We start from the raw sequence: 144179 nt of genomic DNA on the forward strand, positions 1-144179 counted from the left end.
TTTTTTGTTTAAAACATTTAAAAGCTAACTTTTTATGATGGAACCATTAACTTCAGATATTTGAGTATATGAATAAGAATCTTTTATTTAGATTTTTTTTTAAAGTATTTTTATTTTCTAAATGTTCCAAATTTAGAGTATTTTTAATTTTTGATGGATAATAACTAAATATGTTTGTAGTTGTTTGTTTTTAAATTATATAATAAAAAAAGTACAACATTTAGGCTTTTATTTGAACAAAAAAAATGTTGCGCATTTTTGCGCGCTTTTCTTTAAATTAAGATTTTATTAAAAGACTCGAGCTGCACTGTGACGAAAATGAAAAACTGGAAATAAATGAAAAAAATGAAAATAAATCTGTAAATTCTAAACGTATCGTCCGATTTTAATAAAATTACCCATGGCTATAGAGGAGGTATAGCTGAGTTTAAGTTTTGAATTTGGAGTTAAATCACTAATACGCGCCGAAGCCTCAAGGCCTCAAAGTGAGGTAACTCGGGATGAGAAAAAACACCTGTTTGGTCAAAGTGTCAAATTTGGAATCCCTCTAACTCAGAGAGTTCATGACCGATCTTGTTGAAAAATTGTGACTAAATTACTATCCGATAGGACTATCAAATTTGCAAAAAAGGTGCAAATTTCGTCCCGATCGGAAGACATCAGTTTTAAAATTTTTTTCAATGGACTTGAACATTTTTTCTTTTGGGAAATTTTTTTTTATAAAATTTTTTATTTCAAATTTTTTCTATTTTTTTTACTTAATAAGGCATAATCTTTAAAAAAAAATATATAGAAAAAATCTAACATTATTGCCTGAGTTAAGCGTCACTTTGGATGCGATTCAACCCAATGTGCATCGTCTCTTTGGAAAAAGTAGATAAAAAGAAAGCTGTTGAAACATACAAACTACGTCGCCAAAATGGTCAAGCTACATTCTCTTCTGTAACGAAATTAACTACATCTGTTAACTCAGTATCCTCATCAATTAACAACAACTTCAATACTCTTATGGTGTTTTCTTTTCTGGCTTAAATGCTGCATTTATTCTGCCTTTTACCTTTCTTTGTGTTCTTTTCTGAAAAAAATGTAGTTTGGTCATGTTCTTTTCTAATAATGTTACCCTAAAACCCTGCTACATGTTTCACCCTCAATTTTATCAAAGGGTTAGAAATACACCACTTTTTTTGTAAGCAAAAAGTATAGTTTTTTAATATTTAGTAGCTACATAAAAGAAAATTGCATAAATGGTAATGATTTTGTTCTATTGTGATCGTTAAAAATGCAACACATTATGAGGGTATGGGTAACATTTAATAAATGGTACACAATATATAGGCAACATTTTGTGTCAGAAAAGAAAACACCATTAATCTAACACCGAGAGAAAAAGTGAAATACAATGATATTGAAACACCAACATGCTCCAACATTGAATCAAAACAACTCTCCCCAAAATCAAAAACTGTTACCCTTCAACCTAGAAATACCTCCAATAGAAACAAATTAACAATAAAAATATAGGAAACAAACCAAAACAACCTAAATCTAAAATCAACATTGATGACATTGAATCAATAGACTCAATGGCCCATAATCATAGTCAAACACTAAAGTCGGTGCTTTTTAAAACAACTTTAAAATAAAAACCTGCTTTTTATTAATTTGCAACCATAGTCAAAATTATGTTTTAAATTGAACCGACTTTAACTGGGTGCCAACGCAAATGTAGAAAATGTTTTCATACAATATACAACAAAAAACAGACAAGTGGCAACGCTGAACATCTGACACACAACATTAAAAAAATCCAAAAAACGTAAACAATAAAAGTAACAGGGACATCTAAAGAAAGAAAGTGGTTTGTTGTGGAAAAATGGAAAAGATAAGATTAATATCATAATTACGATATTTTGGTACTAATTTTATTGATAACTTTTCAATAATTGCAAAATCTCTACCAATATCTTGTAACTTAAAATTTGTTTACTTTGTGACGAACTTTTTTACTCGGCGAAGAACAGCTGATGCTGTTGTTAAACGAGTTAAAAACAACTTCAGCTAGTTTTATATTTAGAGTCGACTTCAGCGTCAGAAGTATACTTTAACTTGTCTATGATAGACCTAAAGTCCACTGTTAAGTAAAGTCGAGTTTAATTCTCTTAAAATGTACTTTATTTTTGACTATGATTATGGGCCAATGTCACAAGATAATGAGTAATATAATGTAATATTTACAGTATGTATTATCTGGGAAGCATCGCCCGATGTATTGAAAGAAAGAAAAATAAGAGTATTTTGTACTCTCTTATTTTTCTTTGCTCATCTTCTGCTTTAATTTTAATTTCACAATAACTTTAATTTTATTCACACAATTGTATATTTCATTCTCTTGTAATTTTAAGTCATCATGTTATCATTAAATATTTTACAGTGGAACATTAGAGGATATATTGTGAATTATAATAAATTACAAACTCTTGTTAAAAAAACATAATATTAAACTTATTTCAATTCAAGAATCACACATTACTAAAAATATTAATATTCCTGTACCGATAAACTTTACCATTTATAACTATAATAACTCAAATGCATACGGTGGTGTATCTCTTTTGATACACAACTCCATTCACCATAAACATATACCAATAAACAACGACTTTGAAGCTTTTTGTTTGGAAATTCATTCTAAAAAAATTAAATTTAATATTATATCAGCTTATATTTCACCGAATGTAACTTTTAATTACAACAACCTTCAGAATGTTATTGGCAATTCCCATATTCCTACTATAATTACAGGTGATTTTAATAGCTGGCATCGAAATTGGGGTTCCAGTAGAAATAACAAAAGAGGAACTATTATAGACAAATTTATAACTAATTATAACTTTATATTATTAAATGACAAATCTCCTACACATTTCTCTACCAAAAATACCTAGACTTATCTGTCTGTTCTCCTGAACTCCTTGTTCATTCTAGTTGGTATATAGAAAAAGATTTATGGGGAAGTGATCATTTCCCAATTATTTTATCTTTATTTAAAAACAATTATGATCCCAATCAATCAATTAAACCTCGCTTTAAAACGGATATAACAAACTGGGACATTTACCATAATAAATGCTTATTTCACGAAACCAATAGACCGATTCAATCCAATACCAATAAAGAAGCTGCAAATTTAAGGAAAATTATCATTCAATCAGCAAATGAGTCTATCCCCCAATCAAAACCACATACTAAACCAAATACTGTTCCATGGTGGAACCAGCAACTATCTTTTCTAAAAAGAGAGAAGAACAGGCTATGGTACATATTTAGAAGAGATATCAACAATGATAATATGGTGAGATATAAAAGAGCAAATGCTTTGTTTAAAAAGGAAATTAAGGCTGCTAAACGAGAATCACTGTATAATTTTACTTCTGAAATTAATCCTAATACTTCTCCTAAAAAAATGTGGAATAACATCAGACGTTTTTGTGGCTATAAAACGTCATTTAATATCCACTGTATACAAAGTGCTGCTCCTTCATATAACAGACTAACCAATCAATTTGATATTGCTAATCAAACCAGTAAATCTAAGTTCAAAAATAATCTGATAAATATTAACCCTAGCAGAGGTGCACAACTTATTGAACAAGATATAAATAATAACGAATTTCTTTCTTGTCTACACAGACTCAAGGGAAAATCCCCAGGTCTAGACCAAATATCTTATAATATGAATAAAAATTCTCCGAATGTTATAAAGAATAGAATTTTAAGATTATTTATACACATATCCTTCAACAATACAAAACATCTTTAGTCATTCCCATTTTGAAACCAAATAGTGACCAAACCATGACAAAATCTTATCGACCAATTTCACTAAATTCTTGTGTTGGAAAAATCTTGGATAGAATTATTTCAAATAGAATTTAATATCCTCCAATAATCTTCTAAATTGCAATCAGATGGGTTTTATGAAGGGTAAATCTACTGCAGACGCACTTATGTTCATAAAACATTTGGCTGCCAGCAGCATATGTACTAGAAACCACCTTACACTAGTTTCACTTGACTTCGAAAAGGCATATGACAAAGTAGGAATTCACACGGTTATTGAGCAACTTATTTTATGGAAGTTTGGTCCCAAAATTATTAACTACGTGATCAATTTTATGACGAATAGAAAATTCATACGTGATCAATTTTATGACGAATAGAAAATTCATTGGGAAAAAATATTCCCTTTCGTTTAATTTATATAATGGGATACCACAAGGCTCCCCAATGTCCGTTATACTTTTCCTTACAGCATATAATAAGCTAGCTAATATAATATCTATACACAAAAACATCAGCTATTGTGCTTATGCTGACGATTTCAACATAGCAATAAAATCAAACAAAAAAAGAAATTCAAATATCAATATCAGCAATATAATTAAAGATATTCTACAATGGTGTGAAGAATCAGGTGCAGTTTTATCGAATAATAAATGTCAATACCTACACATATGTAGAACGCACAATTGCACCTGCAATAAAAATGCAGGTGATATACAACTCAAACAGACCGATGAACTAAGGATATTAGGTGTAACTTTTAACAAAAACCTCAGATGGAATACACATATTGCGAACGTAGTTAGTTAGGGACTTAATAAAACGTACAAATATACATTAAAATTTAACACTAGTACTATTATAATTCTTAACGCACTAAAAGCCTTGATCATATCCAAAATTAGATACGGATTATTCATATATGGGAAGTCAGCAAAAACATCTTTGAAAAAGATTAGAACAATAATAAACTCAAACGTTCGTTCTGCTCTTGGTGCTCTTCGAACAACTCCCATTAACAATATATTATTTGAAGCTAATATTCTTGATTTAGACTTGTATGAACTTGAATTAAAAAAACGAATTAAATCAATAATGTTTTGTCATGATCAGGGCAACCAAAAATATGCAATATCATATTTTTTGCTGTGCGTCGTATAAACATATGAGTTAGTTATTTATCCGTTTCAGACAATTTTAAGAATTTTGGCATCGATTTGTTAGTGCATATTTTTGCATATTTTGCTCTTTACTGCATATTTTAGCATTGACTCATAACTGCATATTTTTGTTGCATATTTTCTTTTTATACCCTTCACCATGAAAATTTTAAAATTTAAAAAAAATTTTAAAAAACAACTGGAAGAAAAAATTAAATTTTGTTTACCTAAAAATATTTAAAATTTTTATTTTAAAGTATATTTTGGTGAAGGGTAAATAAAATTCGGCACAGCAGAATATAGCTCTCTTACTTGTTTTTCATTAGTTTGTTTTCTTAATACAATTTTATTGTTTGTATTGTAATTTTTTATTTCTATATTTTACTATTTTGTTAGGCTACTAGGATACTTAAAGAAAAAATGAGAGTATCCATAATCGACTTATCTTAAATGAATTTTCGTTGACTTAAATGAGCTTAGTTTCACACAATTATTAAAATCATTGGCCCATAATCATAGTCAAAAATAAAGTACATTTTAAGAGAATTAAACTCGACTTTACTTAAGAGTGGACTTTAGGTCTATCATAGACAAGTTAAAGTATATTTCTGACGCTGAAGTCGACTCTAAATATAAAACTAGCTGAAGTTGTTTTTAACTCGTTTAACAACAGCATCAGCTGTTCTTCGCCGAGTAAAAAAGTTCGTCACAAAGTAAAAAATGTTCAAGTTACAAGATATTGGTAGAGATTTTGCAATTATTAAACAGTTATCTATAAAATTAGTACCAAAATATCGTAATTATGATATTAATCTTATCTTTTCCACTTTTCCACAACAAACAACTTTCTTTCTTTAGATGTCCCGGTTACTTTTTAATTTGTTTAATTTTTAATTTGGTATGTCAGCTGTTCAGTGTTGCCACTTGTCTGTTTTTTGTTGTATATTGTATGAAAACATTTTCTACATTTGCGGTGGCGGTGGTTAAAGTCGGTTCAATTTAAAACATACTTTAATTTTGACTATGGTTGCAAATTAATAAAAAGCAGGTTTTTATTTTAAAGTTGTTTTTAAAAAGAACCGACTTTAGTGTTTGACTATGATTATGGGCCCTTCACTTTTTTAAGGCTTTTTTATAATTCTATTTAAATTTTGGAAGCCGAATTAAAAACAAATCGATTGCAATTTTTACCAACAACTTACACACGTTCTCCATAGAGTTTTTTAATCATATTCCAATGATATAAAAGTGATTTTTAAAGCTTTATGTAGAATAGAAATATTTCGAGAAATTTATCCGGAACATCCGGAACATGGGGCACATGGATTGAGCAAGTAAAATATTATGCCACTACTTACAAAAACAAAGTTTGAAGTATAAGGCAGTTTAAAAGATGAGACAAATCAACTCTACGGAAATCTAAAAGAAAGATTTAGTTTGAACATTTCTTAAGAAAACAGACAGTAATTTATTGCTAACTATAATAAAATTAATTGAATCAAACTATTTTCATGTAGTGCAAAAGACAGTACAATCGAAATTTAATCCTACACACAAAAAAATAATCGAGGCTATATTAACTAAGCTTGCATAGTTAATTTCTTTTTATATGAAAACTAAAAACTAAGTTTTATTATCTATGCCAATAGGTAATTCAAACTATACACTTTACCTAAAAACTATGTTAATATAACTATTGGAATTAGTAATTTGATGTTTGGTATCTTCTTCGAAGTTTTTTTTGTTTATTTTATTGTCAATTGAAAATATTTTTGGTGCAAAAGGGTATGTATGAAATTATCTAAAATTTTAGTTATATTAAATAAGAAACTTTGCAAATGCCATTCTACCCTTGCGCTTAGTTAAATTTATACCATATTTTTAAGAAATATAACCTATGGATTTTTTTGTGTGTATAATAAACAATTTTAATTAATCAGCTCAATATTTTCTTTACTTCTTATATATTTTTTTAATAAAACGTTGAAGTCAAACAGTAACCAACTATTTTTAAGTGCATATTATTTATATTTTAAGAGCATATTTTTCGTTTATAAGTGCATATTTTATGCGCATAAAACACTTTTTTTAGAGCATATTTTTGGTTGTCCTGGTCATGATACTCCGCTGATGAAAATTATTCAAATTTATTTAAAATCTAAGAAAGTACCAAGAGTTCAATCATCATTGTACAGAGCGATTAAGATATCTTAGAATATGATCTTCCTACAAAAATAGCCAAACCCTATAATTTAATTAATTTAAATTTAGAGTGCATTGATTCAAGCTTGTCTTTCTATAGGAAGGACAGCACATCAATAAGGCAATATAATTTATTATTTAGTGAAATTTTGAACAAATACCATGACAGAACCTTTATATATACAGATGGCTCTAAAACGAAAGTGACCACATCATATGCAATTACTTAGGAAGACATAGTAATCAATGCTTCCTTGTTACCTATCTATAGCTCGGTATTCTCTGCCGAAATACTAGCTATTTATAAAGCAATTGACTGTTGTAAGAAATTAGGCAAATATGCTATTTGTACCGATTCACTATCAGCAATACATTCTATTACTAATATTCACAATAATAACTACTATGCATTAGATATCAGGAACACACTTATACAACAATTCCCTAAGTTTGTTATAATTTGGATACCTGGTCATTCATTAATAAAGGGAAACGAACTCGCAGATTATACTGCCAAACATGCTATTGAATCACCGTTAATAGGAACAAATAATAGACACTTTTCGGATATTAGGAATTATGCCAAGGAACAGACAGCTGGGCTTAACTTAAATATTTGCAATTTAACAAATAGTTGGTACAAGGCAATTAATTATAATAAAAATAATATTTTTACTTGGTCACTGGGCAACCATGACATAAGTCGCAAAGATTTTATAAAATTTATAAGACTTCGTTTGGGACATACCCAAATTACACATAATTACATAATAAACAAAACCAATACCCCTGTATGCGACTGTAGTAAGTTGGACCCATTGTAGGTCCAACTTACTATGGTCTTATATACGTCGTTTGAAATATCTATCATTAGATACCCATATTGTCTATATTAATGACTTATTTATCCAGATATAGGTAAAAAAATATGCAAAAAATCGAGGTTGTCCTGGTTTTTTTTCTCATATCTCTGCCATTGTGGACCGATTTTTCTGATTTTAAATAGGAAGCTTCTTTAACGCATGTCTGACAGAATTATTGAAGATTTGGATCCTGAAGATATCTGGGGTCTTCAGAAAATTGATTTAAACAGACAGACGTACATGGCTTAATCGATTCCGCTATCTATAAGGATCGAGAATATATATACTTTATAGGGTCGAAAAATTATATTGTGGGAATTACAAACGGAATGACAAACGTATATACCCTTCTCACGAAGGTGAAGGGTATAAAAAGGCTAAAAGCTAAATTATTTTTTTTTGGCTAAACAAGATTGAAAAGGGCTAAATTTAGCCAGAAAAGGGCTAAATTGGCAACACTGATGTAAGGTGACCATTAGACATGCCCTTAAAAAATAGATTTGCTTTGGATGGGTCTTATTTTGTTCATTAGCTAAAACTAACTACTGCAAAATTTAAGTGCAATCGGATAACTAGAACACGTGCCGGAAATCGATTGAAAGTTGTAAAATTGGGTAAATAATGGTACTTTTTCCGATATCTTAAAAAAATTCCATATTTGAATACTGTTTTTTAAACATTTTCAATAAACTTAACGAACAAAATAAGACCCATCCAAAGCAAATCTATTTTTTAAGGGCATGTCTAGTGACCATACGTCCTCTTTTTTAGGGGACAATCATCTATTTCAACTGGCTGTCATCTATAAAATTTGTGTCCTCTTACTGTCATCTTTTTTCCTAATCTGCCATATTTTGTCATCTTAATTTTTAAAAGCATGATCAATATTTATTTTTAATTTTATAAATTAAAAGCAATTTGATTTCCCGCCGGTCGCCTTAACTAATGTGGTACATTATTATTTGGTGATAATGTAAGTAAAATGAGAGAATTGCTGATAAATAACAGTGATTAATTTTAGCTAATATATTACAAAAACCAATTATGTTAAATTTTTTTTTAAATTTACATGCTTTTGATAATAACAAATTATTGTTGAGAGGTTGTTTTTAGCTGTGCGAAATAATAAGGACAGCGCATCATTTAGAAAATAAGCTTATTGTAAAAGTTATTGAAAGTTATTATTTTAAGTATAAAAGGTAAGAAGAGTTTTCTAAAGTACATTCCAACTAGCGTTACCAAATATCCCGATTTTCGCGGGATTGTCCCGCTTTTAGTAACTGAATCCCGCGTCCCGCAAATAAAGCAAAGAAGAAAATATGCAATGTAATTTTATACAATTTTTATTGTGCTGAATTGGTGCCCAATAAAGAAATTGTCCCAATCGAATTCTCTACAATCACATGATTGCCTCATCTATATATATAAAAATGAAATGGTCCATGTATGTAATGTCATCTCGTGAGAACGGCTGGAGCGATTTGGCTGATTTTTTTTTTTATTCGATTCGAAATTTTCAGGAGATGGTTTGTAAAGAAAACAAATTAAAAAATTACGACTAAAACCGGCTTTTTTAAGTCCAGTCAACTGTAATAAAAAAGCCACTAAAGTATGCAGTACAAATTTAGATATTTTATTTGCAAATAAATAAGAACAGGCAGGGTTGGAGAAACTTGACGAACTAATATTAGTAAATGCTACCGGGCGAAGCCGGGGCGGTCAACTAGTTTTACATAAATTTGATGTTCTAAATTGCCGCAAAAAGGTTTAGAGACAATAATTGCCGCATTCCAATCACACGATTGTTCTAGAATACGTCAACTATGGGAAACAGATGTTGTGCTAGATGTTAAATTTTGTTTTGTTTACATAAATATAACAAATTATAATCTATTTGTGAAAATATGATTTGTTCACTAACAAAAAAAAAATAAAATTCCGTCGGCTTTAATTATCGAGTGTGGACTTGATGAAGAAAAAAATGAATAAAAGAAAAGAAGAAATGTTAAAAGAAGTATATGGGTCAAAGAGTGGCTCACAAAAAGAAGAACTGATGGCCTTCTTCTGTATTGCCCCTAACACCATATCACTTTTTTAAATTATAATTATAATAATTACAACAATGAAAACTTCTTTTACTTTCGAAAATAAATGCTGCTATAAATAAATATTCATTCATTTAATTCTATTCATTTAAAAAATTAATAATGCGCGAATTGTCTTCTTTAATTGTCCCACTAGAAGACAATCAATATTGGTGTATTTTCAACGTTTTTATTGGTTCGTGGTTGCCCCTCAAGCCTTCACATGATTGCTGATCCTACCTTAAGAAAAGATAAAATCACTGGTACTTGTTGATGTTTTATAAATAAATATATTTGAATAAAATATATTTGAATTCTTTTATTTATTTCAAAAATTTATTTTACTTTCACAACAAAAAATTTAGTTTTATTTTTATTTGATGCTGTTTGATCTTACCTAACAATTGTAAGAGTAAACACGTCAAACAAATTTGTGCCAAAAAAAGTGGTTACGCTTTTTTGAGCAAATATTTGCCATATGTGACCCTACCTTAACCAACCAGTTAAATGCGCATTGGAATTAGTTTCCCAGCAAAAACTTACAAATAAGCTGAAAAATAAGGGGAAATTGACGATAAGACTACTTACTATTCTACTGAAAGAAGTACTTATTTTTGTTCGCGATGTCCCAAAAGTAAGTACTTAAATACATAAGTTGTTTTGTTAATAGAGTTATTTATAGAATTGTGTATTTACAAACAAAAAAAAAATAAGTCGCAGCCACCAGTCGAACCAACAACTATCATTTCTAGAAAGTAAAATATTACCAGATTTTGCTTTACATTTGAAAGAATTATGAAATTTCAGTACTTTTATTTAAGCGTCAAATATTTTGTTTCTAGTTTGAACACAAAATATTTTTGCACTGCAAACAAGAAAACAGCTGAATTTGGTCAAACAAATTTAATTGCCAATATGAAAACATTCTTGTAATGTGACCAATGTGTGACCACTAAACAGCAAATATTTTCCTGCATTTTGGGTATTTTTTTATTTGATCTTGCAATTCATTTGCAAGATCAAACAGCGTCAAATAACAGCTGTTGCATCATGTGTTATCGCAAAAGTAGTGTTGCTATATCTTAAATTAAAAATCGCTAAATAATGAAAACAAATCGCGAAAAGAACGCAAGCTTGAACAATTTAATAATATAATTATTAAATGTTTATTTATTAAATTATATTACTATCACAATTCATAATTGAAATTGAATGGAAATGTAATCATGAAAAATATTTGAAATATTAAATATTTTTCAAACAAAAAACATATGGCTTGAATTTATGTTTCCTTTTTACTGGAGAATGCTATTGAAATAAAGTGTAATACAACTGTAATTCAATTGCTTCACTATAACTCAAGGCTTGAATTACACTTGCTATCAACTTGAATTCCAGTAAAAATGCTTATTGGTTTTTTAATACATATTATTAATCGAACACGACTTTTTCCAAACTTTTTTCATTCAGAATAAGAACATGTTCACAAATATTGTTAAATTTTATGGAAATGTTTACCTTTTTTACATAAATTTTTAATTAATTCCAATTCAATCGCATTATCTAAAAATTTATAATAAATATTTTTGTATGATACTAAAATCAGAAAAGTGAAAAATGCTATTAGACATATTCTTCTTCTGCAGTAAAAAAAAGTTAAACAGATCATACTGTTTAAGAATTATTTTTTAATTACAATCAATTCATACTATTTATGTATGTATAAAAAATTTTCTTTGATTTTAAATTCAATCTGTATAAAATTTCAGTTAATATTCCATATGTACATATGAGCAATTTTAAATTTTGAAAATAGACAAACTCCATCTATAAATAAAAATTAATCAAACATCAGACTATGTTAAACGTATATAAATATAAATCGCATAAAATTGCAAAAATCGCAACATAGACTTCATGTCTTCAATTAGTTTTTCTCCCAGTATGTCATCCTAGGCTGAATGACTTTTATGTGAAGAAGAAGACTTCATTTATTGATGCAATTATTTAGTGAAACTAATTTAAATAACAAATATTCAAGAAATATTGAATATGTATTTATGTTTAAAAAAAAAATAGTGAATTTGTGTCTTTAATTTAGTACGAAAAATATTTAAATAATCTCCTTTTATTTTTTTATGAAAGTGTTTGATATAGTGTGACCACACGGCAAATATATTTACTGATTCTTTTTCGCAGCAGTTTGGTCAAACAAAAAGTGAAAAATTAAATTCAATATATGATAACAAAATTCAATAAATCTCTAATAAAATGATTACTTTACAATTCGAAATAAGTGCTTTAACCTTAAAAATATTTGCAAGATCAAATTATATATTTTTTAGGTATTTATGTAGCTAGTGGTCACACTTTGTTCACATTAAGAAAATATCTTGGGTAGATTTACAAAAACTTCCGCAAAACCTTCAAATATCTGAAGAAACAGATAACGATAAACTATACATATATCGATTACTGCAGCCTTCGTGAAATTTATAAACAAATACCAAGGGATTTGTCAAATGATATGGTCCTATTTTTTTTTTACCAAAATTGAAAGGAATGAATTCATGATTTTAAGAAAAGTTGTATGTTTCGTATTTTCAACAACAGTAAGCAAAGCTTTTTGTGCAAGAGTTATTACTATTTTAAACAATCTTTATATTAAAGAAATAAACCGAATGTGATTCGACCTGATTAGAGCTGAAATATTAATACGAACAAATTTAGAGGAAGTTTGTAAAGATTTTCAAAATGGTTTACAAACCTCTAAGTTTAGAATTGGCCAAAATCCGTAAGTTCAAAAACGAAATAAAGTGGCAGTGTTTTTAGTATTTAATAAATAAATATGTATATGACGGACTGAACCGAACAAATTTAAGCAAAGTTAAATAAATTGTAAGGAATGAAATGAAAATAATTTATTGTGATTCCAAATTTTTAAATAACTGCTAAAAAAAACACTTTTTGTAAAAACTTGAAAAGCGACCAAGTGAGGGTTTTCAAAGATTTTGAAACACCCTAAAAATTTTGTGTTATTTTCCGATAGGTCGTAGTTCTTTAGTACCTCTAACTCACACATTTTTAGAAAAAAAAAACAGTTATGGTTATGGAAAGGCAAAGAATTAAGCTTTCATAAAATTTATGCATAAAATGTATTTTCTATGAAAAACTATTTTTTTGTACAATGTTTTTAAGAAAATTGTATATAGAAAAAAACGAGATATTACTTGTTAAAATCAACATTTTCTCAGTAATTTTTTTAATGTCAAGTTTTTTTTTGATTTGTCCAGCTTTTTGGACCCCAATGTCCAGCTTTTTGCAAATCTGATTCTGGCAACCCTAATCCGTTTGCTAGTCTGCTGCTGTAGTCACACCACTGCTTAGTTATTTTATTGTGCATCAAATAATGGTTTTCACACAGTAATAACATATTCTTTTCTGTTTTTCTAAAAATAAACATGCAATAAATAACCAGTAAGAGAGCTTTTAAAAAAAAGTAGTGTGCGTTTATAGGAATATGCACCAGTGTATGTATCTGGATTACTAAGTCATTAATATAGATAATATGGCTATCATCTAATGATAGATATTTCAAAGACCTTTTCAACGACGTATGTAAGACCATAGTAAGTTGGACCTACAATGGGTCAAAATCGGAAATATTTTTTAACCCGAATTTTTTTTTCACCAAAAAAAAGATAAATAAAAAACAACAAAAAAAATGTTTAAAATTTAAATAACAATTCGAATTTTTTTTTTTTTTTAATAAAAAAATAAATTTTGTTTACCTAAAAATATTTAAAATTTTTATTTTGAAGTATGGTGAAGGATATATAAGATTCGGCACTGCCGAATATAGCTCTCTTACTTGTTTGATTTAGTTTTGATCAAACACATGAAACATAAAGTAACTAGGTAAAATGGTTACGTATAATTCACTATTTAAGTATATACTTACCAGCAAGTCTTTGCTGGTAGGAGATTTTGTTTACGTACCTTTCGAGTGTTTTCCGAATGAGAAATTAAAATCGTAAGTTATTTGAAAAAGGTCAGAACCATCAGATACTTTTTATTGTTTCGCTTATATTTAATAATAATTATAATATATGTATGTACATATTCAGTAAGTACAAAGTGTACGAATATTGAACTATATGTATCTATATTCGTATGCGTATATGTTGTTGTATATATAGATTTTTTTAAAAAAAAATATGCATATATATACTATAGTTACATATTCAGATGTATATATAAACATATTTTCATTTGTTTTTTCGTTGAGTTCCTAAATATTAATTCTGTCTGAGAAACAAAGTGTTTCGCTCCATGGAGTACAATAAGTCAGCAAGTAGGGTCCTAAATCATAAATTCTAAAATAGTATAAAGTAATAACAAAAGTGTGAATCTAGTGTCAACACACATAGTCTACATATGTATGTATGTATACAATATTTTTAAACAGTCCTGCTGTCAAACACCCTAATAAAATGTTGCTGTTGCCATTGAGAACATTCGACACTGGACCCTGGAAATTGCGTTGCCCACAGTTTTGAAGTTGATTGAAGTTCTCAGGGAACATTTAAAAACTCAAGATAAAAATAATTTCGGCATAACTAAATATTATAGCGGATTTTCTCCATGTCCAAGTGTTGTTGGTTGTAGTAGCCGATATTTATTAATTGGATAATTGTGCGTGATGCTTAACTATTGTTTTATAAATTGAAACAATTTGTGTTATTGTTGTTGGTGCTGTCGTAACGTTCTAGAACATATTGTTATTATTAATATTGCTGTTATTACTATTGCTGTTATTACTATTGGTGTTATAATTCTGATGATAGTTGAGGGTGGTGGTTATGATGATGATGATAATGCAGATACTGATGATTAGAAATGAGCGATCCCGTGATTTTTGAAGAACGTCATTCTCAGTGAACGTGATTTATAAATCATTGTTCTTTCGAACAGTGGCCGTGATCACGGTTTTCTGTTAATAAAAACATAGGCAAATAATTAAGAAAGCCAAACAAATTTATACACTCTGTGATAGAGACACTCATTCATACAACTATGAAAAAACAGTATGTTAAGAAATGTGACATTTAACATATAAATAAACCAAGCCAAACAAATTGTAAGAGAACTGTGATATGTTACTTAACATTTGACATTTGACGTTGTGTGAGAGAGAGAGAGACACTCATATACATAACTATGTATTAACAGTATGTTAGAAAATGTGAAAGAACGATACATATTCAGTAACAATTGTTACCAGTGAATATTTAACATTATGTAGAAAAATGAAATGAAAGAACGACTTAAATGTACCAGTTACTTTCTATATTCAGTAACAGTTGTCACCAGTGATTTTTCAATCACGGTGATTAAATCACAGGTATGGAAATCTAGCTCATCTCTAGTGATGATGGTGATGATACTGGACATGTATCTGTTGTGACAGTCGCTGCTCCACAGTCTTAGACGAAGATGGTTCAAAGGTTTTTGAAAATCCCTGTTCCAAGGAGTTATCGAGATCATTTGCATGGGCTGACATATGCTGTTGATTTGGGCTGGGCAACATTAGGGGCGATGAAGATGTACGTTCGTCGTATAGACTCGATAAGATTTGATGTGGATGTGGTGGTGCATCGCTATTAGCGATGCTGGCGGCGGCTTCTAGCTTCTAGTAATTTTTTTAATGTCAAGTTTTTTTTTGATTTGTCCAGCTTTTTGGACCCCAATGTCCAGCTTTTTGCAAATCTGATTCTGGCAACCCTAATCCGTTTGCTAGTCTGCTGCTGTAGTCACACCACTGCTTAGTTATTTTATTGTGCATCAAATAATGGTTTTCACACAGTAATAACATATTCTTTTCTGTTTTTCTAAAAATAAACATGCAATAAATAACCAGTAAGAGAGCTTTTAAAAAAAAGTAGTGTGCGTTTATAGGAATATGCACCAGTGTATGTATCTGGATTACTAAGTCATTAATATAGATAATATGGCTATCATCTAATGATAGATATTTCAAAGACCTTTTCAACGACGTATGTAAGACCATAGTAAGTTGGACCTACAATGGGTCAAAATCGGAAATATTTTTTAACCCGAATTTTTTTTTCACCAAAAAAAAGATAAATAAAAAACAACAAAAAAAATGTTTAAAATTTAAATAACAATTCGAATTTTTTTTTTTTTTTAATAAAAAAATAAATTTTGTTTACCTAAAAATATTTAAAATTTTTATTTTGAAGTATGGTGAAGGATATATAAGATTCGGCACTGCCGAATATAGCTCTCTTACTTGTTTGATTTAGTTTTGATCAAACACATGAAACATAAAGTAACTAGGTAAAATGGTTACGTATAATTCACTATTTAAGTATATACTTACCAGCAAGTCTTTGCTGGTAGGAGATTTTGTTTACGTACCTTTCGAGTGTTTTCCGAATGAGAAATTAAAATCGTAAGTTATTTGAAAAAGGTCAGAACCATCAGATACTTTTTATTGTTTCGCTTATATTTAATAATAATTATAATATATGTATGTACATATTCAGTAAGTACAAAGTGTACGAATATTGAACTATATGTATCTATATTCGTATGCGTATATGTTGTTGTATATATAGATTTTTTTAAAAAAAAATATGCATATATATACTATAGTTACATATTCAGATGTATATATAAACATATTTTCATTTGTTTTTTCGTTGAGTTCCTAAATATTAATTCTGTCTGAGAAACAAAGTGTTTCGCTCCATGGAGTACAATAAGTCAGCAAGTAGGGTCCTAAATCATAAATTCTAAAATAGTATAAAGTAATAACAAAAGTGTGAATCTAGTGTCAACACACATAGTCTACATATGTATGTATGTATACAATATTTTTAAACAGTCCTGCTGTCAAACACCCTAATAAAATGTTGCTGTTGCCATTGAGAACATTCGACACTGGACCCTGGAAATTGCGTTGCCCACAGTTTTGAAGTTGATTGAAGTTCTCAGGGAACATTTAAAAACTCAAGATAAAAATAATTTCGGCATAACTAAATATTATAGCGGATTTTCTCCATGTCCAAGTGTTGTTGGTTGTAGTAGCCGATATTTATTAATTGGATAATTGTGCGTGATGCTTAACTATTGTTTTATAAATTGAAACAATTTGTGTTATTGTTGTTGGTGCTGTCGTAACGTTCTAGAACATATTGTTATTATTAATATTGCTGTTATTACTATTGCTGTTATTACTATTGGTGTTATAATTCTGATGATAGTTGAGGGTGGTGGTTATGATGATGATGATAATGCAGATACTGATGATTAGAAATGAGCGATCCCGTGATTTTTGAAGAACGTCATTCTCAGTGAACGTGATTTATAAATCATTGTTCTTTCGAACAGTGGCCGTGATCACGGTTTTCTGTTAATAAAAACATAGGCAAATAATTAAGAAAGCCAAACAAATTTATACACTCTGTGATAGAGACACTCATTCATACAACTATGAAAAAACAGTATGTTAAGAAATGTGACATTTAACATATAAATAAACCAAGCCAAACAAATTGTAAGAGAACTGTGATATGTTACTTAACATTTGACATTTGACGTTGTGTGAGAGAGAGAGAGACACTCATATACATAACTATGTATTAACAGTATGTTAGAAAATGTGAAAGAACGATACATATTCAGTAACAATTGTTACCAGTGAATATTTAACATTATGTAGAAAAATGAAATGAAAGAACGACTTAAATGTACCAGTTACTTTCTATATTCAGTAACAGTTGTCACCAGTGATTTTTCAATCACGGTGATTAAATCACAGGTATGGAAATCTAGCTCATCTCTAGTGATGATGGTGATGATACTGGACATGTATCTGTTGTGACAGTCGCTGCTCCACAGTCTTAGACGAAGATGGTTCAAAGGTTTTTGAAAATCCCTGTTCCAAGGAGTTATCGAGATCATTTGCATGGGCTGACATATGCTGTTGATTTGGGCTGGGCAACATTAGGGGCGATGAAGATGTACGTTCGTCGTATAGACTCGATAAGATTTGATGTGGATGTGGTGGTGCATCGCTATTAGCGATGCTGGCGGCGGCTTCTAGCGCAACAGCAGCTGCTGCCACAGCTACTGATGCCGCAGCCGTAGCGCTCGTACTACTTATATCAATGTTTGCACTGCAGGATGATGGGACAACAATTGATGAGGTTGCTGTTATGGAGCTGTTGTTGTGAGGCACACCAGCAGCCTTTGTGAGCAATTGTGGTGTCAAATCAAAGAACGTAGATCACTGAAGACGCGGCCAATAATTTGCTGCTGCCAAATCACTGCTACTTTGTGTTGAAATTTGTACTGGTACAGATACTCCAGCGGAAATGACGCCGGCAAATGTATGGTTATCTGAAAAATAATAAAAAAAAAAAACAAAAATGTATTTAATATAAAATTAGTATTTATATTAAACAAATCAGAGTTATATATTCGACTATGCCAAATCGTATATACCCTTCACTGTAGCAGATACAAGTTTAAAATTATATGCTAATCTACACCAGTAATTATTTTTTTTATTAATTCTTATTTAAAATAGATTTTATTTTAAAACTGTTCAACTGATTCTTATAGAATTTTGCAAAATGTATGGAAGATTTGTAAGTTTCCGCAAGTATACGATTCTTATGCAATAATAATAATCATAATCATAATAATAATATTTTAAAGAAACAAATCAACACTTATGTATTTAATCTTTAATTTCGGTAGGTTTGATAGATTAAATTACAGATTACAAGTTGTATCTGAAAATTACAAGAATTTCAGTTAAAGACCATATCATAATTGCGATACGCATTTTTTGGGGTGTATCATAAAACTGTAAGTAATTCAGTGTTATTATTTCCAAATCAACTTTTGCTGTGACGTGTAAGTAAGACTGTGAATTGTGATTCCCGGGACGCAGCTGGACAATCCCGCTAAAATCGGGACATTTGGTAACACTACACTCTAAAACTTTGTATTGAAATTACCATCATATTTTGTTTAAATTCCTGTTGAAAAATTCTTGTTGTCTAAAATTACATCGATTTCGATGTTAAAACAGATAAAAGGGCAAGAAAGAAACATAATTTGTCTAATTTTAAACAAAAATACTAATTTTATATTGAAATTGTTAATTTTTAAACAAATTCTGTATAAAAATATATTCAATATGACTAAATAACATGAAAATGTTTAATATTAAGCATCTCTGTCCAAAAAAACAACAAATAATATATTATAGAGGCTTTATAATGAAGAAGAAGCATTAAAGAGTTTTTATTTCAATAGCGTCATTGCGTCATATTTTCTCTGAGGAAAAAATCAAATTTCGTTGTGTTTTAAGTATTAAAAAATATTAATAATTGGTTTTCGATGAATCCAAAGTCATACACTTAAGTTATATAATAAAAATTAATCAGAAACTATTGTGTAAATAAAAAAATGTTAGTGTGACAAATTTGTGAAAAAAAAGTTTCAAAGTTTAAAAACATATCATTTACAAGAAAAAAGCAATGCATTAATTTATATGCAGTGCATTTCACACGGTATCATACTTCTAAAGTGCTCAGACAAAATTTGGAGTCTCATATTCAGATAAGGTGTTTAGTGAATTCTTGTAATTTTGCTGGAAAGGGAGTAAATAAAATTTACTCTTCACGTGTTAAAACATTTTCCTACTAAGTAGTAAGAAAGTTCCTTGTCCGATGTTGATGTGCTTCCAATTGTACGGTAATCAGTCCTCCTTTCGGTCATATTTCTTCCGCAAGCATAGCTCGGATAAAAGCGGCACTTCAGAACAAAAATTTACTAAAAGCATTGTGTCCTTTGGCAGAAAAATTAATAATAAAAGCGATTTGCAAATTTTTTAAGGAGGAAGATGCTCTTATATTCAAAGAATACAAGGTAACCCAAATTGCCTTAAAGTTATTATTTAAAAACTCTTATATGTTTTTTTTTGATTAACTTTCAGTTTGGTTCAACACTTGATGAAGTTAAAAATTTTATTACATGAATAAACTCCGTTGGTAACTATAGTTGGTAAGTACCATTATCAATAAAAAAAATAAATAAACAAATGATTTAATATTTGTTTATTTATATACAGAAACATCAATAGATGAAAAATCCACAGCCAATTGGTTTGAAATGGAGATTAAGTCGGTGGAAAATAATTTTAATTTATTGGACCTTATTTTACAATTGCTTTGTTACTATTATATATTTAACATCGTCTATCCTAAAGATATATCTCAAACTTTTGTATCCATAATGAGATATTTTTTTTGATTATATTCTTCGCAAATTAGAGGCAAAAAGCTTCATATAAGTAATTTAAGAAAAATTTATTCTTTAATACATAAGCTTTATATAATTGTCTAATAACTGTAAAAAGAACTTTTATTGATTTTTTAGTGGGTAAGAGCAAACTCTGTTCACTTTATTTGAATTAAATCTTTTATTTTTATTTTTTATCCAATATTTACTTTAGTTCGTAGGAATAATTTTAAAATACAAACTGTCCACTCATAAAATTAGAATAACAGTTTCTTTTTCATACATTTAGTTAAGTTTATTTCTCATATTCCTTTTTATAAATTTAATTAAATGCAAATATAAGTTTGAATAATAATATGTACGTACATACATATGTATTTTTATTTAAGGAAACATGATTAAAATCAAACAAATATATACGTAAAAAGGGGGATAATTACACACAATGTGTTTAAAAGAATTACACATTTTTTGTTTAATGTTAAACATACATATTTTGTTCAAAAATCAACAAAATGTTTAAAAACAGGAGTTGTTTAATTTTAGGTCGATAATATTCTGTAAAGTGTTGCCTACTAATATTGACCTAATTTTCAGCAAAACTGTTTTAGAGTGTAGTCAAATGCTTAAATGGGGGTCAGACGGCATGTATTGCTTGTGTTTTGTGCCACGTATTGAAACATTTTTCCTTATGTAAACATATACATAAAATACATGTGTATTACTTGTGACATTTTTGGCAATTAGAGCATGTTCTATTTTCTTGTGTATAACAGTGTTGTATTTTGAAATACAACACTGTGTGATTGCAAAATAAAAAACAAAAAACTAAAAAGAGTGAAGAAAAATCATAACAAAATAAGTTTCATTGCATTAGATATATTTATTGTGATTTAAAAATGTTTTAAATAAAAATATTGTTAAAAACAACAAACATATAAACTAATAGAGGTTATGTCACATGCAATTACATACAGTAGCTAGCATAAAAAATGCAACGCCATGCAATGTGATTTTCAACAGCACTGATTTTGCTCAAAAAGATATCCAATTGTCCACATCTGCAGTTTTCATATTCTTATAGATCATTGGCAATTATAGTATGACATTTTGTCCAACATTTTTTAACGTAGTAAAATTGTGCGAGCAAAAAAAATGCAACTCTACGGAAATTTACTTAATTTTTTCAAATTTTGAAAAAAATAATTATAAAAAATTGCTAAGAAACTATAATGATGTTGCATTACCATCATTTACTATTAATACAAATAAATTTAAGAACATTAAAATTCAAAAGGATAAACATTTTATCCAAAAAACGCCATACTCCTATTCCGTTATACAAATTTAGATATAATTAAGAATTGTGTTATGATTAGAGTGCCGAAATAATTTTGATGGCTAGTTATGACTAAAATGTTAGGCATTGAAGTAATCAAGGCTCTGTTACCTGATCCATGGATGATGACATCATATATTTGGTGCTACCTAAACGAACACATATGGACATTAATGACTATTGCAACCTCCAAAAGATAATTTAATGATGCAAATATAATAAGGAGAAACCAATTCAATAAACCATATATTATTTACAAAAATAAATTAAGCGCCTATGCTTTTCGAAGCAGGTCCTTTATGCTTAAAATGGTGCAGTCGTATGATATGGAAGGTCAATTAACGTAATTTTAATTTATTCGTGTATGTAAGTGTCTGTAGTAATCACGTAAGCTAAATATAGGATTCTATGAAATAGGAACAGTGTCAAATTTAATATTATTTACAGTTGTCTTCCGCTGTTTTGGAATTCGTTTACTTACCAAAATAAATGGATATTTGAATATGATTTCATTATTTGTAATTTTTAAAGACCACATGATGTCATATGTTTGTGAAAATATTATTTTAGCATTAAATTTCAGTACCCGTCTTACATTAACTAGTCATATCCTTTTGATCTTGAGCTCTTGTACACTCAGTTTTAGGCACACCACCACAATTATTTGATTTCCTTTTCATAGACAATATCCGCATGATTTTAAATTGGTAAAGAAATAAATAAAAATTCTTAAAATTTTATTGGTTTTCGAAAAATTCACCATATTGAATAGAAAATGCATCATTCGTTAATTCGGTTATCCTTTGTAGATTTCGTAGTATTATAGTTTTTAGCAATTTTTTATAATTGTTTTTTTCAAAATTTTAAAAATTAAGTAAATTTCCGTAGAGTTGCATTTTATTTGCTAGCACAATTTTACCACTGTTTTTACTAAATATTTTATAATTATCCTTACGTAAAAAATATTGGACAAAATGTCATACGATATGATCAATGAGAATATAAAACCAGCAGATGTTGAGCAAAATCAGTGCTGTTGAAAATCACATTGCATAGCGTTGCATTTTTTATGCTCGCTACTGTATGTACGTTTGAACGTGGAAATTATGAATCGTATGTATAACGTGAATTTTGGCATACACATGGAATTCCATAAGTATCGAATACATGTCCCAATACACATGCAATACATGCCGTCTGACCCTCCCTATTACAGTTATCTTATATTATCTTATATCTTTAATGACAAAAGTTGGTAGCAATTCAAACTGGAAATTATTAAAACCAGAATTATGGCGACGGGAAAGATTTAGTTTTCAATTTATTTCAACAAAATATCTCATTCGAAAGCTATATTCCGAATTATTGGCGCTTTCGACTCGATTTGTACATAAATAGTTGGCATAACTGCTTATGAACAAACGCTTCTGTTTTTTTAAAGGTGGTTTCTATGTTTATTCCATAACTTACCCGAATTATTAGCTCCGGCACTTGAACTACTGCCATAAACGCTATGCTGTGGTGTTTGTTGATGAGCAGATGATGGATTACATGAGTTTCGCGTATGAGCAGCATATGGTGAGCTCAGAGAAAGTGGATCATGAAACATGTACGTGTAACTTTCACGTTGTTGTAAACATGGCGATGGCATTGAACTTAGCGATGACGTCATGGAGCTAAAAATTAACATTATTAAATAATTACTCTTACACCCAGCTACACACAGAAATATATTTAAAATTTTGTTTTGGAAATAGCTGTTGAGAATTCATTAATGTTTAACATATTCAAATAGTGAACATATTTCACGAAACAAGCATAACTAATATTTTGGTTATTACTTGATCACACATGATAGAGCAACACGTCTAACAATGTATACATATGTATCTTGACCATGGAAAACGGAACTATGCTCTACAATTTAAGAAAATATGCTCTAAAACAAAAACATCATTTTTTCAATTAAAAACATTAATACAATTATATCTAAAGCAAGTAAGAGAGTGCTATATTAAAAACATATTAAAACATATTTTTCCCTATTTCGGTAAATATGGCATCAGTTTTTTTTTACAAAGCCTTGGTTTACGTGTTTTGTAAGATGAATGTTATTCGTTGTAGTAGAACAACATTTCCGAAAGCCGTGATCACATGATGACCGTATAGACGATGATTGATGGCACATGAATTTAGTGATAAAATTCTCTAAAGGTATTTGACTAAGCTTAGCAGTAACACTATTTCTTGTTATGTATCAGCTTTATCATTAAACTAACAAACTCAGCATTTTCTGACGTGCAGGACAAAATAGATTCTGAGGCAAAAAGACATGAAACTGCAATTAAAACTATTAAAACATGGTATACATGTTTGCCAATATAAATAAATCTGGCATTTCTAAACGGTTGTTCCGATTGGAAATTTGTATTAAAATTTTAATCTATTCCGAACTAATTTTTTTTTTGTTTAGATAAGTTAATTTTTGTTATTACAAAACAAATTTCGAGTCAATATTTCAATTAGATTTAAAAATAAACCACTTTAAAACTCCGTTCTTCAAAAGTTTTTTGTGAAGTGAAGTTTTTTGTAGATCTCGTCCAGTAGATTTCATATACATATATAAAAATCTTTAAAATTTGGCATAATTTTTTAATTTTTGATAGACCCGAGGTGCCCCACTTTGGTGCATTGTGGATCGGGCCCCTTAATGTTATAAGCCCAAATTCAAAACTTAAACTTATCAACATCTCCTCTATTAAAACAGTTTAGAACAGTTTCCTCACTGTGCGACAGATCTTGTTGCCAACTGATCCTAGAAAAATTCCTGATTTAATAGACTTCGCCATATGTACAAATATTAGTCGAAATGCAATATCCACAGAAATAACATATGATCTATCTTTTAAACACTCTCCTGTAATTATTAATTATTGTGAGAGATCCAACATCAAAAGATTTCCTAAGGACTCTTTGTATTTTAAGACAAATTGGCTAAAATATAGAAAATATATCAGCAGTCATATCTACATAAATCCTAATTTACAGTGAAGGAAGACATAGATAAAACCGTCAATGACTTCACGTCATTGATAATTTCGGCTCTGGAACACTCTAGGTGCCAAATCCCTCCAAAAACCTATTTCAAATTCGGCTATTAAAAGACTTCTTCTCGAAAACAGAAGGCAACGATGAACATTAAGCCACCGGTAGAGGCACAAAGCGCTTTAACCTTCGCTTTACCAATACCCACCCGGGTGACCACATCGATTTTATTGGTTTAATATTTATTTAATTTTGTTTCGATTTAAATGAAATTTGTACTCACTGAACAAATTCTAGAGTTCTATAGAATTTAATAGAACCATTTTAAACTTTTTTTAAAATTTCGTTCGTCGCATATATATATATAGTTTGAGCTAGAAGATTTGCCAGCTTCAACAATGGCCAATTCGATATTGGTCCTGAGGATGTTAATAGAGTAATTAAAAATAAATTAATCTTGAAAAAATCACCGGGATATGATTTAATAACGCCATCAATGATTAAAAACCTACCAAATGTGGCAATAATTGTGTTTTCTATATTGTTTAATGCGATCTTGAAACTAGGAATTTATCCAAAAATTTAAAATTTTCTCAAATAATAATGATAACTAAACCGGGTAAAGATGTAACCCTGCAATCTTCTTATAGACCTATTAGCCTACTCCCTTGTTTGTCGAAGCTATTCGAGAAAATATTCCAGGAAAAGATCATACCTCTTTGAATGATGGAAACATTATCACAGTACAACAATTTGGTGTCCGTGAACATCATGGCACCATTGAACAGGTCAATCGTTTAACTGGAGAGATTAGAAAATCTTCTGAATTAAATAAATATTCTTCAGCCGTCTTTTTAGACATAAAGGCCTAGTACATAAAACTCAAATGTTTACTAATACTATGTACTCATAAATTGCTGGAGTCTTGTCTATCGAATACACTTTTCAGAGTTAAGTACAATGATTAAAATGTGACGAGAGAATACAAGATTAGAGCTGGCGTTCCACAGGGAAGTGTACTAGGACCTACGTTATATTTGATTTACACCTCCGACTTGCCTACGTGCGATAAACAATTTCAGCATTTGGTGATGATACCGTCATTATTATCTCACACGAAAACCCACTCATGGCATCTATTCAACTACAAAATTATCTCGTACTTGTTGAGTCATGTTTGAAAAACTGGCGAATCAGCTGAAAAGTAAACATGTTACGTTCGCTCTAAGGAGAGGAAATTGCCCACCTGTCACACTCAACAACCTTAATATACCGCAGTCTGATTATGTCACCTACCTTGGTATTCATTTTCAAGTTCGTGGGTTTATTTAAACAGCATCTACATAGTATATTAATCGAAACTTGAATACAAATCTCATATATGGGCTGGTGATTCAGTCTTGTACCTATTGGTGAGAGTAGGGCATCCAACTCTATTGGAGCAACGTCGTTATGTGGATTGTGTTTCACAGTTCTATCAACACTTCTGCTGAAATACAAGAGCTCATATGTTCATTTCTGGTCGGTTGGACTGTGGATCGCAGGAAAAAATGTGTTTATATGTGGAATAAACGTCCCGCATAAGTATTTCCTGTCAATTTCAAACACTACTATATACAGTTACGAACAAGAAAATAGCAGTACCACTAAGAAATTTTTTTGAAACGGCGTACAACATCTAAACAGGTTTTATTTGTTCGCAACTGTATATTTTCTCAACCATAACCTATTTTTCTAATTCAAATACAATGCACTGCATGGATATACATAGGTCTCCCCTATCCTAAGTGCTTATAGTTAAGGTGAAGTTTTGATTTTAAGATTTAATGTATAAAGAATATTTTTCCGGTTTTACTGAATATTTAAACATTTTTAGAGCATATTTCTAGTTTCCTTGGTAATAATTATCAGGGTGAAATCAGAAAGTTATCCTTTAATTATTTTCGATTACATATGTACTTTCGTTCAGACAGACCGTAGTCGTGACCTACCACTTACTTGTAAGTTTCTGCCATTGTTGCGATTGGCTGGGATATCGGTGAATACATTGAATTAAAGCCAGAGTTCAATGATAATCTGGATGTGACTGTTTGTAAAGGCGGACTAACAGAATTAACGTGGCCAACGCCAACGGCATTACCGCCACTGTTTTCCGGTATATTAGGTGCTCCGTTTGTACTATTTGTAGGTACACTTGAGGCTGCGGCCGTTGCTGGTGCTGAATCATTTGTCGTGTTACTACTATTTGAATTGGGTGTATGACTAGATGTATTGCTTTCGACTAATGATGATGTATTGTTGACGCTGTTTATAAGCGAGTTGGTAGCACTCGGATTTGTGGCACTTGTTCGTCCACTATGACCGATGTTGTCCGCCGAGCGCCGTTGAGTTCTCAGCTTTTCTTCTCTACGCCATTTTGCACGTCTATTTGAAAACCATACCTATTTTTTACAACAAATACAATAATATACATTCTTAGATTAAAAGGCATTATTTAATTAAGAACTAAATGAAGATTTGAAAACAATCAAAATAAATAATAATGTAAATAGATTAGAAATAGCTAATAAATTATAAAATAAAATTATCCAAGAAAATTATAGCAAAATAAACGAAATTAGATGAAATCAAATTAATGAAAATAACTGAAAAATAATAAGATGAACCAAATCACTCTAAGAATTCATCCGTAAGGAGAGCAACATTTTCCAGTTTCCTTGGAGCTGGAGAATGTATAAAGAAATATGTATGTAGGTATGCATGTATAAGTATATATTCAAACAGTTAAAACGAATTGGTACTTTATTACAGAACCGGTTGGAAATCGGTTACAGTAATTACAATTAAATTAATTAAATAATCCAATATTCTACTGCAACTATTAAAAATGTATTACATATCTCTAATTAATTACACTGTGCATGAAATTTACACTTTTTTCTGTCAAGAGAGGCACCCAGTGGCTTAAACTAATTCGGATAAGCTGAACCAGTTTTTCTAGGTTAGCTCGTATTTTCGTGATATATCGTTATTTCGGGGGGGGGAGGTAGCATAACATATAGGAGGAGGAGGTAGCATAACATATATTCGCGTAACTCAAAAATTTAGTTTAGATTTTTAGTTTATAGAATAAACTGAAAAAAACGAAATTCCTCAATAAAATTACCTTTAATTAAGGCTTAACACGTTTTTTATCATAATTATTTTTGTTTGCCAAAACTAATTTGTATTTCTAAAACAACTGCGCAGATTAAAAAAAGTTTTAGACTAACTTAAAGGTTCGGTTTTTTTAGATTTTTCAATAAGCTAAACCCTTTTTGTGTTACGAAAATATATATTGTGCAAATATATATCAGCATACCCGAATTAAATTTACCCACCGGGTGACCCGCATGACAGTTTTTTCAACTAGCACAGTGTTATTAATATTAATGATTCTTAGAGCCAGTTTTTGACTTCGTATTTAAATATGAATTATATTTAAGTTCTATTTAAATGCGAAAATGAGTTTCTCAGTGCTTTTTTAAATGATACTTAAATGGCCGACGTTGGTCATTTAAATTCTATTTAAGTTTCATAAACTACCATATGTTTTTGACAGCTGACTTTTGTTGTTTGGTTTTTTTTCACTCTATTGTAGTAAAAAAAAAACAAACAACAGCGTCTTGCTAAAAAAAGCGTCTTGCAAAAACTACAATTCCGATGCGGTGCAATTGGAGATTCTTACTTTCTTACTTGTTCATTACTAAAATTAGTTCGAATGTTATCATTCACAAGCAAATTTAATATAATGTATTAGATTCCAATACTCAATAATGCATTATTTTTTGACAATTTACAAGCGTGTACTTCGAGTGTACATTTTACATGTATTTTGTTTTTGTTACAATAACAAAACACATGTAAAATTTACACACAATTTTCTGAAAATAAGCGAATTCACTTAATTGTGAATAAATTCGAAAATAATCCATCAATTTTTATGATCGATATCTCATTTTATTCCTATTACATGTGGCTTTGCGTAGACTGATCAAACCGGTTTTCGAATTATTCGAAAAAACGGTTTTTTTCCAATTTTCCGGTTTTTTATACCGGTTTTTTCAAAAGGCCGGTTTTTGAGTTATTCGACAAACCGGGTTTTTTGTCTCGAATTATTCGACAAAATCGAATAATTTGTTTGTGTTATATTTAAATTAAAAAACCAATGTAAACAAACTTTGGCAGATAGAAGTCAGTAAATACATCGATCTAAAAATAATCTGCTAGTTGTTTAACTGTAATGAATTCGCCTTGTTATACAGTATGCAGAAAAACTTTTTAAAGTTTTTGGAAATTTTAAACAGTCAGAACTAAATGAAAGTTCATCTGATCTGAAAGTGACTCGCAAAATTTAGAAGCTCAGCTCAGTTTAACATTAAGATGTTTAAAATCCACTTAAAAGATCTAATATTGTAACAACTAGCTACTTAAAAAAAGATTTTGATTATTTGGAAAAATTTTCAAAAAGTTAAAATAAATTAAATCTTTATACAATACAATTTTAACAGTTAATCCCACTTAAACTGAACGTGTTATTTCTGTTTATTTTTTAATCAAAAATAAATTTAAAGTTATGTTAAATAAATTAAGGTTATGTTAAATTAATTTTTAAAAGACTGAATGAACGATTTTTTAATTAGTTTTAATAAATAAAGGTATTTAAGCTTAATTTATACCTGAATTCATAAATTGAAAAACCCGGTTCGAATAACCGAACTAACCGAAAACCGGTTTTTAAAATTTACGCTTTTTCGAATTATTCGAAAACTGGTTTTTTGTATATGTCGAATATTTGATCACTCTAGGCTTTGCGATAAAGCAATAAAATTTTGTGAAAATGAGCGAATTCACTTAATTGAGAATAAATTCGAAAAGAATCAATCGATTTTTATCTTCGATATTTCATTTCCTATTATACGCGGCTTTGCGACAAAGTAATAAACCTGAACTAGTTCTGCCGTTTTCGATTTTTCATGAGTTTTTTAAAACACAAAAATTTGCTATTTTCAAGTGAAAAATATATTTTTTGCTTCAATTTGTTATTATAACTCCGAAACTACACGCAGAGAAAAAACATGGTTGGACATGGTTACGACAACTATACTATGTTCTCTGTAACAATATATTGTTGTCGTAAACATATGATTATTGTTTTAATTTAATTTCAACAATATTATAGTTACTGTAAACGTTTATATTTTCATCGCAATTATAAATATGAATATGGTTTTCGAATAACTAAATAATGATAATTAGGTAAACATATTATTTTTATATACAACCATTAAATGTTAGGTTTATATACGCGTAGTCATAATATGTTTAAGATGCAAACAAAATATGTTTACAACAACTATATAATGATAAATAGGTAAACATATTATATTATGTAGTCATAATATGTTTAAGATGCAAACAAAATATGTTTACTTTTAATAGTCTTTTTTCCAACCATTTGTGAGTGCTGGTGTTTGTCTAAGCTGTGTTGTTTTTACAAGTAAATTTTGAGTGTCTGTAATTCCCATTCGCTCTATAGTTTTATTTATATGTTATGTTTAACTTTCCTAGAGCGAATAACAATAAATTTGATTTTATCAATAATATTTTAATAGTAAATTTAGTACTTTAAAACTAAATCCTATTAAAATTTTGTATTTCCAAAAATAAATTTTAATAATAATATGATTATTTTGGATCATAATATGATTTAATTGGGTCATAAATATGATGACTCTGGGTCATATTATGATTGTTTTTTATCATAATATGATTATTTCAAAACATATTATGATTGATTTTTATCATAATTTGATTATTTCAGAACATATTATGATATTTTATGATACTAATAATGATCATAATATGTTTTGGACTACAAGCAAAAATCTGATCATAATATGTTGCTCTTAGTTTATGGTTACCACAACCATGTTTTTTCTCTGCGTGTAGTGAGCCGATTAAAACGCAATATATAAACAGATGAAAGATTATGTAAATTTGAACTTTTTTAAGTTTACTTCAATAATATCGAACTAACTCTTTTTGAGTTATCATAAATTATGTTGAGAAACATTTAAAAAAATTCACAATTTTAGAAAAAAAAATTTAAAAAAAAATCTATCCATAGAATTTAAAAATTTTACCATTTTTGTACTTAGGTAACATGATGCATCAAATCTATATAGTGGTTAGTGAAGCCTTTTTTTTGCTGTTGAGCTGTTTTTTTTTTGTTTCTAGCTTTATTATTTTATATATCTAAGTTCATCAACTTGGAAAGTGCGAGACGAACCATTAGAAGAAATAAAGTTTCACTCTTTCTGCATTATCACTCATTCCGGAAAATTTCTGACTAATTTCATATTTTCGCAGTTTCATTATGATAGAAAAATTACTTATTCATGGCCATGTTTAATTTCATGTTTCAATATTAGAGCTATTTTCACTTCATTCTAAAGCATATGAGCTTAAAATTCTATTTTTCAATGTTCATTATTAAAGAACTCCAAAAAGGACCATAAATTGTCCTTTGAAAATTCTCACTCAATCACGACTCAATCAAATTCTAATTAACCATTGTTTAAAAACATAACGAACATTAATAATTTTATCGTAATTCAATACCAAATACCAAAATTAAACATTTTCTATATCCTACTGTCTTTAATTAAATCTATTCGATTATCCAAAAAATTGGAATTATTTCGCTTTGTTATGGACCTCCTCATATACATACATATGTTTAAGAAAAGAATGAAAAATTACTATTATGTCACTATTTAGGAATTTATTCATTTTAATGAAAAAATCAAAAACTAACATTAAGTCCCTCCCTCTTCGGTGAACAATATTCATATTTATAATTGCGACAGTAATTAAAATATTGTTGAAATTAATGTAAAATAACAATTATATGTTTACGACAACAATAAACTGAACATAGTAAAGTTGTCGTAATCATGTCGAACCGTGTTTTTTCTCTGCGTGTAGGTTTATTACAAGAAAATATTCTAAACTGAAATTAAGTAACTCGGAAGAGAGGACAGAAGTTTTTAGTTACAATAACCAATAAATTCGGTCATAAAATCCATTAAACAAATTCCGTGTTTCCAACAAATGAGTTTTCGAAAAATATTAATAAATAAAAGTAATCAGAACAAAGCGCAGTAACACTCGGTATAAGAACAGTAATTAAGCCATTCGTGGGTAATTTATGAAATATGAATTTCACTTTTTTCACTGTATTTTTAAGGACGATGATTTATCAGTAGACCTGGGGTAAGGTAGACTTAATCGTACACCTTCTTGTAAATGATAATCTAAATTAACTTGATTCAACAAACTTTTATTCCTTTCCCATGATTACCAATGAGTTCTGATGATGTGTTAGTGCTTCTCCATGTTTTAATCTCTGGTAGTTAAAAGTTTTACCGGCCCGGACGTAATAAAGTTCAGAAAATTATGAATTTTCAATATAGTCAACTAGTTTGTTATAATCATTCACTTATTTAATTATTTTGTAAAATCTCTTTAGCGTTATCAGGATTTCGTAAAGATCAATATCGCTATGGTACCGTTTTTTATGTTAGCTCTTATTCTGCACAACATATATTCGCGTAACTAAAAATACTCAACAAAATGTCATTAAAGAGCATTTAAATTTGATGCAGCAGGTGAATAATGGTCATTTAAATAGACTCTACTACTAATATCTCCACCAATAACATCATAAAGTGTCAGCTACCTTGTCTTAAAACTCCTTCATGATTGGGTCTTGCATCGAAACATTATTAAATTTCACCAAAATAATTTGAGTTGAAATATTCATACTAAAAAATTAACATAGCTATTTAATATTAGACATAAGGTCATACAGGCCGGACGGCATTTCACTCAGTACATTGTCGACACGCTTAAGTCTGCGATGCAGGATGTCGGTTTCCATTTCCAGCTCAGCAATTTTAGTAGATGTCGAAGAATCGATGGAGTTAATGATATCAGATTTTATTTCCTTGACACAAGTCGATAATTCATTCTTGAAATCAGCTAACTAGAAGTTGTGCCATAGTCAAGGTTGCCAATTTAGCCATTTTCCGGCTAGATCTAGCGATTTTATTTTCATTTAGCCATACAAAAATGGCTAGATTTAATCTAGCCGGAAGATCTAGCGATATTATTTTGTCCTAGCCTTTTTATACCCTTCACCTTCGTGAGAAGGGTATATATTGTCATTCCGTTTGTAATTTCTACATTATTCATTTCCGACCCTATAAAGTATATAAATGCTGGATCCTTATAGATAGCGGAGTCGATTAAGCCATGTCCGTCTGTCTGTTGAAATAAATTTTCTGAAGACCCCTGATATCTTCGGGATCCAAATCTTCTGTCAAACAAGCTTTCAATAAGTTTGCTATTTAAAATCAACAAAATCGGTCCACAAATGGATGAGATATGAGGAAAAAACCAGTACCTATTTTTGACCTATCTGGATTACTACGTCATTAATATAGAGAATATGGATATCTAATGATAGATATTTCAAAGACCTTTGCAATGACGTATATAAGACCATAAGTTGGAGCTACAATGCACAGCTTTAACAAAAATGGAAGAAAAAATGTGTATAACCTGTTTTTTTTTCAGCACATGTTTTTTAGCAAAAGGACTTCCTTCACTAACTTAAATAAGTAGAAAACCTCAATAAACCCGCACAATTTTTTTGTTGGATATATAAGCTGAAATGTCACATTTTAAGAGCATTTAACTAAATTTACCCGATCTCATCGAAAAACTTCAATAATGGAGCACTTTTAAAAAAAACATAAAACATATTTGCAAAACATTTATCTAAACAAAAAATATTTATTTATGTACTCAAATACCTGAAGTTTATGTTTCCATTTTAATATTTCTGCCTTTAACAGACTTAACAAAAAATATAAGGTCTCGAAATATCACAATTTTTAATTTCAAATACAGCTCGCAAAATTTTTAAAAATTATTTGTCTTTGACCGATCACTGCCAATAAAGTAAGTTACTCACAACTGTAATTTTAGCAGTTAGTGATGTAGAATTTAATGCACTTTTACTCCATACCAAACTTGACTGTGGCAGATAAAGTTCAGCTTTTAAATTAATCGCCACTTTTGGTACATTTCAACCCTCTGTGCGATGTAGATAATTATTACGAGTTATGTTTCTTGCCTTTTCTGAATAAAATTAAAATCATTTAGGGCTTGTTTTATTTGGAACTTCATTTTCTATATGTGTAAAAAAAATTAAGTGCGTACACGCAGAGAAAAACATGGTTGTGGTAACCATAAACTAAGAGCAACATATTATGATCAGATTTATGCTTGTAGTCCAAAACATATTATGATCATTATTGGTATCATGAAATATCATAATATGTTCTGAAATAATCATATTATGATACAGATCAATCATAACATGTTCTGAAATAATCATATTATTATATAAATCAATCATAATATGACCCAATGTAATCTTATTTATAACCCAATTAAATCATGTTATGATCCAATGAAATCATATTATGATCCAAAATAATCATATTATTATTAAAATTTATTTTTTAGTTTTTTTAGTTTTAAGGTACTAAATTCAAAATTAAAATATTATTGACAAATTCACTGTAATTTATTGCTATTCGCTCTAGGAAAGTTAAAGATAATATACAAATAAAACTATAGAGCGAATGGGAATTACAGACACTCAAAATTTACTTGTAAAAATAACACAGCTTAGACAAACATCAGCACTCACAAATGGTGGGAAAAAAGACTATTAACAGTATACATATTTTGTTTGCATCTTAAACATATTATGACTACACAATATAATATGTTTACCTATTTATCATTATTTAGTTGTTATGTTTACATCTTAAACATATTATGACTACGCGTATAGAAACTTAAAATTTAATGGTTGTACATAACATAATATGTTTACCTATTTATCATTATTTAGTTGTCCAAACTATTCGGTGAACCATATTCATATTTATAACATTTAATGGTTACAGTAACTAAAATATTGTTTAAATTAAATTAAAACAACAATTATATGTTTACGACAACAATATATTGTTACAACAAACATAGTACAGTTGTCGTAACCATGTCGAACCATGTTTTTTCTCTGCGTGTATATGCATTTTCCAATTTTGCTAAACCAAAAATTTCGAAAATTTTCTAAAAAATTATATTTCTAAAACGACTGCGATGATTAAAACAAGAAACTAAACCGTTTTTGAGTTACACGAATATATGTAGTTAGCACCACTGAATTCAGTGTACCCGAATTAGTTTAAGCCACTGGGTGCCCTTCTTGACAGAAAAAAAGTGTAAATTTCGTGCACAGTGTTATATAAACTGATGTTGTTGATTGGCAGCGGCTGGGAATCGAACCCAGGCCGCAAATGCGCTAACGCGCTAACCAATTAAGCCACAACACCCTCGAATTTTACTTATACAAAGTTTCATGTTGATCACACCGTATGTATTTTAATAAACATTAAATAGATTTTAATTCTGGGCGTTTTCCTTGTGCTTTTTAAGTTGTCAAATGGCTTGGGCTTCTACTCTTAAACTGAAGAATTCTAAGCTTCCACGCATCTGTCAAATAAGTACAATCTACATTTGTAGGCATCACATGCGGCGTTCGAACAGGTCATCTGATTTTTACAAATTGCCTTTTTATGGGATAAGTAATTGCCGTGTAAAAAGCGTTGCGTGTTACTTGAAATACCGAAAAGCTTAGAATGCAAATAAGGTATGAAAAACATGCAATGCGTAGACACGAAAACACGTGGTGCGGACCTCCAACTTTTACGATATCGTTCAGCGGCTGCAATAAGGACAGCCACAATTCAATTATGAAAAAAAAAACATTTGTAGCTACATTTTTCTTAAGTCTGATTAATTGTTAGTATAGTATCTAAATATAAATGTAAATATTAATTAGCACATTTATTGATTTGCGCGAACTTAAATCAATCTGCCACCCGAAATGTATTTCATATAATGATACGTTTGTCGTATGTAAGTATAATATCCTTTAACATAAAAGTGCATAAGTATCAAAACAACTGAAACTAAAAAGAAAACAAATAAAAGACAAACCTGAATACGTGCCTCTGGTAAACCTATTTTTTCTGCCAGCCGTTCTCTAGCAAACACGTCTGGATAGTGAGTCCTCTCGAATTCTGTTTACAAAAATAAAATGTTGAATTTTTAAGTTTTAGTGTTAACTTAACAACAACAACAAAAACAGTTTTCTCTGCATATGCATTTTAAGCATTACCTTTCTCCAAACTATCTATCTGCTCGTTGGTAAATGATGTCCGATTACGTTGTAATTTACGTTTTAAACGCAAACGCATTTGAGAGTCTTCATCGCCCGAAGAATTATGTTCGGAATTTCCATCTGAGGTACTTTCATGAGAATTAGCATGGGATATATCTCCAGAAAATACATCTGAAATTATAAGGAAAAGGAAACAAAACAAATATTTGTAAAAATGTATAAAAATTGGGAAACAGTAAAAAATACTCGATTTTCCGTTCCGTCATTAATAAGGCTAGTTATAATGGAATCGTAATCTACAGAGAAATACACAAATGTAAAAATCAGTTGGGAAAAGTGTCGAATTTTACAAATTCCTTCCGATCATTACGTGTTCCAGGACATGTAAAGAATAAATTAAGATAAATAGTTAAACAATTTTTAAGATTGTATCTAAAGATATTCCAACAAATAATAAAACCCAATAAGCATTTCTACTGGAATTCAAGTTGAAAGCAAGTGTAATTCAAGCCTTGAATTATAGTCAAGCAATTGAATTACAGTTGTATTACACTTTATTTCAATAGCATTCTCCAGTAAAAAGGAAACATAAATTTAAGTCATATGTTTTTTGTTTGAAAAATAAATAAATTTTCAAATATTTTTCATGTTTAAAGTATAATTACATTTGCATTCAAGTCAAATTCCAACAAAATGTTCAAGTGCTTGAATTTTTGGGGCTTTGCTGCTTACTGGGTAATAACTATGGTTAAGTATGTATATACTAGGGCATTCATTCGAGTAATGATCGTTCGATTAATCGAATAATTTCTTACGAATAATTATTCGAACAATTTAAAAATCGCCATTTTCGAATAACGAATAATTCGAACAATTTCATGTAGAATAATCGAAAAACGAACAAATGTACATACCCAGCAAAAACGTCGCTTACAAAGATACAATTGCTTCTTATGTAATGTCTTTTTTAATAACTTACTTTTTAAGTATACTGTTTTTGTTTTTTAGACTTTACTATAAAATAAACAAACAAAACAAAAAAACTGTTACTTTTTTTAAATTTGCCCATTTTTTTATTGCATGTTTATTTTTAGAAAAACAGAAAATAATATTGCATTACTGTGTTAAAACCATTATTTGACGTACAATAAAATAACTAAGCAGCAAGGTTGCCAACTCTTCAGCTCAGAAAATGGCTAGATTTTGAATTAAAAATGGCTAGAAATGGCTAAACCCAAAAAATAAATGAATACAAATTCATAAATATTACATTGCTTTCCCACATTACCACGAAGTCTGGTTATGTGTTAACTAATAGTTATACTGACAGATTTCAAAAATAATTTTTACCGACTTCGTGTTAATGGGGTTTAGCAGATTAACCCCCATTTTCTCAATCTCCGGTTAAATTAAATATAATTTTTAGTATATCATCACGATAAAAAATAACCAGAGATTGAGAAAATGCGGATAAATATTGTAATATCAGTAATTTTTTTTCCTTTTAGATAAATTAAACAAATTTCTGGGCACTTACATTCAAAATTGGATCCATTGAAGAAATGCCAAATTGATTTTTGAATATGACTGATGCTTTGAAAACATTTTCGAAGCCTGGTTTCATAAAACCAATAATCAAATCAAATCTCATCAACAGACGAATTTGTTTAAAAATACTGTTTCTTTGCCATTTATTAAAAATATTGTTTTATTTTTAAAAAATTTCAAATTCCAAAAATGTTCAAGAAAAGTATAAAATCAAAATGGCTAATAAGAGCCAGTTTTTGACTTCGTATTTAAATATGAATTATATTTAAGTTCTATTTAAATACGAAAATGAGTTTTTCAGTGCTTTTTTAAATGATACTTAAATTGTAGTGAAAAAAAACCAAGCAACAGCGTCTTGCTGAAAACAGCGTCTTGCTGAAAACAGCGTCTTGCAAAAACTACAATTCCGATGCGGGGCAATTGGAGCTTCTTTTGTGCATTTTCCTACCAATAATTTTATTGTTTAATAAACTTTTATTTCTTATTGGGCAAAATGTATCAATTTTTGTTTTGGTTCAACAGCTGTTTTAAGCAAAACTATCGATAAATTTTTGATATTTAGTAGTGCTACCATACTTTTATCTTATTTAAATAAGACAAATTATGTAGCACTGTAAAACTCAAAATGTATTTAAATACAACTTAATTTTAAGTAATAATTAACTAAATACGTATTTAAATAACAAGTCAAAAACTGGGCATAAGACAAAATTAAATGGCTAGATCTTCCGGCTAGATTAAATCTAGCAATTTTTTTATGGCTAAATGAAAATAAAATCGCTAGATCTAGCCGGAAAATGGCTAAATTGGCAACCTTGCTAAGCAGTGGTGTAGTGAGTACAACAACAGACTAGCAAACGGATGGTTGATGGTTCGACTCTTGGCTGCGACTTATTTTTTTTTTTATTTATTGTTTGCAAATACAAAATTCTATAAATAACTCTACTAACAAAACAACTTATTTCCGGCCAAAATATAAAGGATTACATTTGGGACATCGCGAACAAAAATAAACAGGGTTATTCCTGTTCTCACTTTCACCATTCACCTTATTTTTGAAAGCACAATTACAACAAAAGTATCTAATTTTTTCAGAATTTCTTATTAGAAATGTTTACACGTAATTTGTTTAACCTTAATTATATAATTTTCGAAATTTTATTTTATATTATATTGTTGTAATGTTGAAAGTGAGAACAGGAATAGCCATGAATGACTTCTTTCAGTAGAAAAATAAGTAGTCGAATCGTCAAATTCCACTTATTTTTCGGCTTATTTGTAAGTAAAGTTTTTGCTGGGTATGTATCTATTCTAATTGCTAAAAAATTTTCATAATTCCTAATTTAAATAAGTTACAAAAATTGTATTGTTTCTGAAATTCGTCAAATAATTAAAGATAAAGATAGTCTTTCGATCACTTAAGATGAGTGGCCCTATAGCTCCTTCTATGAATATATAAATATTACTGCAAGAAGTTACAATTCTAAAAACAAGTCATTCAAAATGTTTAATTAGGACTTGAACCAATGAAAATAAAAAGTACGGAATAATATATTTGTTATTTAGTCAAAAAAAAAGGCTGAATAATTTTCGAATTGTTTTCGAAACATACATTTTAGGGTCTAAAAATGACGGGGCGGCCGTGGTGTGAACATATGTTGGCGAAATATTACCAGAATTCCAATTAATAATCAAAATGTTAACTTAGATTAAAACGGTGTTGAAAGTGATATCGAATGTGATTTTGATACGGTCGTCGAAAGTGATAGAAGATGACATTTATAATGATTACGTTGAATAGACGAAGTGATGTTATTAACCGCGTACAAAATATTTAATAAATCTAATGATAAATTCAAAATATTGCAAACTTTGTTGCAAGAAAAACATGGAGTTCGTCTTATACATGATTGGTGTGTTTGCGTACTTTCCAGTAAATAATATCCAGTATCAATTTGTAAAAATATGTTGTATTTTATTATAAATCAATCAGTTTGATTAAAAAAATAACCAAAATGTTAAAAAAGTTACCATTTTTTAACATTAAAAAAAAATATGAACAGAAAGAAGTATGAAATTTATTTTTTTTTTTAATTCATTTTACACAGGTTTTTATACTTCAAGATACAATTTATGTCAAGATAAAATAAATAGCTTTTCTGCTTTTTTTACTAGAAAAAGTACTCTACATTGTGAATACCGCTATGTAGAGCCTTTAAAAAAAAAATTCCAGTTCCATGCCTTTTTTTGATATTTTTTTATTTTACACAATTATTTTTACTGAATGTAAATCTTTTAATTCTCTTAAAATGTACTTCATTTTGTCTAACCTCTACATGAAATACCTGAAATATATTTTCAAATAGTGGCATAGATTTTCAAATATTACACTTTTGCTGTGGTTTTGCTGAACATTTTTCATATTAATTATCTTATTTACGTTACTGGCTGCAGCAAGAAAACTATTTTATAATTTTTATAAAATAAATTATTAATAAAATTTTAAATATTTGAATTGAAAATCTTACGAACAATTGAAATCTTATGTAAATACAGTTTTATACAGATGTCTATATGCATACGACATTGGTAGTTTTTATTAGAGTATCTTCTATCTATCTATATAGATATCACTCGCATACTTGCAATATCTATCCAACCATATATACATATATAAAAATGAAATGGTCCATGTATTTAATGTCATCACGTGAGAACGACTGGATTAGGCTGATTTTTTTTTAATCGATTCAAAATTTTCAGGAGATGGTGTAAAGAAAAAAAATTCAAAAATTCCGGGTAAAATTCGGAAATTCTTTTTTGATTCCAGTCAACTGTAATAAAAAAGCTCCCTAAATTATGCAGTACAAATTTAGATATTGTAATAAAACCAATATTGGGAACTCATTTACATTACACAAATCGTAAATATCTTTTAAAACAATTACTATTTCTCAAATGTTTTGGCTTCAATTTGTTTTTGAAAACTCTCATGCAAAATTATACGCCTACAGCAAGGATTAACACAAACCGATGTCGAAACATTTTTTTAGAGTACACCACCATTAACTATTGAAAAATCTGTCTATAACAATATGTTTTGAACAAAAGTAACCAAAATGAAAAATAAATACACATCTACACATCAGGAAAAAAATAGCCAATTTTGGTTATAAATAACCAAAACGGCAACACTAAAATCAATTTAAAACGTTTGTATTGTGTTATTTTACTTCTTTTCTTTGCAAAACTTGTAAGTTGTATTAATTTTCAACTTTTTAGTTTTGTTTACATTTGCAACCATATGTTTTAAACATAGTTTTTATGTTGATATATTTTACTGAACAAAGAATGTCCAGTAAAAAATATCATGTTCTCTATCTACTACAGCGAAATGCAAACTCACACCACTACAGTTTTTAGATATTGTAGTTGTATGAGTTGAGAATTATTCTCTGGCAAAAACAAAAACAAATAGCTGAAATAATGAAATAAACAATCATAAAAGCGTAACACAACCTGCTTCTATCAATGCTCATGCGAGACTGACTGTTTTTATACAATGTGTGTGCTTGCGTACATGTGAAAATAAAAACAAGAGAGCTCATTTGAGAGCTCATTGCATTTCGCTGATCTACTCAGTGGTGTTAACTTTTTAATTTCGATTACCGTACAGCCCTAAAAAAATTACCGTTTTTTAGGTAAAATTACCGTATCCAAAATTTAGTACAAAAATAATAATATTTTCTTATTGAAACAGGTTTATTTTTATAATTCAATATATCGAGGGCCTATATTCAAAACTCTTTATCTTAAAAAACAACTTTTCAGGAAAGCCAAAAAACTGGTTTTTGTCGCGTATTACTTGAGTTATTAAAATTCGGTATGCTAGAGGGTTTTTCTTCTCAAAATATTCAATGTGTATATAAAAATGAAAAGATAGAGGATTTTGCATTTTAATAGAATTAAATTATTTTGAGTTCATTTATGCCATCTGTCAGTTTTTAACGTGATTTATTTAAGATAACGGCTAATAATACAACATAAGATAAAAAAAAAACTTTAAAAGTAGACACTTTTTAAGCAAACTCCAACTTTAACCATTTATTTTTATGCCATGGAAATTATATTTTCCAAAAACAAAATGGTAAAATATTTTCATGATAATTCATTTTTTTAAATGATTGAAAAATGTAAAATTCATGTTCAGCATTTAGAAATTAGTAGGAAAACATGAATTGCAAGAAGAAATTATTCCAAAAAAATATTTGAAAATTATTTGAAAAGATAGAGGCTTTTGCATTCGGAAAAAAATAATTGTATAACATAGAGAAATAACAAAAATGCAAATAAAACTGCAAAAGACAATAGGTTGTAAGAAATTCACACCATAGATGAGGGCTGTTTTACTGAACATTTTACTATCAAAAAGTAATTTTCGTGAATATCAAAGATAGTGGGTTTTGAATATAGGACCATGTTTGTAAAACAGCAGAATGCCATTTTTATCAACATCATTTATTTGCCTTATAATATAAATTCCGTATCTGTTTATTTAAATTCATCCATTTCAACAGCTTCTGGGAAATGCAAAACTAAAGGAATTATAGAAATATTGGTATCGAACAATTGGGGATTTATTACGATCAGTTTTTAATACTAATTTATATGTTGAAATATCCATACTTGAAAGACTTGCGATTACTTTACCGCGTAGATATATTTTGTCTAGTGGTAGTTGGTTATCATCATCCTCAAAGTTTTATGATTATTTTAATGAGAAATATGTACATTATATGTAGACACATTATGGAAATATAACGTTTGGGATATAATTTTTAAAAATTTAAACTTTTTAAAATTACCGTACAAATGTAGAAATTACCTGCCTACCGTACGGAGGTCTAAATTACCGTACAATACGGTAATTACCGTACGGTTAACATCACTGGATCTACTAACTGTCACTTTTAACACACTCTTGCTCTCTCTTTACAAGTTTTTAAAAGTAAACGAACGGAATCCCGTAACTTCCAGTTATAATTTGTACAAATTATCAAGTATGTACGCGAATACATTTATTGTAATAAACCTTTTGCATTTTTATAAATGCGTCAATAATGCACTGTCTGATTTCAAATTAGCCACGTAGAGCTTGAGGGTAAAATTCAATTTGTTCTGAATAATTACTCATTTTAAAACCTGAATTAATGAACGACATAAAAAAGTTCTTAATACGTTTATATTGTACTTGAATTCAGGAGCATGTCCAACTAGCTAAAAAATTTCAAAGCATAGCTCCATAACGAAAACTAAAATATTTTCTAGTCAATTGTTTTGTAGATTGTTCGGGAGGGAATATAATCACAATAGTTCTAGATGAAAATTTAAAGATGGACTTTGTTTTCGAATGTTTTTTAACATTATCAATACTTGAATTGTTAAATTTAACGATATTTTTAGTTTTTCTTTAACAATAAAATATTAAAAAACCCACACATAACTTCATTCTTTACTTTTTTTAAAAAAAATTAAATTATTCGAATAGTTCGATTAATTTTAAACGTGTGATCAAATTATTCGAACAAGTTAAAATCTCTTATTCGAATAATTCGTTTTATTCGAACAAGAGAAAAATCGAATAATTTGAATACCCTAGTAGTTAATAATCTTCTTTCGATTGATTGAATTTTGAAAACATTTTCCGTTTCAACATTGGCGTTTCAATCGGCTTCGTAGTTTCGGAGTTATAACAAATTGAAGCTAAAAAAAATATTTTTTACGTAAAAATAGCAAAATTTTTTTGTTTTAAAAAACTCATGAAAAATCGAAAACGGCATAAATGGTTCAGGTTTATTGCTTTATCACAAACCCGCATATAATAGCAACAAACTGAGATATTGATCAAGTATTGAACTTTTTAATGAATGAATGGTCAGTTCCAAATATATATAGCTAACAAATTGAGCATTAATAAATCAATAGTTTCGCGATTAATTAAAAAGTATAAGGCTACTGGAACAATAGAGAAGCACACACCGGCGGTCATCCTAAGAATATATCACCTCTATCAGATCTGAAAATCTTCCGTTTAATTAAAAAAAAACTTTTATTTCTTCCAAAGATGTTGTGAGTGGTCTTAATCTCAATATTAGTTCTAGGACTGTGAGAAAACAATCATTGGAAAATGATTTGCTTAAATTATTGCAACGCATTCGATTATTTTCATTAGGATTTTTAAAAGCTTACGACAACTGGACTGTTGCAAAATTGAAAACAGATTTATTTAGCGACGAGTCTAAATTTAACTTGTTAAATTCAGATAGAGTAAGCCACGTTCGTATACCGAAGGCAAAGCGATTACATCCACGTTATTGTAAAGCCACTATAATGAATGAGGATGGTGTGGACTTGCTTTTCAGCGAGTGGAGTTGGTCCTATTGTTGAAATACAAGAAAAAATTTATGGTTTTGTTGACAGGGACATTTAGCCAACCACATGCTTCAATATGCCGAATGTGAAATGCCACTTCGATCGGCTTTTTAACATGATAATAACCCTAAACACTCGTCAAAGTTGGTTAAAGATTGTTTATCAACTAATGGGATTAAAGTATTGCATTGGCCAGCTCAATCTCAAGACTTGAATCTTATAAAAGCACAGGATGGGAACTCGCCGTTTTAGAAATAAGCAGAAACTGATGAATTGCTTAAAATCAGAGTGGGAATCAATACCAACCACATTACTAATAAATCTTATAGAATCTATGCCAAAATTCATAAGAAACGAAGGGTATCAAAGGAAGTACTGAAAGTTGCTTAAGTTTCAAACAGTAATATATTAAGTTAATTTTGTTTTGGTTTTATCATAGCTTTCAATGAAATGGAATTCAACTGTTGTTCTTATTATTAGAATGTAGGTACATTATACAATTTTGGTATTCACACGGTCTGCTATTAGTCATATTGTCATAATGTTCGACTATATTATAATTATTGTTGTTGTTGTGTTTTAAACAAAAAAAGTATTATTTTATGACAAAACTGCACACATAGTTCAATTAGTCTTATTAGTTTAGAACTTTTTTGTTTGAAACACAAGAAAAATTTGTTAAAACTGTCATAAATATTAGGACATTATGACAATATGACCAAATAGTAGACCGTGTGAATACCCCAAATATAAATTAAATGTCTTATATTTAATAAAACAATTTAAAAATAATACATACGGCTTTGATTGTTTTATACGGAAAAGTTGCTTAGGTTTCGAAAAATACTCAAATTTCATCCATCTACATACTTGCATGTGTAAACGCAGCGTTACAAAATTTACTTTCAGTCTACAAAAGGTACTCTTTTAGTTAGAGTGTGGTACAATTTTAAAATTCCACTTTCCAAACCTGTTTCAAACGTCGTTGGACTTTGTGTGTTTGCTGGGGCATTGACATGCGTATTTTTATTTGTGAATATGTGTGAAACATTAGCTATAACTAATGCCAGCCAACCAAATCATTAAAGTTTGACAACACAAGGGTAGCATTGTGTATGTTGTAAGACACGCCTTCGATAACCACCAATTATGTTTACTCATTTAAATTGAGTATTCATGACAGAGACGGCAATAGGTTCACTCTTGTTAAATGTCAGCATGTTGCAGGGTTCCCAGATTTAGTTCGTGTCTTATCCCTAAAAAAATATTTTTTAACCCCAAAAATCCCCAAAACTCATTTTTCCTTAAAACACCTGTTAAAAATATTAGAAAAGTAGTTTTGTAATAATTTAAATTATTATTGTTTCAACTAATATATGCTTTATTTGTACCGTGTCTTCAAAATAAAATCGGAAAACGTCAGCCAGAGTATTCAGAATAAACTTTTTAATTATGTTTTCAATTAATTCTCTGTAGCTCAAATCCCCAAAGTCAAATTTTCAGAATTTTGGACAAAAATCCCATAATCTGACAACACTGGCATGTTGTGTGCTTCAATTTATTTACTCGACTATGAGATCCATATGAAACGGTAGTGGTTTTGGCCAGCAATATTTGTACCACAAAATACTATGCATAAGTGTTTAATTACATTTTTAAAGTCCTAAAGGAACAGCTTCAAATCACAATGATTTGAATTTTAATTACATATTTTAAAAATTGTAAAGACATGTAAACCGTTACCACTAAATTACCTACATATACATCTGGACTTAATATGTCCGTTACTGAAGTAACTGCAATTATACATTCATAAAATGGGAATATCTCATTAGTATTTATTGATATTTATGAACATAAAAACGTTAACATTTCCCCACTCTCTTTTAGTTTAGATACTGTCTGTGAAAATCTTTCCTGCTATACTTAAATATTGTAATTTTATTTTAATCCAGCGCGATTGTACTGCTGGTTGTACGGCGTGTATTCTTTGTGATGGACGGTGATGTGGAGGACGATGGAGTAAGTCGTATGAAAAATCGGTTGAAGAAAATGAGATTGAATAGTGCAAAAACAACAACTAAACATAAATGTATCATCGTTGGCTTCAGATCCAACGAGGTAATATAAATTTGAAATACTAGCTGACCATGATATTCAAACATTTAGACAATCGTGCTAACGTCACGGGTAAAAGTACTACATTTGGTTTAAAAAAAACGGCGTGTCCAAGCGGAAATCAATTTTGACCTCCAATATTACTATACAACGTAAATATAAAATATTTAGTAGAACAACTGGAACTAAAAAATCCTAAAATTTAATTTAAAGTTTAGAATGTTAACAAACACAAAATCAAGCTTCGCTACATTATGAGATGATGTCAGTTCTGGGGGAGAAAATAATAAATGTATATAAGTTTACACCAAAAGAAATTAAAACAAATGTCTGCTTCTTCGCGTACTGTATCACACTACTAGTTTGGATGATATTTCACAAGTTTTGGACGATATTGTTCCAGTTATGGCCTCAAAAATATCGACATTTACAACTCTTTTTTCGATTTAATTATCATCGTTTCCGGGAAAAAATAGAACATAAAATAAAAAACAAGAAACGCAGTGCAGAAGGTGTCAGCACTGGGGACACATAACACGAAACTTTACAAACCATCAAAAACATCTCTCTGGAGAATACCACAGTAACCAAGCATCCAACTAAATAAAAGAGACCGTCAGAGAAAAACCAGACAAAGAAATTATACTGCTTCGGATAATTAATAATATTTTTTTTTATTCATCAGCAATTTCACATGCCAGTCATTTTGACCCAAAAGAAAGTTAGTCAGAGAAAACTCACCTATTTTCGACGCTATATTAAAGCTTCATAGAACCTGATCAGCCATCCCAAGAAGATGAATTAAATAATTTTCTTCGCGACTTCTTCTTGCCATAGTTAAATCTACATATGGGTCATAGAAATCTGATTTTTTTAACATTTAATGTGAGATCTCTTGTCGACAATAGTCGTCAAATTGATCTGTTAAATATATTAAAATGCAACAACATTGACATAACGGGTATAATTTACTGTATGACAACTTTCCAATCAGCGTGGCTACTGTTATTATTACTGTTAAAATTCAATTTCATCAACCGATTTCTGTTCATTCGGATTTTTGGGAGTTTTTTAAAATATGTGAGACACGATATTACCAACTTTGAGGGGCCGATCACTTATGCCTACGAAGCTGAACAACAGCAGAAATACCTCAGCTCCAATAGTTCCCGAGATTAAAAAAAAAACGTTTCTAAAACATTGTTTTACGTACCATAGTAACGAAAAAAATTCTTCAAAGTTTCACGGAACTTTGTTATATTTGTATGTGATTAATACTAATAATAATAAAATTATAATTAAAATGTTTCAGACAAAGTTCGAAGAATCTCGCAATTTTAATTATCCAGATATTCAAAATTGACTATGTAATTTGTGTGGATTTTGGTTCATAAAAAGTTAAAATGTTTTTACAATAATAGTTCTCTAGATATTCGAAATTAATATTTTAAGGAAAACTATGTAAAATGATAAGAGATCTATTCGGACAATGTTAGAAGAATCTTGCAATCCTAGTTCTCCAGATATTCGAAATTACTTTGTATGAGAGGTGCCACGTCCACTAATCCAATTCAGGCTATTTTCTGATAAACTCCTTACAGTAATAAGAAATTGATTCATAAAATGCTTTTCCAATTATTAACTATTTATTTTGTATGGAAGGTGCCACGCCCACTTATCCAATTCCGAACATTTGGAAATATAAAGTTTGAAGACTTTCACAATTATAGTTCTCCAGATATTCGCAAATAACTTTTTGCTTTATATGATAGGTGCCACGCCCAATAATCAAAACTTCGTAAAGTGATAAGAAATTGATTCATACAAAGTTTAAATACTTTTACGATTACCGAAGTTTTGCGGCTTTCCCCAGATATTCCATAATAACTATTTACTTTGTATTGAAAGTGCCACACCCACTTGAAATTTCAAAATAAATGGTAGCCTCTTGATCCTTTCAGATATATGGGAAAGTACAGAAAGACACAAACAAATAAATTAACATTCATGTTTATATCCAGCATCAGGATATTAAAGCAAAAAGCTTTTATATCATTTTGTTTTTATACCCTTCACCATGAGTGGCAAGGGTATATATAAGTTTGTCATTCCGTTTGTAATTTCCACATTTTTCATTTGCGACCCCATAAAGTATATATATTCTGGATCATTATAGATACCGGAATCGATATAGCCATGTCCGTCTGTCTGTCTGTCTGTGTGTTGAAATCAACTTTCCAAAGAACCCAAATAACTTACATACACGATTCATACATCAATATCTCCGAAATTCTTCCGGCTCGGTCGCTATTTAAAATCGAGAAAATCGGTCCACAAATGGCTGAGATATAAGGAAAAAACTAGGACAACCTCGATTTTTGACCTATATCTGGATTACTAAGTCATTAATATAGACAATATGAATATCTAATGATAGATATTTCAAAGACCTTTGCAACGACGTATATAAGAGCATAGTAAGTTGGACATACAATGGGTCAAAATCGGAAAAAAATATTTTTTAACTCGAATTTTTTTTTCATCAAAAATTTTTTTTTTTTCATTAGTTCTTTTTCCAAAAAAATTAATTAAAGAAATTTGGAAAAAACTTTTTTTTAAAAAAAATAAAAAACAATTTGGAAAAAATTTGTTTAAATAAAAATATTTAAAAAGAATAATATTTTTAAGTATAAATTGGTGAAGGGTATATAAGATTCGGCACAGCCGAATATAGCTCTCTTACTTGTTATGTATTATATTTTCCAAGAATCAATAAAATGCAACTAAAATACGGAATTGGAAATAGTGGTTAAAATCAGCATTAATTTTTCTTTATATATTTGAAAAATTAATATGATTTACTATTGAAAAGTACCCAACAGCTAATAATTCTGATAAATCACTGGCACAACATTTTTCCAAAAAACCTATCACTTCTAGGTCTCAAAGAGCATAAAGTGTTTTTGCTTTTCCTATACTATTTTGGAATATTCAGGTTACTATATAAATACAGGGGTCCTCACAAGCTACTGATCCATTTCATTGAAAGCACAGCTCACTTCTTTCGTGACCCGATAGACTAGACGATAGTGTGCTGGGATATCAATCGGAGGGTTGCGGGTTCGATTCCCGACAGAGACTCTGGGTTTAGCTGCAGACAAGCAAAAAGCTTTGCAGTTTGTGATTGTTTAAAAAAATACAAATTATATATCAATAAATAAACTAAAACATCATAAAAAATATTAATAATTGCGGCATTGTTTTTGTGTTACAAGCTACTTATTGTTAGGAGAAAACTGTATTCAGATCCAACAAACTATATTTAAACTTCGAAGAATTTGTAAGTATAAAACAGCTACATAACCACTTTATTGACAAACACTGGCAATAAATATGAAATTAAATCTCTAAAAGACTTGCAATGAACTCTGATCCCAACTATTGCTTTTATTATTGTTATTATTATTTTACTAACAATGTTTCGGTGGTATTTAATCAATGAATTTCCAAATTCCATCCTTAATTACATACATTGCCAGTAGCCAACTATTACGAGTGCACAATCATCATAACACACGCACAAATTCAATAAACATTATTTTCACAGATGTTGCGGATATACAAACATACATATGCACACATAACTGTAACAGTAACAGTCCCCAGCAGTTCTACAAATAGCAGGGACCGTAAATAACGGTTATCCGGAAAGCTTTAGGTGTCAACTTACTTAAAATGAGTTTTATTTTCTGACGGGAAAATTAAAACTCTTCAAATGACTTATTTTACGACGGAAAAATTTTTTTTATGACGTCTTTTTAAAACTGTTTTTTTAAGAGTTTCGTGCGAACTTTTATTTTTACGTTGAAAAATAACGGTTTTAGATGGATTTTTATTTTTGAAAACACAAAATAGCTGTTATAAAATAACTTTTTTGATATTCCTTATAACCGTTAAGGTCCCTGTCAAATAGTCAATGTATCTCTTATAGACAGTAATGTTCACTAATGTCTGTCTGTTCACTTGGCTGACTTCAATTCAAAGTCAATTGCTTACTTTATACATCTCAAGTCAATTCTCACGTAAGTGTCTCTAAGTAATATATAGTGTAATCACTTTAAACGTTTATCTTCTACTGCACTTTAGACCAGAAGTAATATATTGGCGAGTGGTAGCCGAAAGAAGGTTTGTTTGCAAACAATCGGTTATTGGACTGTCTATGAGATGTATTTTTAATTGACTATTTCCGGGGTCAATTTGTTTTCCCTTAGCATCCTTGCATGTTAAAATAACTAGTTATGTAGCTAATCAAGTAACCAGTTAGGTAGCTAGTAAGGTAACTCACTCTATGTAACCGGTATGTGAATCCAATGGGTTGACAACATCGACCAGTTATTAGACTATTTGTATTCTATATAACGTCAATTTAAACACCCTGCTTAAGACAAACACATGTTACAATAACTAGTCACGTAGCTATTTACCCAAAATAAAATCACTAGTTTGAGACCCAGTCCCCCAGAACAGCTGGGAGTCATTTTGCAAAGACACATACACACATCCATACATAAGCATATTGCATCAGTAATATATGGGAAGTTAATTTGATGACTTCGATTTACATCATCATTATTAAAGGCCATTCATTCATTCATTGATTAATTTACTTAATTATAAATGGCAAGAACAAAAATGTCGTAAATAAAACAATAACAGCAAATAAAATAAAACGATCGGAAATAAACATAACAAACTGAGCTGAAGTTAACTGAACAGAAAAGAGGAGAACATAGAAAAACATATCATAGCTGTCATCAAAAGTTTGGCCAACAAAGTGTACACACAGTAGATTTGTTAGTATGTCATTGATAAATTGTCCTGAAATTCAGCCAACCATGCACACAATCATCAGAAACAAAAACAAAAATATAACAAAATACATACAAGTAAACAGAACAGAAAATAAGGGTAATTTTATAATGATGTATACAAATTATACTAGATATGGATGTTTATGTACTAAACGTAAATACTGAGTACTCTCATTCACATCGCACAGTGATTTAGACATGGTTTTTTTTTAAATAAGTTTGAAATAAGTCTCGGTTACAAGGTTATCAAGAAATCGTAACGAAATTTCACAAGGTTGGATCTGAGGTGTTTTCAAGTTGATTTGTAATTGTTCAGCTTCGTTATGTACCGTGTGCTAGCAAAAGAACTTTGTATGTATTTAAGTAACATAATGGGCTATACGAATATGGACTTTTTTCGAGGGTCGGTTCATAGTTTTTTTTTTAGAATTTTTTACTCAAACCTCAAATTTTGTTTTTAAAATTGGATAGTGCTGGGGATTATATAAGCTTAAATGAGTCAAATTTACACGATTTTGCATTAAGTTCTCTTTCCGGATCATGTAACAATTATATATATAGCCGTGAAGAAATTTTTTTCCATAAAAGAAAAAATATAAGGATGTTTTTGGGGGGGAAATTTCAAAAATACGTCCCATTTTACATATTCCAAACTTGGATGCGTGTAACTTTTTATAGGGACGAGATAACTGTTAGCAATTTTTATTTTATTTTATTCAGAATTTTGTCGAAAATATAGCTGATTTTTTAGAAAAAAATTTGAGCCAAAAAAATACAAACCTAAATATCTCTTTAAGTAAAAGAGATAACTTACACATGATCTGAAGGACTATTTATATTTTAAATTAAACCTCCAAATCAACTCAGCTGCAACATTGTGTATCCGTGATACCGAATTATTTCAACAAAAAAAAAAAAAACGTTTCTAAACCACTGTGTTTGTTTGTTAGCTACTATTTTGTTAAGTTTGAACTTAAACCCATTGTGTGTTTTTATAAAATTTTTATGGAATTTATTTCAAAATTTGTAGGCCTATAAATAAATGTATATGTATATTTTCTATATGATAATTTTCACCGAGACCGACAAATTAAATGTTCTTAAACCCACTTTGTATCATATGTATTATTTTCAAATTTTGTGTACAATCAAATTTAACTAATGTAAACAAATTTTACATTTATTCATAACCCATTTCGAGATATTCCATATTCGGTTGGCACCTAACTCAGTGGAGTTAGGTGTAACGAAGATTTCTTTTGTAAAATCGCTAACATGCCTAGGTGTTGTCAAGTACAACAAAACAAAATATGTTTGCTGGAGATAAAATAGCATACATATGTATATGTATAAGTATCATTCAATAGGTGTCAGTTTCGGAATTAAAAATAACCAACATCTAATTCTTTACTTTTATTCAAAGGTTTTTATATAAATTGAATTCATTCACCTTTGAATTAATTCATAACAGAATCCATTCAACCTGTGAATGATTACATTTTTGTTAATTCAAATCTAAATGTTCAGAAAATATCTAATAACTGTGCGAACATACAATGTTTGTCTTGCAACATTGTCAGAAAAAGCATTGTCAGTACATTGTAAAACAATAATATTTTAAGACATCTGACAATCGTGCACATTTTGTGACACATTACAGATTATTGTCTGATAATTGACAATGTCACCATTGGAATTAAGAATTAATTCTTTCAAGCCTTAGCTTATAAGTTCATAAGGATACGAAAATCCGGTATTTTACCCGTAACTCAAGATTTTGATTGGTTTGTTGTTTTAAAGATTTAGTTTTTATGTGCTATATTCCAAATTTAATTATTGATAAATTCACTGAAATTTATTATTGGAGGATAAGCTAGTTCCTATGCGCATTTCACTGGTTGCTTAGGCCAGATCATCAGGAAACCTTTTCAGAAAACTAATACAAATAAGTAGTAAAATTTTGTTTCTATTTGCTAAATTCCCAATTTAATTTTTGATAAATTGACTGATATTTATTGTTGTTATATTCGACAAATAAAAAATTATTCGATTTTTAAAATACAATTATGAATAACTTAAATTCAATTTTAATAATTTGATCATTTTAAAAGTCATCGAAATTTATTATGTTTTTACAAGGTCATTATTCTACTTTACTTCGTTCTAATCCTTCTATTAGGAACCCACAAATTTTGATACCTAGGATTAATATCGGATTATATGAACGATCGTTATAGTGCGAACAAATTTTTATAATGTGTGAACTTTTAATTTTGTTATGCACATTTGGTGACGTGATTTACAAAACTGCTAAGAAATTAAGGCCCTAATAGTTCCTTATAAACAACAACTTTTTTAGTTAATTCTTTGGAAATCGGTATTATGTGACTATTTCCATATTTTGGATTAATTTAATATTTCTGGGCACTTATGAATAAAATTGGATTCATTTACCTGCTAAAAATGCAAAATTAATTTTTGAATATGTGTAGTTTCCAGATGTGTTTAATTTGAAACAGATTCATAGCCTTTTTTCATAAAACCAATTAATATTCTCCGTTTAAGAAAATTTCCTTTAAAATACTGTTTTATTTTTATATTCAGCCCCATTATGAATAAAAAATTCCCCGGGAGTATTTTGCCATTGAATTTGAATAGGAAAAATGAGAAATGGGCTGATTGTTTTATTTTTGAAAAAAGTGAAAAAAAGTTTCAAATAACAAAAGGCTAGGAATAAAATGACTAGATGTTCCAGCTAGATACAATTAATCCATTTTTGTATGGCTAAATGAAAATAAAATCGCTAGATCTACATAGCTGGAAAAAGGTTATATGCTATATTCAATAACAGTTGCTAAAGGTTGTTTATCAATCACAGTGATTAAATCACAGGTATGGAAATATCGCTCATCACTACTCCGATTAATTTGCAGATAAAATAAGAAGCCTGTCCGTACATGTTGTGTTAATCATATTTTGTTTGGTTTTCTTTTAATTCTGTCATATTGCTAAGAGGAGTTCATTGCAAAATAGCTGAACCCAACATTTTCTATAGAAAATGTTTGTATAACAGTAATTTCTATAGAGAATGCATGTATAATAGTATGTATATTATATATGTATATTTTTTCACGAAAAATCGTATAGCAGAAACGTATACTACGGAAAATTCTGAGAAATTTTCCCCAAGAAATCATAGGTCTAAAATAAAATCCATTTCTTATGAAATTCTAAGTCGATTGAGCCATGTCCGTCTGTCTGTCCGTCTGTGTAAAACACTCTCACGTCCAAAATACGCTAACAAAACTTGACTTGCAAAAAATATGTTTATATGCAAAATCGGTTCAGTAGAACCAGAGCTATGAACCAAAATGTGAGACAACCTAGCGTGATGAAAAATATCCCTAGAGAAATGATTAAAATTGAATCCTCGCTGGAACTATCTTCAGATCACTCACCCACTATTATTACTTTATTGAGCCCCCTAGAAATTGTATCCCCGACTGGTAATTTAGCGATGGCAGGCACAAGAATAAATTGGCTCAAATATAAAAAATACCTCAGTACACATTGCTCGGAAAACATACCGCTAAGAACACCAGAAAACATCGATCACTCTCTTATCAATTTCGATAAAAATCTCAGAATGGCTGCTCAACATGCTACCCAAACACCCCGAGAATTCAGATATAATAGAATTAATTCTGCAGATGTCGAACGGCTCTTAAATGAAAAAAGAAGATTTCGAAGAGAGTGGCAATTGCACAGATCCCCCCAACTAAAATCGAAGCTTAAAGATTGTATAAAAAGACTTAAAAAGCTCTTGGAATTTCGAAAAATGGAATCATTGAATAAATATTTAGAAAGCCTGGACGCAACCCCGCAATCGGATTACTCATTATGGCGAGCAACAAAAAATCTTAAAAGACCCGTTATATGTAAGTCCCCCTTGCGAAATTCAAGTGGTGGTTGGGCAAGAAATGATACTGAAAAAGGGAATCTGTTTGTTAATCATTTAAAAAAAGTATTTACACCGAACACATCAAACGAAGCAATTGAGTTGCCACCTGTTGCACCCTATTTTGCAGCAGCCGTACCCCTACGTTTTGAGATTCGAGAGATCGAAAATGCTATTGCTGATTTAAATCCCAAGAAAGCGCCTGGTATGGATAAGATCAGCAACAAGATGCTTATGGAGCTACCCCGGATAGCAATAAAAATAATTCTTTTTATTTTTAATGCTATATTACGACTTGAATATTATCCTCCAGAATGGAAGGTTTCACTGGTTACCATGATACCCAAGCCGGGAAAAGATCACACAAAAGTAGAATCATACAGACCCATCAGCCTATTGTCTAATATATCAAAGCTATTTGAGAAGATACTTATGAACAAGTTGTACCCGATGTTAACTGAAAACAATTGTATTCCGAATCATCAATTTGGATTTAGAAGAAAACACAGTACTATCGAACAAACCCATAGACTTGTAAATATGGTGAGGAAAGCGTTTGAAGAAAAGAAATACTGTTCTGCACTCTTCATCGACATCTCTCAAGCGTTTGATAAGGTATGGCATGCTGGATTAATATACAAATTGAGTCAAAATTTACCGGCAAACACACATAAGCTGTTGGAAAGCTATTTAACTGGTCGAACATTTAAGGTTAAAGAGGGAAACTTTTTAAGTACTGCACAACCCATTGAAGCTGGAGTCCCCCAAGGCAGTATCCTGGGACCTTTTTTATATTTGATGTATTCGTCTGATATGCCAACTAACAATCGCACTCATACATCAACATTTGCTGATGATACTGCTATTCTAAGCATTCATGAAAACCCTCAAGAAGCGTCTCGTCACTTACAAAACCACATATTTGAATTAGAAAAATGGTTAAAACAATGGAAAATTAAAGTCAACGAGCAAAAATGTACACACATTACATTTACATTGCGTAGAGAATCATGCCCCCCTATTCATATCAATAACCAAACAATAATTCAACAATCGGAAGTGAAATACCTCGGAATACATCTCGATCGTCGCCTTACATGGAAAAGTCATATAGATGCAAAGTTGACTCAAATGAAATTGAAATCAATTCAAATTAATTGGCTTATTGGCAGAAACTCCACGCTTAGTTTAGATTGTAAAATTCTACTTTATAACATGATCATAAAACCGATATGGTGTTATGGCATACAGTTATGGGGCACGGCCTCAGCGTCAAATGTAGAAAAGATCCAAAGACGCCAAAACAAGTTTCTAAGAATGATCCTGGTATATCAAAAACGCGAATATACACAAAGATCTAAACGTGCCCATTGTAAAAACTGAAATCTCGAAAAACGTACAAAAATATTTAAAAAAACTTGAAGTTCACCCAAACCCGCTGGCCCGCAACATATTAGATAACCGTGGCCACACTCGATTAAGAAGGAGGGACACAGCAGACCTAATCTAGAAGGAAGAATGCCAATTTAACCAAAACAACCATGAACACAAAATTTTTTCGTCCGGCACTGGCTGGACTAATTAAATAATAATATTAGATATAAGATTTGAACCACTTATTGTTAGTTCATTAAATAATGAAGATACAATAAATAAATGATGAAAAAAAAAAAAAAAAAAACCTAACAAAAATTGACAATTTTCACATATTTTTGGTTATTTGTGTAAATATATTGCAGATAATACCATAAAACTTTACACACGTTATTTTTTTATAATAAAAGGACTAACTCTAGTGAAAATTATAAGAATCGGTTCATGATTTCTCATAGCCCCCATACAAATTTCTTCCCGAAATATGGTTCTATGGTCTATAAATGCCTTCAGAATTGCAGTATCCATACAAAATTCAGCAACAATAATAAGTTTCGTGCTAAAAGAAATCACAACACTAAATTTTTTGTGGATCGGCCCATACTTGACCATAGCCCCCATATAAAGTTCACTTCAGAAAATCACTTAAATTAGCACAAATATCTTATAAATATCGCTATTAAGTTTAAATTCATAAATAATCCCCATAAATACCAAAATCGCTGTATATAATTCTATGATGATCGGCCTATTATTGGTTATAGCTCCCATATATATCAACCTAAAAAATTTGTATGCAGGTGGAGGGTATTTAAGATTCGTTCTAGCTTGTTTACTTATTTATCGTCCATACAAATCGACCCAGCCTAATGTATATTCTAAACTAATATATATTAAATGTTATAAATATGAATATGGTTCACCGAATGGTTCGGACAACTAAATAATGATAAATAGGTAAACATATTGGTCAATTCACCAGGTGTCTTATCAGTCATATTGTCATAATGTCCTAATATATCACGACCCGGCAGCTCGGCTTAACCGACACTTAGGCATTCGGCGCAGATCTCTGCTGGTTGGTTACGATAACACAATAAACACAGCATACAGAGTAGTATTATTTTAGGGCATTTTTTGCTTGAAAAACAATAAAAACCATTGTGAAATATTAGGACAATATGACATGATAAGAGACCTTGTGAATTGACCAATTATGTTATGTACAACCATTAAATGTTAAGTTTCTATACGCGTAGTCATAATATGTTTAAGATGTAAACATAATATATTTACAACAACTAAATAATGATAAATAGGTAAACATATTATATTATGTAGTCATAATATGTTTAAGATGCAAACAAAATATGTTTACTTTTAATATTCTTTTTTCCCACCATTTGTGAGTGCTGATGTTTGTCTAAGCTGTGTTATTTTTACAAGTAAATTTTGAGTGTCTGTAATTCCCATTCGCTCTATAGTTTTATTTGTATATTATCTTTAACTTTCCTAGAGCGAATAACAATAAATTTCAGTGAATTTATCAATAATATTTTAATTGGGAATTTAGTACCTCAAAACTAAAACCTATTAAAATAAAATTTTATATTTATAAAAATAAATTTTAATAATAATATGATTACTTTGGATCATAATATGATTTCATCGGATCATAATATGATTTAATTGGGTCATAAATATGATTACTTTGGGTCATATTATGATTGATTTATATAATAATATGATTATATCAGAACATGTTATGATTGATCTGTATCATAATATGATTATTTCAGAACATATTATGATATTTCATAATACCAATAATGATCATAATATGTTTTAGACTACAAGCATAAATCTGATCATAATATGTTGCTCTTAGTTTATGGTTACCACAACAATGTTTTTTCTCTTCGTGTAGTTGTTGACTTTTGAAATTAAATAAAAGTCGTAAAATATCAACCACTCATTTTAGAAAAAACTCAATTTGAACCTTCGCTTTACCAATACCCACCCGGGTGACCATATCGATTTTATTGGTTTAATATTTTTTTTAATTTTGTTTCGATTTAAATGAAATTTGTACTCACTGAACAAATTCTAGAGTTCTATAGAATTTAATAGAACCATTTTAAACTTTTTATAAGGTTTTTTCAATTTTTTAAAATTTCGTTCGTCGCATATATTTATAGAAGTGTAGTGTCACCGATTTTATCGTATTGGTAATTGTAAACCATGTACCATGTATTGGTAAACCATGTACATAAAAAACCTTTGGTAAAGCGAAGGTTAATTTCAAAATGTGTCAAATTTGACCCGAATATCTTAAGAAAGCAATAGCTTTGGTATTTACAAGGGGAATACTAGTTTTCATACAAATATAATGTTCAGCAAGTATGACTTAACATTTAACTTAATTGTGCTTAACAAAAATTTAAGATATTAGCTCCAGGTCAAATTTGACCCAATGACCTTAAGATATTTGAAATTAAATAAAATTCATAAAATATCAAAAATATCAACGGCTCACTTTTAGAAAAAATTCAATTTTAATATCAAAATGGGTCGAATTTGACCCGAAAGAAGTTATAAAAATTAGAATTAAAAAGTATTTAAGCATTTTAAAAAGTCTTATTTTTTGTAATTAGAATACATGTATATTCCTTATCATAAGTATGAGATCTTTAATATAAAATAAAACTTATTTTCTTCTTATTTCTAGGCGTTTTAAAATATTTTGCCAAAAACCGGTTATTATTAAAAAACTGAAACCGAAACCGGTTTATATTAAATTGCAATTTTTCGAAGAAACCGAAAACCGGTTTCTAAAAATGTCGAAAAATCGATCACCCTACATTATATAAGCATAAATTGTGTAAAAATTTGAGACCGAAAATAACGGGTTCACTTTCATTTCAATGGTAAATTCTCATTCGCAGCCATTTAAAAATAATTTTTTGTGATATATCACTGAGAGAGTGATTTATTCGTGAACATTTTAGGTTTAGGGTTGAGAGAAACAGAAAAGAAACAAACACAAATAATCTGGATGAGTGATTTACAATTTATTTTTCTCGTAAAGGTCAGCTTGTGACTTTTATTTGCGAACATGAAAAATAAATCGGAAAAATGCATTTGATGCAAATCAACGCTTAAATATATAAAACTTATCAAAAGATTAATAACAAATTAAAAAAAAAATCTCATTTCTGTAACTCAGACTTCATTACTTCATACTTATCATATTATTTCCATAATTTGTTAAAAAAATTACTAATAATGTGTTATTGTATGTAAATAAAAGAGAAAGTAATTGTTATTAAGAACAAGAACAAATGAATTGTTTATCTCACACCAAACCATTAAAAAACGACAAAAACGAATAAAGGTCATACCAAACCATTTAAATAAAAATTATTTTATAACTGTGATTTATTTTTATCACAAAAATATAAATCTCAATTTGGGTTTTTTGGTATATGGACGAGTTATTTTCGATCTCTGGTAAAAATACATAAGCAGTACATTTAATTTAATTGTATTTATATTTAAAATATGTATGTATATCCAAAATATGTATGTAATTCTTTTATCTTTATTAGGCCTTTTGTAACATTATTTACAAGATACACACGTGGAAGTTAACATAGCAATAGTATGAATGAATATTAATGTTTGAATGAATAGAAAATATGTAAGGTTGGTTAGATAGCTGAAGTTATTTGTTAACATGACGACGACGACGTTGATGAGATACAACGTGTGTATAAGCCTGTATATTATTGATCACATACAATTTTATAGGATTTAAAATGTTGGCATGGTAGTAATTTAGCATTTACCTCGCTTAAGTAGTTCTTCGCGCGTTATTTGGCTTGTTAAGATTGTGCCGGCAGGTGTTGGAGGTAGGGCTAAATGAGCAGTTGTCGTGTTACCTGGATACCACGCCCAACCACCAGATTGTCCATTGAACATTCGTAGCTTTTCATAAACTGATTCACTTTGCTGTTGGGCTTGCTGTTCTTTTTGCGATGCAAAGTTTCTTAAAACGCGGTTGATAGATGACACCTGCAATAAAGTAAATAACAAATAAATACATAAATTTATTATATTCAATAATTTGCTAGATTAAAAGATGTTACAGAAATTGATTTTATTATTAATTACGATTCACTACAAAAAACCCTTGAAACTATTTTTCAAGATGATTTGAATAGAAGAAAATAATAAAATGTTACTATATTTAGATCATTTTACAACATTTTAAATACAAAAATAATAATTTAAACTGATTATATTTAATTTTTTAATGTTTTAGGCTAAAATTGCAGCGAAAACTAGGCTCCCAATTAGCTTGTAGTATGAAATGAATTTGACTACGATTGTTTTTTGAAATCTAATGTATATTTTCTATTCACTTTTTTAGTTTTTGTATACATATATTTACAGAATATATATTATTTTATTATAAGAGAAAAATCTGTCACGTATGATATTAAATTTTATTTATTATAAAATCATTCAAATATTGTTTTTATTTAAATATGACGGATTGTAAAGGAAAGAAAACATAATGCCTCTCACAATTCGAAAATTTTCGCATATTTCAACATGTACCTCATACCCTTACGTCACGTACGATTTACCCTTATTTCGCTTGATATTTTGGACAACAATGATTCGAAAGAACTTTTTATTATTTTAAATAATATTACCCTCTGAATGGAACATATAGACCAAATTATTTTTCACTCTTATTTTTGCAAAATCTATTCCACTCTATAGGGTTACAAATGTTCCGTACGATGATATGGAATTGCCCATATGTATGTGTACAAAATTTTAAACTTTTACTACCAAAAATAACCAAGTTATAACCAAAATTTAAACTAATAATCATCAAGTACATGATTTTCTTAAACAAAATAACGTATACGCTTTGAGTAAATTAATTAATAAATCGTTTTTACCTTATTTTAGGTAGTATCCTAATTTTTTTTTGTTTAATAAATTTGTTGCAATTGTATATTTTTTGCAGTCTTTATGCAAAATTTAATGAAGTATGTACATTTTTTTAGTTTAAAAAACTAGTTAGTAATTAAAATAAAAGAACATCAAAAATTTAAAAATCTATATATAAACTGCTTTTATTTAAAATAAATAAATATATTTTTATTTAAGTTTTTATTTTTTCATAAAAATTTATATTGATGATACGTTTTTTTGTTTCAGAAAACAACAATTCAAAAAAACGTAAGCCACATATCTTGAAGTGTGCTTTGAAAAAATTAGTTTTTTTTTATAAAATATATTTCTAGTGTCATTGTAATTCAGATTTTAAAATTTTGTTTCAATATCTCAAGTAGTTTTCATTTTATATCGTTTTTTGCTTATCCTATAAACTTATCAATAGTGATGTTACATTATTTTTCATTTTAGGCGATTTTACGTTTGATAAGATTAGTAAGATTTAGCGTAAACTTCTAGAATTATATGGAATTTAATTTTAATGTTTAATAGTTTCGTTATGTGGAATTGATTCTGAAAAAGTTTTTAAGTGAACTCATTGCCCTCTTATTTAGAATCATTGAAATTTTGTTTTACTACGATAGGGGTATCGAAGAGCACCGGGTTAAGCTAGTATTCTATAAATAATCTTAAATTATAAAATTTTGTTAGTTTAATAATTGATATTAGGTATGTACAATAAAATACCAACTTTTTCAATTTATTTTTAATTTTTCTTTTACCGTTATCATTATAATACCGTTACAGAATTAACAGCAAATACCGTTACCGAAATAATGAACCGTTTTGAAATTCTGTTTGAGCAGTCTTTTTTTAGGACTTTTTTTCATTTTCTCGAAAAAAGGTCAAATGAACCCCTAAGTAGAGGAGCTAAAGGATTAAGATCTTCCACAAAAATGATCCCCATAAAATTCCACAATATAACTCTGACAATAAGAATTCTCTTAGACTTTGACTTTGTAAAAAAAAATCCGACCAGGTGGACTATAAGTTTATTATACAAAAATGATCTACTCAACATACCCTTTCAGAATTATAGGGTCGCTATTCTGTTCCAATCAAAAAGTCTCAATTTGTTGGGCAGTGTTATTATTGAAAGTGATGAAATTGGATATAAACTAGTTTTATATGAACCTAAATCTTTCCACAAACCTTTGTAAGTATCGGTCCATAATTGACTCTATATCCAATTATTTTATTGTCACATACGATTCGTCACAGCTGAATAAAACACTCTTACTTGTTTCAATTAATATTAAAAAGTAAATGTCGACATTGAATTCTATTTGAAGTGTTAAATTTAAAATATCGAACCCTTAGCGCAAAATTATCGTAAGCGACAAAACACAAATTTTACAGGAGGAGTTTTTTTTTTGATTATTTTGAAATTTATACATAGAATTAAAAATGTTATGATGCGATATAATATAATTTCGTTCAAGCTATGTCTTTCAAAAATATTTATAACTTTTGACAATTAAAAATTCATGGAATGAATACTTTATTGAAAAATATGACAAAAAATGTTTTTTATTGAATTTTTGCATAGATAAAAATTTTTCGAATTGAAATTAAATTTTTATTTACGAATTGTTTTTAATAAAATTTCACAGTTATGTAGATTTTTCTATTTAAAATGGAAAAATAAAAAGGATGAAATTTATGATCAGCAATCCCGCAATTCTCAAAAAAGTGTTGAAAAATTCCAAAAATGGGAATTTCTAGTTTTTTGGCTATAATATCCATATCACGGTGAGGTGTTCCGATACCTTTACAAAATAATTAGAAACATATTGGGCCACCTAAAATCGCTTACTATATTTTGATATCGAAATTAAATTTTATATAAAAAATAGGTGTTTTTGAATGGACCTGGTCCCCTCGGGAACAACAAATTTTTATTTTTTTTTCATTTAAAAAATTTTATGAAAACTTAACTTTCAGAAAGTAAAAATTCCTTATATATCCTCTTAGAAATTTGTTGTGATAACTCAAAAAGAAAAAAGTTCTTTTTCTCAAAAAATTAGCGAAAAATCGCCTTTTTAAATTCAAATGCATATAACTTTGGAAATAGTCATTATTTTTAACCAGTTCTTTTTCTATTTGACACATACACGTGTTGTTAGTCCAATAAAGAAAAACTGGACAAAATCGGTAAATATTTGGATACGCTGTTATCAAAAAACTGGATTAGAGTGGGTAAAAATGTTGAAAATTTCATTTTCAAATCCGAATATCTCCTAATCTATAAGAGATAATTGATAGATACGACGAGGAGATTCTATATGTGTAATTTTTTTGAAATCGGAACACAAACGAAGAAATAGGATTGTTTTAAAAATGTAACATACCCGAAGTGTCCTACTTTGAGGACCCTTGGTCGCGCCCCTGGTGGGCCCATGCGGTCCATATTCAAAACTTAAACTCGACAACACTTATTCTTTGCGCATTCTTCATTCAAACCGGTCTAACCATTTAGAAGTTACAGATTTATTTCCCTTTTTTTTCTATACCACTGTGTGTTGCTTACGATAAAATTCGTTTACTGTAAAATGTAAACAAACATTGACTTACGATAAAATCTTACCCCCTATATTTTTGAAGTTATTAACAATTTTGATATTCTGAGAACGCTAAAACATCAGTCGGTCCGTAAAATTTTAATTTCAGCAATAAACAAAAATTTAGAAAATGTCGCTTACGGTAATTTGGCGCTAAGGGCTCTATATGTATATAATTGTTAATAATTTTGTGCGTTAAATCATGTAAAAATCATTGTAACAACTGAAAATGACACGCATGACGTTCAATATGTCAATGAGTAACATTGTTATATAGATGTATGTAATGTTGTAATTATTATAAAGTATGTAATTAAAATTTGTGATTATTGTTCGCAAAACCTATTAAATTTGTAAATACATACATATGTATGTATGTATGTACAAAATAAAAACATAAGTTAAGAAGTTTTGCTCTGGTTATAATTGCAAACAACCTTATTAAAACATAAAACCAATTGAATGTTCTAAAGTTTGTGTGTGGCAGGGAGGGAGTTAGTAGAGATTGATTGTTATACACACACATAATAGTACTTTTTGAGATGTTTGAATATTTTGTGGGATGCTATAATTATATTTGTGTCTATAGTATTGACTCTATACATACATATGTTTCTATCGACAAGAGCAAACGACCATCCCGACGTCTGTCTGTCTGTCCGTCCGTCTGTCCGACCAACAAAGCAGTTACACAACGTTTACAACAAAAGAAATCATTTTGTTGCTTTGATGTTCTTTGAAGTAATTTCTGTCTCAATGTTGTACTTTTTGTTCGTTGCTGTGTTGTTTGATTAAGGGGTTTTAAATATTAAACTTCTGTTACTCGCTCGGGCTGGGCTGCTGCTGTTTGGAGCATTTGACGATCAGCAATTGTAAATTCCAATCGTTACGTTCTTTCGGCTTACTCAACACGCGGTGGCACGTGCCGACGAGTGTTGTACATTGTGTTATTAATACATAAAAGTGACAATTTATATGTAAATGATTAATGACGATAAAGTTCATAGATACCACCCACCCGCATACACACACACACACACACTTAACCATCACTTATGTGGCCAAACGAATTACAACTTGAGTTTCTGTTTTATTCGTTTCGTTTGATGAAAACACTTTACAAACAGTCAGTACTCAAACAAAACAACAACAAAAAACCGACGCTCTGATCTCTGCGATGCATCGCAATGAAAGAACGTGCGGCTGTTGCTTGGCTTATTATGGCAGTTCAGTAAGTGTGAGATTTGTGCAAGTGACATTTGAATTACCTACATCCATTTATTTTGATTAGAATCAGTTTACACTACAAATCAGAAGACCTTAAAGAATATACGTAGGTACTTGTCGATATATGAAGAGCTTCATATGAACATAACGCTCACAATTAATTTGTTGTCAATCGAATGATTCGACTTGTATGTCCATAGATTTTTTTATTCTAGCTGCAAAATGTCAGTTCCTTAGTAAATCCTCACAGCATATCAGAACGATCATCACAACCAAAAAAGTATTCTCTGTGTGACAGAAATAAAAAGAACTAAAAATTCTATACAATTTGGAATTTGAGGTTCTTAAAGTAATAATTAGGGGGCGGATTTATATGCAAATGCATGTTTTTTCTCGAACGTCCAAATACAATGTAGACCAATTATCTATCCGAATCGCACATTTTGCTGCAAAATGGCATCGATTTGTTAGTGCATATTTTATTGATAATGCATATTTTGTTATATTTTACTTCAAAATGCATATTTATATGCATATTATGCCAATTTTTAATAAAAATATAATTTTTTGTCATTAATGGGCAATACATTATTTCGACAACAATTTTTTTTGTCGAATTTATTATAGAAATAGCAGTAGATAACATTTAATAACTAACTTCTTTCGACATCGAGAAACTGGCATTAAGTTCTTCATTTCTTTAACAGTAATTGAAAATTATCATTTCAAAGCATTTTTCTTCAAAAAAGTTTATTTTTTTTAAGTATCAAAAATTCATTAAATGTATGGAAAAACATTCATATTTGTTTTAATTGCAAATTCGATTTACAGTTACCGCTCCAGACAGTTATTTCTATGAGACTTTCGTAAACTAGTGATTTTGGATAACTTAGAGAAACTATAGATTACATAGAGACACTTAAGTGATAATTGTCTTTATGCTAGATTCCATGGGATGTATAAAGTAACCAATTGACTTCTCTCTGCATTACAAATAGCACGTCAAATGACCCAAAATATATAAATTGGAGTCAGCCAAGTGATCAGATATTATTTCCCTCTATAAGGGATACATTTACTAATTGCTTAATTGCTTGGTTATTACGAGATAAAAATTAAGGTTGGGTGCTACTTTACAGCACGATCAAAATAGAGAAGCTCTAAAGATTATGGCTTTAAACAAGTATTCATACCAAGATATTATAATTAATATATCGTCCATCGTTTTTTCAGAAGAAAAATTATTTTAAAAATAGTTTTAGAACTTTAATTGTTTAATTCCTGGTATAATTTAAAGAGCTCTAACTGCTGCCAACAGTGTTGTGTATTTTTTTGGACATTTCGAATTCCATACTTAATTATTTTATGTTTCTGCACAAAAATATAAGTGCATATTTTTTTAATTTTTAGGTCATATTTTGATTTTTTTGAAGCATATTTTAGGCGCATATTTTCCAATAATAAATGCATGAAAATCCGCCCCCTAGTAATAATTAATGTGCTTAACATTACAACTTCTAAGGATATTCATATGTATAAAACTATGACAATATAAAGGTTTTATTATACCCTACACCACAAATAATGAGGATGTTTGTAACACCCAAAAATATTAGTCTATCCGTCCGTCCGTCTATGTAACCCTTGTGCGCAAAGTACAGGTCGCAATTTAAAGTTATTTTGCACATGCATTTGTTTTGGCCCAAGGAAACTATTGAAACTGGCTGAAATCAATCAATTATTTCGCATATCACCCATACAAATGTCGAATAATTTCATACGAACAATTTAAAAACTACCATTTTCGAATAACGAATAATTCGAACAATTTTATGTAGAATAATCGATTAAAACGAATAAATGTACATATAGTTACGAGCTTCAACTTTTATGGTTTTTCTTATAACGGGATGTAATTCTATTATTGTATGACATTTTCTTAATTTTTTTTTTGTACGTAGGAATATTATCAAATTTTTAGTAAAATCAGTGGGAGCAAAAAAATGCAACTCTAAGAAAATTGACTTGATTTTTAAAATTTTGCAAAAAATAATTATAAAAAATTTATAAAAAACTATAATACTGTTAAAATACAGTAATTTACTGTTAATACTAATAAATTAAAGGATATGAAATCTACAAAGGATAACAGAATTAACGAATGATGCATTTTCAGTTCAATATGGTGAATTGTTCGAAAACCAAGAAAATTTTCAGAATTTTTATTTATTTCTTTACCAATTTAAAATCTTGCGGATATTCTCTATGAAAAAGAAATCAAATAATTGTTGTGCTGTACCTAAAACTGAGCGCATAAGAGCTCAAGATCAAAAGGATATGACTAGTTAATGACTAGACGGGTGCTGAAATTTAATGCTAAAATAATATTTTCACAATCATATGACATCATGTGGTCTTTAAATATTTGTATATTGCTCACACAAAATAATAAAATGTCGGCTAAAAAATGGGTGGGTGAGGGTCGGTTGATGAAAATTTGGCGTTATAGTTATATTTTAATGCCAAAAAAAGTTTTCCCAAATATACATACAAAATTTCATAAAAATCGGTTTAGCCGTTTCGGAGGAGTTCAAACACAAACATTGTGACACGACATTTCTATATATTAGTAGATAGAAGATAAATAACACGACCTAATTTCAGGGCGATTATTTCTCTATTAAAACTTTGAATATAAATATTTCTTATATGACAATTGTGCAGAAAAGGCTACAAACAAAAATGTTAAATATTTGCTCTCAAAATAAATTTGATAAAACAACTGTTTACATTGAATTATATTTTAATTGTTTTAAATCAAATTCATTTTTTAATCACAACTGAAGTGCAAAAAAAAAATATATTTTTGTCGACAAGAGTGATTTGTTTGTTTTTGTCGGTTAGTGTAATTACAAATGCAATATCTGCGTTCGGATATTATTAAGGAATTTTTTTTTTAAATTTTTGGCTTTTATTTTGAAACATTTGTACAATATAATATATATGACCTTTTCCAACATATGGATTCCGAGCCAAAATAACTGCTCATCTTTTGATGCCAAGAACAAATCAAGCCAATATCGGACACTCTGTTCCAAAGTAAAGCGTTCTGCATCGATCCAATCAAATAGTATTGCTTTGTACAGGGTTATTTGAAGAGCAATGCACCCTAATGTTTTGAAATATGTATATTTTAATTATAATTATTATAATATTATGTTTAGATAGATTCGTATGAAGATAATCTAGAAAGTGAGAATATTAGGATATTTAATCGATTTATCGACGGATATAAATCAAATAATTGTTGTAATAAATTAAAAAAATTTACATTGATTAATAAGAAAAAAAAATATTTAAATTTCCTCTTTTCGTATGCTTATTATTATATAATTTAGCAGCAAACAAGCTTGATTGAATGGAACTGCAGCATATTTAAAGGATGATCCATTCGATTTTTTTTTTATTTTAAATAAAAAAACTTAAAATAGAATTGGATGTCGGACATTTACTTTAAAATGATATTTCATTAAAATGACCATTCGGTCAGGTCCATTCGGACCAGCATTGCTACCGGTATCTTAAGAATACACTAGTAATGTTGGCTTCCAAGTTTGGCATTCGGGAAAAAAATGAATATTTAAAATCAACGTATTTTTAAAATTGTTTGGCAAAAATCAGCGATTTAGCAAATTTTATGTCTTTATATCAATAATAAGTTAGTATTACTGTAAATGTTCTACTTATGTTATAAAAAACAAACGATAATTAAGTTTTTCTAAAAAGTATTTTGTATACTAACATAACTTAAGATTTTTTACAAAAAATTTGCGATGGAAATTTTTAAAAACATCACGACATATTCAGATAAATTATTGAAAAATATGCGTCTAAAATATGCTTCAAAAAAATCAAAATATGACCTAAAAATTCTAAAACTATGCATTTATATTTTTGTGAAAATAACATAAAAGAATTAACAATAGATCGCTCAATGCCAAAAAATTACACAACAGAGTGTAATGCTATTAGTCTTACTCAGTTAATTTTTAAAATTATAAATCTTATTTGTATATTTGATAAAACTATGGATATTTAAGGATTAATACTATTTTAACGCCTTTATCAAGTAGAATCCAACTATGATTTTCATCTCATAATAAATAGCTGCGGTGATAATAATAGTTGCATAATATTTGGGTAGAAAATCTCTTATATAATGAAACTACAACAAAAAATGTGAATATGCTACAAATCTATCTATATAAATAAAAATCAATTGTCGTTCGTTGGTAATTGCATCAGATGAGAACGGCCTTACCGATTTAGACAATTTTTTTTAAAATGTTGGTCATAGTCCAACTTAGGTTTTTACGAAATGAAAAATTGACCACTTTTTTTGATTTATCTAAAATCGGAAAACGGCTACACCGATTTGGCTAATTTTTTGTTTAAATGTTTGTAGTTATTCAGTTTAAGTTTTTACTGAAGGAAAAATTTACCACGCCCACTTTTACGTCCACTTTTTTCGATTTACATAAAATCGGAAAATGGCTATTTGGCTAATTTGTTTTTAAATGTTCGTAGTAAAATTCGTAAGAAAAATTTACCACGCCCACTTTTTTCGATATATCTAAAATCGCAGAACGCGGGACCGATTTGGCTATTTTTTTAAATGTTATTAATAGTCCACACAAGTTTTTTACACCCAATAATATGCTCACTAATACGCCCACTTATCAAATGCTGTAAATATGTGACCAAATTTGAAACCAAAAATATTTTGATATAACAATTTTCAATGCCTGATGAATGATGTCGAATGAAGTTAGACGACAACATTTGTAATAACCAGGGCAAGGATTTCTATGCAATGCATGTTTGTAGTCAGTAACTCAAAATCACTTTTGACAATTTATCTTTCCGAATCGAAGAATTTGCAACAAAATGGCATCGATTTGTTGTTGTATATTTTTGCATATTTTGTTATAAATGCATATTTTTCTTTTAAATGCATATATTTAGCATATTTTTCCATTATATTGCATATTTAATTTTCCTTTTGATATATTTTTGAGCAACTAGTCTAAAGGTATTTTATTCAAAATTTTTTCATGTAACATGTTTAGCACATGGTTTACATCGAGTAGCCGAAGAAATTAGATCTCAATTTGAAGATATAGATTTATAAATTTCGAATGGAAAAAAGTGTTTTTAAAGGCGCCATATCGTGTTGCTAAATTTAAAGAAAAGTATCAAGAGATTCCTCTTCCACCTCAACCAGTAATTACTAGATTGGAAACCTGGTTAGATGCGGCTGATTACTATGGAAAATATTTCTATGAAATTAAAAATATAATGGAAGAATTTGATAATAGCGACGCTCACTCAATTAAAAAATTAAAGATATTTTAAAAAAGAATAATATTAAAAGACAATTAGCATTTCGGTGCTCAAATTACATCTTTATTTCTGAAACTATTACTAAACTATAGGGATTCAATTCGCTGAATGCACAAGTAAAATTAATTGATGATGCTGCCAATAAAATTAATAATGTAAACGAAGACATTATTAAAGACCAATTAACAAAGACCATTAACAAAGACCAAATTAAAAAAAAACTAAAGAATATATTACAGAAAAATACTGGATTACATATAATAAAAAAAAAATTTAACATTAGATAGCAATTTTAATGAAGAAAATCAAACTGAAAATGAATATTCTCCAATTGAACTGGCTTCACTTAAATATGCACCTTTAATTTCTGTTGACGTTGAGCGTACATTTTCAATGTATGTATAAAAGCTTATTTAGTCTGAACAGACAAAGTTTTCTTCTTGGAAATTTAAAAAAAAAATTATTTGTTTATACAAATAGAAATCTAAATTAAGTAATTTTATAATATTAAAATAAATAACGGACTGATTTTTTTGAGCCAGTTTCATGAAAATCGGCCCAAAAATATATAACATTTCGCTATATTTTCATTAGAAATTCCAAATATTGAAAAATTTGACCTTTGACCTTCACGATTCAAAGGTTATCGTTTTCCGATTTTAGTAAAACTTTCAGAACATATTTAGAATTACTAGGACTATAATATTATGAATAGGTTTTACTTAAAATTTATAACAGTAAGGAAATTGGACTCATTCGCCTAAATATGGACAAAAAATTAGTTTTTCTTGAAAAACGCAAAATTTAAATCGCAGGTACGGAAAAACTGTAAGAGGTATTGACATAATTTTTTCATATTTTTATTCCCTATTTTGATCTCAATAAACCCCAATGTGATGATCGAAAAAATCTGAAATTTGTTTAACAAAATTTTTAAAAATTTGAAAATGGAGTTTTGAAACAGCCGTTAAAAAAAATTATTTTTTTTGGCCATCCCTCCGAATAGGTTAACGGTACCCTACGAAGACAAAAACTCATATACAAGTAAATATGGACATATTTTAAGTAAAAATGAGCTTTTATTTTAATTTTCCTCGAAATATCTTAATTTTTTTCCTAAATTTTTTGTTCAAGTGGCCTGAAACACGTTAATGGTCTGGCGAATTTGTAATAACTTTAAAATTTTTTAATCAAATTTTGTGATTTATATCTCATTACAACGATAATTACGTACATATTTCGATTCTTTTGCATTCAATTGCAAAAGTATTTATTTAGTAGCAAAATTTTTTCAAAAACTGAAAAATTTGCATTTTTCTCTAATTTTGGCGATAATATAGTTTTTGGGTCATTTTGAACCAAAGGAGATACAGGGTTAATTTACAAAAATTTTTTTTAATGTAATATTCATTAATATAAATAAATCTACACATTTCTAGAAAACAATGCAGAAAGTTAACAAGTTTCACCTATTTATTCCATATTAACAGTAAAATTTTGCATATATCTGAACTTTGACCTCGATGCGCGTCCAGAAATCGATGCCCGATTTGGCTCAAATTTTCAGCACTTAACATTTAGGCCTAGTGTCACAATATTCCACCCGGCACTCTTTAAAATTTTAACAAAAATTTTTTTCCATACAACTCGTCACTCTACTGTTCATATTTGCGAAAAATTTTGGTTTTTCATGCGAAAAATTTTACATGCTGTTTGACAGCTAGCTGTTGGTTTTAATTTCTTGCGAAAGAAGTGCTGCGTATGTTATTTCGTGTAGAAAAATAAGGTTGCCAGATTTATTTCACATGTTTTCCACAATAAAACCAGAGTACTGCTTTTGCGAAATTATTTCGCATATATTTCATTCCAAATATTTTATATGTAGTTTGACAGCATTTCGCACGAAATTTTGAACAGAATACCTAGCTTATGGTTGCAAATTAATAAAAAGCAGGTTTTTATTTTAAAGTTGTTCTTAAAAAGAACCGACTTTAGTGTTTGACTATGATTATGGGCCAATGTATATAAAAGAGTTATACAAAAAAATTGCAGTCAAAATATTATTTTATCAAATAATATTTAATAAAAGCTTAATATTAAGGGTGATTAAAAAAATTTACAATAAAAAAATGTTTGCCTGTATCAACAATATCAGTTGCGAGTAACGGAGGGTTAATATAAATATTGTATAATTTAAATATGTACCTAAATACATGATACATTTACTTTGAAAAAATATATTTAAAACTTTTTATGTTTATTTATATGTACATATTGAAACTGTGACCTGAAATTTATATTTTTCTTGTATTAATAAATATATTTCAAATAAAAAGCTTGTTTTTATAGCATATTTTTGTCATTTTTATTGCAAATTTCTTTGTTTATAGTGCATATTATAAGAGCATATTTTTAATTTTTAATAGTGCATGAAAATCCTTGCCTTGGTGATAAATAAAGTCTTTATAACATTTTATAATCTCTTTCGTCTCAGCATCACTCTCCAGACCATTGCGTAATGTCCGATAATGTAAATTTTATAATGGGGTTACAGCTTCAAATTATGATTGTAATTTAATGAAAGGTAGTACACGTAATCTAATTAGCCAATGCATATTATTGAAATCGGATCATGAAATCGAAGTTGGTAAAAATATACACTGGGTCGAAATAAAATGGAATAGCCCTATAACAAACAATACAATTTATATGAGTGTTTTTTTCTTTAATGAAACACCAAACAATTATTTGAATTAACTTGAAATACAAACTTATTTGAAGTCATAAAACTAAGTACCTATTCGTACATAAAGTATGGTAACGTCTGTAAATATTGGCCTTATGAAATAATAGTTTCATAGTTGTTTATGTATTGTAATTTTTTACACAATAATTAAAATTCCGTTGTCTATTTTCTGTAAACAAATTAAGAAACTTACACATCTTCCTAGAAAAAATACCTACTAAATTTGGAAAACGTCTGTTATCATTGGCTAACCTGAAAAATTAAAAATATAATTCCAATATAAAGCCTAATTTGGACACTGGATCCGTTCAGACTACACCACACTTGTTAAAATTGAATAGCGAGTTCCAAAGTGATTCGAACCTAACTGAAAAACGATGTAAACCTAAAAACGTAGTAATAAAATCTCAATTGTATCGTTTAACTCGATAGTTCGAATAAGTCAAGATGAATCCAACAATGACCTTTCTTTTTTGGCAAACTTCAAGAGATGGTTAAATATTTTAAAATATCAATTATTTAAAATCCAATTTCAAAGGATGGAAACAGAACAAAAGCCGAAATACATATTAAAATTAAAACTTTATGTACAACTTGACGAAGAGAAAACTTAATTTCATTTTACATTTTATAAATTATTTTTTTTTCAGATTTGAGATCGGAACTAGGAAAAGCTCCAAAAATTAAATCTGTAACGAACCCTATACATTTGTCAGAAATGAGAGTCAAAAGTGCAGTAACCTCTTTTAAAAGCTAAAACCTATTAATTATTGTTTAAAATAAGGCTGGCAACCTAAACAAATCACATCGGATGACTCCAAAAAACATAAGGTTCTGTATGTTTTAATTATTTTGAAAGAGGTAAAGTTCTATTACTTAGTTAGTAAACATTAGTGAAGTTAGTAAAGAAGAATGAAAATGGAAATACCCCCATTAATTCTAGGGTTATTTGAATTTATACTTTGCGGTTGTTGGACATTACAAGGATGGAATTTATTCGTTAGTTTTTTATTGAAAAATGTTTGTCTATCTGTCTGTCTGGTGTGGTATGTTCTGTACATTATAAACCACGTTCATACGGTTGGCTGGGATAATACAATTAATGTCATTGTACAACATGATATTTATTTGATAAAACACAACTTACCTCTTAAATTTAGATTAAATGGAAATGGAGCAAGAGGTAAGAGGCATGCGGCAGTCAATCATAAACACACATCCATCCATCCATTCACCCATCCATCTATCCATCCATACAGTGTAAATTGTGTATTTATGTACATGATTTGTATATTGAATGTATGTATATGATTTGTATTAACTAACGAATTGCAAACAAAATAAATTGGTTGGTTTTAAAAGGTATGATGATAATGATGACGGTATGGTTAAAAATGTGTTATATGTATGTATGTATAAATCCCTCCACCGTCTGTCCGTCTGGCTGCCTTCATTTATGTACATACATATGTAAGGCAAATATCAGTTTTAACATTCCTATTGATTTTTCGAATCATCCGTTTCACTTAACAAAAAAAAAAAGGAAAAAACACTTATAAAAAATTTTGTTTAGGTCCAAAACAACGTAGAAGCGAACAAGTTTAATTAAGTCTGTCAAATAATAAAATTTCACAAATTAGTTGTTTAATTTTCATTAGGAATATCAAAATCTTTCAGAAACAAATTCATAGGCCAGTGAGTTTGCAAAACAAAATCAACCCTATTTTGCTCTAGTGCACAAAGTTTGGTAACAAAAACACAAACAAAAAAAAAAAAAAAAAAACCTTGCTCCCTTTTATTCTTATATAGTTATTGCCATCCATCCCATTACATCACCAGAAAACAATAGAGAAAATTGCACAACATATGGCATTAAACCGTATTTAACTTTAATGCTCTTACAATACCCATTGTGCATAGCCGAATGTATATACAATATTTTCGTACATTTTTGTATCTGAAACTGAGTTTTCAATGAATGAATGATAGAATGAATGAGAATGTATGAAGTATACAAATACTCGTAGAACAAACATACTTGAATGTATTAAAAAAAAAAAATACATTCATAATACGCGACTACAATAACAACAAAAATAAAGCAAAAGAATAGAAAAAAGTAAGTGTTGCGTACACGATGCGTTGAGGTATTTATTTTTTCTTCCATTATTTGTTTAGTTTGTCATAAATACGTAGAGAGGTATACCTTTTATCACGCCCTTGTTAAGCAATCAACAATGAAACGCTACATGGAAAATGTGATACAGATCGAACCGCAAAAGAAAATGTGAAAATAGCGAAACAGTGTAAACAATGTAAACGACAAAAGAAAATGTTTAAATATGGCTTTTCTCTGGTTCGGGGTTTGTTTATTAAAAATCAAATCATCATTATCATCAATAGGGTAAGCGAGAGTGGTGAGATATAACTATGAGATGCCTCAGTTTTATTTAAGCAACATATTGTAGATTAACAATGTAACATCTATCAACTTTGCTCTGTTACGGTCATATCGAAATATAATATGACTCTTATACAAATACAATTAAGGAACAATGCCATTATAAGTTTTTGGGCAGACAATTTTTGGAGTATGGATCAAACTACCCCTGTTGTCATGTACGATCGTCTCCACTGCTGCTGGATTATTGGAGAAGATGCAGTGTATAATATCTTTAGTCCTCCTAAAGCCTTTGCAAAAAGATCGAGAAGTATGTACAGCAAATTGCTCAAAGTTTTTAGAGCATAATGCTTAACAAATGTATGATTAGCTGGGCAACCGAAAACTGCTCTAAAAAAAAATATTTCAAAGATTTCAAAGTTATATTAATAAAATATATAAGAAGTAAAACAAACTTTGAGCTCATAAGTTAAAATTGGTTATTACTGCATTAAATTTCGATTTTGGTGACTTGGGTAGATGAAAATAGTTTGAATCAATTAATTTTATTATATTTAGCAATAAATTATTATATGTTTACTTAAGTTTTCAAACTAAATGTTTATTTTAGATTTCCGTAGAGTTTCTTAGACAATCTTAATCAATTGATTTGTCTCGTCTATTAAACTGCCGAATACTTCAACCCTTTTTTGAGTAATTAAGTAGTAGCATAATTTTTTTCATTCAAAATTAGGGTCGCCAGTTTTATTTTTGCAAAAAGCGGGACAATTTTAAAAATAGGTGAAAAATGCCGGGATTTTCAAAACTTACGCGAGACAAAATATAATAAATTATAACTCAACTATCTTAACACGTGCGGAGTTCACAATTAAGTCCGAATGGTCTTGCATCATTGCAAATGCAAAATTTTGAAGGTTTTTTTGTGTATTTGGTTAATGGATTACGGTAAAATTTTGCATTTGCAATGATGCTACACCATTCGCCCTTAATAGGAAAATCCGCTACAGTATTTTTCCCAAATTGTAAATTTACGCAATAAATGTGTAAATCTTATAATAGAGTTAAATTACAGAAAATTTCTTCCTGTATAAAAAATACGTAACATGTTTTGTTCGTTTGTTTGCTACTTTAATTTGATTTGGAAATTTTCCATACAAAAAAAAATATTGGGAGCCAAAATAACTGCACATCATTTGAGGCCAAGAACGAATCAAGCCAATATCGGATACTCTGTTCCAAAGTGAAGCGTATTGCAGAGAGAACGTTCTGCTTCAATCGAAACAAATAGAAGTCGGACAGGGCAACGTTTGGACTATAAAGCGGATGAAGCCAAACTTCATAACCACTTTGTTTTAAGTGGTTTTTAACAGGTACTGCAGCATTTCAGATATAAAAAATTGGTTTTTCAACTTGTCTCAGCTTCAATTTGTATTTCCCTGCTTTTGGATGTATCCTGCTTCCTGCAAACGTTTTAAAATTGCTGACTCAGTAGTTCCAAATGATTTCGCAAGCTCTTGGTGAGTTTGACAACTATCTTCATTGAATAACGCCTCCAATTCTTGGGTATCTCAGTAACGGTCAACCAGCCAGAAGATGGACATAATGATTTTTAATTATTTAGAGTCGATTGATCATTAAAAAAATAACTGGTTAAGTATACGAACTCTTTTCTGAATAAATATTTGCTCACGGGAAATACACACATATCAGTTCCACATAATTGTTTTAATTTTTAGATTTAGAAAATCCAAAAAAACGTGAATTACGTATACCGAGCGGGACGCGGGATTTCATGACTAAAAGCGGAATAATCCCTCGAAAATCGGGACATTTGGCAACCCTATTATCAATCCATGTTCCTCAATGTTTATAGGATCAGTAGGGAGAGCATATATTTAATCCTTTAATTCCGAGTGGAACATAGGGCCGCAACAAATGTTTTCCATTGTATTTTATCATTACATAACAGTTTCATCTCACTCCATGATACACCATGCTCACGCAACTCGTTCTCAATTTGTCGTCTCCAAGTATTTGCAGGTCTACCAGGTCTCCTAGAACCTTGAAGGTTATATTCGACGGAGCCAAACAAATTTGCGCAATCATATACACAAACCCAGAGGAACCTGACTCGTTCTAATCCACAATTCTTGATTTGATATCGTGGCTGGCCAGAAAGCTTGCATAGTACCCATTTCGCGACTCGATATATTCCATGTTCCGCAGCCATATAGAAGCACAGATTTCACATTGCTGTTAAAAACCTTGACCTTGGTGTTAGTTGAGATATTTTGCGATCTCCAGAATTTGTTGAGCGTACCATAAGCTTGCCTTGCCTTACAAAGTCTATTCTGAATATCTTCTTTGCTACCCCCACTTTTTGAAACTATACTCCCCAGATAGTAAAAGTTTTCAACATCATTAATGCGATGCCCCGAAAGCTGGAAATTCGTGTTGCATGATGAATTTATGCGCATTGATTTGGTTTTGTTGATGTTGACTTGTAAGCCAGCTTTATCTGCTTGGATTGCATGCTATAGAAGTGGTGGGATAGAAGACAGACGTCATCTGCATAGTCGATATCGTCTAACCTATCGTGGAGGCCCCACGAAATACCATGCTGCATATCCATAGAGTGGTTTATAACTACGTCAAGTACTATGTTAAACAATGCCATGTTTAAGAGAGTTATACCTCTCCAGTTGGAGCACTCTTGCAAGTTCCCTTTTTTTGGAAGTTTGATTATAAGACCTTCTCTTAAATCGTCAGGAATTTTCACATTTAGTAACATCATTGTTAGGGTAATGTCTGCTTTCAAAATCTCTGGAGGTTTTCCATCGAGTCCTGCAGATTTACCGAGCTTCAGACGCTTAATTGCAGCTGATATTTCTCCGGATGACGTTGTTTATGTTACGTTATGTATGTGATGCAATCACATATTGTTGTAGATACTGTCGGAGTGACCGCGAGAGGTTTTATACTGTGATGGCTATGGCCGGAAATCTCCTTTGTAATACGGTATAGGTCTTTGGATCGACCCGTTTCACTGGCTATTTGGGCCTCATTGGCTAAGTTATCAGCCCACTTCCGCTTATCTTCTCTTGCACTTCGTTTAACTTTCCGGTTTTCCTCTTGGTATTTACGTTGTTGATTTTGTTTCGATTGTGGAGTTTTAGCATCATTTACGTTGGTTTTAGCTTACTTTCTGGATTCTATTAATTGCCATGTCTTTTTAGATATGCAGGGGTTATTGGTTTTTAGCATATCCTATTTCACTTTCAGCCGTTTCAGTGAGTGCTGATTTTACTTCTTTCCAATATAAATCAATATTTTGTTGGGGAGAAGTTGATAGGAGATCTACACGGTTTCTTAAAGCGTTGGAAAACCGAACAGAGATCTCATGGTTATTTAATTTTTTAAGGTCAAATCTTCTTCTGCTGAGGGCTGGTTTAGGTTCTACCATTCAATAAGAGCGTTTTTTGCCTCCTTCGAGAGAAGAAAACCTACACCACTTGCTCTAGGTTGACCGGATGCTTTGCCAGAATAAACTAATGTTAAACCGTTAGATGTTATGTACCTCGCTCAGTCTCAACATAAGCATGTTGTAATTGTGGAACTCGTTTTCGATTTGCGCGAGCTTAGTAATCTCCAGCATACTGCGCACGTTCCAAGATCCAAATCGTATCCTTTTCTTCATTCCAATAGTCGTCAACAGGGGGTTCGAATTATTATTGATATTATTATTTACATTTGTATTGGTTTCAGTAATCAGTTTAATTTCGGAGAGAATAGGTGATTGGCCCATAGCTTCTCTAGGCAGGTGCTGGGGTTGCCAGCTAAGCCACCAGCCTGGAGAGCATGTTCCGTATAAATTGTTCGAAACTTTTGGAGCAATGGATTTTGGAGCATTCATCATGTAAAATATTATATAAATAAATTCGACTTTGAAAGCGAGGTTTTCGATGAATCTTAATATTCTGAACATTTGTTAAATAGTTTTTCATTTTATATTAGTGATAAACTGTTAATGTCCAACCATAACTGCGTCAAGCAACCCTATGTTTATAATCTACACCACCATAGTGGGAAGGGTATAATGCGTTTGTGCAGATGTTTGCAACGCCCAAAAATATTGGTCTAACACCCACCTAAAAGTATACCGATTAAACGATGTCCGTCCGTCCATCCGTCTGGCTAGTTGGCTGGCTGTCCATGTAAACCTTGTGCGCAGAGTACAGGTCGCAATTTTGAAGATATTTCGATCAAATTTGGTACATATAATTCTTTCGGCCCAAGGACGAAGACTATTGAAACTGGATGAAATCAGTCCATTATTTCACCTAGCCCCCATACAAATGTCCTCTCGGAATTAGACTTTATCGGTCATAAATGTTTAATTTATATATGTATCTCCACAAATTTCGATCCAAATAAGTTTCATATATACAAAATTCATGTCACCAAATTTTGTGACGATCGGTCCATAATTAGTCATAGCTCCCATATAGATTCGCTTCCGAAAATCACTTAAACGTGCATAAATCTCCTAAAATTGTTGGTATATACACAAAATTCAACAGAAATAACTTTCATTAAGACATAAATCACACGACTTAATTTCGAGGTGATCGGTCCATAATTGGTCATAGCTCCCATATAAGGCCCACTTCCGAAAATCACTCAAAAATATAAATTATTGAAATTTTAAAAGAAAAATGTTTTTGCTCTTTTACTTAGTGTAGGGTATTATATGGTCGGGCTTGGCCGACCATTCTTTCTTACTTGTTTTTACTATGTATTTGATAAATTTTTATATTTGAGTGTGTATATTTTTAATTTAATTCAAATATATGTAAATATATATTCAAATATATAGGTTTTTTGTGGAGTGAAGTGGTTAGTTTACTAACCACCAGCGTTGCCACTCATAAAATATTTTTCCTACCAAATTTCTGATTAAAAACTACCAAAAACTACCACAACCTACCAAATTTTAAATATTTGAGAAATTCTATTTGGATTCGTTTTAAAATTAATAGTAAAATTAAAATAATATTAATGCTGTTATAACATTACCCAGAGGATGAATATTATTTAATTACACTACAATCATAAATATGTCACACCTAAAAATTGAGTGTGAATCGTTTCATTATTCACCATAGCTCCCATATAGGGCCCACACCTAAAAATTACTTTAACTTCTAAAAGTGTTGGTATCCCGACAGAATTCAACACAAATTAGTTTCATACAGAAATAAATTACGCGTCTTAATTTCATGACGATCGGTACATAATTGGTCATAACTTCTTCTCAAAATCACTCACGAAAATAAATTATTGAAATTTTAAAAGAAAAATGTATTTGCTAGCACAGGCTATTACTTCTTTTAACATGACTACGCACAATTTAAATAATATTTGTTATAATTTGGAAGATTTAGAATATGTAAATTAAATTTTTCAAGAAATCTTGAAGCAGCAGAACAAAAAATTATAAGAAAATTAAAGTATTGCGAGCCCTTTGGTATTTTTTGAACTGAACTCTACGAAATACGTACACATTTACCTGGCCAAACTAAAAATTTAAGATAATTCTTTCTTAAAATTTAAAATTTTTCATAAATAATTTTATTATTTTGGATTAACATAGTTTTTTTGTTATGATCTTTATTATTTTGTTCTTAAAAATTCTTATTCAAAAACCTACCAAAATACGACAAAAATCGGAACAAACCAACCAAACTACCAAAAGTCAATTTATTAACTTAAAACTACCAATTTTGGTCCAATTGGACCAAAGCGGCAACGCTGCTAACCACCGTGGCAGTTGGCATTAAAAATAACTATGATAAACATTTTTGTTTCGTATACATTATCAAAGTACACTGAATTCGATGAATAATAAACCCTCTGTTCTATTTTTATTGAATGCCTGAAAATCTGTTAAAAAACAGATTTTTACAATATTTTCAAATTAATATATTTATCTAACCAGAGCACCCTGAAGGCAAAGTTTTGCAAAAAATCATAAACGATGACTTCAAAAAATATAATTGTTTAGCAAAATGGCAATAGATGACAATAAACTATGTTTTGAAGACTATAGAAAATGTGGTTAGTAAACTGGCCACCCAACCGCAAAGAGTTAAAATATGTCTTTATCAATCGAACGAATTATGCACTACATACAAAGGTATTCAATTAATCGGGTTTATGGTTTAATCGATTAATCGAGCAAATAATTAATCGGGGTTTAGATTTAATAGGTTAATAATCGGTTAATTTTAAATTATTCGATTAACCGAATAATTTCTATTTTAATTTTAAACTGAAAATAAAACCACGAATTTTGAGTACTTATTTTAAGTATTTTATTAATAAAAGAACAAAAACGTAAAAAAAACATAACAATTCAACCAAAAATAAATTTAATAAAAATTGACTTGGAAAAAAAACTCTCACTGATTGTAGATGTTGGAGAAATTGAAAGTAAGGCATGAGCAAGTATATCCAATATCTCAGTTCAGTTTTTTTAGTTTTTTCTAAGCATATAAAATCCTCCATTATACCATTGGTGTCATTTTTGGGTGGTTTTAAGATTTTGCATACTTTTAATAATTTCAATAAGTTCTGATAAAATACTCATTTCAATAATGTCTCCTGTTTGGTCTATTATCATGTCCTCCTCCGACAAATACATGTAAATTAAATATGTCAGTTGTTATACTTACTAAACATGTTTCTTGCATGTTCGAAAAATATGTAATTTTACTTTAACATTAGTATTTGAACAGTTAACCGACCAAAATTAATCGGTTAATCGATTGAATATCCCAATATATACACTTACAAATAATTCTTTTTTAAATTCGGAGTACTAAAATTAGCTACAAATAGAATCAAAAAATAAGATTTTCTACAGTAAATGCTGTTGTACTTTTATACTGAAGATTTTCTATAGAAAATACAGTTACATATCAATCTATATATATAAAAATGAAATGGTCCATGTATGTAATGTCATCACGTGAGAACGGCTGGAGCGATTTGCCTGATTTTTTTTGTATTCGATTCGAAATTTTCAGGAGATGGTTTGTAAAAATTAAAAAATTACGGCTAAAACCGGCTTTTTTGAGTCCAGTCAACTGTAATAAGAAAGTTCCCTAAAGTATGCAGTACAAATTAACATATTTTATTTGCAAATAAATAAGAACATAAAATACAAGGAATTGTTTGAAAATGTCAAATGAGTAGTTATCCTGCACTACGGTACTTTTGAATAGTGAAATAGTATCAAAAAATTACGATCGTATCAACGTATTAATGCTACGAATTATTTCGCTAACGGTATTTTAATGATAACGGTAATTTCATTCTGAATTAAATAATTGGGGTAGTCACATGGTCTGCTATTAGTCATATTGTCATAATGTCCTAATATATTATAATAGTTGTTGTTGTGTTTTAAACAAAAAAAGTATTATTTTATAACAAAACAATAAACATAGTTCAAATAGTGTTATTAGTTTAGAATGTTTTTGTTTGAAACACAACAAAAATTTGTTTAAACTATAATAGTATATTAGGACATTATGACAATATGACCAAATAGTAGACCGTGTGAATACCCCAAATATATTAATAAACAGCCCAATTATGAAAAAAAAATTCCCCGGGAGTTTTTTCCTTTACGTTTTTTTGAACATAGAATTTGAATAGGAAAAATGTTATAATTGGGCTGAAAATTTATAAAAATAATAAATAAGTTTACAAAATTATATTTTAAAATTTTTCTAAAAATTTATAATTACACTTTTAGTCCAGCTGGTCTGAATTTTTTTTACAGTGGGTCAAAGTTTTAATTTTTTGATCGAAGGTAGCATTATACTAACTGAAAAAATTTTTGTAAATTAATATCTGACATCTTAACCCTCTATCTCTTCTCTTTAGGGGTCAATTTGAAGCTTATTTGGAGAAAATCAAAAAGAGTCCTTTCAAAAAGGACATTTAATGATTAAAATTGCCGTAAAATTTCGGCAGGGGTTACTAAAGATACAAAAGTTGTAAATGAAGCTCTTTACACTTAATTAGAAAAATTGCACGACATCTCGGGTCTCACTTTTTTTAAAAATATCTCCAAAAATCCAAATATAATCCGAATGAGTTGAAAATTAAAATATAAATAGTCCTTAAGGATATCTACAAAATATATGCATACATATGTATGTAAGTTATCTCTTTTAGTTCAAGAGATATTTAGGTTTATTTATTTTTTTTAATTCTGCTCGATCTTATTTTGGATTTTTAGATATGGCGGGCCTACGGAGGTGCGATTTTTTTTTTTAAATACCATTTATATTTGCAATAAAAAGTGAATACAATAAAAGTAACATGCTAACAGTTATCTCATCCCTATAAAAAGTTACACGCATCCAAAGTTGGAACATGAAAAAATGGTCGTAAGAGCATAAGAATACGTCTGATTTGATTTTCCACAAATGTGGTATGGGCTGCGCATCTCTGATCTACAACTATCTATGAACTATTTTTAAGTTTCTGTTTTACTAGTTCCGACTTTAGTTATGATATTCAGAAATCCAATGGAACTAAGTATTTCTGCCCAAATTATTGGGCAAATATGGAGTCTATTGTAGGGTTTTTAAGAAGCTTGAATGGATCTTCAGTGTGTAAAGAAATTATGGGCACTCATAGCCACATATAATACCATCGGTTATTTAACTATAAACAACACACAGTGGCTTAGAAAAAAGCGGTACAATTCACTTATTTTCGTTCGAACCCACTGTGCAATACCAATTCCATTGATCCCTATATACAGATCATTGGTGTAAAGCACCTTCTGTCATCAACAAACCATGTGCGCTCATATATATACTATGATGATCACTCATTTTACATGAATTAATTCGAATATATTTTCCTACATACATACATATGTATTTGTTTTCTTGGGAACTACCTTAAACCAAAAATTAACTATATGACTTTTACATACATACGTATGTATTTATTTATGTATATTTGGCAACATATACAAATTGATTTTGTTTCGAATATATTTTTGTGTAAAAAAGAAAGAAAATTACAAAAAATAGATGAACAAATTATATTTGGGATTGGTTGCCGAATTGTAACCACATAAAAATATATAAACAGATTAAGTAGGTAATGAAAAAAAGCTAAATAAATTGCATTGTAATTGAATTTTGAACAAATCTTGCTTTGAAGTGTTGTTTCTGCAATACAACAAATTATAAAAAGTAAAACAATAACAATAACAACAGCATCAGCCTCAGCAGCACGAAACTTAAGTAAATAAAACATTCAAGAGGTAATAAAATCAGGGGTTGCCTGTCTGCCTGCCTGCTTGCCTGAATTTTGTATTTCATATTAAACCGCAGCACAGCTGGATACTTTTAGAATCTTAAATAGTGCAACGAAGCGGCAAATAAGTGATGCTATCTGTGATGACAGCAGCTAAAGATAAGAAATACACAAATACAACAACAAACGTGTACCACTCTCTATAGATACTTGTATCTGTGTATTTATACTTTGGCTGTTCCCTGTATTCTTTGACTTTGGATGTATTTATGCATAAGTATCTATGTTTCAAACATACATATAATAAATACATACATAAGTGTGTATGTATATACTATGTATGTTTAAAAGTGTTATATTCGACAGAACTTATTTTTGTTTTTTTTTTTGGACAACAAATATCCGTCGTTATTTTATTTTTGAAAGAATTTATGACGAAGGACAAATCATGCGTTATTATGTTTTTTTTCTTCTTTTTTCTTAATTTTTTCCTATTTTAGCACGAAGGTATTTGGTTTAGTCTTCTTCTATAAATACTCGTACGTTTGTTTGCCCCAATTAACCGGATTAAATGACTTCAATACTTAAAAGCACATGAAAACGAAATTGCGATAAGAAGAAGTCTCTCTCTCGCATAAGATCCCCCGATAACACTTTTTGTATTCTGAATGGGAAATGACATTTAGTCTGTGTTAAAAGAAAAGTATAAAATTGTGCATTCAAATAAAATTCCTTTTGCCTACACATACATATGTACATATATATATACAGTAAAATATCAGAGTATTGGATGTATTTGCAAACAATAACATTGATTCAGGAGGATACTTCTATGGGGATAGATGAAATAATGAACCGATATAACCATAGAATTCATCCCTCTCCTATATAATGACATGCGCCAAGTAATATTAAATTATGTATTTTCAAATTTACGTCCAGTATTTTAATCACGGTCAACCAGCCAGAAGATGGACAAAATGAAGGAGGTACATTTTTTTAATTATTCTAAGTCGTTTTATCCATTATTTTCAGCTATACAAACTTATGCTGAAATACTGTCTTAGAATTTAACATACGAAGCCGCATTTTCTCAATCTCCATTTTTTTACTGACAGTTTTCATACAAAAATTATATTAATTTGAAGTATATCGTTACGAAAAACGATAACCAGAGATTAGGAAAATGGGGCATAGATTGAAAAACACGTGGTTAAGTATATTAACTCTTTTCAGCATAAATATTTACACTTAATTGTTTTGTTGAATTTTTTTTTTATCAATTTTCAACAAAAATTATTTTTTTTTTCGCGAAAATCGGGACATTTGGCAACCATACTTTTAGCACACTTTCATTTCCAACACACGTCCAAATGGAAAGAAATATTTTTTTTAATTTTTAACTTACAGTAGAATTGAAATAGTAGAAGAGTTTTTTTATTTCGGTATTTACAATCGAATAAAATTCTAACAAATTAAAATATTGTAGGTAAAAATTAAGAAAGTACCAACAAATATAGTGAGCTTAGTGTGCTATATAATATAAGGAGCCACAGAACAAAAGGAATTTTGTAGATATATAAAGTATTTGTGTAGAGTTTTATTAGAATACCAACATTTTTAAGAGATTTATGCTAGTTAAAGTGATTTTCGGAAGCGGTATGGTAGCTATGACTAATTTTCGACCGATCAACACAAAATTTGGTGAGATGAATTCGACTTATATAAAACTTAGTTTTGTCCATTTTTCAAATTATACTAAAATTTATACAAAAGTAAGTGCTTTGCCTGAGCATTGATGAAAAATAGAAACCTATTTTTCTTCAAATCTTTACTTATACATATTTGGGAAACTAATAATACTTAATAAGCTACCGTGTCTAGCCTATTTCAAAAATATATGTTTCATTAAATCAACTAACCATTTTGTTTTGTAGTTAAATTTGTGTTATTGGTTTATTCATTTAATTTTATACGATAAACACAAATAAAGGTCGAATATATAAAGTAAAATTTCACAAAAACACTAAGAAATATGTTAGAGTAAACCTATTTTTTATTTGACTATAATTTTTAGAATCTTAATTCGATTGGAACAGTTCTCAGCTGGTGTTCTACTACAAGTGTTAGGTTTATGTCCATGAAAGTAAAAAAGTCTTTTAAGTTCAAGTTTCAGAGAAATTTGGGAAAAAGAGAAAAAACCCATAAACAAGCCATTGAAAATATTGGCGGCTATGTGGTATACCATGTTCTTTTAATATTGTATACTAAACCACATAACCGATGCATAGTATTTTAATTTGTAAATGAGTTGCGTTTTATTTAAATCATCTTCGATGGTTGCGGTTAAAGTTGGCGGCTGACTAAGCTTACCAGAAACTCCTCAATATATTATTCGCTTCGTAGGGGACATTGAATGACTGATGCGAAAGGAATGTCCATCTTGTTGTTCTAACAGCTCAGATAGCTTCCTTCAGCTCTTCCGCTGCCCATTTTCTTACTTCACCTCTCTTTGGCATATTTTTTGTCTGAAATTCTTTAGCTATACCACATTAGCCGACCACGTGGTTTATTGAAATTATTATAAAATTAAACATACATACATATACACTAAATATGCTATATTGTTGCATGTGTTCTTCAATAGCTAAATATTCCAATTTGACTTTAAAATTAAATTAATGAAGTTTAAAACACGTGATTTTAGAAAAAAATTAACTTTTAACAGATCACAAAAAAATATACCACAAGATCACTCTGATTTTGTACAACTGACTATTTTCATGTCCTGCAAAAATTAAGTACACTCACGCAATGTAAATTTTCTGAGATCATAAAACTCTGAAGCTTGGTACCTTTACCCCCATGCTCTTAGTTTTATAAAAAAGTAGCTATACCACATTACCCGCCTATACCATATTACCCGAACTTACTCTATAAGTAAATTACAAAACTAAAAAGTACAAAATAAGTAATAGAAGATTTGCTAAGTCTCAAAATAGGACTTATAAGTGGGCAACGCACTTCTTTTAAAGTGTGATTGTTATACATCAGAAAATATGTACATATATGACTTCTTTTACTGTATGCACACAAAGCTAATAACAAATATTTTTGTTACCAACACAAACTTTGAGTTAGATACTTTTTTACAGATCCATATATAGAGTTAGGTACTGTTGTCAAATCGCCGAAAAAATATACAAAGGCTCATCGCCATTCCTGTTTTATGAGTCATTCCAAGAAACTTTACCGAAGATACCATAGCTCAAAAATTAATTTCGAGCTACCGGATTTCATTATGATAAACTCAAATTTCACAACAATTTCGTCAAAATACACATTTGGCTAGAGGAAATAAAATTTTATTTTGCTTCGATTCTTAAATATTTTGAAAAATATCTATTTAGAAAAATCCGAGGGATCGAAATTCATTTTATTACTGTGGTTTCTTCTTCAAAGTTTCTTGGAATGACCGATAGAACAAAAATCGCAACAAATTTCAACCAACCATATTTGATAAAATATATTTGAGATAAAATCCTACGTTTTTTTTAATAAATTTAAAATAAAACACATAATTTAAAAAATCGATCACGATATAAGTATTTTATAAAATGTATGGACAACAATACATTTTTCTTTAACATATTTGAACTTTCCTATAATTTACTAAATATGTAGACAATTATAGCATTTTTGGGATCAATTGCAAAGGAAACATCATCATACTCACACTGGGTATATTATCACTATTGCATACTTGTTCCGACAGCAATCGATCTCGTATTTCCCACGCAAAAATGCTGGGGCATTCACGTTTGTAATCTGCTATTTTTTGTACAACTGGTGTGGTGGCAACTCGGGGTTTAGAACCGCCAATTGCACGTGGCTTAATTGACCCAGTTTCATAATACCTGAAAATAATTCAAAACAAATAATTTTTTATCAACAATTGTATACAAATTACTACAGTACTAGACAAAATACATCAGATTAATTTAATTAATTTATACTAAAATGTTATTTATTTTCACAAAAAAGTACTTTTTTTAATTTAAACAATTCTTCCTAATACTAATAAATTTTTTTGTTAATTAAAAAATATATTATTGAAAAAAATCGAAAGAGATTTGTATTTGCTATTAACAAAAATCCAGACTAAGGTAGCCAAAAAAAAAAACAAAATTTTAATTTTTATATGTGAATATGAAAAATAACTTCTTGCATATTCTTCTTTTTTAATTTTTCATATACATACGCGAGCTACACCACTATGGGCCCTTGAGGCTCCGTCCCACCTTAGTGTTAAAAATCCAAATTCAAAACTTAACCCTCCGTTTGTCGCAATCATTTTCAATCGATACATGTATCAAATTAATATCAATAAAAAAGGCGAGTTTGAAAATAATCTCTTCACTTTTTATTTCGAAAACATAAAAACAATATTAAATTCAAACGGCCGTATTCATAAAGATTTTAAACAGCATTTTAAGGCATTTTTAAGCAAAATTCCTTAAAATTGTATTCATAAACGTATTTTAGCTTAAAATACCTATTTTAAATGTTGTTTTAAATAAACGAATTTTAAAATTGCTTCGACCCTATTTTAAACCTATTTTAAGGTATTCTTTTTTACATTTTATATTAAAAAAAGGAACGATAATATTGCAATTGCTTAACATAATTTTAACTCCGCTGGGGAATTATAATAATATATGATTTTGTTAGATATTCCTCCGGCAGTGAGCTACATGAGGTTCACAAGTTAGTTTTATAGACATTTTTGTAATTTACTATTAACCTGTAACGGAATGTAGTAATTAAATGTGTAAACATCGTGGAGGAAGGTCCACACAATCTAATATACTCACTCCGGCATTAAAATTAAGAGTTTTCTCATAGAAAATCATTAGATTCTATTACAATTTAACAAAATGACAATAAAAATAAAATAATAAAACAAATCATAAAATAGTGATGTTTATTTAATCTCAGATAATTCGTCATTCGAATACTTTTAATAATAATTGAAAAAAATATATAAAAATGTTTGTATATTAATATATTTAGGCTTTGTGTAAGTTTAACAACAAGTTTAATCTGTAATTTCAGATTTTATTTACTGAAAAATAAAATATTACGAGTACATTATTATTTAATATTTGTTGTTTTGCTGCACTATGATTGAAGTGGCACATAAAAGTTATAGTGTTACCATCACAGAATTTAAAAAAATATTAAAATACTGTTTACTTAAAATGCGTATTATGAATACGAATTTATAACAAAGCAATTTTAGACCTAAAATGTGTTTTAACTAAATTGTATTTTAAACCTTAAAATTGATTTTTTTATGAATACGGGGGAAAGTTTTTAAATATGTAATAAAAGTAAAATTGCAGTAAAAATATATTTTTATCAAAAAATAGCTTAAAATTTAGGATGTTTAAAAAAATTTACTATTAAAATAGTTTTGCCTGTATCAACCAGATCAGTTGCGACTAACGGAGGTTTAAACTCAGCTACACCTTTTCTATAGGTTTAGAAAATACAGATTTATATAAAATTTTTTCATTTACCACACTGTGTATGATAGTGATGGGTTTTGTAACGACTAAAATTATTCGACTCCCAATCACTTTCAGAGTTGATGCTTTATAAGGAACCTTATATGGTAAATGGTTGAAATCTGTGCATGGTTTCAACTTGTTCGCATTAGGTATTGCGTCTCTAAAGTAAGAAATATATCTATCTTTTAACTACTTAACAATTATAATAAAACATTTGGGGAATATCACATCGAAATTGTTCCTAGCCCCCATATAAAAAGTACGTTTGAAAATCATTTTAACGCTCAGTGGCATCGGGATAAAATTAGGAAAAAAAAATTTTGCCAAAAAAGTGACAAGCGCGTTGGAGAGACTTTGGAAAAATTTTATATATGTACATTAAGATATCCACAAAAAAGTTTCCGATGTTACCAACTAAAATTTATTTATTTATTATAAGATACAATTTCCTGAAATTATTTGTCTTCACGTCAGTATTTGGAGAGCTGGATCAATGATAAAAAAGTCCTTTTTACGATTTTTATGTGATTTTTGTTTTCAGATTTCACGCAAATTTTGGTATTTCGTTTAATTCCAAAAATATTTGAAAACATTTTTTTTGTTATATTTTTGTTTACATATAAAAAATTATTTAAAAAAAAATTTGTTTAAATCAATACATTATAAAACTCATACTCCACCCACTATAATGTCCCACAACAATAAATTTCTATAAAAATAAATTCTATTATATAATAACCACAAATTATAACTTCTCGAATTAAATAAACAACAACTTTCCAAAAATTAATCACATAGAAAACATAAATAAATAAAAATGTTTGTATAAAATCTTTCAAGTATTTCATAAAGTGTTTAACCCTAATGAAAAGCTTTTAAATTGCTCCATATTGTGATTGTCTTCAACATATAGCTAAGATCAGATTGATTAGATTTTTATATGAGGTTTATAACATTTAAATTTAAACTACTTAATTACGTTACAATTTTGCGAAAAATTACAAAAGTTGGAATAGTTTAGAACTAACATGAAAATTTCTGATACAGCATTCACAGCGCTATTCAAAGTCCTCTCACATGATATCAATATTTTATATGTATTCTTTGCGTGAAATATAAAAAAATCATACAATAAACAAGTAAGAGAGCTATATTCGGCTGTGCCGAATCTTATATACTATTCACCAAATTATACTTCAAAATACAAATTTTAAATATCTTTAGGTAAACAATTTTTTTTCCAAAGTTGTTTTTTTAATTTTTTTGTAAAATTTTTTTTTCGCATTGTTATTTTAAATTTTTTTTTTTTTAATTTAATTTTTTTTTAAATATATAAATACCTAAAAAATGTATAATTTGATCTTGCAAATCTTTTTAAGGTTAAAGCACTTATTTCGAATTGTAAAGCAATTATTTGAATAAAGTTTTGTTGAATTTTGTTATCATATATTGAATTTAATTTTCCACATTTTGTTTGACCAAACTGCTGCGACAAAGAATCACTAAATATATTTGCCGTGTGGCCACAATATCAGACCAATTATGAATAAAAATTCCCCGAGAGTTTTTCCCTTTTCTCATTTTTCCTATTCAAATTCAATGGGAAAAAACTCCCGGGGAACAAACTCCCGCGGAATTTTTTCTTCATAATTGGGCTGTATATCAAATATTTTCATGAAATAATTGTTTGATCAAATAGAGCAAAAAATAAAGTTATTTGCTCAGCATGGCGGAAAAATAAAAGGAGACTATTTAAGTATTTTAGGCACTAAATTATATACACAATTTCATTTTTTTTTAAAAACATAAATACATATTCAATATTTCTGGAACATTTGTTATTTAAATTATTTTCATTAAAAAAATTGCATCAATAAATGAAGTGTTCTTCTTCACATAAAAGTCATTCAGCCTAGAATGACATAGTTGAAGAAAAACTAATTAAAAACATGAAGTCTATGTTGCGATTTTTAATTTTTATGCGATTTTTGATTATTTTTTATACATGGAGTTTGTCTATTCACAAAATTTAAAATTGCTCAAATGTATTGAATATTTATTGTATTTGTACAGATTGAATTTAAAATTAAAGAAATTAGTTTAGACATACATAAATAGTATGATTTAATTGCAATTAAAAATTAATTCTTAAACAGTATGTTCTGTTTAATTTTTTTTTTACTGCAGAACAAGAATATATCTAATAGTATTTTTTAGATAATTTAGATAATAATAATTGAATTGCAATTAATTAACAATTTATGTAAAAAAGATAAACATTTCCGTACAATTTTTTAATATTTGTGAACATGTTCTTATTCTGAATGAATAAAGTTTGCAAAAACTTATGTTCGATTAATAATATTTAATAAAAAAATCATTTCAATTATGAATTTCTTTTTTCAACCAAAGTATAACAAGTAGTCTGACTTCTCTATTTTTCAATATTACTCTCTCACATATTGGGTACCGTGTGAACTCAACACCCTTGTGAGAAAAGAGTCGGACTACTTGTATATACTTTGGATTCAACATTTTAAAAATTTATGTTTTCCCTTTAACAGTTCTCTTATTTGATTATTGTTAATTTTACCATATTAATATTCGTTTTGTTTGAATAAGCGATTTTTAGTTCGAAATCCAAATAAAGCCAAAACAAATACAATAAAATTCCAAAATAGTTTATTATATTAGGGATATTTTGCAGACTTTAAGTACAATTACACAGTACAGCATTTTTGAGTTCATTGCTTTGGGACTCAATTCTGACAATTGCACGTGGAAGTAGCCCCAAAAATTACACGACCTAATTTCATGGTGATCGGTCCATAATTGGATTCGTAATCCAGTTATTGATCAAAAAAGTTGAAAAATTGGTAAAAAATTTTAAAAAATTGTAATTTTTACGACTTTTAAGGCACTGGATACACCTTTTTCGGGTAGGTATGTTCCGAACTTTTTTTCTACTATTCAATATCTACAACTTTGCTTCAGCCATAAAGAGCTAAAATATAGAACAAGTGAAAATCCAGTTTGAGTAAAAAAATTCGTATGACCATTAAACTTGAAAAAACTAATGATGCAGAAGTTGTTATTTTTGGGGCTACTTTCATGTGCAATTGTCAGAATTGAGTCCCAAAGCAATGAACTGAAAAATGTACTGTGTAATTTAATAAATAAACAATTAATAATTATATTATTAAATTATACAAGCTTAAGTTCTTTTCACGATTTGTTTTCATTATGTAGCGATTTTTAATTTAAGATATAGCAACAATACTTTTGCGATTACACATGATGCAACCAACAGCTGTTATTTGACGCTGTTTGATTTTGCAAATCAATTGCAAGATCAAATAAAAAATGACCCAAAATGGAGGGAAATATTTGCTGTTTAGTGGTCACACATTGGCCACATTACAAGAAAGTTTTCTTATCGGAAAATAAATTTGTTTGACCAAATTTAACTGTTTTCTTGTTTGCAGTACAAAAATATTTTCTGTTCAAACTAGAAACATAAAATATTTGACGTTTAAATAAAAGTACGGAAATTTCACAATTCTTTTAAATGTAAAGCAAAATCTGATAATATTTTACTTTCTGGAAATGTATTTTTATCGATGAAAGAAATTAAAGTTTTTTTAGCAGCTTTATTTAATAATTATTTAGAAAAACAAGTAAGAAAGTATGGTCGGTCAAGCCCGACCATATAATACCCTACACCAAGTAAATCAATAATTTATATTCGTGAGTGATTTTTGGAAGTGGGCCTTATATGGAAGCTTTGACCAATTATGGACCGATCACCAAGAAATTAGGTCGTGTGATTTAGATCTATATGAAAGTTATTTATGTTGAATTATGTGTATATACCACCATTCGGAAGCGGGTCTATATGAGAGCTATGACTAATTATGGACCGATCGTAACAAAATTTGGTGACATGAATTTTGAATATATAAAACTTATTTGAAGCGAAATTTGTGTAGATACATATGTATATTAATTAAACATTTATGACCGATAAAGTTCAATTTCGAGAGGACATTTGTATGGGGGCTAGGTGAAATAATGGACCGATTTCAGCCAGTTTCAATAGGCTTGGTCCTTGGGCCGAAAAAATTATATGTCGAAATTATTTATTTATCGAAATATCTTCAAAATTGCGACCTGTACTCTGCGCACAAGGTTTACAAGGACAGCCAGCCAGCCAGACGGACGGACATCATTTAATCGATCGGTATACTTGAAGGACAAACATCTGCACAAACGCATTATACCCTCCCCACTATGGTGGTGTAGGGTATAAATATTACCATAAATGTGACCTCAAGTCAAATATATTTCCCCTTCGTGTGTTTGATAGTATTTCGGTGTAGTTTGATTAAACAAATATGGCAAATAAATGTGTACAGTGAGACCACAAAATCAACCCATGAATTATTTGATGTAGGTTTGATCAAACACATGAAACATCTTGTGTCAAATAATTTGCATAGTCTGACCCTACCTTTAGTAATCCAGGGTCGGAAAACTATATTGTGGAAATTACAAACGGAATGACAAACTTATATATATACCCTTCTCACGAAGGTGAAGGGTATAAAAACCACACATTTATCCTTTGATCTAGCTCGCCAAATGCTAAAGCCAGGACAAACTAAACTTTCATTTAAAAAAATGGTATTACTTTTTCGTGGTTGTCAAAAAAGTTCACCCACAAAACGCGGTAAGTTTTTAGATAATTTTTTTATTTTTTTTTTATCCAAAAAACGAAAATAGTTATAGCCAACATTTGGTTATAGCCTTAATGTACATACGTGAGAAGTCTATATACAGAAATTAGAAGGTGACATAGTTATAGCCAAAAATGGAGGAAGTCATGGAGTTTTGCTTATATCTCAGCCATTTATAGACCTATTTTTCTGATTTTCGATATCGAAATTCTCGGAAGTATATTACAAATATCTGGCCACTTCTGTTAGGGCATCGTTATAACAACTTATTCATATCTATAAAGAGCTAGAATATACATAAAAATATAAATTATAGGCTTGTAAATAAATATTGTAGAAGTTACGAACGGAAAGAACTCTCGGTGAAGGGTATAAAAATTAAAACAAATTTAAACCGGAAATTATGCATATTGTTGTTTATTTATAATATTTCAGCTTTAAAACTTTATTTTAGCCATTTATACTTTACAATAAGAAATTTTTAAGACTCACTTCGAAAACAAATTATATTGATATGGATATTTTAATATTTAATAGGTAACTAATAACAGTAAAATTGTTTAACATCTTTTGTTTATAATGTGTATGATTCTAATTTTGAGTAAATAGAAAAAATTATATTCCACATATCACGAATTGAAGTCCCGATTAACAGGTTTGGTATACTTCTGTGATTGTAAAAATCGACAACCCAAATTATGTTGTTTTAAAACAAAGAATATAAATATCACCAATATTTTGTACCCTTTTACCATGTTTTACGGCTTTACTCCTGAATTTTCAAATCTAAACTATATATTGTAGAACCCTTGATCCCTAAAATAAATCTATACATATGTACTTAAAAGTTTAAGTCTGTACATACACTTAGTCGAAAGACTCCACATACGATTTAATTTCTTCAATACATTTCACTTTATTGTTCTAAGGCAGTACCTCGCACGAGGGATGGCTTCATACATTTTTTTTGCAAAAATTATAAGGAATGGTCGTAGAGCGCTGAAATTTGGTACCGATAATTATATGGACCAAACTAAGAAAAAAATTAAATTTTATCAAAATCGACCACTCCCAACGCCCACTGCCCATACAATCCAAATAGATTTGTTCGCATAAAATTTTATCTATCCAAGTAAAAGTCTAGAAATTTGGTACATATATTTTCTAAAACAAAAGAAGAACGTATGCTATGTTTTATTAAAATCGGCCATGCCCACCGCATACCGCCCATGCAATCCAAATGCAATACATTTTTGTGCAAAAATTATAAGCAGTGGTCGTAGAGCATTGAAATTTGGCACCGAGAATTATATGGACTAAATTAAGAAAAAAAAATAAATTTTATCAAAATCGACCACGCCCAACGCCCGCTGCCCATACAATCCAAATTGATTTTTTCGCATAAAATTGTTTATATCCAAGCAAAAGTCTAGAAATTTGGTACATACATTTATTGGCACACAAAAGGAACGCATGCCGAGTTTCAATTAAATCGGTCGAAACCCATAAATAGATAAGAATTTTTTTTGATATTTCGTTTATTATTCGACAAAAAATGTTAAGTTTTCATCCTGTTCCGAAAACTTCCGAAAACAATTTTTTCTTTTAATCGAAACAAGACAATCTTTCATTCTTTCACTTTGGGGCAAAATCAAAAATAAAATCATTTTTAGAGGCTTTTAAATATGGCCATATCTTCTTAACGGTTTATGATATCCCCATAATTTTTTTTTCTATTTATGGAGAAATGCTATATTTTTCGAATATGTTAAAGTTAAATGGTATTATTAGGAAAATTATACATAAATAAACCACTAAATTGCGTGAAAATATAAGTAAATTTTTGCTTAACACCCTTGCATGGAATTAACTTAAATTTAAAAAAAAAATAAAAAAAATAAAAAAAATTCTTAAAACTATCAGTGTACATTTCATCTTTAAACATTTATCTACAAGACTGCATCATTTGATTTTTGAAATTAAGTGTTTGAAAAATTTACTTTTTGACACCAAAATCCGCGACCATCCTTTCCAAAAAGGTTAAACTAGCATTTGTCTGTAAAAATAATCCTTCGCCAAAACATAAGATAATTTAAATGGAAGTCTTTGTACTGAACAACATAGTCAAAACATCTTTTTATTGGTGGAACTAATAAACGGTTTTTATCTGGCCATGCACGACTGAAGTCCAGATTTTTTTACTTTACTGTCTTTAAACAATTTTAGTGACATCTATTGGTATTTTGCTAAACAATTAAATTTGTTTAAGTCATCGTTTAAATTTGTTTGTAAACCTTTGTCGTCAGGTTGCTCTGGTTAGATTAATATATTTGGTCAATTCACTAGGTGTCTTATCAGTCATATTGTCATAATGTCCTAATATATCACGACCCGGTAGCTCGGCTTAACCGCCTGTTAGGCATTCGGCGCAGGTCTCTGCTGGTTGGTAACGATAACACAATAAACATAGCATACAGAGTAGTATTATTTTAGGACTTTTTTGCTTGAAAACAATAAAAACCATTGTGAAATATTAAGACATTATGACAATATGACGTGATAAGAGACCTTGTGAATTGACCAATTAATTTGAAAATATTAAACATTTTTAATTTTTTTTTAAATATTTTTTTTTCGAAAGATTGAAGAAATAGCTATCTAAACTATTTTGTTAAGAACAAAAGGTAATAAGTTACATAGATGAGAAAAAACACATGATTGGCCAAAATGTCATAATTTATAACTATATAAAATATATATAACTCAGAGAGTACTTGACCGATCTTGTTGAAAAATTGTGTCTTAATTACTAACCAATAGGTCTCACGGTCTAAAGACATCGATTTTAAAAATTGGATCACTTGACATGAAATCCCCCATATATAAACTGATTTTATTTAAAATAAAAAAATATTTTTAAAGTTTAATTTTTTCATAAAAATTTATATTGATGTTTTTGAGTTTCAGAAAACAACAATTCGAAAAATGTCATATCTTAAAGTGTGCTTTGAAAAAATTATTTTTTTTTATAAAATATATTTCTAGTGTCATTGTAATTCATATTTGAAAATTTTGTTTCAATATCTCAAGTAGTTTTTATTTTATATCGTTTTTTGGTTCTCCTATAAACTTATGAAAAGTGATGTTACGTTATTTTGCATTTTAAGTGACGATATAATTAATGATTTTCTGGAATGCTTTGGTGAAGCTGTTGAATTTGAATCAGATGATAGCGGACAAGAGAATATACTAATTGGTATGTTTTATATGTTTAACTCATTTACATATATAATTAGATAGTTTTGAAATTATTTTCCGTTTTAATCGATTTGGGTAAGAAAACAACGTGCTTGCCCAATAAAAAAGCAAACAATGCAGTTGCAGAAGCCTTGGAGGAAAGACAGAGCGGAGCGTGGAGCCTATTCCTTTTTAACAAAATAATTATTATTGACTGATGAAGCACCCTATAGAAACTATTTACGACTGTCAAAGCAGCAATTTAAATTCTTACATTCATTAGTTCAACAGGATATTAGTCAACACATAAAATTAATATTTCAACGTTTCAGCGCATCCACTTCAATGTAATTTTTGCACTACACTTATTTCTTTCGCCTTCGACTGATGTTAAACTAATAGTGCATTTACACCTACGCCATGGCGCGCCATAAACATGTTATAAGTTGTTTATGGTGATAAACTAGTTTGAGAAACTTGTTTATCCATACAAAACAAAAAAAGTTTGTAACTAGCTTTTGAGATAAACTAGTTACAAACAACGAGTTTTTGCTAATGCAACTCTGTTTTTCAACATTTTTCTGGCAACGCTGGTAACATTTGACATTTGCTCAAAAATATAAAAACACTTTTCCTTTAAAAAATTTAAAAAAATTATTAAAAAGTGTTTTTTATATAATATGGACAACGAAAATGAAAGGTATGTTTATATATACATATATATGTACGTGCAGCAACGTTTTTCTTAACAACGTCCATATTTTTATTAAATTTTTTTATATTGAAACCACTTAACTGCCTAAAATGCTGATGTAAACGGTATAGTTTATGAAAGTAGCTTATGATCATAAACTAGTTGAAAAATTACAAGTGTAAATGCACTATAAGACTTTATTAAAACCCACGATTGAAGCTAACTTAGACTACATATGTAATACCTTCCACTGATATTAAATTTAGACTATATGTAAACCTACGATACATGTTAAATAATTACTAGGATCGACGGGTGGCCGAAATTCGACCACTTTTAAAACGCTTTTCGCCACTTTTATGGAAAGAATTTTGAAACAATTTTAGAGAAAAGTAGCTTTTAAACATAATATGTACCACAAAAAATATAAGATTATTATATAAATAGGCAGATGATTGAAGCTGAACTAAAGGTAGGATCACACATAGCAAATAATTACTTTAAAAATACGTAACCACTTTTTTAGCACAAATTCATTTGATGTTGTTTACTCTTACAAATGTTTTGTAAGATCAAACAGCATCAAATAAAATAAAACTTAATAGGTATTTGCTTCGAATCATTATAAGTAAAATAAGTTTTTGAAATAAATAAAATAACTTCGCCGGGGAATAAGTTCCATTTTAATAGTATGTATGTATATGATTTTGTTTCATATTCCTCCGGCAGTGAGCTACTTGAAGTTCGCAAGTGTGTTTGATTGCCATTTTTGTTATTTTCTTTAAAATGTGTAAACATTGTCGAAGAAGGTCCACACAATCTAATATACCCACTTCGGTATTAAAATTATTAGTTTCCTCATAGAAATTCTTTAAATTTTTCTTCAAATTTAAAAAAATGGCAATAAAAATAAATTAATAAAACAAATTATAAAATAGTGATGTTTATTTTATCACAGAATATTCGACATTCGAATACTTTTAATAATAATAATTGAAATAAAATATATAAAAACGTTTGTATATCAATACATTTTAGCTTAATATAAATTTACTAGAAACAAATATAGATTTTTTTCTCTAAAAATTAGTTTTTATCTCCAAAAATTTATTATTAATAAAAACAAACAATGAAAAAAAGAGAATTAACGAATATTTTATCCTAATGACAAAAGCAACACTAACAACGAAAAAGGGGAAATAACTGAGAAGCATTGCCAGCTTAGACAAAAAACAGTACATTAGTTATTGTGCCTTTATCAAACGTTTATGAATAGAATACTTTTATTAAAGGTTTATAAAGCAAAAGGGTTTGTTAACAAATTTGTGCTTTAAATCTACAATATGTTTTTATTTAGACCGTAAGAATATATAAAAACCTTCGACGTACAGTCACACAGATAATAGTACGTACCTAAAATTGGAGTTTAAGAATAACCATGGGTTTCTGATCGATATTTTTGCTTGCTTTTGCATGGCATGGACACACTATCAAAAACTAACTACAAAAAGTCCGATTAACATTCCGGTTATTGCACTTTTACAGTTAAAACTTAAACTGGCAGCACAGATAATTATACGTACGATACCAAGTAGATATCGGTACTTTTTAAAAATTAGTAGATTTAAAGAAAAAATAATATACGGAAAGTGTTGAAAGCTTAGGGCTATATGCATAAAAAAACCTTATTGTAGATTTAAAGCATAATTTTTATTAATGTACAAACTTTTTTATATAGTTTATTTCAATTATTATTAAAAGTATTAGAATGACGAATATTCTGTGATAAAATAAACATCATTAAATTTTCATGAAAAAAAATCCTCTTTTTAAGATAAAAAGTAAAAAATCCTTAAAGTAGGGTCGAACCAACTGTACACCAATTTGTACACTTAACAATTGTTTATCAAATGCATTTTAAGCTATTAATCGATTACGAATACAACTTTAAGAAAATTTCCCTATAATTGGTTTATAAACCTTTTGTAAATTTTAATGCATATGGCTGTTAGTTTGTAAGCTTATTCTAAAAAACTGCTGAAATTTTAAGAAAAATTATACTTTTTTTGTTAAAATGGGTAAGAAAACAAAGGATATTTGTATCGGAATGAATGAAAGAATGGCTGCTCTATAACATCCCGAAACAACTCCATTCGCCACCCCAATCCCCAGACCTGAATCCCATAGAGCATTTATGGGATGAATTGGAACGGCACAAAAAAAAAACTTACAGAAACAAACCAGAACTTAAAGATGGCTTGGAGTATGAGTGGAATCAAATAACTTCTGAGACAACAACAAAAACAGGTATTTTCAATGAGTAATCGATTGAGGCAAAAGGAGGTCCAATAAAATAATATATACCTGAAATTATTTGTGTACATTACTCTTCTTTTAGAGTACGTATAATTTTAGGTTTTTTGTTTTTAATTTGAAATTTAAATATTGAAATCAATATTTGTGTTCATTTTAAATTGTTTGGTTTATTTACTTTTTTTAAATATCAAAAATGTTTGTAAAATTAAAGAATTTTTAAGGGGTACGTACTATTATCTGTGTGACTGTATGTATGTATGTTAAATTTAGACTGACTTTATAAAGACCTACTGGTTTTGGTTCCTATGATAATTACACATGACAATGTGACCTTTTTCCCACCTAATGGAAGATGATTGAGATGTGAAGTACATGTAAACATGTTTCACTTTTCCTACATTTTCTATTTATTACACCAAAATGTACATAAGCGCGAAAGCGCTATAAACGCTATCAAAAAACATGTAATCGAATTATAATGATAATTTTTATGTATTTTGGAATAATTATCCAAAATCACATTTGCTGTTGGAGGAAGGCAGACAGACGACATGTTTCGTATCAATATTGGAATAGAAAAATACACAGTAATACAGTTGAAATGAAACATGATGTCATATGTCTGCTGAATGATGATATGATCTGGTCGACACTGCGATTTGATTTGAACAAGGCACACAAAGAACTCACCTGCCTAAAATTTTACTAACGCAGCCATTGGAAACTTGTAGAATACGCGATATATCACAGGGACGAGCACCCGAATGGGCGAGCTCAACGATTTTTTGACGTGTGGAGTCCGGCAGCGGTCGACCGTTGACATACACACCGCCCAATTGATTGATGCCACTATGTCCGGCCGTAGAACAACCAAACAATGCACTTTGACTAACCGATGAGGCATGGCCATGCATGATGTGTTCTGTTGTTAGCATCATCATTTGATTGGATTTTTTTGTTTTACACTCACTTTTCTTATTTCAATTTGTATTTTATTTATAGTGTTTGTAATAAACACGTGGGAATTTAAGCCGCTAGATAGCAATACTCTCTATAAAATATGCTTCAATTACAAAAATATTTATGTGATCCGTCCGATTCAATTATGATTTTACAAAATATTATAAATACATATTTATTTATTATTTATTTATCTATGTATGTTTTAATGTGAACGAATATATATTTTCATTTATTGGTTTATTTATTACTGTGTAGGTATGTATATTTTTTTATTTTTGGAGTAGACTTTTTTTAAAAATACTTTTTTTTCGTTTTATATATAAAAAAGAACATTTTTAAATACCTGCAATATATATTTTTTTGTTTTTATATTTTTTGTGTGTTTAATATTTTATTTATATGTCTTTGTTTGTATAAATAATTACGGATACTTTTTTATTCAAACATTAAAATCACAATCACATACATTATTATTATTATTAATGGAGTTACGGCGGGTTTGTTGGTTGTTTATATTTTTAAAATATGGAGAATTTATTTATATTTATAGCATGTAATAATTTTCTTATTTTAATTTTTGTTGTTTGTTTTGTACACACGCGCGATTTTTCGAATTATATTCTTAAAATTGTATTGATTAACTAATATTTGTTGGTTTTTGTATTTGTTGTTGTTGTTGTTTGTTACTATATCCTGTTTGTTTTGTTGTTTTTATGTTGTAGTTTTAATTAATTGCTTTAATTTGTGCTTCATGCTCGATTAGCGATAATGCAAATTAGAAGAAGAATGCACGCCATACGAATACGAACGTCGATCGTCGTAGTCTGTTTGTGTATGAGTTTGAACCAAAAAATCAGCAGCAACAACAACCGAGCACACACACAATTTATGACGTTCGATGCTTAATAGAGCTCCTGTAATACGGTGCAAATTAGTAGAGATCAGATACTTTTTTACTCTACATAAACCAGGCTGGGCTGCTTGCCAACACTTGCTGATCACGGTGGTTTAAACTCCAATAGAAACAAACACATGTGCCAATCTTACGTTTTCGAAGGAAGACACGACTTTTTTTTGTTAATTAAAATATTACTCTAAATTCTGGTTTTGCGGCAGTTTATTTTTCGGTTTTCCTTCTTGTTTTTTTTATATTTATTTTTGTTATTATAATGTGTTGTGCAGATGTGTAGTAGTAGACTTTTTCCACAACAAAAACTCATCGACAACATTCAATGAATGCGAGTGTACAGTGCACTTAGCGAAGCGAAACGTTAATGAGCTCTCATGCGAAAAAATATCCCAACAAACGTGCCAAAAAGTACTTCATATACCGGAGTACGGTTAAAATTACTAAACAACGTAAAAGCCAACAACAACAACAAAATAACTAACATATACATACACTCATACAACAAAAACAACGGTAACTGCTGCTACAAAGTTCAGCCGAGAAAACAAGACGATGAATGGAACAACAACGAGAAAAATAATATAAAAAAGCAACAACAACAACAGCAACACACCAAGATTCAGTCAAACACACAAATCTATATACACACATTCATACATTAATACGAACCAACCAACCAACCGACATACAAACAAACATACATATGTATTTTTACACACAAATAGAACCAACGCCAGTAAATAATAAATAAAAAAAAGAGCTGTATGTGCATGCTCGAACGAATAAGCAAGCGTGAATGGCTGCCTACAAAAACAACAACAAGCTAAAAAAAAAAGAAGAAATAAATGAAAATATTCACACACACACACCCAAACATTCAGGCAGTATAAAGAAGAAAAATATTCAACCCTGAGTACATTTGTACTTACATAAATACATTCATACATATATACTTACAGTGAGGCAAGCATGAATACGGTCAACTCAGCAGCGAATTGGAAACTCATTTACATATGTACTTATGTATGTATATGTACATACATATATGTTTGTACATGGCCCAGCTAGCATTTTCGAACGCAGAAGAATCTTTCGCGATCGGAGCTGGCGATTAAATTAATCGCCAGCGACATCGTATTCCGATCGCGCAAGTTCCGTTCAACGGGAGAAACTGTTTGTTGACGGCGACTGTTCCATATGAGTCGTCTACGATGCCCCCAAAGAATCGTGTAAGACTCTTTTATTCCTACTTCAATCGAGCCTTGAATAAATCGCTGTAATGAATCTTCTACAATGCGCCAAAAAATAATCGTGAAAAACTCTTTCTTGAAACAATCGCCAAAATAACCTTTAATTGATCATAACAGTGTGTACTAAATAAATAAATAAAAAGCTTTTTTTTGTGTTTGATATTCTTTAATAATAAATAGAAATATGTATAGTTAAATATATAAAAAAAAAATATTTTATTATTATTAAATAATTGATGTAATACTTATTCATCCCTGCACCGTCCGCTTTGGGGAATTTCGAATGGCAGACATCTTTGAAAAGAAAAATTTAGAATGCTGTAGAGCATGTTATAAAATCCACTTACATGTTATAATATGTACACAGAAAAAACTATTTCTTAAACCGTTTCAATTCAAATATTTGTCACATATTGAACTGGTTTCAATTATTTCATAATTAAATCAAGTATTCATTTGCTCAAAAACAAAAGTTTTTTGATATTTTCTATTGAATTTTGAGTTTTGAATTTGATTATTTTGACAATTGAATATACAATTTTCGTTATTGGTTGAATTTCAAATACAAAAATTATTGAATAGATAATTTTCGTAATTGAAAACACATTTTTGTTATTTTTTGTGTTTTCAATTACGAAAATTATATATTCAATAATTTTTGTATTTGAAATTCAACCAATAACGAAAATTATTGTTTGTTCCCCGCCAGCTTAACTTTGAAGCCACCTCGTCGCTCAGGATATTTTTATGACATTCCTAATAAATGATTTGGAGCAGTCGCCACCAAATTTATCAATAATGTATTTCTGTAAAGAAAGATATAGATTAATGGATAAATATAGATATACATAGTTGTTGAAATAGATAGATATACAGGTAAGCATCCATTTACGCGGTACTTTATTTACGCGAATTCGATATAACGTGAACTCTTGGTTGGTTTACGTGGTAGTTCACTACGTGCGAACAATGAAGTAGAGTCGAAGGGACCCCGTAGAGTCGAACTCAAATTAGGAACCATTTTTTCAAATATGCGACTTTTTTTACACGATTTTTATATAATGCGGCAACAAACAACAAGAAACGAAAAAAACACAAGCGAATAACAGATTTATTTTTTGAAAACTTTGTTAATTTTTATGAATTTTTTGTTATGTTATGTAATTGGAGTATTTTGTTTTTTTAACTGACATTTTTTCCTTAATTTTCGATAAGAAATAATTTTTTTAGTTGAGTTTTTTTACATTACTTTTGTTTTAAGTAATTTTTTAAAAGTACAAATAAAATAAGTTTACTTAAAGTATATATCATCGCCTTAAATGCAAACGGACGTAACTACATTCTTATTGATTTTACAGGATACGTTATAAAATCAATAATGATATACATAGTATTCTTGGCAATTGTTCAATCAATCAAAAACTCGATTTTAAATTTTTGTGTAGTAGTTACGTCCGCATTCATTTATGGGCACGATATGTATGTACATTGTACATACATTAGACATGCTCTTAAAAAATATATTTGCTTCGGATGAGTCTTATTTTGTTCATTAGTAGCTAAAACTAACTACTGCAAAATTTAAGTACAATAACTAGAACACGTGCCGGAAATCGATTGAATGTTGTAAAATTGGGTAAATAATGGTACTTTTTCCAATATATTAAAAAAATTCCCTATTTGAATACTATTTTTTAAACATTTGTGAATACTGCGATTTTAAAGACACATTAACAACAAAAAGACTCGCAAAAACATCATTTACAAGAGTAATATACGATTACTGTAAAATAAAAATCGTTCAATGGTCGTCAGAATACTTAAACGACGATTGTGTGATAACATAAAAACAACTCATCCAACAATCAACAAAATGATTCGCAAAAACATCATTTACAAGATTGATATACGATTACGGTGAAATAGCAATCGTGCAATGGTCGACAAAATGCTTCATCGACGACTAACTCGTTTAACAATCGTCAAAATGTCTCGCAAAAGCAACATTTGGAAGAGTAAAGTGTATTTTTACTTCAAAACTCGTCTGGACGATTAAAAAAAGAGTGGCGAAATAATCGCCATCGTTAAATAATCTTTCAAATGCTAGCTGGGGGGGGGGCTTTCACAATAATTCGTTTTACTCATAACGAGAGGATTTGTCTAGCGTTCATGTTTTCCAATACATACAGTTAAACCTAAACCAGTACGAGTACGGTATTTCTGTTACATTGCATATTTACGGTATTTCTGTAGAAGCATAATGTATATAGCTAATTTAATACTATTAAAAGAAAAATTACCAATTTTCCTTTATCTTCTTGAACACACGTAAAGTTTGAATTTTAAATTTGTATAGCATTTCATATATAATCAACTGATTTTGTTTCTATAACACTTTAAATTATCACAAAATGACCCACAAACTGTGCTATCGCCAAAATTTTTCAGTTTTTGTAAAAAAATTTGCTTCTAAATAAATACTTTTGCAATTGAATGCAAAATAATCGAAATGTGTACGTAATTATCGTTGTAATGATAAAATTTGGTTAAAAAATGTTAAAGTTATTACAAATTCGCCAGATAATTAAATATCGTAGTATTTAAAATAATAGCAATGAAATTATGTAATTGTTAAAATACAGGTAAGCCTCCATTTACGCGAATTCGATAAAACGCGAACTCAAATTAGCAACCATTTTTTCAAATACGCTACTTTTTTTACACGATTTTTATATAACGCGGCAAAAAACAACAAAAAACGAAAAAAAACACAAGCTAATAACAGATTTCTTTTTTGAAAACCTCGTAAATTTTTATGAATTTTTTGTTATGTTTTGATCTCATTTATGTATTAGAATATTTTGTTTTTTTAACTGACATTTTTTCCTTAATTTTCGATAAGAAATAATTATTTTAGTTGAGTTTTTTTACTTTACTTTTGTTTTAAGTAAGTTTTTAAAAGTACAAATAAAATAAGTTTACTTAAAGTATATATCGTCGCTTTAAATGCAAACGGACGTAACTACATTTTTATTGTTTTTACATTATACGTTATAAAATCAGTAGTAGAGTATTCTTGGCAATTGTACAATCAAAAACTCGATTTTGAATTTTGATGTAGTTACGTCCGTGTTTTCTATTTAACGCGATTTTAGGTCCCAATTTCATTTTTGTTATGTGACTGATGTATTGTTTTACGCGAAATAAAAAATTATTGGCCCCACAAAAACATTTCGTTCTAAATTAGAACCTCGTTTTACGCGATTTTGATTTACACGCTTTTTTTTTCCCAACAAACCGCGTAAATGGAGGCCTACCTGTAATATATATTTTTTTTAAATAATAATGTTATGGAAATAATAATGTTACACATACATACATATATATAAATTAGCTCTATATATGAAAATACATGCATATATATTTGAAATTATTGATTCCATTGGGAATCTGTACGACATGTTATTTTTAAAACTTATAAAATTAGCTTATTATTGTAAAAATAGATTGCAAATAAAGATATATAAAAAAAATCACCAGACCATTAACGTATCTCAGGCCACTTGAACAAGAAATTTAGGAAAAAAATTAACATATTTCGAGAAAAATTAAAATAAAAGCTAATTTTTATTTAAAATATATCCGTATTTACTTGTTTTTTTTCATATTCTATTTATTGTATCTTCACAAAATAATGTGAACTATCAATAATTTGTTCAAATCTTAAATCTAAATATTATTTTTTATTTACGTCCCACCACAGTTGGACGAAAAATTACGTTTAATTTATAGATCCTATCATCAGCGCAGGTCTGTTGGATTCCTTCTTCTTAGTCGGATGCAGCCATTACTTCTCATTAATGTTCGTGCAAGTGGGTTTGGGTGAACTTCTAACTTTTTCAAATATGACTCCGCTTGTTTTTTTATTTCATTTTTCACCAGGGAGACACCTAGGTCCTTATATTTTATTTTGGAATCTTTGAATTTTTTCAATATTAGAAGCTGAGGCCGTGCCCCATAATTGAATTCCATAGCACCATATTTACTTGTGAATGAGTTTTTGTCTTCGTAGGATACAAAAAACGGCTGTTTCGAATCTCCATTTTAAAATTTTGTTAAACAAATTTCAGAATTTTTTGATCATCACATTGGGATTTATTTAGATCATAATAGAGAATAAAAATATGAAAAAATTATGCCTCTTAACGTTTTTCCGTACCTGCGATTTAAATTTTGCGATTTAAATAAAATCAGAACTGGTAAAAATCCACTTAATTTTAATTTCTGGGATATGGAATACAAAACAGTACCAAAACTCTGGTCAAAAGTTAAAAAGTCCACTTATTGTTTTTTGCATAAATTCAGATTAAGTTGAAATTTTGGTGCTAGCTTTATTAGTTCCGGAGATGTAGAGATGCCATTTTACCCCCATAATATTCGAATTTCTAAAAATCTCTTCTTAGTGAATCAACACATCGGAAAAGTTCACTACATACACAATTTCAAGACGTACAAATTTACAAAAGTTCAAAATAGGTAAACAAAATAGGGAAACTATTTTTTATGGGAAAATTCGAAAATGGACCGAATGAACCTAATGCAAAACCTAATGTCTAAAACTATCTTCTCAAAATTGCCTTTCTAACAAAATCGGTTGGTTGGTTTCAGAGTCCAGAAGTTTGATTTGGTTGGTTCGAGATCGAGATCGATAATTATGTAGACTAATGTGTTTTTGAAAGTTGTCCTTCTATGGGATCTATTATCAATTATACGCAGATTTTCATAAAATTTGGTACACCGACTTTTATATACATTACTATTATTTTGTCGGGTTTAAACCTGTTTCAGTTTGCGTCGCATGGTTTCGAAGTTTCGTCGTTAATATGAAAATTTTTGTATTTAAAAATCAATTTTTTCAGCAAAAATTATGAATCTAGGAACCAATTAAATGAAAATCCAAACAAATGTATGGAAAATCGTGCTTCATTTTGCGTCGCGTTTTTGCAAGCCCAATTAGCGACGCAAACCGGGGTATTAGCAAATATGTGAAAATATAGAGATATAGATCATCTAAAGTATTAAGAATATTTCGATAAAGTAGCTGAGAAGCGCAACCGAAATTGGCAAAATCAAATAGCAAGCTTCTGAAAGAAAAAAAGTTTTCGCCATAAAAAGTATGCTAAAGAAAAGTATGTCGCGTGCTAAATAGTTTTAATTAAAAAAATTGCTTTCAAAAATTAAATTCCAATTCACTGTCACGTTCATTACCGTGGAAATGCCCATATACCAATTTCGAAATTGAAAGTGCTACACCAGAGACTAACTGGTTTATAGTAGATAATCTATCAATGCTTAAACTACCTACATTTGTGAGCCCCCTTTACTTTAGGGAAACATTACAGAAACAAATAGTTAAACATATTTGTATGAATTGTCAAGAAAATTATTTGTAAAATTTGCGAATATTTTACAGTGTGCAAGTTTCGATCCAGTCTACTTTTCGTTACCTACTTACAATGACAGGAAAGTAATTTATAAAGTTGGAACACTCTAGCTATAATAGTTATTTAGATATTCGAATATAACTACATATGTATTAAATTTGTTTGTTCTGATATTAAACTGGTATGAGAGATATCACCCCACTGTTCTAATCCCACTAATTTTTATATATTTTAACAAAATAACTCATTTCAAGTTTTACTCATTTAACAATTTTTTTTATCTATATGACTAGGGTCATTCTTGAGTATCCAAAATCGAAACCGATCAACCGGTTTTTTCATCTTTGTAAACTCCACCGGTTTCGGTTTTTTAACTCTACGGTTTTTTGACAAAGTGGTTCTAATGAAATATATTTCCTAAAGTTCATTCAAACATATTTATGAAAAACTGTAATACCATTTTTAAAAATATTGATTTATTTTATAGAAAATTATAGCATTTGACAATATTTCGTAAAAGGTATAAAATAATTACACAAAGATAGAATTCAAAAATGCAAAATTTCCGAAGATTTAGTACACAATTCTTAACACATTCCCTATTAGCGTCCGCAAATAAAAATAATTTTAAGGGGACAAAAATCGAAACCGTTAAACCGTTTTTTTTTCAAAAACACACTTTTTAGGCACTCTAGGCTATTCCCACTAAGCCGATCCCGACCAAAATATAAGAAAGTGTTTCGGATAAAGCTTAAATACCTACCAATAAATAAAATCAGAGAGAAAAGTCAAACCCTAAGGGAAAACTCTAATTTCTGCTGATTTTAACCTAATATGTTAAAACGGATTCTACAACTCAATTTAATTAAATTTAGGTGTCTTGACGTTCTGCTACCTATGTCATTGAAAAAATTACAATTTATTTATTATTTATGAAATGCTAAATTTAATCAGAAACACGATTTTTCTGATTTATTTAATTTAAATATGGATTCTTTATAGGTAATATTATTTTTGTTTTTGAATAAGTACCCAGTGTTGCCGTTTTGGTTATTTATAACCAAAATTGGTTATTTTTTTTCGGATGTGTAGATGTGTATTTATTTTTAATTTTGGTTACTTTTTTCAAAAGATTTTGTTATAGACAGATTTTTCAATATTTTAACATACGATCCTAACGAGATCGTCCAATATAAGGTCTAAGACACCACCATTAGACTTAGACCTTATATACTCTAAAAAATATCGCGGTTTTTGTACATATGTAAACCATATTTTTGGTGTTTATCTTCTAAATTTTGGATAATACAGCTTAGAATGTGAATTTTTATTTTCGTTATCCTGAAACTGGTCTACGTAAACATATTCTTATTTTGAGTATAATAATTCTGGTGGATGTTTTGGAATATTTGTCTGAATTTGACTCTTTTTAGCTTTGTCCTCAATAAAATGTTGTATTCCGAAAGTTCTAAATAAAAATTTAACACTACACATTCTATGCACTAAGTAAACATAGTTTTTAATTAAAATTAAATAATAGTTAAAAATGTTATTTGTTTAGATTTTATAAAAACTACAAAATATTGTATGTCACAGGATGCATGCAGACATCTGTATAGAACTGTCTTTACTTGAGATAATGATATTTAAATTTCAAATTAATTAATTTTATTTATCAAAAATTTCATTAATAATTTATTTTATAAAAATAATCAAATAGTTTCTTGCTGTAGCCAGTAACGCAAATTCAGATCGGAAACAGCGTAAACAAAAAAGTGTGCTAAATACAATGTAATTTGAAAAGATTTAGGGAGTAACCCCCTGTTCATGTTTTTAAAAAAAATGTTAAAAACGTGACGTTCCCAATAATTTTTTTTTTTTGGTTACTTTTTTTTAGCATTTTGGTTATTTTTTTAAACAAAGATGGTTACAAATATTTTGAGGTTGTGGCAACACTGTAAGTACCTATACTATCTGCAACAAAAGAGTAAATTCATGTTATAATTCACTTATATTTTTTGATGAATTTTCACTCCTATAGTCCATGCAACTCGACAAAGCCTAATACTAACTACCTATATGTGCCCGGATTGTCGAAGTTGCACTGTAATTGAAAATAAAACTGGAACCCTAACCGATTGTAGATAGCTATTGCATATCTTGTTGTTCATACACAATTTGTTATCAGCCTTTATGATTTTTGATCCATTCTTCAGATTCCTTCACTAATTTAATATATTACATACCTACACACATATAGTGTCTGCATACATACATATGTATGTACATATTTTTAAAGTAAATATTACATGTAGTAATTAGATATGAAGATACTCAAATGAACTTTATTCATATGCCCAGGAGTATAAATACATATAAACTAGAATGTTTGTGAAACGTTACACTTGAAAAACCAAAAAAAAAAAAAAAAAACATGCAGTGAAAGAACTCTGGAGTAAGAAACATATTAAAATGAACACCAATTTACACATCTACATACATTTACACACACATACACTATAATTCATGTAGGCATTCACACAAGTCAATAAATTTCTTACATAAAAATACAACCCACAATTCAACCAACCATTATGAATAACAAACAACAACAAAAAATTACAACAAAAGAAACATTTTTCCAATCAACACAGAATACGCGCACGAATGAACGCACGCATTACGCTTATATTGCTGTATCTTTCCTACACACTAGTTCAATGTAATATGGCGGAATGAAAGAGTACCACATGTACGAATAAGAAGAAGCAGCAAAAAATAGGCACAAATAAAAACAAAACGGAAAACTCGTAATTGGTGAGACAGAGACAGATGGTTGCCCATTATATGTTTTGAGCATTACAATTGGTGTGTAGTTCGTACGGTACATTCGTATTAAAATCCACAGCAACAACAGCAAGTTAAGAGAGCGTGTAGAGGAACTTTGGGTATTTGTAAAAGGAAAAACAGAAACAGACTCGTACCAATTGTACTTTCAGATACCAGCATCGTCGACGCTTTGGTCCAGTTGGACCAAAATTGGTAGTTTCAACTTTATAAATTGACTTTTGGTTATTTGGTTGGTTTGTTACTAATTATCTAATGATTTTTCCTGGGCTTGGTTTAAGTGGCTTGATGTGGTTTGACTTATAATGCTGCTAGTTGAAGCCATTGCGTCAGTTAAAGCCTGGCCTACTTTTCCATCCATCAAGTTTCAGCTACATCCAACTTTTTGGTAGCGTTTTGTTATGTTTTTGATGAAATCAGTTATTTTAATTTCCAAGTCCAATTATATTTCGGTGCTGCTTGAATATAAATTTAATTTTCTTTGAACGAAACTTGGAACATCTTCCCGATTTTAAAGTTTTTAAAATACTTTTCTAAAATTTGAATGTTATTGTTTAGATTTTATAGATTATAGCAACTGAGTTTATATTCGAATATCACTGGCTTTTATTTTGGGAGTAATTCCATTCAAATGAAAAAACTGTTCTACAGACAGATACAAAAGTATATATGGGGTTAAAGATGACACTTTCGCTTTCTTCTGATAGTAAATCTGTTTAATCCCTTTTGACCCTAAATAGTTCTATTCCATTTCCTAAAGACTATTTTCCTACCAACATAACAAAAAAGCCAGTTATCGATAATAGTTTGCGAGTAATGATAATTTACTTTCAAACAAATTTACAAAAATTACATTTTTTTATAAAATAACATTCATAATTTATTTTTAACATCATGGCACATCCACAATTACCAATATTTTAATCTAATTTTTTGTATGTAGTTTCAATATGTCTACTATTGAATGACATTAAAATTTTGTAAATTAGTGTTAACAAAAAATTGGAAGTTTGGTCAATAAAATTAATTTCTGAGCCACCGTACATACATATACGCATTATTAAATAATTTTCTTTCTTTTAAATTTGATTGGTTTTGGTAGTTTTTAATCAAACATTTGATAGGAAAAGTATTTTATGTGTGACAACACTGGATGCCAGCCATCCAGCTTACTGTTTTTCAATAAGATTTTCATAATATGTTTGCAAAACAATCCATGTCAGGGATGCTAAATAATAACAAATTGTACCATCATTGTACTTTTTGCCTGACAGTATTGTACCAATATTTTGGTTATAAGTGTAATTATTTTTATTCTTATAAAACAGTTTGTATTTTATTATTTTCATCACGAGCCATAAAGAGATTTTCGAGAGGATGCCTTATATGGAGACAAGAAATAGGTAAATCGAATAAAGTTCTTATTTTTATTAAATATGTACAAATTTTATTACGATTCCGACATGTATAAGAGCTTTAAAATGATTTTCACTAAGGCTAAATAGCGATTTATGCTTTAATACAAATATGTTCGTTATTACTTGATACCAGAAAACCCATAAAATTCCAAATTATATACCTAAATATTTATTTTAAAATTCAAAGACTGAGTCAAAAAAGACTTACACACGCTATTCCAGCCAAAAACTTGTCCTTGGTCCAACAAATTAATATTTTTTAATCACGTTAGCTTTTAAAAATATGTCACATATTATCTTTTCCAAATCATTAATTTGCAACTGTTAATTCGGTCCAAATGGTAACCGAAAAAAAATGTTTAAATTTAAAAAAAAAAATCAAATATGGACTTTCAAAAAAATAGCAAAAGTTCTAAAGCTTCATCGTCACACTGTTTCAAAATCAATTAAAAAGTATAAAAAAGTCTTGAACATTGATAGGAAATCTGGATCAGGAAGAAAAAAGGTCTAACAGATATAGGTAAGGCAAAAGAAGTCGAACAACTCTTTCGAAGAGCGCCGAACACGTCTATCAGAAAAGCAGCTCATAAAGTTAAATGCTCTGATACATTTGTGACATCAGGCACGATAAACACAGAAATATATATTACGGAGTTTTTACCTTACTGGAAACAGCACAGAGTACCTTCATATTTCTGTCCCGATTTGGCATCATGCCGCTATGGAAAAAAGGTCCTTGAGTGGTATTCAAACAATAATGTCCAGAACTTCGGCCAGTGGAAAAGTATTGGGGTCTTGTAAAAAATAAATAACATAGGAAAGGTATCCCAGGACATATCCGATGCTAAGCATAAGTGGACCCACTCGAGTAATATGCCAATATTTTAATGTTTAGTGACTTTGTACAATATTTTAATAAATTTACGTATTTTTGAGAACTTTTATATTGAAGTTTAAGTTTTATTTAACTTAATACAAGTACATATAAGTTTTTTTGACTCACTCTTTAATCTATTGATTAAAAATGAGTTAGATAGCGATAGACAGTACTGATTTAGATGTTTTGCTCATCCTGAAAACTTATTAATTGCAAGGTTCTCAATTCTCAGCTATATGTTCGTGTATTAGTTGTCCATCGAATTTTAAAAAGTAGATCCACAACGTCAAATAAATTACTACCTACATACATATATTAAAATCTGCAGATGAAAAAAATCTTCGGCTGTTTATTGAAGAAGGAAAAAAAACGAAGGAATTGAGCTGAAGCGGTACACTTCTAAACGAATAGCCCGATTTTAATAAAATTTCCCATGGCTATAGAGTAGGTATTGATTGAGTTTTAGTTTTGAATTTGGGCTTATAACACCAAGGGGGGCCGAGCGTGGGGCACCTCGGGTATATCAAAAATAAAAAATTATGCCAAATTTTGCGATCCGATTTGAAAGATTTATATATTTATGGAATCTACTAGACGAGATCTACAAAAAACATTGCTTAGCAATGTTTTTTGTATTTTTTAAACCCCGATTAATTATTTGCTCGATTAAACGAGAAACCCGATTAATTGAATACCCTAGTAAATACGGATATATTTTAAATAAAAATGACATTTTATTTTAATTTTTCAAGAAATATGTTAATTTTTTCCCTAAATTTCTTGTCAAAATGTAGTAGTAGTAGTCATTTTTAAAACTTCGTGGCACTTTCCGCACGGGAGCTAAAACTTTTACAATCGTATTTTTACACTAAATGGCACAATTCTAGATGTGAGCACTTAAACATTTTAAGAAAAAAAAACTTTTCCCTTTCACAATAACCACCCTAATGTATGTATGTATGTATATGTACAGTTAATTTTAAAAATGACTAAATTAATGAGACCACTGTGCAATGGTTACTGAATAACCGATATGTGTAATAAAGTACACATGTAGCTGTTTTAAATAGCTTTTTTGCATTAAGTAAACTATTTGGCTTTTCAAGTAAATAGTACCAAACAAAAGGTGCATTTGTATTTATTAAGTTTTTCAACCTGATCCAACAGTACGGGCGCATGTGATTATGTATGGAGGAAGAAGTGTATGTATATAAACATACATACATATATACAAACGTATGAAATTGTTACTGATAATGCATTGAATGTAATGTGCCAATTTCAGATGTTCTTAGTATTAAAATCAGTACTTTTGTAAAAAAAATAGTCTATTCAAAAAACACACTCTACTCGACGTCATAAAGCGTCACAATTTGTTTAAAGTCGCTTTTCCAATTCTTCAAAAAACGGAATTTTCTTTGTTTTTATGATTGTTTTTTTTTTTTTTGAAGTTTTTATATTTTACAAACAAAACAACTATGTAATGGAATATTATAATAATCAACGTAATAAAAGATCAACACCTACAAAGCCAAAATATAAACCATGTGCGTTCTCAAAAATGGTTGTTTGGTTTAGTGATGCTAGAAAATTTTTATTTTCTTTTTATAATAACTAATTCCCTCACACCGCTATTCTATTCAGTTAATAGAATTGACAACAATTTGTTCTCCTATAATTAGTTTCCATAACACAGAAGTGACAAAAAGTATCAAAAATGTAATACAAAAATATTAATTAAAGTATGTATTTATGTATGTTGAGTTAAAATATCTAAATGTAGGATTGATGGATAACATAGGGGAACTGTGATTCAGCGGTATCGGTTTTATTACTAATGACTTTTTTGAATGGACTCTGGTTCTTAAGATAAACCAATATTTCAAGAATAAAAAAAATACTAATTGAAATTAGCTCCAAGTTATATCACATACTAGGGTATTCAATTAATCGGGTTTCTGGTTTAATCGGTTAATCGAGCAAATAATTAATCGGGGTTTGGATTTATTCGGTTAATTTAAAATTATTCGATTAACCGAATAATTTCTATTTTTATTTTAAATTGAAAATACAACCACGAATTTTGTGTACAAAAACATAAAAAACAAACAAAACATAACAGTTCAACCCAACAATAATAGCAAATATGTTATTTGAAATCCTTTTTGTATTCACATGCTATTTTTTTAGGATTTAAGTGAGATCTACTGAAATAATCTTTTAAAAAAAGAATATAATTTAAATGTTTTTTTTTAAACGATTTTTTCTTTAGATTTAAAAAAAAACTTGACTTGGATAAAACTCTCTCCCTGATTGTAGATGATGGAGAAATGAAAGAATGATAAAGAAAATGCAATATCTCAATTCTTTTTTTAGTTTTTTTAAGCATATAAAATCCTTCGTTATACCATTGGTGTTCTTTTTGGATTGTTTTAGATTTTGAATACTTTTAATAGACACGTTGCAAAAAAGTTCCGTCTATACATGTAAATACATATTTTCAATACATACATGTAAATTAAATATGTCAGTTGTTAGTTATACTCACTAAACATATTTCTTGGATGTTCGAAAAAATATATAATTTTAATTTGAAATTTGTATTGGAATTGAAACGGAAAAATAAATACAAAAAAATATGTTAAAAGTGTAAAAAAAAAAAAATTTCGGTTAATCGACACAAATTAGTCGGTTTATTGTTATTTGAAAATCGGCAATTTTTAATTATTCGAACAGTTAACCGTCCAAAATTAATCGGTTAACCGATTAACGGTTAATCGATTGAATACCCTAATACATACTAAAAAAAACTGTTTTTTTTTTCTTTTAAAAAAAATTATAATATAAATTATAATAAACTATCGAAAACTATTCTATGATTACACTGTGCTAGTTGAAAAAACTGTCAAGCGGCGCACCCGGTGCTAACCGTTTTTTTAGGTTAGTTCGTATTTTCGAGATATACACCCAGCGTAAAAATGAACACATCCGTGTACGATTTGACACCATTCGGTGTCAATAGTGTATCAACCCCGTATGTGTACAAATTGTACACGAACGGTGTCAATTTGACAACGAAAAAAAGTACACCATTCCGTTGCTGAATTGACACCATCCGTTTTCGATTTGACACCGTTCGTGTACGATATTTTGGTACTAATTTTATTGATAACTGATCAATAATTGCAAAAAATCTTGTAAATTAAACATTTTTTACGTTGTGACGAACTTTTTTACTCGGCGAAGAACAGCTGATGCTGTTGTTAAACGAGTTAAAAACAACTTCAGCTAGTTTTATATTTAGAGTCGACTTCAGCGTCAGAAGTATACTTTAACTTGTCTATGATAGACCTAAAGTCCACTCTTAAGTAAAGTCGACTTTAATTCTCTTAAAATGTACTTTATTTATGACTATGCTTATGGGCCAATAAGAATAAATACTTAAATATAAAATATGTACATATAAAAGATTCCATGTTTAAATATGGCAAAACATTGGTGTCAATTGTCGGAGTGAAATGTCAAATTGCTAATTGCAACCTTATGTCCTCTTTCTAAAAAATAAAATAAATACTTATTATACTCTACATCGCTGTTAATTATATACACATATAGCTTTACTTACCTTTTAAATGTACAAAAACTGAAGGCATATTTATTGTTTCCAGGAATTTTTGGAGTTGTATGTCGTCACTGGATTTGGCGATCTTCTTACTGCCTGGATCTTCATCTGCATCAACACAAATTCGATATTAAGCACAATTACGCGTTCTTTTATATTTTGGTTTTTAAACCATTTATTTACTTCACTTTTATCCATTATATTCATTAAAATTTTTTAATGTAAATAAAATTAAAACTCACTATATTCGGCTGTGCCGAATCTTATATACCCTTCACCAAATTATACTTCAAAATTTCAATTTCAATCTCCATATTGTCTATATTAATGTCTTAGTAATCCAGATATATGTAGGTCAAAAATAGGTCAAAAATCGAGGTTGTCTTGGTTTTTTCCTCATATCTCAGCCATTTGTGGACCGATTTTGCTGATTTTAAATAGCAAAATTCTCGAAAGCATGTCTGACAGAATTATTGAAGATTTGGATCCCGAAGATATCTGGGGTCTTCAGAAAATTGATTCCAGAATATATATACTTTATAGGGTCGGAAATGAAAAATATAGAAATTACAAACGGAATGACAAACTTATATATACCCTTCTCACGAAGGTGAAGGGTATAAAAACAAAGCAGAGCAACTCATGTTGAGTTGCGTTAGCGAATAATTTAACAACATTGCGTTGTCGATTCGTACCCGAATCAAAAAAAAGTGACACTGTATGGTGTCAAAATGACACCAAGCGTTGTCGATTTTGCAACGTCGATTTTCCCTCAGTGTACCGTTATTTCGAAAATGGAGGAGGTTGCATAACATATATTCGCGTAACACAAAAACGGTTTAGTTTATTGTAAAAAAGGCTAAATATCGAGCCCTTAGCGCCAAATTATCGTAAGCGACAAAACATAAATTTTACAGGAGAAGGTTTTTTCGATTATTTTGAAATTTATACATAGAATTAAAAATGTTTTGATGCGATATAATATAATTTCGTTCAAGCAATTTGTCTATTTTTCAAAAATATTTATAACTTTTGACAATTAAAAATTCATGGAATACTTTATTGAAAAATATGACAAAAATGTTTTTTATTGAATTTTTACATAGATACAAATTTTTCGAATTGAAACAAAATTGTTATTTATGAATAGTTTTTAATGAAATTTCACAGTAACATATGTAAAATTTTCTATTTAAAAAGTGTTTAAAAATCCCAAAAATGGAAATTTTTAGTTTTTTGTCCAGGGTCGAAGTTATCGGAAACCTTTACAAAATAATTAAAAGCATATTGGGGCATCTAAAATCGGTTACTATATTTTGATATCGAATATGCGATTTGAGAATTTTTGCCCTAAAGTTTAATTTTACATAAAAAATAGGTGTTTTTTGAATGGACGTGGTCCCCTCGGTAACAAAAATTTTTAATTTTTTTTCATTTAAAATATTTCATGAAAACTTAGCTTTCAGAAAGTATAAATTCATCATCTTAGAAATTTTTTGCGATAACTTAAAAAGAAAAAAGTTCTTTTTTCCCAAAAAATTAGCGAAAAATCAAATGCATATAACTTTGGACTTAGTCATTACCAGGGAAACCAAAATATGCAAATGCATATTTTTTCTGGTGAGTCTAATGAACACATGGGTAAGATATTTATACGTTTCACAACTATTTAAGAATTTTGGCATCGATTTGTTAGTGCATATTTTTGCATATTTTACCCTTAAATGCATTTTTTGCATATATTTGTTTTAAGAGCATATTTATGTCATATTTTGCATTTTTAGAGCATATTTTACTGTTTAATAGCATATTTTGACTTTATCAAAAACAAATTTTTTCTTAATTGTTTTTCGCTGTTGCGTTACAAGTTTTACTTCCTTTGTTTAAAATTGAAAAATAGATTGCTTTTTTTAATATAAAATAAGCACTATTTTAATAATAGCACCATCTAAATATCAAATTATAGTTCTAATTCAAACTTAACCGTTCTAAGTGTTAAAGAAATATTGTCTTTTAAATTTGCTCATATAACATCAGTTGATGTCGAAAGAACATTTTCTATGTATAAAAATGTTTTCAGATCCAATAGACAACGATTTTTATTTGAAAATTTAAGTCAATATTTTGTAATTTATTGCAATAATAACCTTAATTGAAGAAGTGACTTTATATTTATATAAAATATCATCAAAAAATACATCTCGAGGCCTTTTCATAGCTTATTGTTTTTATGTTTTGTTATACTTGTTTTAGTTTATGTTATTTTTGTTTATTTTATGTTACTTTCCCTATTTAGAAATGAATTGTATTGATTTTTTTAAATAAAAGTATATTTTTTGGTTAAAAATTATGTAAAAGTTTGTTTTTTTAAGAGCATATTTTTTAAATTTTAAGAGCATATTTTAAAGTTTTTACTGCATATTTAAAGCGCTTTTTTAGAGCATATTTCCGGTTTCCCTGGTCATTACTTTTAAACAATTCTTTTTCCATTTGACACATACATGTGTTCTTAGTCCAATAAGAAGAAAGAAAATCGGGAAATATTTGGATACGCTGTTAATAAAAAACTGGAATAGGTTTGGTAAAAACGTTGAAAATTTAATTTTCAAATACGATTATCTCTTAAGCTATAAGAGATAATTGATAGCTACAATTGTAGCGCTCGATGAAAAGATTTTATATGTGTAATTTTTTTGAAATCGGAACACAAACGCAAAAATAGGATCGTTTTAAAAATTTAACATACCCGAGGTGTCCTAATTTTAGGACCCTTGATCGCGCCTCTGGTGGGCCCATGAGGTCCACGTTCAGAACTTAAGCTCAGCAACACTTCTTCTTTGAATTTCATTCAAACCAATCTAAGCATTTACAAGTTACTTATTTATTTCCCTCTTGTTTTTCTATACCACTATGTGTAGCTTACAATAAAATTCGTTTACTGTAAAATGTAAACATTGACTTACGATAAAATCTTACCCCCTATAATATTGAAGTTATTAGCAATTTTGATATTCTGCGAACGCTTAAACATCAGTCGGTCCATAAAATTTAAATTTTGCAATAAAAAAAAAATAGAAAATGTCGCTTACGATAATTTGGCGCTAAGGGATCGATATGTTTTTAATCTTCGCAGTCGTTTTAGAAATATAAATTTTTTTTGGCAAACAAAAAATTATTTTTTAGCAAAATTTCGAAATTTTTGTTTTTTAAAACGTCATGAAAAATTGGAAAATGAAGCTACGCTGTTAATTTTTTCTACGCATAAAGAAAATAATAAGTTCCAAACAAAACATGCTCTTAATGATTAAAATCTGTTTATAACTTTTGATTCTATAAACAAAAGCTCAAGCAAATATCCCCTAATAACATTTTAAAATTTTTTCGCATATTTTTACAAAAAGTCTTCTATAATTTTTTTAATTTTTAAAAAAGAAGACAAAATTTCCTATACGTTGATATATAATATACATATATATCTTATCTTTTCCACTAGTCAAATTTATGGATTCAAAATCAACAACAAACAGTAAAGTTACAGAATCATGCCGTTTTGTAAAAACGGCACTGCGGTGCCGACAATTGCAGTATCTACTAAACATAGAAAACATCTAATTACTACGAGTTATGTATCTTATCTTTTGTGAATAAAATTAAAAGTTGTGGACAGATTTTAAAAATTTAAGGCTTGTTTTATTTCGAACTTCGTTTTCTAAAATTCAAGATATAGTATAAGGAAATAAACAAACAGGGTTTTTTTCACAATTCGACTTATTTCCAAGGTAAAATTTGCTTACTGAATTTTACATTGGAACTAAAATTGTTTTTAGTAAAAGTTTCTTAAGTCAATAGAAGTATGTATAAAATATTCTATATCATAAACATACATATGTTTAATTTGATACTTTATATTTTCAGAATAAAGTTAATAATTCTGATGATTTTTACGATTTCAACAATCAGTTTGTGTACACTTTTTAAAAATAATTACATTGAGTTGCAGTGAAACAAATTTAATTACAATAAGTTAAATACTATAATCTGCGATAAGTAAAAGTGTAGGGTATTATATACCCACTATGGTGGTGTAGGATACAAAAAACAGACATCAAAGTGGAAGAATCAAAAAAGAAAAGCAAATCAAATGTTTTGTTTTATTATCACTTTTGATTTGTTTTTATTTTTAAAGTCCATTTAAAATAAAGTTAAAAATACTAATTACTCTGCACTATGAACAATTTAAATTGTCAGAAAACATTGTGAATTGCGCAGTCTTTAGTGCCACATATAAACAATGAAACTGGAAATGTTTTTATCAGAATAACTTGAATTTTAGAGGATTTAGAATCCTCAGCAAATCTATGCTTAAACCATGAACAATTTTATAACAGAACAAAACAAATGATTTGTTTAAAATACAAAATTATTACTAGTACCACTTTGAAGTAACTGCTTTCGATGTGATGTTCAATAACTTTCAAAAAAATTGATTAAAAATATTCTTTGTAAAACTAGAGATGTAGTTTTAGATGTTGAAATTTGTATGATTTAAGAGCAATAGCGCATATTCATAAATGATCACCAAGTGTTAACTTTATTAAGTGTGTCTATTTAAGTTATTCACAGTTGGTTATTTTCAGCACAATAAATTAGCACTCAATCATGGGTAAAGCTGTAACTAAGTAAATGCCAACTAACTAATACATCCCAAATACATCCTGATTGATTTCATTTTAATACATCCATACAAAAAGAAAATCATCTAGAGAAGCTTTTTTTTGGCAACAACATTCTATTAAAAAAATTTTAATTTTACATACCCCTATTTTAATTGATCCGCTATAGTTCCGGTTTAATTGTAATTTAAAATTGAGAAAATCGGCCCACAAATAGCTGATATTGTATATAAGCCAAACACCACGACTACCTATATTTTTGACCTATTTTTGATCTATATCTGGATTACTAAGTCATTTATATAGACAATATGGTTATCTAAGAATAGATGTTTCAAACGATGGCGTTATTCTAAATATGACGTTACAGTAATTTTGACTTACCTGCACAACCAACTTTGCACGATATTTTATGCAGGTAAGATACAAATGAAGTTAACCTTAATACACTTACGTGCTCATTGATACTGGTAAGTGCATTTAAGTTTACTGCCCAAAAAAGCAGCTAATGGCAAATAATTTACATGAAGCTTTGTGCTTTTTCCGTCTAAACATAACGACAAATTTGTTATTTTAGCTACGTTTCAAATTATTAAGAAGTTGCAGACTTCTAATTTTTTCAAAATCGTATTTTCCTTATTTTGTTTTGATTTAATTTTGTATTAGGCAGCTAAATGAAATTTTTTTTATGAAAGCCAGTTATAGCTTCTAAAAGTATTATGCACTTATCTTAAATGTCCAGGTATGAACAATGCACTTAAATTAACGAATTTATATGGAGTTTGGTAAATAAATATACAAAGCACAAGTTTTGTGCACTTATATGCAAAATGCTCTTAAGTGAAAGGCAGGTAAGTCAAAACTACTGTATATACTTTCTAACGACGCACGGTGGCTCATATCTCAACTTTTTGTTAACTCCGAAAAATTTTAATGCCACTCAATAGTAAACACATTGGCCCATAATCATAGTCAAACACTAAAGTCGGTTCTTTTTAAAAACAACTTTAAAATAAAAACCTGCTTTTTATTAATTTGCAACCATAGTCAAAATTAAAGTATGTTTTAAATTGAACCGACATAAACTGGGTGCCACCGCAAATGTAGAAAATGTTTTCATACAATATACAACAAAAAACCGGGACATCTAAAGAAAGTTGTTTGTTGTGAAAAAATGAAAAAGATAAGATTAATATCATAATTACGATATTTTGGTACTAATTTTATAGATAACTGTTCAATAATTGCAAAATCTCCACCAATTTCTTGTAACTTAAACATTTTTTACTTTCTGCCGAACTTTTTTACTTGGTGAAGAACAGCTGATGCTGTTGTTGTTAAACGAGTTAAAAACAACTTCAGCTAGTTTTATATTTAGAGTCGACTTCAGCGTCAGAAGTATAATTTAACTTGTCTATGATAGACCTAAAGTCCACTCTTAAGTAAAGTCGAGTTTAATTCTCTTAAAATATACTTTATTTTTGACTATGATTATGGGCCATTGAAACTAAGGTAGCCAAAAAATTTGATAAAAATATTGGCGCATATTCATAAACGATCACCAAGTGTTAACTTTTTTAAGTACCTATTTAAGTTATTCACAATTGGTTACTTTCAGCACAATTAGTTAGCACTTAATCATGGTTAAAGTTGTAACTAAATGCCAACTAACTAATACATTAAAAAAAAACAGCTGATTGATTTCATTTTAATACATCCATACAAAAAAAAAAACATAAACTAGAGATGTGTTTTTTTTTTGTCAACAACATTCTATTGAAAAATTTAATTTTACATGCCCTTATTTTAATTGATTTATATACATACTATAACTATACATTTTGTATGTACTTTTTAAAGAACAAAATTAGGTTTTTAATAGCTTTATAAGCCTTTTAATTAATTACAGTATATATCGATCAAAATATTATCGAAATTTTGTTTTCTCTACATGTCAAAGCAGTAACTAATTTAGTTATGAATTGAGAATAAGATCTACAACTATCTATGAACTATTTTTTAGTTTCTGTTTTACTAGTTCCGACTTTAGTTATGATTTATGAATATGCGCCATTGTCAATTGTGTGCGTGGCTTGCTGTTAAAGTCAAATATTTTGTGTCATTTTATAAAAAATGTGATTTTTGTAAATTTGATCAGAAGTAAATTATCATTAATCGCAAACTATTATTAATAATTGGATGATTTTATTGTTGTTATGTTGGTAGGATAATAGTCTTTAAGATCTGGTACGATTTGTCACTGCACCGTTTATACCTAATGTGTTATTAATTTTTTTCTCAGGTACTATAATTTAGTCAAATTTGAATTTCAGTGGGTCAAAAGGGGTTAAACAAACTTAACTACCAGGAGAAAGGCCAAAGTGTCCTCTTTCGAATGAAATTATTCCCAATTTTTCTTTCTATTTTTATTTTACATGTTCATATGACTGGCTCAAAATACAAGTCGCAACTTTGAAGATATTGCGATAAAATTTGGTACATACAAAACGTGAACGAAGCCTATTGAAACTGACTGAAATCGGTCCATTATTTCACCTAGCACCCATACAAATGTTCTCCCGAAATTATACTTTATCGGTCGTAGATGGTTAATTTATATAGGTATCTACACAAATTATGCTCCAAATAAGTTTTGAATAAACTGAATTAATGTCACCTAATTTATGATTATCGGTCCATAATTTGTCATAGCTCCCATATAATGCCCGCTTCCAAAAATCAATTGAACGAGCATAAATCTCTTAAAACTACAGGTATAAATATAAAATTCAACATAAATAAACTTCATATGGACATATGTAGATCACACAGCCAGTTGCATTGCGATCGGTCCATAATAAGTCATAGCTCCCATAAAGACCTGCTTCCGAAAATCACTTTAACGAGCATAAATCTCTTAAAAATGTTGGTATAAACATAAAATTCAAAAGAAATAACATTCATATAGACATAAATCACACGTCCTAATTTCATGGCGATAGCTCCATAATTAGTCATAGCTCCCATATAATGCCCTCTTCCGAAAATCATTCACGAAAATAAATTATAGTGTAGGGTATTATATGGTCGAGCTTCACCGAACATACTTCCTTACTTACTTTTTATATGCTTACAACTTTTTTATAAGTAAAGCTGATGCAAAAAATGAAAAAATCCGCATTTCCATACTAAATGATATAAAAAATTAAAAGTTCAACTTTTTCGAAAATATTTCTATCCGTTCAAAAGTTACAGAGTTTTGGCCGAAGAAAAACGAAAATGAGCCACTGTGCGACGTCAGAGTAATTCCGAAATCATTTTTTAATTCTATTGCTTTTTCACCAAAAATATTTGTTTACCATAAATTTGTTTCGCTAAAAAAATATTTTTCAGCTAAAAAAATATAATTGACCAGTGCACAGTTGTTTAGAAAAATATTTATTTCGGAAACTATTGGAGATACTGTTACGAAATTTCACATATTTTTTTATTTCAAAAGATTTTCTTATATCTGCAGTTATACGATTAACTTGTTAAATTGTATGGTGGCGTTCGCGGAAACCAAATTGATGAAATGGGATAGTAATTTTCTCATTTAAAAATGGTACGATGTTTTTAGTAAAAAAAATTAAAAAATAATTTTGCTAACTTGATTGTTTGTAGAAGATTTCAACCCAAATATTATAAAAATACCAAAAAAACCAATTTGTTAAAAAATTCAAAAAAGTACCTTTTATTCAGCGGCTCGTCATTTAGCTGACAAAACTGCACCATTACAGGTATATCAAAACATTAGATTTAATATTTGATAGCTACTGAAATATAGAAAATTAAGAAATTTCTTAATATGTATCATGTGTGTACACAGAAAGAAAAAAGCACTTCTAAATTTAAGTTTATTTTACTCAAATTTAGCCAGAATTATACTTAAAAACTTAAGTACGATTCATACTCATTTGTACTTAGAACAAGTATAAACGGGATTGATTAAAGAAATCAAGCGGAAATTTTCTTAAAACAAGAACGAAATTCTTGAATTAAGTAAGAAAATCTTGTTTTAAGTACAAGTGAGATGTTAAGACGCAAACAACAAAATATGCACTTGTAAACAAATAATACAAGCATTTTGTTCTTAGTTTAAGAATTCTCGTGCTTGATCAAGCACTTCCCTGCAGGAAGTGTCAATAGTGAAACTATACTGACTTACTATTGACACAGTCACCAGTACTAGTGACTTATTTTACACCAGACAATGCTATTTACTATAGACATTTAACATGTACGTGTCATTGGAAATCTACTACTGACGATAATACTATTGACTAGGTACTTATTCACTAGTACATTTTAGTAATTCTAATCTACACTTTTGGTACTTTTCTGAAGTAGATGTAAATAATGAAATTGTATATTTTGTTAACATTTGACGTTGTATTAAACAAATTAAAAAACGAAATAGTATGTATTTATAACAGATGGAAAAGTCGTCTTTGTTGACGCTTCGTTGACAATGTCGCTAAAAAGTCACTAAAATAGTCGACAAAACTGGTGACTTGGAGACACTTGTCCCCAGGTTTCCTTCAGGGGATGTTTGTGTGTCTATATTATAGGCATACAAACACCTACATATATATGTGTGTATTAGTATCAATAACTGCTTTTTGTCCATGAACTGATGGTATTTTGTACCACAAATGAAAAATATGTTTCTTATTGCAAAAATACAACAAAATATAAAAACAAGTAAGAAAGTATGGTCGGTCAAGTCCGACCATATAATACCCTACACCAAGTAAATGAGTAAAAATATTTTTCTTTTAAAATATCAATAATTTATATTCGTGAGTGATTTTCGGAAGTGGGCCTTATATGGGAGCTTTGACCAATTATGGATCGTTCACTATGAAATTAGGTCGTGTGATATATGTATGTCTATATGAAAGTTATTTATGTTGAATTTTGTGTATATACCAAAATTTTTAAGTGATTTAAGCACGTTAAAGTGCTTTTCGGAAGCGGGTCTATATGGGAGCTATGACTAATTATGGACCGATCGTAACAAAATTTGGTGACATGAATTTTGTATATATACAACTTATTTGCAGCGAAATTTGTGTAGATACATATATAACCGATAAAGTCCAATTTCGGGAGAACATTTGTATGGGGGCTAGGTGAAATAATGGACCGATTTCAGCCAGTTTCAATAGGCTTCATCCTTGAGCCGATGTTATATGTACCAAATTTTATCGAAATATCTTCAAAATTGCGACCTGTACTCTGCGCACAAGGTTTACATGGACAACCAGCCAGACGGACGGACGGACATCGTTTAATCGACTCAGAAAGTGATTCTAAGTCGATCGGTATACTTTAAGGTGGATGTTAGACCAATATTTTTGGGCGTTACAAACATCTGCACAAACGCATTATACCCTCCCCACTATGGTGGTGTAGGGTATAATAACTGTACGATATGAATGATTTATCCTCATATTAATAAATAATTTTTAAATTTATTAAAGGTGTTTATAAAACGAATTTTGTATGGAAATATTGTTTTATAAACCTTTGAAAATTGTTTATGAATATGGGGGTAAATCTTTACAACTATAAACTATACAATAAGTTAATATTATAAATTAATTTATAAACAATTTTCATATTATATCATTTGTTTGTACATTTTTAGCTTCTCAGGTAACATACAACAGCTTGCAATATATGAAAGGTGAAAACATTAAGGAAGCAATACCTCCACTTGGTCTTCGAATCATATTTAGGAAGAATCTTTTAAGTGGAAAAAAATCCGGTAAGCATTTAATAATACTGATTTTTGCAAATATAATTTAACAAATCTTATTCTATAGTTTGGCATCGATGACAACACAATTTCTGTCCAATGGTTAACTGGACAGACTGGTTAACTGAAGAAGATGACTTCCGTGGAAAACGAGCTTTAAGTAAGGTAATACTATAGTGAAATTGTATATTTCTTTTTTATCTCATATTGCAAGTATTATTAAATATTAAATTTTTAAAACACAATAAAATTTATTAAAAATAAAAAATAATCAGGGTTATTCCTGTTCTCACTTTCACCATTCACCTTATTTTAGGAAGCATAATTACAACAAAAGTATCTAATTTTCACAGCATTTCTAATTATAAATGTTTACAAGTGATTTTTTTAAACTTAATTATATAATTTTCGAAATCTTATTTTATATTATATTGTTGTAATTATGCTTTCAAAAATATGGTGAATGGTGAAAGTGAGAACAGGAATAGCCATGAATGTGTTTTTTTTAAATCAATCTTAGTTTTGGATTATATCAAGTACGAATTCGTGCTTAAATCTAGTTCAGAATTCTTGGAACAGGCTCATTTTGCGATTAATTCAATCTCGGACATTCTTTAATCAATCCGATTTTTGGATTATATCAAGTACGAATTCGTGCTTAAATCTAGTTCAGAATTCTTGAACCCAGCTCATTAAGATTAATTTAATCTAGGTCGTACTTAGGGAGAGCTAAAATTAAGATTTTTGGGCTTGATGAATCCGTACTTGAATCAAGTATTATGTACTCGGTTTAAGAAAATCCGTACTTACCCTACTATCGACATCGCTCCGGATTACTTAATTTTTTTTATGAGTGTACTATTCGCCACTGTATGTTTAAAATGTCTATGTCTTAACGTTATTGTGGTGCAGTTTATAAACATATAAATCTCTGCTCTATATGTAGGGATTTATTCAGATATGCAAAACATGCGATTTGTTTAAAAGTTATTTAAGGAATAATAAAGTTGCTTGCAATATACATACATACCTACATATATTAAAAATATAATGAGCGTATAAGTACTTACGTACACAAATATTATTTGGTACCTTAAAATCTTGATCATAGTTACCTACATTCATACTTACATACATATGTATGTAGGTAACGTACATACATACATACATATGTATTAAGAAATATAATCAGTTTTATTACTACCGTCTGAAACTAGTGCATTTTGGATTTTGTATCAAGCCTCTGTATGTATGAGAAGCAATCCATGTCACAATAACTACTTACAATAGAAACAAACATTCAATGGGAGATCAAATTGTTTGTATTTTTTGTGTTTGTGGTTTCGTTTGTTAGAGTGACTAGTTTAGTTCTCTGCGTTTTCAATGAATATCATAAACTTCGGGGTCTGTCTTTCAAGATGCACTAATCTCTGGTAAAATAGTCAGTTAAAGCCGTACTTATTTATTTTTTATTGTTAATACTATTTTTTTTTTAATTTTTGTTACAAACGAAACCTTTTACAAAGGCTCTAACATTCGTACTTCAACAACGGATAAAAGAAAACCTTTTATCACGCCGTCTACAAAGAAAAACATTATTAAGGAAAAGCAAGCACTCACCCTTTTTTTAATCCATCCCATTCCATTATGTAGGGCTATAAATCAAAGCGCTAAGATTATCCCGGATTATAGGAGTTTGAGGCAATGTGTTTGTACATAAAGGGTCTTTCATTAAGCGCTTACCATCTTTAAATTTAAATAAAACAAAGTGTGTTTGAGATATCTTTGAACTTGTTTTATCGTTTGAAAGATGTATGGAATATAGCAATTTATATATATCTATATCAACATTAGAGTGCTCCAAAAAAACGAAAATGCGAATTTTGACCGTCCCACACCACCTAGAATTGTTCTATATATTGTAGAAACACGTTCTGTAAAATATTAGGCCCTAAAGTTTGGAAATGCATTTACAAGGGGAAAAAGTGTATTTTTTCCAGTTTTTGCAAACATTTTGCTACTAAATAACTACTTTTACAATTTAATATAAAAGAATCGAAATGTGGACGTAATTGTGGTTCTAATGAGATATAAAATACAAAAATTGGTTAAAAAATGTTAAAGTTATTAAAAAAGAAATTTGGGAACAAAATTAACATATTTTGAGAAATATTAAAATAAAAGCTTATTTTTACTTAAAATATGTCGATATTTACTTGTATATGAGTTTTTTTCTTCGTAAGATACCGTTCCGTATCCTTCGTTTTTATCAGAAGTTTCAAAACTCCAATTTAAAATTTTTTTGTTAAACGAATTTCAGAATTTTTTGATCATATCATTGGGATTTATTTAGAACAAAATATGAAAAAAGTATGACAATGATTTCAATAGAGCTGATGATAATTTGATTTTTATAGGAAACAAACTTTAAAATACTGTGTTGTGTATTAGAAAATAGTATTACGAAGCCATTTTGAAAAATGTTCACAATTTTGTTTTGACCACACATTTTTCAAAGGGCAAAATATTGTATTTATACCTGATTTTTGCTTAAATAACGTAATTAACATTTTATTGAGGATTTTAGAATAATAATAATTGATTTTAACTCTTTAGTGTACTTTTGATTTATTAAATTTAAAAAATAAGTCGAATGATTGAGTTTATTTAGCTCTGAAAAACATTAAAGTTATCACCATTCATATTGAATGTGTTTTTCGTGATTTTAAAAGTTCAGTGTCGGCCCAAAAATATGTAACATTTCGCTATCTTTCCATTAGAAATTCCAAATATTGAAAAAATTGACCTTTGATCTTCACGTTTTAAGAGTTAACGTTTTCTGATTTTAGTAAAACTTTCAGACTATATTTAAAATTACATGGACTATAATATTATGAATAGCTTTTACTTAATAATCATAACAGTAAGGAAATTCGGCTCATTCGCCAAAATATGGCCAAAAATTAGTTTTTCTCGAAAATATCAAAATTTAAATCATAGGTACGGAAATACTATAGGAGGTATTGTCATATTTTTATTCCCTATTATGTTCTCAATAAATCCCAATGTGATGATTAAAAAATTCTGAAATTTGTTTAACAAAATTTTTAAAAATTTGAAAATGGAGTTTTGAAACTGCCGTTAAAAAAAATATTTTTTTTTGACTATACCTGCGAATAGGTAACGTTATATTAAGAAGACAAAAACTCATATACAAGTAAATAAGGATATATTTTAAGTAAAAATAAGCTTTTATTTTAATATTTCTCAAAATATGTTAATTTTGTTCCTACATTTCTTGTTCTAGTGGCCTGGCGATTTTTTAATAACTTTAACATTTTTAAACCAATTTTTGTGTTTTATTTCTTATTAGAACGATAATTACGTACACATTTTGATTCTTTTAAATTAAATGCCAAAAGTAATTTTTTAATGGTAAAATTTTTACAAAAACTGTAAATGTACCTCAAAACTAAATCGCAAGTCGGCACGGGATGCAATCATGATTGAAAGACAAAATTTCATATTTAACTATAGTTTTATATATATAAAAAAATAGAGGCTATGCGTTCCAAAACTCCAAAAAAAAATTGGGATACCCTAATAAATAACTTTCATATAGACATAAATCACACGACCTAATTTAATGGCCTCTTCCGAAAATCATTCACTAAAATAAATTTTAGTGTTGGGTATTATATGATCGGGCTTGACCGAACATAATTTCTTACTTGTTTTTATCATCTTATAACTTTTTTATAAGTAAAGCTGATTCAAATAAAATTCTATAAATTTCTCAACAACTGCTGAACCGATTTTCATGAAATTAGAACAAGAAAATAACTGTCCATCAAAAAAAATTCTAAAATATCTCTATAGGTTCAAAAGTTACAGAGTTTTGGCCGATAAAAAATGATCCGGAGCACTGTGCGCCGCACATTGGGTACAAATGATATCACAGTGGTGATTAATTGTAATTTAGAAATAAAGTCTTTATAATAAATTTTGGTATAGGTTAAAAGAAGGTTCTGCATCAATAGCTGTGAAAATCAATCATCTACTTAAGTTGTTTACTCTCTTTTCAGTGAGTGCTCAAAGTTAGAAAATTATTGCTGTTTTTAAAAAAAATTCAAACGATTATTTTTCGTATTAAATCTATTAAAAGTAAATATTTTGCAATGGAATCTTCAACATCAGGTATTAAAGTATGTAGTGCATTTTTTTGGACCACAAATATTAAGTTAAGAAGAGTTGGAATTAGTTTTATGGATTTTAGAAAAGTATAGGGTATACAAAAAATTATATCACACACAATTTGCAGGAAGTAAACTTATTTTTAATACTTTTAGCTAAATTAATTTAATCACGATCACAAATGGTTTACGCATGCTCAAATCTTTTTTAGTATCAAGCCCGAAAACCATCTTTATTTCTCGCGCAAACTTTACAATTTTATGAAAAATACCGAAGTAAATGAATGGAGAAACAAAATTAGTGTTCTTTGAATGAAAGTCCTTAAACGTATAAACCCCTCTAATTATCGACTTTAAGACTTGACATAATAAAAGTCACCATAAACAAGATCGCTTTAAGCTTAAATAAGGAATGGTTACATCTACCTCGTTTGTTCCACCACCACAAAAACGAGTTCTTAAAGAAATTTCATTTAATGAATGTAATGAGAAAACTAAAGCAACGAAAAGGAAAAGCATCAGAAATAGCACTTCATTATCTGTTTTGGCTCAGGCGTCAAAATAAGTTAGAACAAGTAAGAGTGCTATATTCGACTATGCCGAATCTTACATGCCCTTCTCCTTCGTTGTGTATGCATTATTATTTTTTATAATAACACTGTGCATGAAATTGACACTTTTTTCCAAGGTTGGTTATTCGAAACGAATAACGGTATCGGTATCGGTAACGGTATTAATTTTATTATTATTTCGGTAACGGTATTTAAATTATATCGGTATCGGTATACCGGTATAAAACTAATATATCGGTACCTATTTAAACTAACAAAAATTTAAAAAAATTAGCAATTAATTTTTTATATTTAATAATTCAATAAAAAATAGGCAATAATGCCCTTTTAATGTTTAGAAACACAAAAGTAATTACAAATATTTAAGGCCTTATTCATAAACAATTTTTATATTTAAACAACGTTTTAAAATCAAATTTTGTATGAAAATTTTTCTTTTGTTAATTAGTATTTATTTAATACCAATCGAGGTAAAAAAACAAGCATCTTCTCATTGTATTACAAAAACAAAATAAAATTTAGAAGATAAAGAATGAGCCAGAAAGTTCTTATACTTGTATTAAGGTAAATAAAACTTAAACCGTTCAATATAAAAATTACTTACGCTTAAAATCAGACATGTCCTGAGATATATTTCCATTTTGACCCAAATAACAGTTGAAAATAAATGATTTAGAAAATTTAATATCTGACATATGATAGTAAATAGTAATTTTTTGGACCAAGGATAAGTTTTGGATGGAATAGTGCGTATAAGTTTTTTTTTCTGACTCACTCTTTAATTCTATTATCGATTGTTCTCTAGATGCGTATTTCGGAATTACCAAAATATTCGTATAATTTTAATATTAAGAACAATTAATTAAAATTTTTAAATATACAAATTAAATAAACATTGTTAATACTGTTATAAAAAACACTGAAGATATTTTCAGAGTATTAAATAAGTCTCGGGTGTATCAAGGTACTATTGAACATCAAATACATAGTATCAAAAAAGTACGAACTATTACTTTCTTACTTGTTGCATATGAATTTATGTATTTATTTGTTACTAGGATCGCCTGGTGGTCAAAATTCGACCACTAATAACAAAATTATACAGATACTTTGAGTATACGCAAAAATATTTTTCACGTTTGTGTACAAATACACGTGTATTTAGATGTGCATAAACATGTTGTTGTTGTTTTTCAAGCAAATTTAAAACGTTTTTTTTAACACTTTTATGGAAAGAATTTTAAAAAAAATGTATATTGTGACTGGTAATTTAGCGATGACAGGCACAAGAATTGATTGGCTCAAATATAAAAAATACCTCAGTACACATTGCTCGGAAAACATACCGCTAAGAACACCAGAAAACATCGATGACTCTCTTATCAATTTCGATAAAAATCTCAAACTGGCTGCTCAACATGCTACCCAAACCCCCCGACAAATCAGATATAATAGAATTTATTCTGCAGATGTCGAACGGCTCTTAAATGAAAAAAGAAGAGTTCGAAGAGAGTGGCAATTGCACAGATCCCCCCAACTCAAATCGAAGCTTAAAGATTGTATAAAAAGACTTAAAAAGCTCTTGGAATTTCGAAAAATGGAATCATTGAATAAATATTTAGAAAGCCTGGACGCAACCCCGCAATCGGATTACTCATTATGGCGAGCAACAAAAAGTCTTAAAAGACCTGTCATATGTAAGCCCACCTTGCGAAATTCAAGTGGTGGTTGGGCAAGAAATGATACTGAAAAAGGGAATCTGTTTGTTAATCATTTAAAAAACGTATTTACACCGAACACATCAAATGAAGCAATTGAGTCGCCACCTGTTGTACCCCATTTTGGAGCAGTCGTATCCCTACGTTTTGAGATTCGAGAGATCGAAAAGGCTATTGTTGATTTAAACTCCAAGAAAGCACTTGGTATTGACAAAATCAGTAACAAGATGCTTATGGAGCTACCCCGGATAGCAATAAAAATAATTCTTTTTATTTTTAATGCTATATTACGCCTTGAATATTATCCTCCAGAATGGAAGGTTTCACTGGTTACCATGATACCTAAGCCGGGAAAAGATCACACAAAAGTAGAATCATACAGACCAATAATCATACAGACTAATATATCAAAGCTATTTGAGAAGATACTCATGAACAAGTTGTACCCGATGTTAATTGAAAACAATTGTATTCCGTATCATCAATTTGGTTTTAGAAGAAAACACAGTACTATCGAACAAACCCATAGACTTGTAAATATTGTAAGAAAAGCGTTTGAGGAAAAGAAATATTGTTCCGCTCTCTTTATTGATATTTCTCAAGCATTGGATAAAATATGGCATGATGGTTTAATATACAAACTGAGTAAAAATTTACCCGCAAACACACATAAGCTATTGGAAAGCTATTTAACTGGTCGAACATTTAAGGTTAAAGAAGGAGACTTTTTAAGTAGTCCCCAACCCATTGAAGCTGGAGTCCCTAAAGGCAGTATCCTGGGACCATTTTTATATTTGATATATTCGTCTGATATGCCAACTAACAATCGCACTCATACATCAACATTTGCTGATGATACTGCTATAGCGTATCGTTACTTACAAAATCACATATTTGAATTAGAAAAATGGTTAAAACAATGGAAAATTAAAGTCAATGAGCAAAAATGTACCCATATAACATTTACATTGCGTAGAGAATCATGCCCCCCTATTCATATCAATAACCAAACAATAATTCAACAATCGGAAGTGAAATACCTCGGAATATATCTCGATCGTCGCCTTAAATGGAAAAGTCATATAGATGCAAAGTTGATTCAAATGAAATTGAAATCAATTCAAATTAATTGGCTTATTGCTAGAAACTCTACGCTTAGTGATCATAAAACCGATATGGTGTTATGGCATACAGCTATGGGGCACGGTCTCAGCGTCAAATGTTGAAAAGATCCAAAGACGCCAAAACAAGTTTTTAAGAATGATCACAGTTGCCCCCTGGTATATCAAAAACGCGAATATACACAAAGATCTAAACGTGCCCCTTGTAAAAACTGAGATCACGAAAAATGTAGAAAAATATTTAAAAAAACTTGAAATTCACCCAAACCCACTGGCCCGCAACATATTAAATAACCGTGGCCAAAGAATAGAAGGAAGAATGCCAATTTAATAAAAGCTAAATGAATAAACAATTTTTCGTCCGGCACTGGCTGGACTAATTAAATTATAATTATTAGATATAAGATTTGAAGTACTTGTTGTTAGTTCATGAATGAAGATACAATAAATAAAAAATAAAATTGAAAAACAAAAAAATATTGTGCACATTTAGAGAAAATAATCTTTTAAACCATATAGGTTTCATCAATATTGGTGGACAATAACATACTTAAAAGTGTACCACAAAAAAACGTGTGGCCTATTTATATATAAGATTTACTTTATTGCAAGTATCATCTATCAACCGCGTTTAAAGAAACTTTGCATCACAAAAAGAACAGCAAGCCCAACAGCAAAGTGAATCAGTTTATGATAAGCTACGAATGTTCAACGCACAACCTGGTGGTTGGGCGTGGTATCCAGGTAATACGACGACTGCTCATTTAGCCCCACCTCCAACACCTGCCGGCACAATCTTAACAAGCCAAGTAACGCGCGAAGAACTACTTAAGCGTTATTATCATTCCAACATTTTAATTCCTATAAAATTGTATAAAATATACAGGCATATACACACGTTGTATCTCATCAACGTCGCACGGTGCTTTGTCTCATAGAAAAAAATCAAAAAAAAAATTTAGTCTCAAAATATGATAAAATATACATACATATATTGATGGCTAGCTAACAACACAACTCAAATAAATTTTTAGGAATTGGTTTTATTTGAATCTCCTAGACTTCACCAGAGGTCGCTAAAGTCAGAAAAAAATAATGAATAAAAAAATTATTTGAATGGCTTCAAGAAAATAATTCTCAAAAATTAATTTTTGAGTTTAAAGGTTTGTTTTCTGAGTTCTTTCGTATATTCAAAATTTGACAGTAGTAAAATTTTTATTAAACATTTCGACTAAAATTTTTTTTTATCGCTCAAAAAAATATGAGGCTCCGCCCTACCTTAGTCTTCCAAAATTCAAAACATAAACTCAGCTCAATATGAGGCTCCGCCCTACCTTAGTCTTTAAAGTCCAAATTCAAAACATAAACTCAGCTACATCTCCTCTATAGCCGTGGAATTTTATTAACTTTTGACTGTTGGTTTAGAAGTTACAGATTTATTTCTACTTTTTTTTCCTTTCCCCCACTTTGCTCGAGAGGACATTTGTACGTGGGCTAGGTGAAATCATGAACCGATTATAACCAAAATTAGCACAGTTTTTTCTTGGGTCGAAAAATTGATGTGGACCAAATATCATGGGAACATGTTTAACAAATTTTTATGGACAGACAGATGATGCAGATGGACAGATTGGCGGACGAGCCCATAAAGTTATGCAGTAAACACAAACATAAAAGTTACAGAATATTTACAATTAAGGATATATGGCAGGACCAAGAGACATTGCTGCAATCACAATAAAAATTATCAGAAAAATTTTAAGCTTTGTGCGTATAACAAATGCAGGTTTCCATGATTTTTAGATCAATTATGTAGCCAAAACTAAAAATTATATTTTTGGCATATATGGGAGGTAGGCGTGTCCTTGGTCCAAATTTTTCCAAAAATTTAATTTTTCTTAATTAAGGTACAATTTTATATTGGCATACCAAATTTCAAAGTTATATGGGGACAAAGCACTGTGTGTCGTCGTCATGTTAACAAATAACTTCAGCTATCTAAGCAACCATCCATATTTTCTATTGAAACAGCACAATCACTCATACAGCATTTCGATGCTAACATCTACGTGTGTATAAAAAATAAAAAAATGCTAAAAAAGGGCTAATAAGGATAAAAGTATTACATACAAATTTGTTTATAGAATGGACACATTTTAAATATAAATACAATTAAATTAAATGTACTGCTTATGTATTTCTACAAAATTTGTGATTAAAATGATTGACATTTGCTGGTTTTTAATTAAAAAGAAAAAAGAACAAATGGTATCAAATTCTATTTCGGGTAAGGTATCTAAATAATATTCAAATATTAGTCTAGATTTGTACATGCATTCGCTATAGAAAATAATTAAAAACAACCACCTTCCATTGCATATTTGCAGCACTCAAATGAGGTCAGCTAATTTGCAATGAACTCATAATATGTATTACGTTTGCATGACTCTCTTCTTAGTAATATGACAGAATTAAAAAAAAACCAAACAAAATGAGATTACGAATTCTTAGGTGGATCTGCAAATCATTCCGACTAAGTATGAGCGATATTTACATACCTGCTATTTGATTACTGTGATTGAAAAATCAACGTTAACAACTGGTGGCCAATTTAACCATTTTCGGGCTAGATCTAGACAAATTAAAAATGATGCCAAATTTTTCTCGACTCGATTTGAAAGATTAAAAATCTTATATGTATATTAAATCAACTAGAAGAGATCTACAAAAACTCTTGCTATAGCTATTATTATCTCGTATAGTTTACAAGTTATTCGCATTTAAAAAATAAAATTTCTGCTTTTATGCTAATAACGGTTCCAAATCTTCCCCGATTTTCTCGAAATGTATTTTTAACAACAATTTTTTTAGAAAATTTTAATTTTTAAAAAGCAATAAAAGTTTTGTTTATGAATCGTTTTTGATGATGTTTTTAACTTATATAGAAATATTTCATCAAAATGCAAAAGTGAAAAAGAAATTTGTTATTAACATTGTTATTGACAATCCCACAATTCTAAAAAAAACTTTTCAAAAATGCCAAAAATGGACATTTTTAGATTTTTGACTGTGTTGATGGTACTGAGATCCGGGCTATGAATTCCCATTGCAAGATATTTAGGAACATATTGGGTCATGCAAAAATTTGGCATTAAGTGGAAATTTACATAAAAAGTAGGTCTAGTTCGGAAGTCTCTGAGATAGTTCAGTTATACAAATATTTGTCTACGACAGTACTTCACAAATATAACTTCTGAATGAAAGTACTTAGAAAAATGATTGTTATATCCAATAATTGTTATTTTTGTCATCTTCGCAGAAAGTGTTTCCAATTGGTGCTCAACGGTTTTAGGAGCAAAAGTCAGCTACGAAGCAACAATGGAAATGATTAAATTCAAATTTGTCTAACATGTGATCTACTAAAATGGCGCAAGTGACAACATCGAAATCTGATTCTAGGGTCATCCAGTGATTAATTCCAGTTCTTAAAATTAAAAAAAACTTTTGAAATTACCAGATAATGAATTCACAAATAATGAAATATTTTTGTAATGATTTTGTTTACATTTTCATGACGCGTACTCTCATGACTACATACATAAATAGTATTTTTTTGCAAACTCTGTAAAAAAAAGTTTGCCAAAAAGGCCTGTTTGTTTTTCTCATTTATCATTTTATTTAATAAGGTGTACTGGCCAGCCCAGCTGATCATCAGCTGTTTTACCCCAACTGTCAAAATTTGTGTTTATCTTTGATAACATTGGAATGTGACAAAATTAGAAAAGTGTAAAAGAGATTTAAAACAAAAAAATTATACAAAATTTTAAACATGCGTGAACAAATTTGACGAAATACACATTTTTATACCCTTCACCTTCGTGAGAAGGGTATATATAAGTTTGTCATTCCGTTTGTAATTTCCACAATATAAATTTCCTACTCTATAAAGTATATATATATATATATATATGTTCTGGATCCTTATAGATAGCGGAGTCGATTAAGCCATGTCCGTCTGTCTGTTGAAATCAACTTTCCGAAGCCATTACATACACGATTCATACATCAATATCATCGGAATTTTTCTGGCTCGGTTGCTATTTAAAATCGAGAAAATCGGTCCACAAATGACTGAGAAATAAGGAAAAAAACAGGACAACCTCGATTTTTTAACTATATCTGTATTACTAAGTCATTAATATAGACAATATGGATATCTAATGATAGATATTTCAAAGACCTTTGCAACGACGCATATAAGACCATAGTAAGTTGGACCTACAATGCGTCAAAATCGGAAAATATTTTTTAACCCGAATTTTTTTTCGCTAAATAGTAGGGTATTCAATTAATCGGGTTTCTGGTTTAATCGGTTAATCGAGCAATTAATTGAGCTTTAGATTTTTTTATTATTCGATTAACCGAATAATTTATATTTTAATTTTAAATTGAAAATACAACAACGAATTTTGTATACAAAAACATAAAAAACAGCAAATAAGGTATTTGAGATAATTTTTGTAAACATATCGCCTATTTGCTGCAACAACATCATAACTCAAAATTCGTGTTTTTTGAACTGTGTAATACAAAATATGCGCTGTTCTATAATCTTTCATATAGTTTTATCAGTTTTCATAAAGTCAATTATTTTTTGTGTGAGAGTGTTTTTTGTTGTAAACATCAAAATTAAAATTCATGTTTTCTCGTATATTTGCTAAGTAATAATTTGCGTTAAATACAGATTAGAAAGATATTAACATCTGTTATACATATATATTTCTGAAATCGCATGATTTGTTGAAAATTTATTCAAGAAATAGTAAAATGTCATAAAATATTCAAAGGCGTATTTCTCGAAACGACTTTTTTTAATTATGACGTTGTTGCAGCAAATGAGCGATGAGTGAGTTTTTTAGGGTTTTAGGGAGATCTTCTGAAATAATCGTTTATAAAAAGAATATAATTTATAAGATTATTTTCTTTAGATTTAATAAAACTTTTCTTGGAAAAACACTCTCTCGATGATTGTATATGCTGGAGAAATCAAAAGCATGATAAAGAATATTCCTTTTTGGATTGTTTTAGATTTTGATTAATTTAATAGATTCGTTTAGTTATGATAAAAGACTCAATTCAAAAAAGTTTAGTCTATACATGTAAATACAAACAAAGTTTCAAAACATGTAAATTAAATATGTCAGTTGTTATACATCTCACTAATCATGTTTATAGGATGTTCAAAAAATATCTAATTTTAATTTTAATTTGAAATTTGTATTTGAATTGAAACGGAAAAATAAATACAAAACAATTTTTTAAAGTTCAAAAAAGGAATTCCGGTTAATCGACACAAATTAATCGGTTTATTTGTTATTTGAAAATCGGCAATTTCAAATTATTCGAACAGTTAACCGTCCAAAATTAATCGGTTAACCGATTAACGGTTAATCGATTGAATACCCAAATCGATTGAAAAAACAAAAAAAAATTGATTTTGATTGAGTTTATATTATAGGATTATTTTATTATACAACTTATACATTTTTTACATTTTAATCTTTCATTACACAATTTTTTTTTGTAAACAAATATGAATATGCAGTTTTGCCATACGTTCTACTGAATGCTTTTGTTAAGTAATCAAATGATGGTGAAAATTAAATCGGTAACCGTTGGTTAAATGGTCCCAGCTAAACAAACCGACAGTTAATTAAACAAACCGACATTGTGAAAATGGCCGTTAATTGTATAAGTGCAAAGCGGAATGAATGTTATCACCGGATAATATATGAAGTTAATAAATAAAATGAATTTTAAAAAGTCTAGAACAATAATTGTAGAGTTACGTGTTCGGTTTTAATCGAAACTGAAACCGCGGTTTTTCAAGGCCTAAAACCGAAACCGACAATTATTCTCCGGTTTTAAAATTTAGAAATGAAATACAAACTTGTACATCCAATGATTCATACAATTTCTCTAAAAATAAATTGATGTAAAATATCTTAAGATTTGTTTAAATTTTTTAAATTGCATTACAATAATTCATTCAAATTCATATGACTGTTTATTTATTTAATTAAAAAAGTACCAATTTTACTTTATCCTTTTGAACACCCGTCATGTTTGAATTTTAAATTTGTATAGTATTTCCTATATTATCAACTGATTTTGTTAATATTTAATAATTATCACAAAACCGAAACCGATCGGTTTTCAATTTTTTAAAACCGAAACCGCGGTTTTGAAATTCTTCTAAATAATATGTAATTGTATTATACTTTCACACACTCTAGAGTCTAGACATATATTTCAACACATTTAGCACACCTGACTGTACCTGAAGTTTAAAATGGAGAACCATATGCTCCATTTACCGCCAAATATGGCATTGCTCAGTGGATTATGTATATAAATCTTATGATCAAGTTATGCGCTGATTTCAAAATAATTCTTATCAATATCATCTTTAATACACCTTTCAACATTCCATGCACCTTCACTGTCGATTTATTACACTGTGCGACAAAAAATACCTGGGAATGGTTACTATTTTTCTAGTAGGTTTAGTCGAATACAACAAGTATTTTTTTTAAATTTTACAAACACCCCAGTTGTCGGAGGAAGGTTTGTTTACAATCAATCGTTTATTTGATATGTCTTTTTAGCTGACTATTTGAGGTCAATTAGCTGATCAAGTAACCAGTTAGGTAGCTAGTAAGGTGTCTGACGCTTGTAACCAGTATGTGAATCCAATGCTTTGAATACTTTGAACCAGCTATCGGACAGTCTCATTGTAATCAAAAAGGGTCAAACTAGTTGTCACCTTAATCACTAGTTCGGGACTGTTACCTAGAACTGCTGCGTAGGAAACGTAGGAAACGCAGAAACGCAATCTACGGAAAATTCTAAGAAATTTTCCCCAAGAAACCATAGGTCTAAA

The 144179-nt window shown here is 29.2% G+C and overlaps 1 protein-coding gene across 1 annotated transcript; it reads right to left on the reverse strand.

Moving 5' to 3' along the window:
- Window positions 1-17939: 17939 nt before the first annotated feature.
- toy (twin of eyeless) lies at window positions 17940-102811 on the reverse strand. Its single transcript, XM_065514726.1, has 8 exons — window positions 102516-102811; window positions 89006-89186; window positions 60398-60623; window positions 36246-36419; window positions 36065-36147; window positions 26876-27318; window positions 23303-23508; window positions 17940-18579 (listed from the first exon to the last, which is right to left on the reverse strand). Exons 1-8 carry the CDS (start codon window positions 102764-102766, stop codon window positions 18467-18469), a joined length of 1677 nt encoding a protein of 558 aa, XP_065370798.1. The 5' UTR covers window positions 102767-102811; the 3' UTR covers window positions 17940-18466.
- Between the last annotated feature and the right edge of the window lie 41368 nt (window positions 102812-144179).

Source organism: Calliphora vicina, chromosome X, assembly GCF_958450345.1.
Source record: "Calliphora vicina chromosome X, idCalVici1.1, whole genome shotgun sequence".
NCBI lineage: Eukaryota > Metazoa > Arthropoda > Insecta > Diptera > Calliphoridae > Calliphora > Calliphora vicina.

Excerpts from the sequence above, each read along its gene's own strand:
- toy (XM_065514726.1), bottom strand. The coding sequence starts at position 102,766 with ATGATGATGCTAACAACAGAACACATCATGCATGGCCATGCCTCATCG. Across the intron at positions 36,420-60,397 it reads CGAAGAACTACTTAAGCGAG|ATGTATTTTCTGGAGATATA; the intron begins GTAAATGCTAAA and ends TTATAATTTCAG. Across the intron at positions 27,319-36,064 it reads TACCAGAGGCACGTATTCAG|GTATGGTTTTCAAATAGACG; the intron begins GTTTGTCTTTTA and ends TGTAAAAAATAG.